This window comes from Diceros bicornis, chromosome 4, assembly GCF_020826845.1.
Source record: "Diceros bicornis minor isolate mBicDic1 chromosome 4, mDicBic1.mat.cur, whole genome shotgun sequence".
NCBI lineage: Eukaryota > Metazoa > Chordata > Mammalia > Perissodactyla > Rhinocerotidae > Diceros > Diceros bicornis.
The window spans coordinates 46626507-46769843 of NC_080743.1; the positions used below are offsets into that span (position 1 = coordinate 46626507).

General features: G+C 41.6%; 4 protein-coding genes across 18 annotated transcripts; 3 read left to right on the plus strand and 1 right to left on the minus strand.

The window, feature by feature from the left end:
- Positions 1–2526: 2526 nt before the first annotated feature.
- AP4B1 (adaptor related protein complex 4 subunit beta 1) lies at positions 2527–41089 on the minus strand. Of its 7 annotated transcripts, XR_009219769.1 has the most exons (12): positions 18095–18422; positions 16441–16665; positions 15850–15980; positions 15319–15466; positions 14273–14769; positions 12581–12664; positions 11777–11880; positions 10811–11018; positions 9987–10268; positions 9584–9723; positions 6507–6635; positions 2527–4849 (listed from the first exon to the last, which is right to left on the minus strand). XR_009219769.1 is itself a non-coding variant. In XM_058538840.1 (11 exons), exons 2-11 carry the CDS (start codon positions 18205–18207, stop codon positions 9296–9298), a joined length of 2220 nt encoding a protein of 739 aa, XP_058394823.1. In that variant the 5' UTR covers positions 18208–18284; positions 41026–41089; the 3' UTR covers positions 8906–9295. The 7 variants fall into 7 exon arrangements, 6 of the variants coding, with proteins under 6 accessions (XP_058394823.1, XP_058394824.1, XP_058394821.1 ...); XM_058538840.1 differs by lacking the exons at positions 2527–4849; positions 6507–6635 and adding an exon at positions 41026–41089 and having other exon boundaries at positions 8906–9723; positions 18095–18284; XM_058538841.1 differs by lacking the exons at positions 2527–4849; positions 6507–6635 and adding an exon at positions 18722–18738 and having other exon boundaries at positions 8906–9723; positions 18095–18284.
- Positions 18740–25949, plus strand: DCLRE1B (DNA cross-link repair 1B). Of its 2 annotated transcripts, none has more exons than XM_058538844.1 (4): positions 18740–19262; positions 19940–20105; positions 20439–20621; positions 23011–25949. In XM_058538844.1, exons 1-4 carry the CDS (start codon positions 19074–19076, stop codon positions 24090–24092), a joined length of 1620 nt encoding a protein of 539 aa, XP_058394827.1. In that variant the 5' UTR covers positions 18740–19073; the 3' UTR covers positions 24093–25949. The 2 variants fall into 2 exon arrangements, with proteins under 2 accessions (XP_058394827.1, XP_058394828.1); XM_058538845.1 differs by lacking the exon at positions 18740–19262 and adding an exon at positions 19278–19520.
- Positions 41090–41356: 267 nt separating the features above from the next.
- Positions 41357–91250, plus strand: HIPK1 (homeodomain interacting protein kinase 1). Of its 8 annotated transcripts, none has more exons than XM_058538846.1 (17): positions 41357–41475; positions 51492–52569; positions 60395–60518; positions 67947–68066; positions 68863–68949; positions 69690–69874; positions 70201–70363; positions 71310–71535; positions 75647–75768; positions 76682–76816; positions 79457–79599; positions 80013–80195; positions 80751–80957; positions 83227–83468; positions 85160–85290; positions 86012–86080; positions 86418–91250. In XM_058538846.1, the coding sequence occupies exons 2-17, from the start codon at positions 51494–51496 to the stop codon at positions 86904–86906; spliced, it is 3702 nt and encodes a 1233-aa protein (XP_058394829.1). In that variant the 5' UTR covers positions 41357–41475; positions 51492–51493; the 3' UTR covers positions 86907–91250. The 8 variants fall into 8 exon arrangements, with proteins under 8 accessions (XP_058394829.1, XP_058394834.1, XP_058394830.1 ...); XM_058538851.1 differs by having other exon boundaries at positions 85235–85290; XM_058538847.1 differs by having other exon boundaries at positions 79460–79599.
- A 1594-nt stretch (positions 91251–92844) lies between these two features.
- OLFML3 (olfactomedin like 3) lies at positions 92845–95744 on the plus strand. Its single transcript, XM_058538855.1, has 3 exons — positions 92845–93096; positions 93797–94082; positions 94410–95744. Exons 1-3 carry the CDS (start codon positions 92983–92985, stop codon positions 95228–95230), a joined length of 1221 nt encoding a protein of 406 aa, XP_058394838.1. The 5' UTR covers positions 92845–92982; the 3' UTR covers positions 95231–95744.
- The last annotated feature ends 47593 nt before the right edge of the window (positions 95745–143337 follow it).

A 143337-nucleotide genomic window follows, 5' to 3' on the forward strand; every position in this document is an offset into this window, starting at 1 on the left:
CTAGTGGCGATGAACTCTCTCAGCTTTTGTTTGTCTGAAAAAGCCTTTATTTCTCCTTCATATCTGAAAAATAACTTTGCTAGATAGAGTATTCTTGGCTGACAGTTTTTATCTTTCCATATTTTGAATATAGCATTCCACTCTCTCCTGGCCTGTAGAGTTTCTGCTGAGAAATCTGCTGACAGCCTAATGGGGGTTCCCTTGTAGGTTGTTTTTTTTTCCCCCCTGGCTGCCTTTAATATTATTTCCTTGTCATTGACTTTTGACAGTTTTATTATCATGTGTCTTGGAGATCTTTTTGTGTTGAGATAATTGGGTGTTCTACTAACTTCATGGATTTGTATATCCAGTTCTTTCCCCAGGTTTAGGAAGTTCTCAGCTATTTGTTCTTTAAATAAGCTCTCTGTTTCCTTCTCTCTCTCTTCTCCTTCTGAGATACCCATTATCCTTATGTTGCCCTTTCTAATGGAGTCAGATAATGCTTGTGGAATTTCCACATTTTTAAAAAATCTTAGTTCTCTCTCCTCTTCTACCTGCTTCATTTTTAGGTTTCTATCTTCGAGCTTGCTAATTCTCTCTTCCATATGGTCTGCTCTATTTTCAATGATTTCTCATGCATTCTTCCACTCATTTATTAGTTTTTAAGCTCCAGAATTTCTGTTTGGTGCTTTTTTAGAGTTTCAATTTCTTTGGGAGAGTATTCCTTCTGTTCATTGATTTTATTCCTGAGCTCATTGAACTGCTTCTCTGAGTTTTCTTGTAGCACACTGAGTTTCTTCATGACAGCTATTTCAAATTTTTTATCAGTTAGATCACAATCTTCCATGACTTTATGCTTGGTTTCTGGAGAATCATTATTTTCTTTTTGTGATGCCTTGTTACTGTGGCTTTTCATGGTGCTAGCTGAGTTACTCCTCTGTGAGCACATCTGTCATAGCAAGCACTTTTCTTATTTAGGTATAGCTTTGTTTGTTTTGATTCAAACTTTTTAAGTGGTTGGAGATTAGAGGCCTTTCTTTTGTTTTTTAATAGGTGGCACTATAGTGCTAGTTTTTGGTTTCTCTTACCTGAGCTGCCTCTGGCTATATTTGAGGACCTGAACATTCCACCCTCCACTGCCTCTATTCAGGGTATTGCTGGTACTCTCATCATCACTGCCTGCATCTCTGGGGGGGGGGGTCACTGATGCCTTGCTGTTGCTGGTGTTGCTGCAGTTGCTGATTTCACTGCCAGGAGTACAGGGATGGCTGATGCTTCCACTGCATCTGGAATCACCTGGGTCGCAAGCTCCACCACTGCGATGAGGGGAGGCAGAAGAAGTGAGTGGGGTGGGAGCTGGATTCGCAGGGTACCGCCTCTGCTATTGCCTGTTACTTTGTGGCCACAGTGGCCACTGCAGTTGGGATGTCAGAATCCTGTGTGCACCTCCACTGCTGCTACCAGGCTCTGAGCTGCAGCCAGGGGCCCAGGATCATGGGAATCTGCCTCCACTACTACTCCACTCCCCATGATTGCAGGTGCCACCATGACTGGCTGGCTGGAGTTGCACATGCATCTCCATTGCTGCCCACTGGGTTCTCTGGGGGTAGGGGGTGGGCGGCTGGGGGTCCAGGGTCCTGGGCAATGCCTCTGCTGTTCCTGTTTTCCTCCTTTATGTGGTTCCAATCCACCCACCTTCATATGTACCAATGCATGATCTCTCTAGCATCCTAGCCTTTGTTGGGTTATGGATATTTTACTTGCTGTAGATTGAAGAGAGACAAAGGGATCCTCTCATGCCACCACGATGATGACTAAATATTCTTTTTTGTGAGGAAGATCAGCCCTGAGCTAACATCCATGCTAATCCTCCTCTTTTTGCTGAGGAAGACCAGCTCTGAGCTAACATCTATTGCCAATCCTCCTCCTTTTTTCCCCCAAAGCCCCACTAGATAGTTGTATGTCATAGTTGCACATCCTTCTAGTTGCTGTATGTGGGATGTGGCCTCAGCATGACTGGAGAAGCAGTGCATCAGTGCGCACCCGGGATCTGAACCCAGGCCGCCAGTAGCGGAGCGCACGCACTTAACTGCTAAGCCACGGGGCCGGCCCTAAATATTCTTTTATATTTAAAAAAATCAACGATATAATTCTTAATGTTAGCAGGATAAAGGAGAAACACCATATCATCATCTCAATATACGCAGAAAAAGCATTTGACAAAGACCTTTTCATGATGGGAAAAAAAGACACAAAACTCCCTACTAAGAATAGAAGGTATCTTTCTTAAACTAACACAGGGCATATATGAAAAATCTACAGGTAATATAATACTCAGTGGTCAAATATTGAATGCTTTTCTATTAAGATAGGGAAAAAGACAAGGAAGTCTGCTTATGCTCCTTCAATTCAACATTATATTGGAAATCTTAACCAGTGAAATAAGATAATACAAAAAATAAATACAAACAGATTGGAAAAGAAGAATTTAAACCATTTTTATTCACAGAATATTTGATCGTGTATTTTTAAAAGCTGAAGAAATCTACAAAAAAAAAATCCACTAAAACTAATAAGTGAGTTTGGCAAGATTTCAGATTATAAGATCAATATAAAAAAAATCTAATGTATTTCCATATTGTAGCAATGAACATTTGGAAAGCAAAATAAAATACAATTTCATTTAAAATAGCATCTAAAAACTGATATGAAAGAACAAATTTAATAAAATGTGTCTAAGAACTCTGAAAGCCACAGAACATTACTTTCAGAAATTAAAGAACTAAATAAATGGAGAGATAAAACTTGTTGTGGATTGAAAGACTCAATATGGCTTAGATGCCAATTCTCCCCAAATTGATCAACAGATCTAATACAACCCCAATCAAAATTCCAGCAGAAAAGGTAAATATTTACAAGCTGATTCTAAAATCTATATGGAAATGCAAATGATCTTGAATTATCAAAGCAATTTTAGAAAAGAATAATAAAGGTGGATGAACTACATTGCCCATATCCAGAATTACTATAAAAGTGGAAAAATCAAGATAGTGTGGTATTGATGAAAAAAATAGTATATAATCAATGGAACAGAGGGACAGTCCATAAATAGAACCATATCGATATGGTCAATTGATTTTCAACAAAGCTGCCACGGCAATTCAAAGGATAAAGTTAATTATTTTCAGCAAATAGTGATAGAAAAACTACACATTCATATTAAAAAATAGCAACCCTTATCTTACATCATACACAAATATTACTAAAAATGGATCAAAGACATAAATGTAAAAGCTATAACTATAAAACTCCTCAAAAGAAAATATAGGAAAATAATTTTTGCAACCTTAAGTTAGGCAATGATTTCTTAGAGAAAATATCAAATATATTTATATATGTATATAATATATAATAATTAAATATATTTATAAATAATTATCATATATATTTATATACACATATACATATATATCCCAAAAGATACTATTAAGAGAACATAAAAGGAAGCCACAGAATAGGAGAAATTATATTTATCTCCAACAAAGGACTTGTCTCTAGAATATATCACGAAGTCTCATAAGACAATGCAATAAGAGAATTGGTCAAAAGACTTGAAGAAATATTTCACAAAAGAAGATATATAAAGGGCCAAAAAGCACATGAAAAGACGTTCTACTCAGTCATCAGGGAAATAAATTAATACTACAATGAGTCAATGATGCCTTTAAAGTCTGTGTTGACTTGGTCACTGAATGTAATATCAACAAAATTTATGCAAAAATGTTGAAGCCACTTTTATGATTCTTCACTGTGTGCTGTAAGTCATGATTTCCATTCAACAACAGTTCATGCTCATAAGCTAGTTATATGGCCAAAGCACTGAGCACCTTGTACTCTCTCTCTCTCTCTGTCTCCTTTTCTCTATTTCCCCAAGGTAGCCACACTATGCTCCTGAAATAAGAGGACAGTTTTTCTCTCATTAATGGGTCTGCTCTTGCTGTGACTACATCTCTATGCCTCCCATCAAAACCAGCTAGGATGCTGTGGTGTCTGTCCTTCGTGTTGTAATCTTAGTACTCCCTACCCCACCAGGCTCAGCAGGAGCTGCCAGAGGTGGTAGAGAATGATGTCCCATGGGACTCACTGGATGAATATTGTTTGACTTCTTCAGTTCTTCCTGGCCTGTCCGACTCCTACTGTCCTTATAGGAGTGCCACCATCTTATTTGAGGAAATGGAAGTCTGTTCTGCTCTGAATGTAGCCAGTGAGTACTCCGCTGTCAAGGTGATAAAACTCGAACTGGTCTCCCAGATAGACACTGAGGTCTATTTGTACCCAAGGCAGACATGACAACCTCAACTTACCTCTGCAGCACGAGATTAGAAGGTGTCTGTCAGACCTCCTAATTTGGATGAAATGTCTCTTCTCACCTTCAGTGCTCTAAGTTTCATGCCTGAACCACGTCCCTTAAGATTCTATGCCTGCCAAAGGCAACTGGCACCCTTGTCTACATATTCGTCAAAGATGTAACCCAGGGTTTACTATTCTTAGCCCCATTCTCTATCTCCTTTAGGTTGGCTTGTCTTCCTAAGCAGTCACCTGAAAACCAACCATAAACACCTCTATCATTACCTTGCTTACATGTTTTTCTGAAGCAAAGCTGTGCCTTGGCCTTCCCACACCTCATGAATGGCCAAGGTTTCGGTGTAGCAGCAAAGATTCATTTTCATTTGAGGGTTTGTAGATGCATTCCATCTGTCTAGTCTCAGTGTATAAATTCCTCTAACATCAACAACCAGGGTATCTGATGAAAGAAGGCTGGATATTGCAGTAATTCTTTTAGAATGCAGGTAGGCTGGTTCCCTGGAGTCTGTAAGGAAAAGATACATTTATGTGTTTGCACAGACTCAAGACAGAGAATACTATAATGATGATCTTCTATAAGGTAAATTTTGCCCAATATCTCAGGACAGAAAACCAAGCCAGTCATCACAATACAATATATGAGGCCTCCTGAAGTATTCTTCTCACTAAACCTATTCTCATACTGAGGACATTTGTGTCCCTGTGCTGGTAAGGGATCTGGGATTCACCCTCTAACAGGATTAATTAGGATTTTCCAAACAAGGTTGGACTCCATCATTGTTTTACAAGATCTCAGGACTGGATACTTACCCATAGTGGTTGCCTTCTTAATGTAGCTATATCTAGATTTTGGGTTTGAGTCTCAGAAGCAGCACTGAAACCTATTAGTCCTTCCAGGGTAGTCTGACCTGGTGAACTAAGGTTCACCTTAGTTGAATAAGAGATTCAAGCATAAAGAGTAAGTCAGTTGTTCAAAACGGAATTTCTATCTTACAAAATAATTAGAGCCAATCTTCTATTTTCTATTCTATTCTAAAAAAACAAATGATCATAAATTGGTTTTGGACTAGGAACAGGAATTACGTAGCTAAAGAGCCATTTTCATTCGTCATTATCTATCGCTAGGGCTGAAACTTCAGTTTCTACTAAGTAGGCTTCAGACCTCTAACATTAGAAGGTCCTTATAATGATGTAAAAATAAAAATTAAAAAAAAAAAAAAAAGAAGGTCCCTCAGAGATAATTCTAGGCCAACCTCCTTTCATACTAGAGCTAGCTATTGACAATTTAAGGATTTCAACAAATGATTTTACGACGTACTCCCATAATATACAAAACAAAAAAAAATTTATAAAATACCATCCAACTTGTGTTAAATAGTTTATGCAAGGTAAGGGGCAGAATAGAAATTTAAAACCATGTCTGTCTGACCTCAAATAATTAGCCTTTTCCCACAATAATAAACCACTTTCCTCATGTCACTACTGATATGCTTATAGGCAAATACCATCTTTGGAATCTAATCTTTGCATTATCTTATCTATCCTTTGTATTATCTTGCACAATCAGTGTTGTAAGGCTGTAGAAACAGAGTATACCCTCTCATACGCAATGTGGGGTAAACTTTCCCCCTTTGTTTATGTCTTTTTGGCCCTCAATATAGCACCCTCGCAAACTATTCCTTTCCCCCTAGCCCACACACTCTTCACTCGTACAGTTCAAATACTGTACTCCTAATTATTACTGAAAAATAAGGCCAGAGTTTTTTCACTATCACTTGCTTCTCTTGCCACTCTGGCCACAACAATTTACATGCCTCTCCCAAAAGCCTCATCTCACTACATCATTGGCTCAAAGTCCATTGTCATCTGCACATATGCACGTGAATGAGGATCCTTGGGTATAGCTCCTCTCAATGTGGAGACCTATAAATAAGAAATTAAGTTATTTGTCTCCCCTCCTCTAGACACTCAATATATGAGAAAGGGATAGAAGAATTATAACAGAACTCCCATGCAAAAAAGGAGGGAGGGATGGAGGCATACAATAGTCACTGGTCCATAGTAATAAAATTATGGTCAGGAACTATGCAAATGATTGCCTCTGCAATGTTCCAAAGCACCACGGTCATTGGTGGGCACTCATTACATGTGTTACATACTACTTACTAAGACAGACATTAGATGGCCATTTTCCTAAGGGCACAGTATCAACTACCCTCATGATTTTAAAGATGAGCATCTACTTATATCACATCATCAAACCATATATCTGCAGAGGCTAGAGAGAGCTCCTAGGGAGAAGGGATATCGAATAATTAACTTCACAATGTACTTAAGTTTTAGTCATTTTGCTCATAAATTAGTAAGGCCAGGCTACAGTTAAGGGAAATCACTTCTTCATTGAGATCATTTTTAAAATTACACTTTTCAAAAGCAACAGTTTCTTATTTTTCTATACCCCTTACATTACAGAAAAGCAATCAAGTTGGACTTAATCTAAAAGCTCCAACAGATGGGATCACTTTAGTAACATTTATTCAATTGCTAAGTCATACCTAATTTTCTTTAGGTCAACATTTCAATTATAGTCTTTAATTTAAAAAAAAAGTCAAATTACTAAAATTTCTACCACTTACATCCTGTTCCCTTGTAACACTTTAAATTGGCAGCACTTTACACTTCGATTTTATTTCTTTTAGTACCTAATTGAACATTCACAGTTTAACTAACCAAGTCAAAATATGGAAAAAGCAATTCTGAAGTTGTTCCAATCCATCTACTTCCAGTCTCTGGGGATCTACGGTCTAGATCAGTCATTCTCAACTGGGGGTGATTTTAACCCCCAGGGCACCTTTGGCAATGTCTGGAGACATTTTCAGGTGTCAGAACTAGGGGTTCTATTGGCATCTAGTGGGTATAGGCCAGAGATGCTGCTAACAATCATCCTACAGTGCACAGGAAAACCCACGACAACAAAGAATTATCTGGCCCCAAATGTCAACAGTGCCACTTTTGAGAAACCCTAGTCTAGATGGAACTCCATCTATTATTTTCTGTATAGTTGCTACAATATAATAAAACACACTTGAAACACCAATCCCATCAGAATTTAATTACTTAACAGCTATTCATTCAATAAATATTTACTGAGTAACCACTATGTGGCAGGCACTGTGGAGAGAGAAGAAAGACAATCACTGTCCTTAGAAATTGTCCAGTGGAAACAACCAACTCACAAAACCCAAGCCCTTGCCAGAAAATTCAATGCTGTCTGTTATCTACTTCTATTAACAGCCTAGTTGAGGGGCCGACCCAGTGGCATAGTGGTTAAGTTCATGCACTCCTCTTTGGTGGTCCAGGGTTTGCAGGTTCGGATTCTGGGCGCGGACCTATGCACCGCTTGTCAAGCCATGCTGTGGCGGCGTCCCATATACAAAATAGAGGAAGATGAGCACAGATGTTAGCTCAGGGCTGATCTTTCTCAGCAAAAAGAGGAAGACTGGCAATGGATGTTAGCTCAGGACTGATCCTCCTCACACACACACACACACACAAAAACAACAACAACAAAAAGGGCCTAGCTGAGAGAAGTGATGGGTGAAGATTATTTGAAGGATACGCAGTCCATCTATGTATCCAGCTAGTAGAAGTCCTTGAATTCAGCGGGATGATATTTGGATCATGTTATCTTAAGCCCTTGAAGAAATGCCCTCACTAAGCTCCATGTTAAAGTTATGCTCTCTGCTTGCATTGAAGAACACTACAAAAGAGTCATGTGAAACTTTACTAACTTCCCATAGGAATCTTGTACATATCACTCAGTGCCACCTATGTGAAACTATGTGTAAATTTCTTTTAGAAATTAGAATTGGAATGTTTCTTCCACTCTGATGACAACTATACAACCATTTCTCTTTTCTCTGACTGCCAGATCACTTACAGAGCTAAATCTGAGGCTCAGCTCCATCAACTATGTAGGCCGTTATGCCCTGAACATTTGGGTACTTCCCTATCCCTTAACTCAGCTGGTCTTAACTGGTATTTTCATTTTCCATGTTCTGGATTCTCTAGTTATTTATACTTCACCATCATTTTATTACATCTGCTCTTGCCATAAGTTGTCTCAATTAACATAAAATGTGGTCAGTTATGAATAAAATTAAAAGTAAGAGTGACAAGAAAACAATTACAATAGTACTGCTAGACATATGCACTGACTGCTGTGACAGCTTGAACGAGACTCTTAATGAAGGCAGTGAGGGTCACAGAAAGCTTCCTGAAAGGGCCCATGACTGAGCTGCAAACTGGAAGATAGACTAGGTATTACTTAAACAAAGAAGATATAAGGGTGAGGAAATGTTCTAGGCAAGAAACAGAAACAGGTGCCAAAGCACAGAGGTGAGAGAGAGCCTAGTGCATTCAGAAAACTGCAAGTGGTTTGCTTTCGCCAGCAGAGAGGGTGTTTTGGGGAGTGGGGAGACATGACACTGAAGAGGTACTTTAGATGCCATATTAAGGACTTTGAACTCGGGCCTAAAAAAACCATGATTACAAATATAAGAACAGTCAGCAATTTATTACAATAATCCAAAGAAGAAAAGATGACTCCCACAAATGATGACTCCATCAGGTTCCACACACATCAGGCATCTTTAATTAGTGAAACAATCCCTCAAACTGATTAGAAAAAAATCCAAATCCTATCCTTACTCCATTCCCATCCCCTTACCAACAACATTAACCTTTACAACATCACCTGGAAAAATGGGGTCATTCACCAATAGGTAAGAGAGGAATAAGTCAATGGTCTTTGGACAAAAACACAAGAGGATTCTTAGATTTCCCATTCTCCTTTGCATTTGATATTATCTGGACTTACAAGCAGCTCTAATAAGAAAAACTAAGGATCTCATAGCTATTCACCTCATTTAGGAAAGGCAGCAAGAATCTGTTATGATTTTATTTCTCCAATTGTTCCAATCACAGTTTCTAACACAGAAATAAAACTGTTCAGTGTTTCATTCCTAGCCTCATTTTGTTTCACAGAGATCTGCATTTCCAAGTTCTCGGGCTCCAACAGCAGTTCTGTTAGGAACAGACAGCCAGTATCATCCTGAGCACTGAGGTAGGCTTTCCATGGCTGAGCCCCCGCCCTGCTCATTGCGATGGTCTGGATGTTCACTACTTGCAGGGCCATCTGGAGGGTGTCAGGATGGACTGCTCCCTGCCAAGGGAGTACCTGCTGATGAGCAACTTTGAGGCGAAGCCAAGTTTTCTCAAAATATTCAGCAGTAAGCTGGCAATTGGGGACTAACATGAGGGCTCCAGAATCAGGGAGTTCTTGTACCATCTCCTTGTTCTCTTCAGGAATCAGGGGTCCTAAAAGAGTCAGGAAGCTTGTGTAAGAGATGTTCTTAATCTATAGGAACTACATTTTTCACCTAGATTTCCAAAAGTACACAATGTGACTTTTATCTTTGGATAAATGGCTTAAATAACCAATGATGAACTTCTTTCTTTCTCACCAAGACTTCCAACTCAGGCAACAGTCTGAGATTTAGCTAGGGTACCCTACTTTCTACCAGTCATTGCAAAAAATAAAGATTTTTCATGACAAGATATAAAGTAAAGACTTTTTTTACCTGATGTGGCAAAGGATGCTGTGTTAGGAAGCTCTGGGCCACGACGCTCTGTCCGCTGGCATTTAGAGATGGTTGCCCAGCGGGCTTTGCCATATACTGGCACCAGTGTGTTGAAGTCTGAGGCCCAGCTATTCACAGGTCTTTCTGCCTGATCCTCCAAAAGTCCAAGAGAAGGGTCAGATTTAGGGCTACACAGGATCCGCTTAACTTCATCAATGCCAGCTAAGAGGAGGCGATAATAGAAGAGACCTCGGTCCCGTACTGCCATATCCTTTTCTTCCTCTGAGGTAAGACAACAAACTGAGTTAATTAAAAAAAACAAAAGCAAAAACACTCTTTTTTTATCCCTGTGCCAATCAAAATAGGAGAAAAAAATGAAGGAGAGTGGAAAACCTAGAAAACATTAACATTTTCTTTTTTTTTTTTTTTTTGTGAGTAAGATCAGTCCTGAGCTAACATCCATGCTAATCCTCCTCTTTTTGCTGAGGAAGACCGGCTCTGAGCTAACATCTATTGCCAATCCTCCTCCTTTTTTTTCCCCAAAGTCCCAGTAGATAGCTGTATGTCACAGCTGCACATCCTTCTAGTTGCTGTGTGTGGGATGCCGCCTCAGCACGGCCGGAGAAGCGATGTGTCGGTGCACGCCCAGGATCCGAACCCAGGCCGCCAGTAGCGGAGCGCGCGCACTTAACCGCTAAGCCACGGGGCTGGCCCCACATTAACATTTTCTTGTTGGATCCCAGACATAACTCACCAAACAATGAAAGCTCTGAGAATTTTTACTATTAGTTATGGAAAGTGATATTTCCTTCTGAAGAACCTACCTATGCAGTAATATAACAAACGCCCCAGCATGTCCTGGCACTCAGCAGGTCGTGAGAGGAAAAGGCGGAGCAGTGCAGTGAGTAGTTCCATCTTAACAGCTGGAAATGTCTCTGACTTCACATTCTCTACAAAGTCTTCTAACACATAAGGAGCATTGGGAATTCTTTCCCCATGGACACCAAGTAGCCAGATAAGTGCCTGCTTCCCCTAGGAAATGAAGGAATAAGAACAGGTGCTCAACATTTGGCCGTCCAAAACATAGAAGACAGTAGACAGTTGTAGGTTTTGCTTTTCCCCTAGTGTCAGCAGAAAAGGTAAAATCTTTTATTTACTTCAACTTGGATTGTATCAGTCCCACCCACCACACTCTCTACAACAAATAGGAATGAAATTCTACCACACAAAAGGAGACTCAAGACTCTCATAGTCTATGTTGATTAAGCAATAAGGCTTCCTCAGCTTTGGGGCCTCTGCCCCAATTTGGAGTTTAATGTTTCAGTGGAAGCTACTGAACGATTTCTCTAAATTACTTCATGAAGTGGTGATTAACCTAGAGTGCACATCAGAGTCATCTGTGAAGCTTCTTAAATATATATATCTCTAGGTCTACCACTCCTGAATATTTAAGCCAATAGACCTGGGGTGAAGCCCAAATATTTGAAAATTCCACAAATGATTCTGATTTTCATATCAGCTGAAAACTCCATGGCCTAAATTTCTAACTCAAAACTGTTTGTTCAAGAAAACAATGGTATCAAAATGTTTGTAATAAAAACCATAGATAAATCCTAATGTTTTTATAATTTATATTCCATCTACACCCAAAAGAGAACCTGAGGTGGCAATTAATTCTAAGAATTTCTACTTCAGACACTACGTAGAAAGAATAATTAGATTCCATTTCACAGAGCAGAGTCCCAAGCATTCCCCCCCTTGCCTAGAAGTAAAGGAGAATTACAGTCTACCTCACTATCTTGAATGTTCTCCTCACAGCCTGGCAGGGCCTGACACACAGCTTCCGTACACTGAGGACACAACCAAACCAGGTCTCGGAAAGTTTGCACCACTGCTACAACACAGCTCAGGATAAAAAAGCACAGGATTAGAGCCAGCACACAGGAAGGAATCTTAAGGAAAGTCATTTATTCAGACTAGATTGCCGGATGAATTTCTGTAAAATGGGTGTTGGAGGGGTGGTCAATGATTATCTGAGAAATGTCTGACATGGGCAATAATTTCTTAAAAGAATGTTGCTCTTAGCAGATTGTCATGAGGATAAATGAGCCAATGTATGCAAAAGCACTTGTAAAATGCAAAGCTGTATGCAAACGTGAGGGAGTGTTGTTGTTGAATGATACTCCGAAGACGAAGACGGTATCAATAGAGCCACCAGAGCTGGGACTATGGTGAGGCAGGCAAGGTGCCGAGGGTGTAAAATGTAAGAAGACATGCAGGGTTAGCACTTGCATGAACCTGAGAGTGAGTGCCTCTAAACTTTTGCATCCTAGGCACCTTGCTCGCCTCACCCTAGTGGGTAGTGCTTCCAGGGCTGGGACTACCCTCCATTATCTATAGAACAGCCTTGTATACTCATGGCAACCTGAAGACTCTCTACCGTGTTAGATCTATAGACCCTATGCTTCTCTGATGGCAAGAGATGATGATGCAAAGAAAAGTTTAAGCCTCTTTGTTATTCAACAATATTTTCTGAGCACCTACTATAGGCCAGGAAATTGACAAAAAAAAAAACCTGGAAAGGCAGCCATTACCTGTGGTAATGTGCTCTTGTCGAAGCCCCAGCAACTCTGTTAGAATCTGCACACAATGATCTGTGTAGGTTCTGGCAATGCCACCTACAGAGGAAAGGAAAGCAGAGAAAAGTGTTCAGTCAAATACTAGCATCTCATTCTAAAATAATTTCCCACCAGCCAAAGATAAAGAGGACCAGAGATACCTAAAAAAATCACCCCTTGATTGATGACACAAGAATCTAAGTTTGCTATTAGGGGAACTTTGGTAACAATGAACTTCCCATTGAACAAGGTTGAAAACTTTCAGTAACAAAGGTATTTATGTGGCAGCAAGATATGAGGCACTGTTTGCTGCAGCACACCTGCACAGGAATATTCCTGCTGGGAACACTTGACAGCAGTCTCCTGACCGTAGCTTTTCTTTTTTTTGTGTGTGAGGAAGAGCAGCCCTGAGCTAACATCCATGCTAATCCTCCTCTTTTTTTTGCTGAGGAAGACCGGCTCTGAGCTAACATCTATTACCAATCCTCCTCCTTTTTTTTCCCCAAAGCCCCAGTAGGTAGTTGTATGTCATAGCTGCACATTCTTCTAGTTGCTGTATGTGGGACATGGCCTCAGCATGGTCGGAGAAGCGGTGCATCGGTGCATGCCCGGGATCCGAACCCGGGCCGCCAGTAGCGGAGCACGCATACTTAACCGCTAAGCCACGGGGCTGGCCCCTGACTGTAGCGTTTCTATTTTCCTGTTTGTTCCCTCTTCTCTACCCCTAAAAATAATCATCCTTTATTCTACACATGAAGGTTCCTTCTCCTCCACTTGAAGCTCTCCAAAACTTAGCTCCCCACCTGCTTTCATTTTGAGTCACTCTAGCCTTTTAAATTCCAGACAGAGTAGTATAAATAAGTCTGTAAGACTCAGGATTTATTCTGTGTTGGTCTGTACTCAGCACAATACATAGTCCACAGCAGAAACTCAATACACAACTGGTGAACTGACACAGGACTTTGACTCAGGAACAGTCAAAGGGTTCCAGGCCCAGTTCAGGAACTATATGACGTTTTGGCAATTTAATCACCTTTTTGTGCCTGAGTTTCTTTTTTTTTTTTGTGAGGAGATCAGCCCTGAGCTAACATCCGCCAATCTTCCTCTTTTTTTTGCTGAGGAAGACGGCCCTGGGCTAACATCGGTGCCCATCTTCCTCCACTTTATATGGGACGCCGCCACAGCATGGCTTACCAAGCAGTGCGTCGGTGCGCGCCCGGGATCCGAACCAGCGAACCCCGGGCCGCCGCAGCGGAGCGCGCGCACTTAACCGCTTGCGCCACCGGGCCGTTTGTGCCTGAGTTTCTTCATCTTTAAAACAAAGTTAATAACACTTGTCCACTTTCCCTGACTGCCTCATCTCACAAGACTGTGGTAAGACGATATACAGGAAAGCATTTTGGATAGTAGACAACAAAGGCAATATAAATTTTAAGTGTTTTAGTTTGAGTTACCTGTATTCTCTATCCTGGAAGATATGGCAACATCAGTGTTGACAAAAAAACTTTTTTTGTCCCTCTCCCCCTTGTTTGTAGTCACTGACCCAATTCTTTGGGGCATAGTACTTTGTCTCTGAAGCAAGATTCCTTCCCTTTTGCTCTCTATGGTTCTATAGCTTTCTAGCTAGTTGGTCTAGGCTCTCAAAAAGAAAAAGCAGCAGACACCTACCTATGGCAAAGATGGCAGCCTGTGCAAAGTCAGCAGACACATCAGTACAGTACCCTCGAAGCTCCTCTAGCACCTGCTGCACGTTCTCATCGTTCACCAGCTCACACAGCACCTCTACCTTCTGTAGCTTGATGTAGTGGGGCTCTGAGTAGGAGCAAAAAAACTTTTTGTAGTGGCTGCTAAAGTGACCTGGCAAACTACGCAAGATCTGGCGCACATGACAGAGGGCAGCAAAACAGAGCTCGCGGCTCTCTGAAGAACAGGCAGCCAGCAAAGGTCCCTTGACTTGCACAAGCACATCAGTTTGTACATGGGGGAATTTTTTTGCCAAGATCAGAAAGAGTTTGGTGGCTCCCATCACCACGCCTGGGCTACTGCTCTTGAGAAAGCTGTCCAACAGATTGAGAATGTCAAACAGCTCCTCCTCACTGCGGGGTTGGTAGCGTAGCAGAAAGTTCAGTACTTCAGCCTGGCCCCACTGGTCCAGTTTTGACATTCTATCCAAAAAAGAAAATAAAAGTGCTATTTTAGCAACAAAATTAGGATCATCTCCATGCTACTGCCATGTCACCAGTCACCTGTTCATCATAACAAGGGGAGAATTCTTGAAAACAGGCTGTGCCATAATCAAATTATTCTTTTTATGTACTATTTAAAGTTTACACAGAATAGGCTTTAAGTTCCAAGATGAGTTTACAATACAAACGCACACTCATCTAAGGCAAAGACATGATCACTATACCCTAGATCCAGATTCTCTACATTTTAAGACAGCATAAATGGCTTAGTTTGGGGGACATAATGACTCAAGGAGGAGAGAACCTATCCCCACAGGACGTTCCTGCCATCTCTCTCTGTCACCAAAAGAAACTAAGACAAATAAAAGAAATCTTCTCAAAGAAATATGAGGAAGTTAACAGTTATGGTTAACTTTCTTTACTACTCTACAGAAGTTGTTCAAGACCTCTCCTTAATTCAACACATCAATAAGATCCCCCTAGGATGCAGATCTCATCATAACAGAAAGAGCAAAGAGGCATGCAAACCGATTTAAGAGATGGTGGGCGATGGGTTTATTGATGACAACACCTCCTTCCTGTTTCAGAATTTCCTCTAGAGACCTCAGGCAGTTCACAACCACAATTGGATCCTGGTCACGCAGCAAACTGTATAATTCATTTACCAGGGCACCATCTATAAAAGAGAACAAACATCTCAGGTAAAGAAGAAAAGCTTCAGAGTCACAGGAAAAAAGCCAGAGTAATAGCTCCAGGCAGACAAAGCCGAACTCTGCTACAAAAATAACAAAGGCAATAACAAAGTGCAAGGCAAAAAAACAGCCATCTCCAGGCTGTGTTCTAACTAGCTAATGCAAAGGATCTCACCTGGGCCCCAAAGAAAGGACTTCTCTAATCTCAGAAAATACCAAGCCCTGCATCCTACTTAAAGAGACATGTACAGAAAGAAGTAGGGCCACATTATTATTTTCTACCAAAGCTACATAATCTTTTACAAAGGCATACATATAATGGAGGCAAAAATAAATATTGATCATGATGGATTTCACTGAAACTTACCCACTTCAGAGTCTCCATGAAGATTATGCATCTTGGCACAACCAAGGACTGCCACCCTCCTGACATATGAAGCCTTATCACGCAGACCACTGAGAACAGGCTGTTGGATATATTCCTGCACACCAGGCATCCTGAACAACACATCTTGGAGTCAGCCAAATCCTGAAATACTCGTTTTGACATAATTCAGCCTCTATTCACTTAATAGAGGGTTTAATAGAAGTTTGAATGTGCATCTATCAGATCATAAAGAACTGGAGAAAGCTGCTGCCAAACTTAAAAAGCCATCCTTGACTTTTCATTTGGAATAATACTGCATGGGCAGCAAAAAACACATATATGTAATTGTTTAGAAATCTTTAACCAAAACCAAGAACTATTTCATGAAGAGTGAGGATGGAAAACTCCCTATAATGAACCATACAATATAGATTTTTAAACCATAGCAATGGCTGAAAACCTGAGTTCAAGTTACAACAGTATTTTCCCCAATATTAAGGAGCTTAAATAAATTGTCATCGTTAAAAACCTGCCCCATGACCTCCTGAAGTCATCAGCCACTGAGAAACAGGCAGGGAAGAGGGTGCTCACCTGAGGCTACACATGCTCCGTAGTGCCAGCCCTCGCACCATCGGATTGGGGTCCGAACAGTCTTTGCACAGTGTATTGATGGCCAGCAGAGCCAGATCTGGTTTCAGGGGGGCGTACGTGCACATGTACAGGTAAACCAACTTCTTCTGAACAATATCTACAGTGGCACTGGCCTTCACCATTTCCATGAAAACACCAGACATGTCCAAGCCCTGAGTCATGTGCCTGAAACCAACACACATAGCAGGAAGATGTAAAATACATAATCCCCAACCTACAATGGAAGGCATTTTACTTATGCATGTCCTGGTTATCTAACTAGATTGAGATCTCTTAGAAGGAAGCAACCAGGACTGTCTTGTCTACTATATCACACAATACTTCACACCATGGGCCTGCAATAAACGTTCTTCTGTTCACTCAACAAACATTTATTGAATTCCTAGTACATTCCAGTGAAATTCAGTTCTTACATTCCAGGGATATACTCTGGGGACATACTCTTGAATAAAGCATGGTCTCAGATCTCTAGGAACTCAAGGAACCAGACAAGAACACCACTAATTACAGTACGACAGATAAGTGTCATAACAGAACTAACAGAGAAGGTGCAGTGGGGATCTAGAGGGCTATTACTGCCAGGAAGTCATAAAATGTTTCCACAGAGGAAGTAATACTTTAGCTGAATGAGTAAGCGCTCGCCGGGCAAGTGTAGTAGACAGGTAATGATACACGCTATGAGGCACATAGATGTGAGCAAGAATGGTACATTCTTTTGAGAGTCTGCAGGTAGTTGAGTTAGCCAGGCGTTCCTTGGGTGCTATAAGAATTTTGGACTTTACTCTGTAGATCACTGTTTCTCAAACTGTGATCTCCTACAGGAATCAGATGGGATATTTGTTTAATATGCAGATTCCTGGGTTCCATCCCACCCCACTGAAATCAGAATTACTGGATCGGATGAAAGAATTACATATTTTTTAAAAGCACCCCAAGGGACTTTTGGGCATACTAAAGTTTGTGATCCACAGCTGTAGGCAAGAGTTATATGTTCAAATACATATGTTGGAAAACTCATTCTGACTGAAATGAGGCAAGGTGACCTATTAGTAAGCTACTCAATTTTTTGGTAATGAAATCAGAATAACAGGAGTGCTGATAAAAAATAAGTAAATAAGAGAATGGCTATTTAGAACTCCGAATTCATACCACCTGACTTAACAAGTGAAGATCAAGAGTTATTGAGGTTGACTCCCACGCTTGGTCAGCTGGGTGTTGACATTCAACACAAATATAAGTGGAAGAGCAGGTTTGGGAGGGGGAAAGGATGTGGGTGTTATTTTGCATGTCTTCGAAGAACTATCCACCTAGAAATGCCAAGCAGGCGGTAGGATATGCGAGTCTGAAGATAAAAAGGAGGTCTGTACCAGATACAGTATTATAGATCTGGGAGTCAGCAGTGTAAGTTCAAGATACGGAGGAAACCAACCGAGTAAAAGAAGTAATACAAGGGAGACTGAGATGGCACTCCAGAGAAGCAGGAAGACGGAACCATGCAACTGCCATGTATTAAGTTCATTTCCTCTCTCAGAGCGGCCAGGGGTCGAGAGCCTGACGGGGACTGCAGTGGGGGAGTTAGGGCGTTAGGTGATACCTAATCACTCGCTGGATGACATTCCGGTAGCGCAGCCTATCAGCTTGAACGTGAGGGTTACACAGAGCCTTCTTCAGCTCCTTCACCACGTCCTCGGAGCCGAGGTACGGCATCTTCCCGACGAGTCCCGGGGCGGTTCCCACAGATCCCTAGGTAATTCGCGGGCTCCTTCAAGCCCTGATGTGGGAACCTGGGTAAAGGAAACGTCAGTCGGTTAAGTGACTAAGGGCGTGATCTCGCCCAGCCGTGGCTTGCCCAGGGCCGGCGCCCAGGCCCCAGCACGCTCAGACTTCCACCCTCTCCGCTCTCCAGCCACCCCCGGCTTGGCTCTTAGGTTCCCTCCCGGGACCTGCAGGCTGGCTCGCTCCACCCATAAACCTCTCCCGCTACCTCTAGGCCCTCGGCCGGATTTCCAGCCCGGCAGCCAACAGTCCGCAGACCCCTCCCTCTCCAGTTCCAGCCTTTCTTGCGCCTCCACGCGATTGTCGTCACAGATGGGCCCAATCACGCTTTCTGCGGAAGTCCCGCCTCCCCTTCGAGCGGAGCAGCTGCCACTCACCCTCTCCCTGCGAGCGCCGAGCGCAACCGGGACCCCGACCTCAGGGTGCCCTTCCCCCAACCTCTCACCTCCCGGCGCAGCCGCACGGCTCCCTCGGATGGAGCTGCGGCAGACAGTCGGAGATCGGCTACTTGGGCCTGTCTCCGCCCAGCAGCGGGCACTTTGAGTGCCGGGCCTCGGCCCCGGCTCCCGCGGATGGAAGCGCGCTTTTCGATTCCACCCCCGGACTGCCGCGAGCACTGTCACTTCCTTCTTTTTGCCACTCTAGTAATTTATTCCTCTACTGGGCTGGCTTTCCCTTAGGGTGTCTGGCCCTGGTCTTGCCCCGGCATGACTCTCTTCAGGGCGCCGTTGTGGGAGCCTCACACAGGGGGTCTGTTCTCATGAAGATCCCACTGGTGACTCTCCAACCTTGCCACCATGAACGGGGTCCTGATCCCCCATACGCCCATTGCCGTGGACTTTTGGAGCCTGCGCCGGGCTGGTTCCGCACGGCTCTTCTTCTTGTCCCACATGCACTCGGACCACACCGTGGGTCTGACTAGCACCTGGGCCCGGCCCCTCTACTGCTCCCCAATCACCGCTTACCTCTTGCATCGTCACCTACAGGTATGGGGGACTACAGTCGGCCTCCGAGAACTAGTCCAGGCATGTGAGTGGGGACTTCCAATCTGTCACAGCCGTGCAGTCATAGAGTAGGGGCCACGAGGACTGATTTTTACAGTGCGGGAGTTGTTTGAAACCAGAAATAGATCTTTAGCCCAGAATAGGAGTGTGACTTCCATCTGGCGGACTTGGGATGTTTCAGCAATAAGTTGGGGAGATCTTTTAGTCCAGCCAAGAACTATTCCTGCCTTTTCACCTAAGGTAGGCCAATGTTTCCCAAACTTGCCTCATCATAAGAATCCACCTAGTGTGCTGGGTAAATATACAGATTCTCCAGCGCTTCCCCTCTTCCCCCATATGATTCGGTAGCTATAGCTGGTGCAGGTCCTGGAAATCTAGTTGGAATTTTTTTAACAGGTGCTACCAAGGGATTATGATGATCAGGGAAGTTGGAGAATCGCTGACTAGCCTGTTTTCTGGATCTTAATTTAAAATTGTTCAAAGGGTGGGGTGGAGAGTGGGAGGAGGAAGGGGGGATTGTTTGGGAATTCCCATTACAGCTTCTGCTCCAGGGCAACTCAGGATTTGGTCAGCTTTCCCTGACTCAGGAAAGGGATAGTTCCTGATCCAGGGAGGTATCAGGGATGGGAGTCTGTTCACCAGGTTAACTGTTTCCTCAGGTATCCAAGCATTGGATCCGAGCCCTGGAGGTTGGTGAGAGCCATGTCCTGCCTCTAGATGAAATTGGGCGAGAGACCATGACCGTAACCCTCATCGATGCCAATCACTGCCCTGGCTCTGTCATGTTTCTCTTTGAAGGCTACTTTGGAACCATCCTCTACACAGGTGGGCCTTCCGAAGTGTCCCTCTCACCCTCCCAGCCTAGACACTACTTTTCTTGAGCAGCCTTAACTCATAATAGAAGTCTAAGTTATTCCATATGAGCACAGTGACCCTTTCTCAACTGATTTCTCTTTAAGAGTCCAAACCTTGTAAAGAGTAATCCAAAAACAGGAACAGGATGGAGACATTTCCACACAGAATATTAGTTCAGGGCCAGACTCCATGATAGTTTTTCCACAGGCCAGTAAGCAAAGCCCCTCTGTTGTTGGAGGTGGGAGAGGCTTGTCTTCTATTCTTTTGTCTCTGACTCTGTACCTCCCTATATTCTTCTTCCAGGTGATTTTCGGTATACACCGTCCATGCTAAAGGAGCCAGCCCTGAGACTGGGTAAACAGATCCATACCTTATACCTAGACAACACCAATTGCAACCCAGCCCTGGTTCTTCCCTCCCAACAAGAAGCTGCCCGCCAGATTGTCAAGCTCATTCGAAAGCACCCACAACATAACATAAAGATTGGTGAGTGGTTTCCTTTCCTTTTTCTCTCACCGATAGCTAATGAATCTAGGTTCTTTGGGTGTTTCTCACATCTTTCAAGTCTTTGTGCAGATCTCCCCTTCTCCATGAAACCTACCCCGACCACCTTATTTAAAATCACTCTCTTCCCACCATCCCTACTCCCACATTCCCAACTCCTGATACCTATACCAATTCAACTTTTTCATTTTTTCATGGTACTCATCACCTTCCAACACACTCTATACATGTTTTAATATGCTGTTGCTTATTGCTTATTATCCATCCCCCACTTCCACTGCCACACACACACACAGAAACATAAACTCCTCGAAAGCATGGATAGAAGTGAGAAGAAGTCTTGCGTGTTTGTGGCACAGAGAAGCAGCAGCCACTATGGCAGGAGCACAGTGGGTGAGGAGGCTGGAAAGGCAGGAGGGGCTGAGGTACTCGTAAGCCATTTGAACTTGATCCTAAATGCAACCATAGCTCTTAGGATAAAGAGCTATTGAAGAGTTTTAAGTAGGAGAGGGACAGTATTGCACTCGTCATCTTACAGTGTATTCTATAATTTATCTATTTGTCGTATTTAGTTTTTATGTCTCCCCTGCTAGAATGTAAACTCCACAATGGCATGGCTCTTTGTTTTACTTATGGATATATCCCAGATGCCTAGATTATTGCCTGATGAGGCATTCAATAAATATTTGTTATATGAGTGAATGAAATTTATCAGTATATAGATATTCAAGTGAGTGTTGTGCTTAAAATTAGATACATTGAAAAACTAACTATATGCTTGTTCTAGTGATTCCACAATAGTACAAAACATTTTGGAGTCTCTTCTTTTGGAACTGCCTTTTGAGATAGTTTATGAAAACCAATTTTTGTTTTTGAAAATGTAATAGATTTAGTTCTAAATGACTTTTTGATTGTTTCCAAAATTATAATAAATCCACAAAAGGAAAAAGATTTGCTACCATGACGAATATTTTAAAAAAGATATGCCCCAATTCTGAAAGGAGTTTCAAAGTAGGGTTAAACAAAAGCATTGAAAAAAATTGTATACTTTCTAGCGTGACTACCAAATTGATTGAGAAATATCCCCTACTCAGGATTGCTTGGCTGCTTATGAAGAAATACCAGTCCTAACTATTCTTGGAGTTTTCAGTGCAGAGTTTTCCCAGACAAGCACAGCTGGCTAGTTGTTGAAGGGCTTAATTTTGCAAATATATAATAAGCTTCTACTGTGTGCCAAGTATTCTGATAGGCAGTGGGAATAGAAAGATGAATAAAATATGAGGGCTTACAGACTAGTAGTAAAGGACCTAGAAGAAGTAAAAAAAAAAGTGGGGGAAGTGGAGGGGGGAATAGGGAAAGAGAAAAGAAAATCAGCTACATTTGTGCCCAAAGAGTGAGGTTTTAAACCATGATAAGGAGTAAGGTGGATATGAAAAAACGGTAAGTTCTTTAAAGGACTTCACTATCTGGTTGTGGACTTGAAATGCACCTTCAGAAAAGGCCCGAGAACAACTATTAAACAACATCTCCCATATCTGTTACCATAACCATTACTCAAATTTAGGCCCCCATTTCTTTCTGTATAAGTACTGTTTGGGCCGTTTAACTGGTGCATCTACTTTCAGCGTCTTCTCCTCCAGGCCGTTGAATGACACTGCTGCCACATTTTTTTTTCCTAAAGCCCTGCTCTGATCATATTAATCCTATGATTAGAATTAGCCATGTTCCTGCTGCACACTCTTCAGTGGCTCCCCTTCACTTACAGAATTAAGTCCAGGCTCCGCAGCAGTACATACAAGGCCCTCTAGTCGGTGGCCCTTGCTTACCTCTCTAGTGTCATTTATGTCCAGTTTCTCCTTTGTACTTTAGTAATGCCAAACTGACCCCTCTTAAGATGCTCTCTACCATCCCCTTCTCTTGCTACGTTAACTCGGAGTTATCCTTTAAGACTTACCTTAGTTGTCATTTTCAGGAAACTTTCCCTAACTCCATCAACTGGTGGATACTTTTCTGTGCCCTCATAATACTGTGTGCTTGTCTCTAACATGGCCCTTAACCACCTTGTTTCTGGGTCCCCATGCAGATTACACTCCTTGAGGACTGAGACTTTCTGTTTGTTTTCACAGGGCCTAACACTTGGTAGATGCTTTCCTTTGTTGAACTGAATGAATGAGTGGATTCTGCGTTAACCCGTCCGCACTCCATTCTCCATACATCTCAGCTCAAATGCCACCTCCTCCCTGATATAATTCCTGATTGCCCCATTAGTTTTGTGTATTTTTGTTAAACATTTGGTTGATTTATTAGGATTCCCCAATAGCTTCCTTCTTTTCCTTCTCTCACTTTCCCCAATCCCTTTAACGTGATTCAGGACTCTACAGCCTGGGAAAAGAGTCACTGCTGGAACAGCTGGCCCTGGAGTTTCAGACCTGGGTGGTATTGAGTCCTCGGCGCCTGGAGTTGGTGCAGCTGCTGGGCCTGGCAGATGTGTTCACAGTGGAGGAGAAGGCTGGCCGCATCCATGCTGTGGACCACATGGAGATCTGCCATTCTGCCATGCTGCACTGGAACCAGACCCATCCTACCATCGCCATCCTTCCCACAAGCCGGAAAATCCACAGCTCCCACCCTGATATCCACATCATCCCCTACTCTGACCATTCCTCCTACTCTGAGCTCCGTGCCTTTGTCGCAGCACTAAAGCCTTGCCAGGTGGTGCCCATTGTCAGTCGACAGCCCTATAAGGGCTACTTTCAGGATACCCTGAGCCCCAGGCTCTCTGTGCCCCTGATTCCAGACTCTGTGCAGCAATACATGAGTTCCTCCTCTAGAAAACCAAGCTTTCTCTGGCTGTTGTTAGAAAAGAGGCTAAAGAGGCCGAGAACCCAGGGTGTCGTGTTTGAATCCCTTGAGGAAAATGCTGATCAATCTCAAACTGACAGGGACTCAAAGAAGGCCAAGAAGGAGAACCTTTCCGGAGACCTTGAGAAGCAACCCTCCCTCCATCCTTTGCAGATCAAGAAGCAGCTGTTCCCAGACCTCTGCAGCAAAGCACGGGGTGGGGCCGTCTCCCTCTCTGAGTCCCAGAAGATGGTGACTGTACCGACTGCCCCCTTGGGTTTTTCAGTGCACTTAAGGTCTACTGATGAGGAATTTCTCTCTCCAGAAACTGGGGAGGAAATTGTTGTAGGGCCCCACTTGGTACCCAGGGGAGACAAGGATGGCTCAGCAGCCACAGGGAAGCAGAGCGCGTGGATGGGCCAGGATTCTCCCCTGTCTAACAGCAGCCAGGCTGCCCCTCTTCTGGCTCCTGAGTTCAGGGGCCTGGCACTAAAATACCTTCTGACTCCAATGAACTTGTTCCAGGCAAGGTTCTCTTCCAGGGGCTTTGACCAGCAAGTGGAAAAATACCATAAACCCTTGCTAAAGGACAGAGAGGAGAGTACAGAATGACAACCTTGCTTGATCCAACACTGCAGTTTTGAAGATACTGGCTAGTGGGGAGAGTTTGTTTTGGGCCTTACTTTTCTGTCTTCACAGGATCCTTACAGGCTCAACCTAGAAGCGACACTTCTCAACGTGTGTTCATTGGAATCCCAGTGCCTATGGAATCCTTAGTTTTATAGTTGACTGTGTTTAAGAAACACTTTTCATTATAACCCCTTCACAATAGACGTGAGCATATTAAAGGTTCTCAGAAGCCCTGCAGTAACTTAATCTGTTTAACTTTGTTTAACCCAGTATTTCCCTAACTTTTTTGAACATAGAATCCTCTTATGTAGCTGCAGAAAGAGAGAAAGAGTCTGAATCAAAAAGGACCAAGTTATTCCCATTGTTACTTTGAGTCTCATGTGCCATTCTCCCTGTCCCCTTTTCCCTCTTCCTAGGTAAAAGTCGCTGGGTCTGTTTTTTAAGTTAGGAACTGTGGTGCTGGAGGAAAGTGGTGATCCAGGCAGCACGTTCCAATCCTGAATGTCACTGACTTGCTGTGACCTCATTCAAGTGACTTCCTGTCTCTACCTCTGGGAGGGAACAGGAAGTGATGAAGAGCCTTGGAACAGAGGAGAAAAATTCCACATCTGCCTCCATGAGAGTTGCAGTTAGTGTCACTGGGGACCTATCTGGAACAGAGCCAGCTGGGGGATTGGGCACCCCTCACCAGGGCAGTACCTGGAACCCAGGTGAACATTAGGCTTAGGGTATGACAGGCTTCCCAGCTGCCTGGTGGCCCTGACTGTTTGGCTGAAATAAAGTTACAAAAGATCAAATGTGCTGCCAGATATTCCTGATTGTTCACATAGCTGGGATATTTGCTGCTCCCCCCTCCCCCCCGTGTTGGATTGAGTAGGGAGCCAGAGCATACAGCCTGTTTGTTTTAGTATCCAGGGCAGAGACCAAAGAGCCAGCTGGTTAAGGGGTGGGGGTGGTGTTCAGTTCTGCCCTGTCCTTCTGCTCACAGCCTGACAAAATGCCAAACCAATAAGCAGGACAGCAGATACCACAGGCTCAGAGAGAGGGCACAGGCACGTGGAGCTGGGCGCATGGATTAAAAACTGCTTCAGAATGGAGCCTCGAGCCTTTGCAATGAAGCCTCTGTTTCTTGTTCAGGAAAAAAAGTTTTCTACTTTTGGAGGAAGATAGGAAGAGTTTAGAAAGCAAAATAAGGCTGTGTTCTTGGGCAACCATACACAGCTCTGTTTTGTCAATGGCCTTCACTGTAAGCCTCCCATGAGCCCACTAGGAGCTGCAGCAGGTGAGGCATGTGGGGCAGCAGGGAACATGGCCATTGTCCTGGGCCCAAGTCCAGGGCACCCTGGGCAAACAGAGATAGCATGCTTAACTAGCAGAGCCTCAGTTCCTTGTCTGTAAAACAGGGACTGAGATCCTACCTCTCCTGACTGTCGTGGAGGTTAGATAATGGGTCAAGTTCCTAGCTCAGTGCTTAACACATGATGGGTAATTCAAATATTGGTTCTCTTAGCCTCTGGTTCTTTAAAAACAATTATTCTTTATATAAAATAAGAAACTGGAAATTATATAAAAATATAAAGAAGACAAAATCAATTATAATTCCTCCATGTAGATCAATTGTTTTCTTCTAGTTTTTTTCTGTGCATGTAAATATTAAATATGTAAATTTTTTCAAAATTGGGGTGATACTGTATATAATTTTATATTCTGCATTTTACTTTCTTAACCGTATCTTAATCATTTCTTTGTATCATTAAATAATATTTGAATGTCATTTTTAATAGTTGTATAATACCCTAAAATAGTATACCTTAATTAAAACATTTCTATATTATTCAACATTTTGTGTGCCCTTTTTTTTTCACAATTCTACATATTACAATGAACATCCTTATGCATACATCATGGCATTTTGTTTATTTCCTTAGAGTAAATTACTGGAAGTGGGATTACAGTTTTAAGTTCTTGATGCAAATTGTGCAAATTGCCCTTCAGAAAGGTTTCCTTACCAACCTTTCTGAAGAAGAGGCTAGCATTCAAATACCTTGAAAACTCATTAAGTTCAAAGGATGTCATTAGAATGGTACATGTAAACACATGGAAAATCATCTTGTGTGTTAATATTTATTAAGCTGTGTGGGCAAGGCTTAGCCTGACTTCCTGTAGGAACCTCTAGCTGCCTCACTTCTGTACTACCCAAGGTGTCTGGGAGAGATAAGGTAGTCTTCAGTACAAGGGCCTCCAGATTGGCGTTATCTTCTAGCAGCAAGGGAACCTGTCCTTTCTTGGCACATGCTGTGTCACACGTATTCCTTGAAGTAGGATCTATGTGAATTTAGATGGGGCAGCAGAAGCAAAGGGCTCTGTGGAATTGAGTTGTTGGTGGCATGTTTTGTGTTTTAATAATAGAAAAATTCTGTACTATTCTCCTAAAGTAAATTTGTCTGGCTTCTTGTAATAGAGATTAGCAGTTGCCTTATTTGTTTGATTTCTTAACACTCATATAAAAAGGCTGCATTGCATATATCTTTAAGTAGCCAATTTAACTTATTTTGAGAATCTAAGGATGATCCCATAGACCTAAGATCTTGCAATTAGGCTTGAAGATACTGGGAGAAAAGAAGTTCCCTAGAGATCAATTAGTTATTTGTTTCATGATCTGTGGGAAAACTTGGACTTTTCCACATGGAGACTGACAGTGACTTAAGTCCCCTTAGAGAAGAAAATCTGCCTGGCTGGCTTTGGGGGACCATCTCTCACTTCTGACCCACACTGCCCTTTGTGGTAGGAAATGGGAGATAATGGGAGTCTGCTTTGGACCTGGGTTCTCTATCTCAAGTCCATTCCCAGGGAGACAGTTCTCTGCATTCTTGGAATGGTTCTCAAGCAGGAGAAATTCCATTTGGAGGTCCGTGTGCACATATTTTTGATGCTACCATTAGTGAGTAGCTGTCAGTCTGTTAATCTTCCAACCCCTCACCCTTCCTAACTACCACCACAACAAGTTGTTTTGCCTTGGGTTCATGGTGCATCCCTCTTTCTGCGTCCCTCTTTCTCTTCCCCACGACGCCCCATCCACATTGGTACAGAATGATTCTGCTTACCCTTATAATTATCTGAATCTACAACTGCCTGTGGGGGATTCTTAGAATGGTTAAGCTTGTCTTTATTTTGACCACAATGCTTTTATTTAACTATGCTCTTCCCTTGACTATGTCATTCCTGGGTAACTTTCTCTTCTTTGAACACATCCTAGACCAACCAGATCACAGAAAGCTCCCAGAATCTTGGGTTTGGTTCTTTTCCTGGACAGATAGCTTACTGAATCATCTTTCAATCATACAAAACTTCTGGCTAGCCTTGGGTTAGTCTTTCCCTTACCATAGTCACATATTTAAAACACTATTGCATTATGGCTAGTTTACCAATCCTGAATCCTCTCATCAATTTACAATAAGTTTAGGGAGAGGAGGATGAATATTTGTGCCCAGTGCGACAATCCTATTCTTTTTTTTTGCTGAAGAAGAGTCGCCCTGAGCTCACATCTGTTGCCAATCTTCCTCCTTTTTTGCTTGAGGAAGATTATCCCTGAGCTCACATCTGTTGCCAGTCTTCCTCCTTTTTGGCTTGAGGAAGATTAGCACTGTGCCCACATCTGTGCCAATCTTCCTCTACTTTATATGTGGGTCGCCACCACAGCATGGCTTGATGAGTTGTGTAGGTTTGCGCCTGGGATATGAACCTGTGAACCCCAGGCCGCCAAAGCAGAGCGGGCCAAACTTAACCACTAGGCCATGGGGCTGGCCTCCAACTACGAACAATCATATCTTAATGTGCTCATTGAAATGTTCCTTTGAGGAACCAAGAAAATTGGGTCAAGTTCACTTACACTACTAATCAGGCTATGTAGAAACAAAGCCTCAGCGTGGGACCAGACTCCTGGTGCGTAGGGAGTCAGGAATATAAAGTTTGGAGAAAAGCTGCTAATAGGTTCTGAGCACCCAATTCCTAAATTGGTTGGGGGGGGGTCCCCTGCCGACCAACAATTCTCTGACACCAGCTGGGTGTCCTATAATTCAACTTAGTTCTGACACTATCTACCTGGACATAGCATCAGATCCCACAGGCTAAGGGCTCAGTCCTACAGGACTGCCCTCCACCCTCCACTTCAGATGCCAATTGTAAGTCCAGGCTGTCACCTGTGCTTCTGACTGACCAGCTATAGATTGGAGGTTCCAACAACCCCCTCCTTGTATTCCAATAATTTGCTAGAGCAGCTCACAGAACTCAGAGAAACATTTTACTTACTAGATCACTAGTTTATTATAAAAGGATATAACTCAAATGAAAGAGATACATAAGGCAAAGTATGGGGAAAGGGCAAGGAGCTTCCATGCTCTCCCCACATCTCCACGTGTTCACTTCCTCCTTTGGAACTCTGTCTTCACTCTGGATGACTTCGACATCTGGCCTCTCAGTTTCCTTGACCTCCTCCATCTTCAAAGACCTTATTTCCCTCTACCTTACCACCCAGTCATTACCAGAAATTGTACTACATCTGAAATCTCAATTTTAAACCTTCTTTTTTCCCAGCTTACTTGCTCAAGTACCTCCACTGCCAATGTTTTACTATTCACAAGCCCTCTCCAAACTCCACTTCCCACCTTCATCTGACTGCATCCCATGATTCATCAATATAATATAACTCCCTTTTTTTCTCTCACTCAGACAAACTTGCCTTGAAAAACTCCAATTTTGGATAAATCATACTATCTATCCACTCTTTGCCTTCACTGGAACAGCTAGATGTTGTTGGAGAAATCACTCAACCAGGCTGACTTGTTTCATTTTAATTTCATGATCTCATACATCACATGGCCTTCCATACTGCTGAGCAATCCTATTAGGTTTCTCTAGTGGGCTTGGTTTCCTGTTCTCCCTTTCTCTTTGTTTTCCCCTCCCACCCACACTACCATCTGTCAATAAATCCTGTTGACTCCACCTTGAAACATATCCCGAATCTTATTTCTTTTCACCATGTTCACCTCTACCACCTTTGTCCAAGTAACCTTTGTCTCATGTCTGAGTTACTGCAATAGCCTCTTAAATGTGCTCCCTGCTTCCAACACTGCCCTTCTCCCCCACCAAATACACTGTCTAGTACCCACAGCAAGCGAGATATAAATGATACCTTGTTATTTCTCTGCTCAAATCCTCCAATGTCTTTCCAGCTCGCTCAGAATAAAAACCAAAGTTCTCATAGTGGTCTGCATGGCCCACATGATCTGCCACCTTCTCTCCTACTACTCCCCACCCTACACTTACTCTACTCCAGGCATGCGGACCTCCCTGCAGTTACTCCAGTGTGCCAGTTAAGTGCTCACCTCACTTGTTCCCTCTCCTTAGAATGTTTTCCACTCAGATACCTACATGGCTCCCTCACCTCCTTCAAGTTTTTGCTCAACAAGGCTGTTCTCGGTCATCTTATTTAAAATTGCAAACATTTGCCTGCCACACCCTCTCCCCCTTCTTTGCTTTTTCTCCATAGAGCACTTACCACTTTATAACACACTATATCATGTACTTATTGAGGTTAGTACGTGCTCACTGTACTAGAATGTGAACTCTAGGACTTTTTTTTTTTTTAATTGTTGTATACTTTAATTTTTATCCATATTGCTGATTTTTTGAATATTAACATTTATCACATTTCCTTTACCACTCTCTCTCCGTGTGTATGTAAATATTTATATATATACACGTACACGTAAATGTATATGTGCCTGTGTATATGTATGTGTGTAAATTCTTTGAGAGTAAGTTCTAGACTTAATTCCCCTTTTTTAGTGTATATTTTTTGTTTAAAAATGACATTCTCTTATATAATTACAGGATAATTGTCAAAATCATGAAATTAACATTAATATAGTACCATTATTTAATCTACAAAGCTTATTCAAATTTTTAGGACTTTTTTTTTTTTTTTTATCTGTATTGTTCACTGTTGTATCCCTAGTGTCTAGAATACATGGCAGTTCTTAATAATAAACACTGATTGAATGAATAAATTAATCTGGAGGAATGGGTGGCTTGCACACCCTTTAGGCAATCCTCCCTCAATAAATACTATTTTCCTCAAACAGGGAATAAAGCAGAGTTCTTAGCTCTCAAGGGGCAAACAACTATTGAAAGCTTAGCTTGGCAGACACTTTATAAATATTATCTCTAAATCTTGCAACTGTCCTATGAGAAAACTAGTGTCCATAAATTCATTCATTCGTTCCTTCAACAAATATTTATTGAATTCCTACTATGTGCCAGGCATGTGTTCTAGACTTTGGAGATATAAAATAGTGAGCAAGACAGAACATGTCCTGCACACATGGAACTTACATTCTAAAGGAGAGAGACTGGCAGTATACATAAATAAAAATCAGATTGTGATAAGTGCTAAGAAGAAAATAAAACTGGCTAATGGGAGTGAGGAGTAGTTCAGATACAGGTCAAGGAAGGTGTCTCTGTGGGAATGACACTTAAGTTGTGACCTGAGTGATGAAAAGGAGCTGGCCAGGTAAAGACCTGGGATAGCATCAGTGCAAAGACTGTGACAGGAATGAGCTTTGTGCCCAAGGAATGTCAAGAAAAGCAAGTGTCAGAGAGGGAAAAGAAGAGGAGATAAGCTCAGATAGGGAGGCAGAAGTTGGATCAGAAGTGACTTATAGGTTAAAGTAAGAAGGTTGGGTTTTAGTCTAAGTGTAATGGGAAGCTACTGGAGTGCTTTAATGCAGGGAGTGATACGATCTGATATATATTTTTAAAAGCAACAGATGGAGAATGAGGCAAGAATGAAAGCAGGAATACCAATTATGAAGTTTCTGCTGCAGTGAGATTGGTGAGCTGAACTGGGGTTTTTGGAAGAAGGGGACTTTGCATTGTGTTTGGATACAAATCTATTAGCATTACCTCTTTAGCACCAGCAGCTAGAGGGAGAAAGACATAGCTTTTTCTCTACCAAAGCTTTCACAAAGGAGAAGTGTATATATAAACATATATATATACCCAAAGATATTATATAGATACACATATTGGGGGGGAATGAAGAAAGGAAGAAAAAATGCATGAGTTTATTTACAATACAAGTAAATAACTTGAATATTTTATGAATTAACACTATTTTCTATAATAGACATGTTTTATAACTATGTACTGAAGAGAAAAAAACATGTTTTACTTGCTTTGGAGTCAACATGAGCCTTGGCGTTAGAGGTTACATTTCCTGAGAGACTAGGATTCATCAGTAAAAAAAATTCATTTATCAAAGAATTCTTACTTTTTAAATTATTTAAATTATTATGAAGTTTTAACAATAAAATTTTATAGAGAATAACATTAGTCCTGATCTTTGAATATCTGCATCTATGAGGAGAGATCTATAAGATATAATGGAGAACAGAGCATAGTCAAATTCAGTCTGAATTGAGTCTTTTTGTTTAATTCACCAAGTTTTAATACAGTAGTCCCCCCTTATCCTCAGGGGCATACGTTCCAAGACCCCCAGTGGATGCCTGAAACCATGGATAGTACCGAACCCTATATATACTATGTTTTTTCCTATACATACATACCTATGATAAAGTTTAACTTATAAATTAGGTACATCAAGAGATTAACAATAACTAATAACAAAATAGAACAATTATAACAATATACTGTAGTAAAAGTTACCGTAGATCTTAGCAAACTCAGCATACGATTTTTTCTCTTTCCTTATTAAGTCGAGAACTTAATAAGGAAATATAGAGGAGGACCTTTTCACTTAAAGGAAGCACTTTACAGCTTCTCTTTGGCATGGCCAAATTGCCAGCATCACTACTTTTGTGCTTTGGGACCATTATTAAGTAAAATAAGAGTTACTTGAACTCAAGCACTGAGATACCATGACAGTTGATCTGATAACCCAGTGAATGATGGACAGGCAGCATATACAGCATTGATATGCTGGACAAAGGGATGATTCACATCCCGGGTGGGATGAAGCAAGATGGCACAAGATTTCATCACGTTACTCAGAACGGCGGCAATTCAAAACTTAGGAGTTGTTTATTTCTGGATTTTTCCATATAATATTTTCAGACTACAGTTGACCATGGAAAGTGAAACTGTGGATAAGGGGGGACTACTGTATTCTACATCCTTACAGAAGATCACCTGAATGAACAAGATAATTTTTGGCTCATGAGAGTACATCTTCTCTTTGCAAGGCTCCTAGTCAACATATACATAAATAAAACCTGCACTCTCTTAATCAAGAAAGGACTGAAAAATCCATATTTATTAGTATTCTATATTTCACTTCTCATAGACTTCTGATTCCACAGACAGTATCAGTGGGGATGAATAGTAGTGGATTCAGGATATTTTTTGGAAGTGACATTGAAGAAATTCTCTGATGGATGGAATGAGGGAGGTATGGAAAAGGTATTACCATCTCCATTTTAAGGATGAGGAAAGTGAGGCTCATGAGCATGCCCACTATCACAACCTAGTAACTAGAAGAATCAGGATTCCTACTAACACTAGGCTCCAAAGCCCATGTTTTTACTCTATACTGGACATCCTGGGAGCAGTGAGGTTGGTCAGACAGAAGCCTATTTTCACATCAGAGAATCTACCCTCTAGGGTTTTGAGAGGGCACCTCCTTCTACCCCACCCCAATGGAGAGAACCACTTGCTAACCACTTGTTGACAGCTTACAAATTTTATAAAAGTGAGCTTCCAAAAGTAATAATAAAAAACTTAAGTTAAATTCCGAGCCAAAGATGAAGATTGTTATTTTGAGATTTCTTAAACTCTCTTCTATAGTTAACTGAATTCTGATGCTTTGAGCACTGTGAATAAACCCTGAGTAATTTATTCAGCAAAATAGTTATTAGTACCAACCACATGTCAGGAATTGTGTTACGCAAGGCACACTTCATTAGGGCCTTTTTGATTTCTGAGTTTGTAGGAAGTGCAAAATGACTTAGCACAAATATTCAATTATTAAATTTCGAGTTCCTATCCTGATGTATTGCTCTCTTCCCTGTGGGTCTCTGTGTGCCTTCCCACAGCATTTGTTTTGGCTTTGGATTTTGCTTAGAATTGATGATAGGGAAAGACATATGAAAAGCAGGCGCTAAAAGCTTGTGTAACAGTTGGTCAAAGAAAAGGTGAGAAGCTACAGAATGGTGGAGGCATGATAATGAGAAACGATGATGATCCAGGCAAAGGGAGAGATCTGTTGGTTTTGATGAATAATGGGTTGGCATATGAAGAAAATGAGAGTAAGATGGTTATGTGTAGATAACGGAGGAAATATAACTGATTATGGGGGGAGGAGGGTCTGAGGAGGAGTAAACATGGGTTGTACGAGTATTCAAGACATTTGCTCTTCCCCCAGAAGAGTCTCTGGGTTGACCCATGAAAATTAGGAAAATTAGAGGTAAAGTCTCTTGCCCATTATCTCTAAATCCTGCAAACCTCCCATCCTCTCCTTTTTTTTTTAACTGAGGTGAAATTCACATAACATACAATTAGCCATTTTAAAAGTGTACAATTCAGTGGCATTTAGTGCATTCACAAGGTTGTGCAACCACCACCCCTCTTTAGTTTCACCTTCTTTCTTCTAATTACTTGTATTTGACTCTTCCTCTTCAATCCCACAGGCATGGCCTTCATCCAAACTCCTATTCCACCAAAGCCATCATTTCTGCTGGGACTCAGTCCCTAAAATGTCCTATTCTGATGCAAAAAGGAAATAAGACTAACAAAATTTAGACTTGAGAGCAGGCAAGTCAGATTTCTACTTGCAATCACACTATTCAGCCCCAGCAACCATCCCAGCTTTGGTGGGGAGATGCTGGGGAAGGAGGGAAGTGTGGAGGCAGGGAGGAGACAAAGCCTTCTCACAACATAGAGGAGGACCTTCCTGATGAAATGGAGAGTACTCACTCACCTGATTATCCTGGGCAGTCTCCTATGCAGGTAAGAGCTTCACTTCTCAGCTTTGTATACCACACTCATCGCTGCCCTGGTTTTAGCATCTAACCCCACAGTTCTCTGGCAGCCTACCACAGACCAATAACCTCTTCTTCTCAAGAGAGTACCTGTCACACCTAAGAGCTCATGTCCCCCTTGTATGATAATATAACAGCACATTTATTCTTCTATTCACATTTTGCATGAAAAATGCACTTAAGATAGTTACTAAACACAAATAGTATCTCACTTATGCCCTAGCAGAAGTAGTTTCATCTTCCTTAAGTCCCGGCTCAGTCAATGGCAATACTTCTAGAAGCTTCCACAGTGACCTCCAGACAGTTAACTGTTACATCCCTCAGCATCTGTAATACCACTTTGAGGAACAATCTCACAGACTTGTGATAATTGTTCCTAATTTGTCTTCTTAACTAGATTGTGAGGCCCTTGAGGGCACGGAATGTGCTTTAGTCATCTTTTTATTCTGTCTAACTCAGTGCCTGGGATTTATTATATAGTCAAAATAAATCTTGGAAGACACTCAATTTTAAAAAGTCTTAATCTAACCCCCTTCGCGCATGCCAGATTTGCCCTTCATGAAACCAGTAAGGGGCCAGAACAACTTTTCCTGGCTTATTCCTGTGAGAAGTGATAGAGCAGTCAAAATGATTCAGTTCATGATTTCCCAGATGTAGCTGAAGTGGACTACACAGACCCAAGAAGCTTCCTTGGATATTGAGGGCTGAATATGGGAACTGACCAGAACAGATTCTATCACCCAGTCGGACCAAACCACCCATACTATGAAAAATGTCAATCACCACTCATACTATGAAAAATCCCACGTAGGAACCACATTGCTTCTGCCCCCACTTTGTTGTTAGTGCCAACGAGTCGATTCCGAGTCCTAGCGACCCTGTGTACAGCAGAGCAGAACCCTCCCTGGTCTTTTTGCACCATCCTCTCTCTTTCCGGTGTTGTCTTAGACAATGCTCCACTGTTATTCATAGGGTTTTCAGGGCCATTTTTTTTCAGAAGTGGGTAGCCAGGTTCTTCTCCTAGTCTGTCTTAGTCTGGAAGCTCTGCTGAAACCTGTCCACCATGGATGACCCTGCTGGTACTTAGCTTTCAGCATCACAGCAACATGCAGCTGCCGCAGTATGACAACCGACAGAAGAGTGGTGTGGTTCCCGACTGGGAAACGTACCCAGGCTGCAGCAGTGAGAGTGTTGAATCTTATCCACTAGACCACCAGGGCTGGCTTCTGCCCCGACTATGCCAGTAAAATTGCTTTTACCAAGATCAACAGCAACCTTCTAATTGCCAAATCCACTGGCCACTCTTCAATTTTTATTCTCCTTTACTTCTCAGAACATTTGGACACCAAAGATTAGCTGCTGCTTCTAGAAAATCTCCCCTAGTTCTCTCCTATATCAGTTAAGACTGATTTTGGCTGCAAATAACAGAAAACACTGTTCTTAAAACATAGAACATTTATTTGTTTAAAAGAAGTCCAGGGCCAGCTCCATGGCATAGTGGTTAAGTTCAGCACACTCTGCTTCAGTGGCCCAGGTTCGTGGGCCTGGATACCAGGTAGGGACCTATACTACTTGTCAGCCATGCTGTGGTGGCAAACCACATACAAAATAGAGGAAGAATGGCATAGATGTTAGCTCAGGCCAAATCTTCCTCAGCAAAAAAAAAAAAAAAAAAGAAGTCCAGAAGTGGAAAGTTCCAGGTTCAATCAGAAGCTCAACTATGTCATCAAGGACCCATTCTTTCTATCTGTCTCCTCTGTTGTCCTCAGCATGTTGCTGTCTTCATCTTTGCTGTCGCATTTATGGTCACAAGATGGCCATGGTAGCTCTAGGCCTCGTCTTCATTCCTTTGTCTCAGCAAAAAGACAGAGGCAGGAGCAAAAGACTTTCTTCTCTTAATGTTCTGTCTTTTTTATGCAAGAGAAAAATTTCCCTGGGAGCCTCCCAGCAGACTTCCTTTCATACTTCATCGACCAGAACTGAGTCCTATACCTACTCCTAGACCAATCGTTGGCAAAGAGAAATGGAATTACCAGGATTGGTTTAGACCAACTGCGCTTTACCCCCTGATTTGGGGGGAGGAACTTGCCTTCCCTGAAATCAAAGGATCTTCATTCAATCTGAACAAAACTGGGATTCTATTAACAGGGAAGAAGTAATATAGGGAATGGCTTTTGGATAAGTGTGGCAGAGACTGGCTTATGTTTTACTAAATCATATCTCTTTTCCTCTTGGGAACACAGCTAGATTACATCATCTCCTAACCTCTCTGCAGTTAGCAGCATCCATGTTCCTGAGTTCCCACCAACATAATGTGTGCAGAAGAGATGTATGTGTTTGCTACCTCCAGGCCTGGCCTATAAAAACTTCCCACACCCATCATCCATATTTCTTCTTTCCTTTATTTCTGGCCAGATGCAAAGCATCCAGTGGAGAAATCCAAGGCTCTAAGGAATGGTGAAGCTGCAAGAATCTAGATGGAAGACGCCTGAATCCCTGAATGACCTCATTGAGCAGAGCAACCCTCTCATCCCTGGTACTTAGCTCTAGCACCTACAATAGTCTGACAATGTGGACAAGCAAGAAAACTTAATTGTGTTAAGCCATTGAGATGTGGAGGTTGTTTGCCATAGCAGTTAGCTAATCCTTACTAGTCATTGAACAGGCAATGAACAATGTCTGCCACAGTCTCCTACCCAAGCTTTCTTTGCTAAAGATACCCTAAAGGAGTCTTGGAAAGAAAAATCCTAGGGACACCTCAGTCTTGCAACCTTGGGGGAAGGGACGAGAAGGGAAATTGTCCATTCGGGGTTGGCATTCACAGCCAAGGCCACAAGCATCCTATAAGAAATCATTGTGGGCCTGGTTTCCAGATCTTGTTTTCTAATATAATTCCTCATAAAAGGAACCAGGACTCCTCAGAGAAATGGCTATTCTAGGACTGGGGGAGGGAAACTACAAAATGAGTCTGAAACATCTTATTATGGGGACATGCCAAAAAAAAAAGAGGAACTTGAAAAGGCACTGACTAAACCTGGAAAATTTCAGCACCCAAATAATTAAAGAAAGTAAGGAATTATAAACCATTGAAAAACATAGTAATCCATGAGTCTGTATCACTAATAACTAGATAACTAAATTAATTTATTAATTAATAAGAGATAAGGGAGGATTGGTACAGGCAAGAATCATCAATAGATGCTAAATCTAGGGGGACATGTCTAATGAGGAGCAGGATATTTGCATGGTCTAAGGTGTCTCCAAACAGATTGCTTATTACAAGGAAAAAAATAATAAAATATACTGTGGAGAAGTCAGACGCCTCAACAAGGTGTTCAAAATTATTATCACCCAGTGAGAGACACACACATCATCTGACTTTGGGTATGATATCCTGAGAAGGACACAACATCACTTTTGTAGTATTCTGGCTAGAAATGGATAACCTGAATCTAATAATGAATAAACATGAGACAAACATAAATGACAAACATCAAATGATGAACATTCTATTATTTAAAAAAAAAAAAGGGCCTGTACAGTCATGCCCTCGTTAACAGGGATACATACTGAGAAATGCATCTTTAGGAGATTTCGTCGTTGTATGAACACCATAGAGGATACTTACACAAACCTAGATGGTATAGCCTACTACACACCTAGGCTATACGGTACTAATCTTACAGGACCACCGTCATATATGCCGTCTGTTGTTGACCAAAATGTTATGTCGTACATGACTGTATTTTTAAAAATAGCAAAGACAGTATTCTTAAAAATATCCAGAAAAGCTAAAGAACTGTTTCAGATTAAATGAGACTAAAGAGATATGACAATTAAGTGCAAAATATGATCCTAAACTGGATCTTGTACTGGAAGGGAAAAAAATGGTAAGAAGAACATTATTGGATTAATTGACAAAATTTGGAATGTAAATGGTAGATCAAAGTATTATATCAATGTTAAGTTTCCTGGAATTGATAATTGTGTATATTGTGTATGTAACAGAAGGTACTTATTCTTAACACATTCAAATATTAAGGGATAAGGGTCATGATGTATGCAATTTACTTTCAAATGGCCAGAAAAAAATGTGTGTGTATGTATGTGTTATCTGTCTACCTATATGAGAATGCAAATATTAAAACAAAAGGGGCAAAATGCTAATAAGTGAATCTGAGTGAAGGGTATATGGGTGCCCTTTTTATTATTCTTGCAACTTTTCTATACATTTGAAATTATTTCCAAATAAAAAGTTTTTTGGAGCCTAGATTAAAAGAATCATTGAGGATTCCTTCTTATAGGTTCAAAGGATTTTTCCATGTTCTGCCTCCTATCCTTTACTTCAAATCTTCACTCTCATGTGGTTTTCCCAGTTTTACAACTGTTGGCTTCTACCTGAATTCTCTTTTTCCTCCTGGCCCCTTGGATTCACTGCTTGTTTGGATGGTTTGCCTAGGTTTGTGACTCAGCCTCTCTCAAGACACAGCCTTTGGTGAGCTTCTCCTCCTTGGCCTTAAGTACTGCAGCTCCTGAGCAAGTCACTTCTTGTCTGCAACAATGAATCTAGGCTCTAGGCCCTAGGGGGATGTCATACCCTAGATGAGACTTCAATGCTTCCAACTAGCAACAGCTCCATCCCCCTCTCCAGCTGCTCTGACTTTGTCTGGGAGGAGATAGTTCACATATCTGCCTCCCTCTCTCCGTGTTCCCTGCTGGATCAAACCCTCATCATAGTTTCCTAGTTAGGCTCTCTTTCTCTAGTCTTCACCCACTCTAGCCAGCTATCCACCTCCCTGCTGCCACCAGATCTCTCTTTAAGCATAGATTCCCTCATAATACCTGTCGGATCAAACCTCTAATAGCTCTTCATTGCCTTTCAAAAATCTAACTCAATCTACTTTATGAATTCCATATCCTGCCACTTCTCTGCTGAACTGTAAGCTCTTTCAGGGGATGGACCATGCCTTTTCTTCTTTGTATCTTTAACTTCTAATATAGTGCCTGGCACACAGAAGATACTCAATAGATATTTGCTGAATGGACAAATGAACTCCAGCTACATTAAACTCTGAAACTTCTTTGACCATACCACGCTCAAATAGTGCCTTCTCTGAATGTGTTCCCTGACTCCGTCATTCAAATCTTATATATGTCCCCATGCTTTTTACTCCTCACTAGACTGTAAGCTCTCTGAGCGAAAAGACCAAGTCTTTTTCATCTTGCATCTCACCCAGTGTCTAGGAGAGTGCCTGGTGTAGAGCAGGCACACAAGTAGTTTGTTGGATGACAAATGAATGATATCAGAGAGAGGAAACTACTGGATTTTAAGAAGTCTTGTGGTGAGATAGACTGAGGAAATGACCTAAGAACAATGAAAACAGAGATCAACAAGTATAAATAAATAAGGTACAAATAAGTAAATTAAGTAGTCAGATGGTGACGCAGAACTGAACAATTACAGTAAAGTGGGGGTCAATCAGGAAAGGCTCCCTAAAGGTGAATTTTGAGATGTATTTGAAAAGAGGAAAGAAAGATAATTTGGACAAGTAGAAGCTTAGCAGCATGTCATGGAGTTAGGTTGAACCAAGGCATGGGAAGCGATGTGTGTGTTTCAAGTCTGCTTTTGGAGCAGGATCTGTTCTACCCCAGAACTCAAGTTCTGCCTTTTTCCTGGCTCCCCACACAGGCCTACTGGCCCACTCTATATGTCTTGATGTTTCCCAGGTCACCCCGATGTAGGTCTCTGTGTTCGCTAAGTTTTTGTGAAAATAAACAAAACTACCCTGTGGGATTGAACACTTTTGCTAACCCTAGTCCTCTAGGGAAATAAACTTCCCTGTGCCCAATAAAATAGAACTGCTCCCAGTGTTGCTAAGCCAGGCGAGAAACCCAAAGGTAGTACAACCACTTCAGCACATCTTTACAAAAATTACCTTTTTGTGAGGAGATGGGGATCCAGAGGTCAAGGATGTATAATGAATGAGATCTGAGAAATACAGTTTGATATCAGAATCTTGTCTCAGCCACATCTGCCCCCCCTCCTCAAAGAGTACATGCAAAAACCTATGGTGCTGGACAGTCACTTTTAGGGCTCAGATCATTGCTGCCTCCAGCACTTGTGGGATAGAAAAAATAGATAGATTATACCACCTGTCTCCCTAAAAATGTCCCCCACTTTAGGAATTAGAACATTTTACACCGCAGGAGGTATATCTGAAGTCCTACAGAATCTCTTGACCTTGGGAGATGGCAACTGTCCTTTTAGTAGGGTAATCTAGTTGTCACGCAGTGTCCACTTTTTTTCAGAATGTTATGTGCCCAATGCATTCCATTTCCTGAATATCCAGCCTTACTATCTCCTGGTGGAGTCAAGAAAATTATGGTAGCATTTGCTCACTGCATGTTTTGAGGGGTTGGGTTCAGAGCACAGCTACTCTTTCTCACCTCTTAATGCAAACACAGGTTTCCAAGGCAGCAATGGGTGAGCCACTAAGGGGCACTTATGTTCTTGGAGGCTTACAGATCCCATACACGGATGTCACTCTGCTAGAACGTCTCGACATGGCAACGAAACATTAAAGCCTAAACTGAGGTAATTCCTCAACCAGTAGGGGGGCTTCCCAGGTAGGCACTGCCTCCTCGCGCGCTGCCCAATCTCTGGGGGTGTCACACCAGACTGTGGTGATGTCACACTGGCTGGACCCCCTACCGCCACCAAGCACCTTTAAATCACCGCGGAGTCTGCCGCGCGGAGGGGTCGGGGAATCTCGCCCCCGCACTCGGTCCAGGCTGGCTCCCCACGGAGGGACCCCCATCCCCACCCCCACGCTCACCCCCACTCCCACTCCCACTCCCACCAGTACTATGCGGTAGTTCTCATCCGTCCGCTCCTCGGCACTTCCGCCTCAGTAGGTGTCATGGCGCGGGGCGGGTGAAGAGTTCCCGCGAGGCGGGGCCGGCCGGATGGGGGCGGCCGCTCGGCGCTCAGCTCATCGGGTCTGGCGACAACGGCGGCTGCGGAGCGAGGGGCCCGGAGGTGGCCCCGGGCGGCAGCGGGAGGCCGAGGCGGGAGCGCGCGGGGCTGAGGCGGCGGCGGCGGCAAGAGGCCGGGCGGCGGAGCGGGCGGGAGGCTGAGGGGGCTCCCCCCGCGGGACGGGCGCGGGGACGGCTCCGGGGGGCGGGGGCCGGGGCCCGGGCCGGCTCGTGCGGGGGGTATGATGACCCGGCGGCGGGGCCCAGGATCTCGTCTCCTCCGCCGCCTCCTCACGGCAGCCCCAGCTCGCGGCTGAGAACCAGACACACCGGCGGTGAGTGGGGACGGGCGGGAAGGGGTCTCGGCAGGGAGCGACCTCCTATCCGCTCCCCGAGGCGGGGCCGGACCGGCCCGGCCTGCGGGGGGCGCTTCCCTCAGCTGGCCCCCATCCGGACCCGGCGCCGCCTCCTGCGGCCCGGCCCCTCACGGCCGCCGAGGGGATTGCGTTCCCAGGAAAACCAGGGAGGCTCCGGGCTCGTTTTCGGGGCAACTCCCCCTGTCTCCTGCCACTTCTCTCCTGGGCGTGTTGTTGTCCTCAAATGACAGGAGGCCGCCTTGCGTCTCCTCATCCGGCCGGTTTTTTTCCCGGCTGTCGTGGCAGGGTCTCAATGTGTGGCTTGTGCGTGTGTATTTCACAGCTCTGCTTATCACCATGGTTTTGGGTGATCTGTGCTGTTTGGGACCAGGAAGCGGTGTCTGGAAAGGACGGAGGTGGTGGGGTGGGTGTGGGAGCTTTCCTATTCTCTCCGCGAACGCTCTGTAATCGTGGTTTGTAATTTGTAATGGTGGAGACTCCATGGGACCAGCCCACCTAATGTATATCTGTGCAAGGCACATCTAGAGGTCTGGCTTGGGGGGAAACTTTTGCTGTCTGTCGCCACTTTCCCAAAGCTTTCGTTAAAAAAAAAAGAAAAAAGGTGAGGAAACAACCAAAACTCTTGGGTAAGGCCTGCACTGTTCACGGATCTGTGAGAAAGAGGCCCTTTTTTGTGCCTAGCAACCAAGACCTCGGAGCTCTGGTTTAACCTCCCGTTTGTTGTGGTGACAAACCGTGAGCATTGGCCTGTGTTTATGCTGGGCGCGCTTTCTTTCCTGTTTAGGTGGGGGAAGGGAGGAGGGACTAGAGAAGGGAAAAAACAACCCCAAGCTCCAATATGTCTTTTCTCCACTTAAACCACTGACTCAGTTGTAGAGAAACTCCTTTTGAGGCAGCCCTAGATGCTTTTTCTTAGTGACACTTTGGGAATTTTCAGTAATTGCATCAAACTGTTCATTTCAACCATAGACTCTTCTGCCCAGTCTATCCTTTATCTTGTTTCCTAGTAACTCGGATGAAAACAGCAGCGTGGCTTCCTGCTCCTGATGAAGTGGGGTTAAATTAAGTTGCTGATGCCCTCAGCAAAACCTACAATTTTGCTCTTGTTTGTGTAAAGCTATTTTTGATTCCTGGTCTGTAGTGTTGTTGTTTTTTTTAAAGATTATAGAGAATGCAAATTATTACCAGCTTTTTTTCATATATAGGTCTAAAGCCTTCTGTAAAACATTTAAAAAATCTAACAAGTCCTTTTACCTAATAGTTGTTATTCAGCTGGTGATTTTGGATCTTTACATGTAATTATCTCAGGGTTCTGTGTTATAATACTGGTATGATGAAGTCTATCATTGACTTTAAGATACTGTGCCTGGCTTGAAGGATATTTTGGTAAAGTACTTGTGGTTGGAACTGGAGGCAGCCAAGCCAGTAAAGCATCTGAGAGGTAAAACGGTGAATGAGATTTTGTAAACATACTGGCTCTGGTTGGTAAGTAGGACTTTTGCTGGTGATATGTTTATGAATACTTTATATATCTTTGGACGTTGTAGTTTTATGGTTTGTAGAGCAAATTGATTGGTAGATTGTAGAGCAAATTGATTTTTTTCCTAAAAGAAAAAGAAGATAATCTCAAAATTCTCTGGAAAATAGAATTCTTTCATTCGTGGTTTTGTTTTCATCTGCACAGCTCAGTCAGTGGTTGTTGTTGGTAGAAATCAGTGAGCCTGCCTTGTAAACTTCTTACACTTAGAACTTGTGCAACTTGTTGTTAGTTGTATATTGTAACTGGTCCTTTTGTAATTCGAAGTAATTTTGCAAACATGAACTTCCTGATCTACTCTTTTATTTTCATTTTCATAACTATATAAAGCAATCCGTACTTTTTTTAGGATTTTTTTTTTTTTTTGAGTTACAGTTATTAATTCCTCCAAGTTGCTTCCCTTAGATTTCAGGCCATTCTGAACACAAGCCATGAAAATCATTTTTCCTTCAGGTACCACTTCAGCAATTACTGATTTGCTCTTTGGTTCCTTTTTTGGTTTTTGTTTCTAATCTCTCAGCTCCCTAAATGCCTTATGTATTTTTGTAGAGCATAATTTGGCACTAAAAAAAAAATTTACATCCTGTTTTTATATTTTTTTCTTGCGTGTCATATCACTTGAGCAACATTGTAAGCTCTCTGAAGATAGGGAAACTTATGCCTATTTCTTTTGGGTTCTTTAAGGGCACCTGGTATAGTGCTGTCCCCAGAGAGCTTAACGGAAGAGAATCAGAAGACCTGAATTCTTTGCCAGCATCGCCACTCATTAGCTCTGTATAAAACTTGTTTGGCTTTCTTGGGTCTCCTTTTTCTCATCTTGGAATTAGGGAGTTTTGGAGAGTCTTTTAAGGTCCGTTTTAGCTATAACAATCTCTGTACTTTTTTGCCAGTGTCTTCTGCTCCAAGCAAATACATCTTCTTAATCTGAACAGTTTTTCATTTTTCCACTTCCCCTGGCATGCTGGGAAAAGTTATCTCACTCATCTGAAAGAACTTCTTCCACCTTCCATATGCCTAATTGTTGTTACCTTACTTAAGTCTTGTTTTCCTTAGTCCTTTGCTGGCTGATCTAAACAGAGGTCTCTCTCAGTGTTTATGTTTTATATTGATTTGTGTGTTGTTAATGTGACATTTTTTTTGTGCTAGAACTCCTCAGGGTATGGTTTTCTTTATTCTAACCTTTTTAGACCTCATAGACTGTCGTGTGCACATACTAAGATAGTACCTTTTTACCAAACACAAAAAGCACCTCCTTTTCTCTTGTTTTGTTGCTATGGATTTGTCATTCCAAATAAATCTGAGAGAGCTATTGAAATTTAGGGGAAAATATCCTGCTTGGAAGGAAAGCACCCCTCTGCCAGTTTACCAGAATATTACAAAATTTGTTTAAATGGCTAGAAATTACATAGAATTGTAGGGTTACTCCTTTGTCAGCTAACACCACCTATTCCACACCCTATTTTTGCATACTAGTTGGGGAACTGGCTTGTTTCACATAGTTCTTTATGAAGGAAGTGCTTACAGGAAAGGGGTAGGGAACTTTGATTCAAATGGTGTCATTAGAGTTTCAAGCTTATTTTTTCCTTCTGTATTACTATACTTTGAAAAGTAACATATATATTCTCTTGTAGACAAGAGACTGTAATTTCTGTCTCATCATGTGAATATTTCTGTAATTTAGTCAGAATGACTTCTGAGATCTTCTTATGTTTATATATGGAGAAGTAATGTGATCTCTTTGTGGTCATTCATTCTAGCAAACATTTGATGCATACTATATGCCAGCCATTGTGATAGATGCTGGTGATACAAAAAAAAAAAGACACCTACTCTGCTATTGAGAATTGCTCTCATGGAACTTGCAGCTTAGAAGAGAAGTCAACTTTTAAATAAATAATTACAAATAGTCATACTTAGAGTAAAATCCAGAGTGGCCCACAAGTCAGTATGTGATTTGGCCCTTGTCTGCCTCTTTGGGTCCTGCTTCTCTATTTTCTCCCTTGTTCCATTCCATCCATACTGGTCTGTTCTTCAAATAGGCCAAGAATGCGTCTTGACACTAACTGTTCTCTTTGACTGGAATGGCTCCTTCTTGTCAATTAGGTCTCTACTTAAATGCCACCACCTTACAAGGCCTTCCCTGACCACCATCTCTCCCCATCCCACCATCTTTATCATATCATTGTGTTAAGTTTTCATCATAGCTTTTATCACTAGCTGCTGTTTTCTTGGGATGTGTGTGTGTTTGTCTCCTCAGTAGAATATAGACTCCAGGAGATAAGAGATCTTGTACGTCTGGAACACCACTATTATCCCTAGTGTCTAGAACACTGCTAGGCCGATATGCTAGGTACTCAATGCATATTGGTTAAATGAATAAATGAAATAAGTAAGTACAAGTGTGGTAAGTGCTAAGAAGTAGTAGAGGATGCTGTGGGAGCCTTTACCAGGAAAACTAAGAAGTGGCCCGGGGAAGGCTTTCCTGAGTGTATTTGTTAGCATAAGGCTGACTAAACAATAATCTAGCTGAAGAAAAATAGTTTTTCTCTTATGTAACAGTCTGAAGTAAATGTTCCAGGTTGAAGTGAGCGTTCCTGGTGGGCAGGCGGCTCTGCTGTACATGATCATTCAGGGACCCGTGTTCTTTCCATTTTGTTGCTCTGGCATCCCTTGGGTGTTGTCTCATAGTGGGGAAGCTGGGTCTCCATGGGTTCCTGGTGGTGGAAAGGGAAAGGAACATGAAAGGCTTACCCACACATCACTTTCCACTGGAGAGAGGGACTGGTAAACATAGTCTAGCCGTGTGCCTGGGATGAAGGAGAGAGTAGATTTTGATCCAAACCAACAGCCGGTGCCACACTGAAAAAGTGAGCTTTAAGCAGAGATTAAAAGGATAAGTAGAAGTTAGAAAAAGAGAAGCCTAAGAGGGGAAAATGAAGTTCAGAGAGGGAACATTATGTGTGAAGGACCTAAGGCAGGAGAAAACAAGGCCTACTCTAGGAACCCAGAGAAATTTAGTACTACTGGAAGAGCAAGGGAGGGAAAGAGTGGAGGAAACGAGGCTGCAAAAATAATCAGGGGCCAGGGCCCAGCCCCGTGGCCTAGCGGTTAAGTTCGGCACACTGCACTTTGGTGGCCTGGGTTCAGTTCCTGGGCACGGACCTACACCACTTGTCAGTGGCCATGCTGTGATGGCAACCCGCATACAAAAGAGAGGGCGATTGGCACAGATGTTAGCTCAGGGCGAATCTTCCTTAAGCTAAGTAAGTAAGTAAAAGTAAGTAAGTCATTAAGTAAGTAAAAGTAAGTGAGTAAGTCAAAGTAAGTAAATAAGTAAAAGTAAGTAAGTAAGTAAATAAATAAATAAATAAATCAGTGTCCAGATCTTATGAGACCTGGCAATCCAACTCAGAGATTTTGGACTTTATCCTAAGGTTTTAAGTAGGGGACAGAGACACATTTTTTAAAGCTTCAAGAATTGGGAGAAGGGAGCTTAAAAAGGGGGCTTTAGAGTTGGGGGGGAGACAAGTTAGACTATTGAAGTAAGTAGTCCAGGATTGTGCAGTAGTGGGGGGGTGGAGAAAAATGGGTGGAGTAGAGAGTTACTTGGTATTCTGCTGAAAGAGTGTTCTTCCCAAACTTGTCTTGCTTTATTTTTAAAGAACATGTATTCTTGTTTACCTGCTTTAATGATATGAACACTCTTTATATATCAGTGTGCTGGACAATGTGTACATCTGTACATGTCAGCTAAGGACAAGTGCTAGAGGAAGAAATCAATATACAGTACTGATTTTAGGTTATTTAGGTCACCAATTATTAAGTTGTATTAAAGAGGCAAAGATGACACTAAGCAAAAGCAGTAGGAATTTATTATTGGTGTGTCAGGGAAAAGATGGAAGTTACTGAAGGCTAAGGGCAAGACATAGACAAGATTACCTTGATTGTCATATCCAACTTTTCCATTCATAGTTATAATATTTGAACTCTGTGTAATAAGATTGTCTACCTGTAGTGCCCATAGTGTGGGGCACCCAGTAAATGTTGTTAAATAGATGTGACCCTGGCAGGGAGTTGGGAAGCTGTTAATTTGACTGTTTTGGAAAGCCATGGATTCTAGCAATACTCAGTCTTCTTTTTAGCAATAAGTACAAGTACCAGTAGCCTTTTGCCTGTTAGTTCTAGTTTGGGATTAATGCAGTGGGCAAATTTATCATTATATTTAGATGGTTCAATCCTTGGAAAGTGGGGTTTGAAATGAAAAAACTAGTTTATTGCTGTAGTCAAGAAGTGTAACATTTTCAGGAAGTCAGAAGTAGCTTTTAATTTATAAACTTTTTTTTTTTTTTTGTGAGGAAGATCAGCCCTGAGCTAACATCCATGCTAATCCTCCTCTCTTTGCTGAGGAAGACCAGCTCTGAGCTAACATCTATTGCCAGTCCTCCTCCTTTTTTTTCCCCCAAAGCCCCAGTAGATAGTTGTACGTCATAGTTGCACATCCTTCCAGTTGCTGTATGTGGGATGCGGCCTCAGCATGGCCGGAGAAGCGGTGCATCGGTGTGCGCCCAGGATCCGAACCCAGGCCGCCAGTAGCGGAGCGTGCGCACTTAACCACTAAGCCACAGGGCCAGCCCAATAGCTTTTAATTTATTGGAAGCTATTCTCATGTGAATTGACAGTATTTGTGCAATTTGCTTACCAGAGTCTGATACATAGTAGGTTATTCACAGATATTAATTCTGTTCCACACTTTTGTTTGGGAGGTCTCAGCCTAGGAAGAAAATTGCCTCCCCATTTGCAAAGGCAAATTTTTTGGAACGTATTAGCTTTATCTTGTGTCTAGAAATGGTTGTTTTTAGCTGAATTTCAGAGTGTTATTTAAGCATGTTGATTTTTCGAGGCAATTTTGATTCTATATTTTCTTCTCACCTTGTGCTAGTTGAGTTTGGAATGAGTCTCAGCCACACTGTAAGAGTCCTGGTGGCATATATTGACTTCAGTACTGTTCGTCCTTGCTGTGGGAAAGGCCAGTGAAATTCTGGGTGGTTCTTTCCCTATGGGTGGACTTAAGTTTGTCTTACTGAATAAGAATTATATTCATTTATATACTTAAAATTTCAGAAAAATTTCCTAGAACTTGTGCTTTTTGCAGGGCTCAATGTGAAGATTTGAAACCTGTTATTTTGTTTATTGGGTATGTCAGTAACATTACTCTGGTAAATGCAGTATTTTTAAAAAGTGTCTAGTTATGAATATACTTTTAAGTATTTGGTATTTCATGAATTCTTTTTAGTATTATTACTTTAAGCCCCCATCTTCCTACACATAGCTACAACTGCAAATTTTGTATTCAAATTCTTTTATTAAATGCTTTTAGATATGTAAAATTTGTGCTCGTGTTTTTTGATAGATTGTTAAAATTAGTAGCTCAACAGATATATAATGGAAAACAAATTTCGAAAATTTACTTCCTTTCATTGTTTAAAAATGGGCTCAATTTTATGATGACAAATATTTTTGCGTGTATTTTAATAGGTAAATTTTCTAGAGGTACTACTTGGTTTCACATTTTTCTTTTATTATACTTTGGTATTATGTCAGTGATATAGGCAGAACAAGATGATTTGTAAATTCGTAGCCTCGTTAAATTGCACGGACTTGAGCTTTTAATTTACACTTTTTTTCTCTTCAAGGTTCAAATAAATTATGGAAACTCCTGTTTAAAGTAAATCCAGACTGCATTTTAGAAATTGAAGGCTGAGGATTTGTTCTTCGTTGCAGCTGTCTAGTCCAGTGTATATGGTTTTTAGTTGCATTCAGGCACAAAGAAATTTACACGTTGCTTTTCTATGTTCTGTAACGTCCTTTGTCATGCTTCCTTCCTTTCTGGTTGTGTGTTTATTCTCTTATGACTAGTAAAATTATACTATGTGTATTGGAGTGGAGATTTCCCCCATATCTCAAGGACCACACAGATAAAAAGCAAAGGACAGAAAAAACAAACAAACAAATTAGCATTTGAAAATCCTGCAGTTTAATGTGAGCCGTAGGGAGTAGATATCAGGTTGGTAGGCAGAGGTCAAATCACCTAACAGATACTGAGTCTGCATATTGCTAGAGTCTGTGGTATGTTCTAGTGATACAACCTAAGAACAAGACAGATATGGTACTTGCCCTTATGGAAGTTATACTGTAGCTGGGAATGTAACATTAAATAATTTCAAGTTATAAAGGAGGAACAGAGAGCTATGGGAGTGCATGGTGGGTAGGATGGGGTGGTGGTGGTGGTGGTGATCGTGGGGAGTGTGTGTGTGTTGTGTGTGTGTGTGTGTGTGTGAGGGAACAGTTTTCCCAGTAGAAAGTCTTCAACATGTTAGAGGGCTTTCCGAGAACTGAAAGAAGGGCAGTATGGCTGGAATGGAGGAATCAAGGTGAGGAGATTTTGGAAGACAGCAACCAGATTTTTGGAGAGCTTTTTAAGACAGGTTGAGGATTTTGGATTTTATCCCCAAAGCAATGGAAAACCCTGGAGGCAGGGGGAGGGGGAGGTGGTTAAAAAAGAAAGAACAGTCATCTGATTTGCATAGTTCAAAAACAAAGATCCTCTGAATGCATTCAAGATTAGTTTGGAGGCTACTGGCAGTTTGAACTAGAATGGTTCCAACCCTGGTAGAGAAGAATGGCTAAATTGAAGTATACTTAGGAGGTAGAATCGATAAGATTTCGTTATAGTTAGATACAGGGGAGTAAGGGAGAGGAATGAATCAGGATAATAATATTAAATGGGTTCCAGGCACTAAGCACTTTATGTATATTAAATCATTTAATTCTCAGAATAACTCCATGAGGTATAGGTATTGCTATCACCATTTTATAGATAACAAAACTGAGACTCATTGCCTCCCTGATTTTTGGCTTGTGTCACTATACAGTGGTGTCTCATAATTGAGGTAGAAGACTGGGGTAGGGTGGAGGCTCATAAGTTTGATTTTGGACATGTTGAATTTGAGATGTCTTTAAGATATCCAAGTTGCAGTGTGGAGTGGTTATTTGGAAATAAGGATTTGGAGTTCAAGAGAGAGAAGTCTGGGTTAGAGATAGAGATTTGAGAATCTTTTGCAGATGTCTAATCCTGAGAAGTAGTTATTGAAAAGGGGGAAAAATGTGGAGCCAAGAGAAGAGGGATTAGTATAGAGCTCCAAGGCATCTGAGGGTTGTATGGTTGAGAAAGGAAAAGATGTTTGAAATGGCTTGTATGCTGTGTCAAATGTTTGGACTTTATTCTGAAAGTATTAGCTTTGGGATTAGTCCTTGGGTTTGTTGAGCTTGAGGTGTCTATGGGACATTCAGGGATGGAAAGCTGGGCTGTTTTTCCTAAGAAGAACATCCTGCAGTTCTTCAGGATATCCTCTCTAGGCTTTGTGTCATCCTGATTACTTTCTTCTGGTCAGTTTATCAATGATTCTCTTATAATGTACTGGACGGAGCTAGATCCAATTTTATGTCTGATCTGAGCAGAGTGGATAGCCTTCACTTTGTCTTCCACATTCTGGACACTATTTCTATGAATGTAGTTTAAGGTTAAATTAACTTTTGAGGGGAGGGGAACATTATTGCATAATGTTTCTCTTACCAACTGAAAGTGTTTTTCATATATACTCCTGCTAAACCTTGTATATCGTTGTGCTTTGTGCTAGTCATATTTTGGATCTAGGTGGGACTCTATATTTGTGTTAAATTTTATCTGCTAGATATTTCTTGTGGTTTCTACCCTATTGTGATCCTTTTGGACCTGTTGCTTAGCAGTATTGAGTATCCTGCCCAAATTTGGCTCATCTGTGAATTTTACAAGTATGCCATCTATGTCTAAGTTTAAATAATTGATTAAGAAGTTAATCAGGGCAGGAATGAAGTCACAGCTTTGGAATGAGCTCTGGGGCCAAAGAGCCTGGGTTTGAATTCCAGTGCTGTCACTTAATAGCTGTGTTATTTTGGGCAAATTACTTTAACCACTCTGTACCTTAGTTTCCTCATCTGTAAAATGGAAATATTGATAGTATCTGTTTCAAAGGGTTGTGGTGAGAATTAAATGAGTAATGCATATAAACTGCTTAGTTTACTATTTGGCACATAGTAAGTGATCAGTCATCTAAACTATTATTATTATGGTTATTATTTTATAAACTATCGTAAATGTTTATACTCTTTTAACAATATGTCCTATTAGTGCTGAATCTCAAAGAGTGATTAAAGATGTGTAGTAAGACCAAAAAGTTTATCCTTCTATAATAGGAAACATGTTTTGGAAAATGTATAAAATAAAACCCCAGCCAGATATATGTTTACTTGTAGTTTTTCTAAACCACAAGTTTTCTTATATACAAATTGAGGCGTTGTATGAAATTGAGGGTCTAATTCTTCCTCTCTCTCAATGTAGGTATGGCATCACAGCTGCAGGTGTTTTCCCCCCCATCAGTGTCGTCGAGTGCCTTCTGCAGTGCGAAGAAACTGAAAATAGAGCCCTCTAGCTGGGATGTTTCTGGACAGAGCAGCAACGACAAATATTATACCCACAGCAAAACCCTCCCAGCCACACAAGGGCAAGCCAACTCCTCTCACCAGGTAGCAAATTTCAATATCCCTGCTTACGACCAGGGCCTCCTCCTCCCAGCCCCTACAGTGGAGCATATTGTTGTAACAGCTGCTGATAGCTCAGCTAGTGCTGCTACATCAACCTTCCAAAGCAGCCAGACCCTGACTCACAGAAGCAACGTTTCTTTGCTTGAGCCATATCAAAAATGTGGATTGAAAAGGAAAAGTGAGGAAGTTGACAGCAACGGTAGTGTGCAAATCATAGAAGAACATCCCCCTCTCATGCTGCAAAACAGGACTGTGGTGGGTGCTGCTGCCACGACCACCACTGTGACCACAAAGAGTAGCAGTTCCAGCGGAGAAGGGGATTACCAGCTGGTCCAGCATGAGATCCTTTGCTCTATGACCAACAGCTATGAAGTCTTGGAATTCCTAGGCAGGGGAACATTTGGACAGGTGGCTAAGTGCTGGAAGCGGAGCACCAAGGAAATTGTGGCTATTAAAATCTTGAAGAACCACCCCTCCTATGCTAGACAAGGACAGATTGAAGTGAGCATCCTTTCCCGCCTAAGCAGTGAAAATGCTGATGAGTATAATTTTGTCCGTTCTTATGAATGCTTTCAGCATAAGAATCACACCTGCCTTGTGTTCGAGATGCTGGAGCAGAACTTATATGATTTTCTAAAGCAGAACAAGTTTAGCCCACTGCCACTCAAGTACATCAGACCAATCTTGCAGCAGGTAGCCACAGCCCTGATGAAGCTCAAGAGCCTTGGTCTGATTCACGCTGACCTTAAGCCTGAAAACATAATGCTGGTTGATCCAGTGCGCCAACCCTACCGAGTGAAGGTCATTGACTTTGGTTCTGCTAGTCACGTTTCCAAAGCTGTGTGCTCAACCTACTTACAGTCACGTTACTACAGGCAAGTGGCAAATGCTAAAAAGCATATCTTAAATTAGCTGTCTGTCTTTTTATTTAATATATTACGTAGGACTACATATAACAGTGAATTTATTTACAGATTCCAAGATAAAAATAGGTTAATATGTTTAGAAAAATTAATTCAGTCTAATTCTGAAGATTATTCCTAGTTGAATTATACTAGCATCTGGTTCTTTCTTTAGTACCATTATACCTAATTTTCCCATTTTAAAGAGTCTTTAAATATATAAAGATGTTTACTTATTTGTAATGAATTTGGGCATATGCTGCTATGTTTTCCAGGTTCATATCTTGGCAGGTAAGATGCATTGGGAATAATTCCAGGTTTAACTCCAGCAACATTTTATTCTTTTACATTTTCTTTCTCGCATAATAGGGAGAATTGGATTAGATGATTGCCAAGGTTTCTTTCTGTTTTAACATTCTCCATAATACTTTGAACTTACTTGGTTATCCAAGAATGACCTTGACCTAAGTACCTTATACTTTAGTGATTTATATTTCCAGATTGATACTTCTAACAAAGCTACCTTTTTAATATATAATAATTATTGGAACAGTACTTAAATGCTTGTATTATTACAGTTTTGTCTGTACTATAACCAAGGTGTATTGCTGATAGAAGAGGGGAAAGTCTTTTTAACTGAGCTTTTATTTCTCAGTGCCTCATTTATTTATCTATTTGTCTAGTTATTAACTTTAACAAATCTGATATTCTAATGTTCATGCATTAAATATAAATTGTACATTCACCCAATCAAATAGTAAAACAATAAACAAAAAGATAACTCATAAAATTTATTTATCAGGAGATATGCCAAATACCTATAATAAATTTTAAGGAAATAGAAATTCTGAACTAAGAATTTTATATTATGTTTGAAAATAATGTAAGGATATTTTAACCTGTATAAGGACTCAGAAGATATGCCATCTAAATGGTTTTTTTCTAATTGTGGTAAAATCTACCTAACGTGAAGTTTACCATTTTAACCATTTTTAAGTGTACCATTCATTATTGTTAAGTACATTCACAATGTTGTGTAACCATCACCACTGTCTATTTCCAAAATTTTTTCATCACCCAAAACAGAAACTCTGTAACCATTAGCAATAACTCTACCTCCCCCCACACCCCTGGTAACCTCTGTTTGACTTTCTGTCTCTATGAATTTGCCTACTCTAGATATTGCACATAAGTAGAATCATAGAATATTTGTCCATTTGTATCTGGCTTATTTCACTTAGCATGATGTTTTCAAGGTTAATCTATACTGTAGCATGTATCAGAATTTTGTCCCTTTTCATGACTGAATAATAATTCCATTGTGTGTATGTACCACATTATGTTTATCCATTCATTTGTTGATGGACATTTGGGTTGTTTCCACATTTTTGGCTATTATGAATAATGCTGTGATGAACATTGGCCTTCAAGTGTTTAAATCCCAGTTTTTAATTCTTTTGCATGTATAGCTAGAAGCAGAATTGCTGGGTCATATGATAATTCTATGTTTAAGTTTTTGAGGAACCACTGAACTGTTTTCCACAGTTGCTGCACTATTTAACATTCCTACCAGCAATGCATGAGGATTCCAGTTTCTCCACATCCTTGCCAACACTTGTTAGTTTTTGTTCTTTTGGATAATAGCCATCCTTATGTGTGTGAAATGATCTCTCATTGTGGTTTTGATTCGCATTTCCCTAATGATTAGTAATGTTGAGCATTTTTTCATGTGTTTTTTTGGCCATCTGTATATCTTCTTTGGAGAAATGTCTCTTTAAGTCCTTTGCCCATTTATGAATTGTGTTTGGTTTTTTTGTTGAGTAGTAGGAGTTCTTTATATATTCTAGGTATTAATCTCTTATCAGGTATATAATTTACAAATATTTTCTCCCATTTCATGGGATTGCCTTTTACCTCTGTTGATAGTGTTGTTTGCAGAAAAGTTTTAAATTTTGATGAAGTCTAATTTGTCTTTTTTATTTTGTTGCTTGTATTTTTTGATATCATCCCTAAGAAATCATTGCCAAACCAGTGTCATAAAGCTTTTCCCCTGTGTTTTCTTCTAAGAGTTATAGTTTTAGCTCTTATATTTAGGTCTTTGAACCATTTTGCGTTAATTTTTGTATATGGTATAAGGAAAGGGTCTAGTTTTATTCTTTTGCGTGTGGACATTCAGTTTTCCCAGCACTGTTTGCTGAAAAGACTATCCTTTCTCCGTTGAATGGTCTTGACACTCTTGTCAAAATCCTTTGACCATATATACGAAGGTTTGTAGCTGGGCTCTCTGTTCTATTCCATTGGTTTATATGTGTGCCTTTATGCCAGTACCATACTGTTTTGATTGCTTGTAGCAAATTTTGAAATCAGAAAATGTGAGACCTCCAGCTTTATTCTCTTTCAAGATTGTTTTGGCAATTTGGAATCTTTTGAGATTCCATATGAATTTTAGGATGGATTTTTCTATTTCCGCAAAAATACTTCGTTGATTTTTGATAGGGATTGCACTGAATCTATAAATCACTTTGGGTGTATTGACAACAACGTTAAGTCTTCCGATCCCCCCTCATCTATTTTTATCTTTTCTTTTTATAGTTTTGTAAAACTATGATATTCTTACTTGAGTGAGATGGAGTAAAGAAATTCCTAGAGCCTTTGGTTTCTGCTTTCATGTTGCTCTAGGCAACTTGGCTAATTTTGAGAATCTCACCTCCATTTATTTATTCATGATTTGGAAGATTTAGATTCCAATTACTTTTGCTTCTAATAGTCTCCTTTGAGCAATCCCACCACACATACATAGATACAGCACATTCTACAGGCGCTCTGTAGAGTTCAGTTCTGCTTCTCATTTTGAGCACTGGGGAGGTAAGAGGGAGAGCACAGCTGAGGGATGAGGGCTGATCAGCTCTTGCTTTCTTGATCTTTTCTCTAGTCAATGCCTGAAGGTATTCTTTAACTATTTGTCTACTCTGTCAAAGACAAAAGTACATTCTCTTGTGGAAACAGAAGCAATTTTAAGATTGAAAAAGACAGTGATAGAGATAAGAATTATTTTGTGAAATAATTTTTGATGGAATTTTCTCTTAAAAGGTAAATGAGATTTGAGGGATAAATAGTTCTGTTTGCTCAGCTTTTTCTAATATGTAATTTATTTGAATAATTTTGTGTTAGGTTGCTAGTCTTTGCCCCTTTCCTTATCCTTTTAATTTAATTTAAGCTGTCATCTGAGTAATTTAGTTCTGTTCTGTTTTTATAGAAAATATGATTTTCAAACTTTTAAATCCACTAGTAATTACTCTTCAACAAAGCGTCCTGTAAATCCATTGCATTTAGTTGTTGACTATAGGAGTAATTTTAAATGGAGCTAAGTTTAACCCTTAAAAATAGGAGTTCCTTCTGTGTATTACTGAGTAATTGCTATGCATACTGAGGTTCAATATCCAGGGCTTGAGTATGTTTAGGATTTAACATGAGTGTTCTGTCATGTCACAGTAATACTTGATAATGAGCCCAAGGCAAATAGAATAGCAGCTCAGGCATTCCTTCTTTATCATTAGTTTTATCCATAGTGGTCCTCTTCATATTGCTTTGTTACCTTATTAGAGTCCATTAAGTCCTCACCCTCTTGTCTTTCAGAAAACCTCTGTAAAATCCTTTTGGCCAGTGAAGCATTCTGGCTCCCAAGGCTGCCTTCCTCTTACCCTTCTTTTTAGTGTACGTTGCTTCATCTTGTTGATAATGTGCCGAAATATTATCAGTTGAGGTAAATTTTTGCCACCATGCTGTCGCTGTTGGCCGTGGGCATGGCTAAATGACTCAGGCAGTGGAAATAATATACTTTATTTCCTGGCCCACTGTAAATGTAAAAGTAAACTAATTCCAAAAAAAGTTGCTGCCTTTGGAGCTTGTTTTAGGCACAAAGATTTGCCGTGCTTACAAGCTCAGTGCTTTTCCATTCTGAACAAACTAGCTGGCCTTTATCTAAAGGTGAGATCACTTTATTTGTATGGAAGGACAAGGTCTAGAGAAGCAAAGCATATTTTCACCTTATCCTAGACAAACAAACAATCCAGTTTCATCTGAAACTACAGTTTCACCTAAGCCACAGATGCAGGAAATTAGACTTTATTTAACCTCTCTCATCTGGTAAGTAAGTTTGATGCCTCTGAGATGAGCAGGAAGAAATAAGAGTGTTCATGAAAATTCACAGAGAATGATTTGTGCTGTTAAGTGATCTTAACCTCAGCTTGCTTTGGGTTCCAGTGAAATAAAGCTTTATGACTTTGGAGGCATTTTTCAATTTAAAGAAGTTTGAAGTCGGGAAGTCAAAAGGCAGGCATTGCTATTTCTACCACCTGGTTATAGTAATTAAAGCCTGTCTAGTATTTGTTCTTTAAGGTAGGTTGTATCTTCGAAGAGGAGACCCACCATGTCCAAGTACAATTAATGCCCTTTTCCTACTGAAGTGAATACTGCCAGTTTTGGTTTTTTTCCTTCCTTCCTGTGCTTCAGTAGGTAATCTTTTTACTGCCCAGTTGTTAGAATGTCAGAGCTGGAAAGGGACTAGAAGAGTAATTATCTAACTCAGCCTTCTTATTATACAGATGAAGTAGAACCAGAATTTCAGTGTCTAGAGTTTATATTGAGGGATTGAGAAATAATGGAGGCCAAGGGGAAAGATGATAAAGTAATGAACATATTACCAAGAATTATAAACTGAATTCAGTTTAAAACATTCAGTCTTTAGAGATGAACCTGCTCTAAATGATTTCTTTCTGTTCAATAAAAGAAAATAACTTCAGTGTTTTCATTTCCTAGAGTTTGGATAAGTCTAAGATTTCTAGGCACTAAGAAGCCCTCAATAAACTGAGCAGACTTATTTTATTTTATTTTTACTGCTTTCATTTTTTTTTCTTTTGATACTCACCTTTTTGTGTGGTAGATGTGGTAGAGTTACTGTTTTGAGTGAGCTTTTGCTGGAAATCCTCAGCTGCTTTTGTAACTCCAGAAGCAGGATGAGACCAAATGGGAAAACTGATTCTAGCAATCTTCAGGAGGTTTTTGTTTAATGGGGGATTTTGTTTAATGGGGATTGGGAGCTGGAATTAGTGTTTTTGTGAAACTTGAAGCTTTAGAAGCCCAACAATTATCTCATATTATTGCTGCCTTTTTAAAGAAGTAAGTTATTGGGTGGCCTGGCCCCTCCCTGTGACCTACCTTTTGGATTTTAAAATGTCTTCCTGGTATAGTGGGATTGGCAAAATCAATCTGCTGCTCTTCAATTGATGCTTAGGAATGTTCTAAGCCCAGTTTTTATTTTGGCACAAAGCCATTTGCATTCTCCCTGCCAGCTATTTTTGGCATTGACATGAACATGGAAATTAATGATTCTGCTCACAAAGTAAAAATTTTGTTGTTTTTCAATTTCGGAAAACCTTTTATGTTTTTGGGTACTCTTATCCTCCAGTTGTTAGTGCTGTCAAACTTGTGCTGTCCTAAAAACATGCCACAATGGTTGAGATTTAATTGAATCTGAAATTCCATCAGTATTATGTGGTTCTAGCAGCCTACAACAGGATTCTCACTTTTGAAGGTTGTTTCTTTGGCTGACAAAACCACAGTTCACATCAAGTAGTACAAAGACTGTTGATATTGGTGGTTCCACCCATAGCTGTCAAATAGTGTAAGTCTCAGCAGGCCTGGATCTGCTCCTATTTCTCTGCAAGGATCAGGAAAGCTTCTAGACCCTGTGAAGTCTAATTTGCCCTATTTTCTAAGGTCTGTTGACTTAGGAAATTACTGAGGGAGGATATTCTTATTTAGGGAAATATCTTTATACCCTCCCTGCTCAATCTCCTCCCTTACACACACACACGCACACATACACACACACACACACACACACACACACAATAACAACAACAACAAGCACATATTACTTGAAAGAAAAGTTTGAGAAACCTAGGCACTCCATGAGGAGACCCAGCCTGTTAGATGTTTCCTAATAGAGAGATCTGCTTTTCCATTTATCTCCTGTTAAATGAGAGTTCTGGATCTAGAGTGTCCTTACAGGTTCAAATTCTATGACTTGTAAGAAGGAAAGGAAATTATTTGGAAAAGATGATAAAATGTTGAAGAGCTCAGACTTTGGATCCAGACTGCCTGGGCTCCATCTTTTAGTAATTGTGTGGCCTTGGGCAAGTTACTTAACTTCTCAGCGCTCAGTTTCTTGATCTGTAAAATGGAAATGATACCTTATTACATAGAATCTAAGATACCATTGATTATAAGATGAAACATTATATATGTGCCAATAAGAAAGTAAAGGCACTGTCATTAAACTAAAATATACCATCATTTGCAAGAATCTTCTTAATTTCAGAGATATTAAAATACGCATCTTAGAATTGAGGACTTAACGGTAATAATACCTACTTTCGTAGGATTGTTGTAAGGATTTAGTGACTCCACATTTATAAAGAACTTAAAACAGTGCCTGGCACATGGTAAGCACTATGTAAATGTTATCTATTATTATTATCGATATTAGTGTTATCTATTATTATCATCCTTTTTTTGAACTCATTTATCTCTTAATTTTAGTCACAGTTTGAAAAATGCCATGTATACTACCATGCCAAATAGATATACTTAACTTTTGCTTATTTAGAGATAGTATGATATGCTCAACTCCAGAGCCAGACTGACAGGATTCAAATTCTGGCTCTGTCAGTTGTTAACTACGTGATTTGGGGCAAATTACTTAATTTATTTGCCTTAGTTTCCTCCTCTGTAAATGGGGATAGTAATTTTGCCTTGGATGTATTCATATATATAAAGCTCTTAGTTTATTTTATTACCTTAGTCTTCTCTTTAAGGTTCTCTAGGGTTAGGTTTCTTACTTGGAATATTAATGGAAATGACTATTTCTGAAAGCACACAAAGAGTTTAAAGTTTTAAAATAATGATAATATAGTAATAATGTTGTTATATCTAACACTTATATAGTGCTTACCATGTGCCAGGCACTGGTTAAGATCTTTAATATTTAAACATTATTATTATTTATTTATTTAAACCTTACAACAATCCTTTACAGTAGGTACTCTTATCTCCACTTTATGAATGAGGAACCTGAGGCACAGAGAGATTAAGTAATTTCCTACAGCTGTTAAATAATAGAACTAGGATTTGAACCCTGATAGGCTGGCTCTAGAGTCTGTGCTGTCAGCCACTACATCTCTACAGAAGGCATTTCTCTCACAAAGAGGTATTTATTGATCAGGCCATTTAATTGATTTTTTCATAATTAAAAAGGTGCTAAGACTAAAAAGAATAAATCTGTGATCCTTATTAGTGATGTCAAAATTCAGAAAGCTTTCAAAACTAAAAATCTTTTTCTAAGTTTGGTATAAACTCATTTATTGGCAAGACCTGACTCGAACCAATGTAAGGCTATTTAAAATCTTTATTTAGCCAACTTGACCGCTCATATGTTTTGTTATAGAAATATTAGTGTGTTTGATTATGGGGTACTTCCATAAACTCCATTGGGATTATTATACAATATGTAGTTTATGCACAGTAGTATCTTTCTGAAATTCAAAAAATTCTGAATTCCAAAACAATCTGTCCCCGAGAGTTTCAGATGATGGATTTTATACTGAAGATCATTTTCAATTTCATTAAATCAATGTACCTTTAGCTGATACTAAAACAAGATTTAGTTGACATAGTTAATTTCCCCAAATAATGTTTTTGTTTTTCTTTTTTATCTGCTGTGTTTTGTTTTTGCTAGAGCCCCTGAAATTATTCTTGGATTACCATTTTGTGAAGCTATTGATATGTGGTCATTGGGCTGTGTGATAGCTGAGCTGTTCCTGGGATGGCCTCTTTATCCTGGTGCTTCAGAATATGATCAGGTAAGAGTGTTTATTTGGATGGAAATAGAAAGCAAGTAGTTACTAATGAAATAAATTCTGGGGAAAGAGAAGTACTAGTGAAGTCTTTAGATTGTAGGGAAAGAGTAGTCCAATTAGAAAGAATTTTTTTAAAGAATAGTATTTTCTCTACCTGCTTCTTAGTCTGAAGTTATGTTTGCAGTTCTACAATTAAAAAAGGATTTTATTTTATATTACTTTAGATTGGTACTTTTCCAGACCTCTAATGATTTATTAGAGACTTAACTTTGGTTAACTAATGTGTCTTGTGAGTTAAGATATGAAAGTAAAGATGCAGAATTTGAATTTTAGGAGTGAACTTTGGCTCATTCAGAGCTATTATTTCCTTTTATACATGACACACACTGAAATAAGTACTCTGTGTAGTGAAACAAGTTGGACCCGAGAAGCTGTGATGTATATTGAGTGTCTGTAAAATAGGATTTAGGAGGGAAATCATATGAGTTGAAAAGTATTGTAATAAATGATCTATATGTCAAAACAGAGGCGGTTTAGACGTGCTATAATTTCTTAAGGAGCTGGTCTTGATGGAACAAGTTTTGCCGTGGAAGTAAATTGTGAATTCTCATTTCTTGTTCTTTAAAAAAATGGTTGTAAACACTAAGCTGTAAGCTCTTTGAGGGCAGAGACTGTTTGATTCCACCAGTGCACCCTCAGTTCCTGACATTGTGACGTTTGTTTATTTATTTATTTAGAGAAGTAAATGGTTATCTGGAATTATTAAAAGGGAAAAAGAGCGAAACAATGTTTTTTCTATTCAACTTAGAATTTTGACTCCTCGATCCATTTTAGAGTGATATAACATTTACCGACTTCCAAAAATTTGACTCTTTGGACATATTTTTGAAGAAAACATAAAAAATGAGTTGCTCATGTGATTAGTAACCAGTTACATTGAGCTTTGTGATTTTTTAGTCTTTCCTCTACCTCATGAGAAACAAGCCAGCTTCCTTATTTTACAACAACAGCAGAGAAGTGTGAGGGAGCTTAAATGATGCAAAACTACAGTTGGTTGAATCAAGCCATTGATTTTTCTTTTCGGGTCTTAGACCCTTTTGAGAATCTGGTGAAGCTATGGATCTTCTCAGAAAAATATGTGCACAGTGTTTTGTGTACAAATTTAGGGGATCCGTGGACCCCTGATTAAGAAACTTTGCTCTGAGCAATTACAGCCTCCAAAATGCCATTCCTAGGCCAAGTGTTTTATGGCATCTTTTTAACCCTAGTAAACAGATTGGTATTGTAAATTGCTACGAAGTGGAACCAAATGAAATTAGATTTAGAAGCTAAGGTACAACTGGGGCTTTCCTTGTAAAGCAATAATCTGGTAGTTCTGAGAATTTTTGCGTGGTGCGTAGATGTAAAACTGTGGGTGGTAGGAAGAAGTCATTTTTCCCATGCTGAATAAATAGGATGCTGCTGTTGCAGAGCAGGATTGGGGATAGTTTATCTTGATGCATCTCTGGTTATACAAAAAGATTCCTATGGCAGGATCCCTGTTCTCACAGCTGAGTGTTTTTTTAAGCAACTTCATTGAGATATAATTTGTATACCATATAATTCAGCCATTTAAAGTGTACAACTCAGTGGTTTTTAGTATGTTCACAGGGTTGTAAACCATCACCACAATCGGTTTTAGAACATTTCCATCACTCTCAAACGAAACCCTGTATCTATTAGCAGTCAGTACCCATTGTCCCTTAACCCCCACCCTAGGCAGCCCCTAATCTACTTTCTGTCTCTGTAGATTTGCCTTTTCTAGCATATCGTAGTCATCACATACAATATATGGTCTTTTGTGATGGGCTTCTTGTACTGAGCATAACATTTTTCATCCATGCTGTAGCATATATCAGAACTTCATTTCTTTTTTGGCTGAATAACGGTCCATTGTGTATGTATACATATATGTATATTTATATATATATACCACATTTTGTTTACCCATTCATCTGATGATTGACATTTGGGCTGTTACCCCTTTTGGCTATTGTGAATAATAGTGCTATGGACATCGGCATACAAGTGTTTAAGTCTCTGTTTTCAATTCTTTTGGGTATATGGCTAGAAGTAGAATTGCTGGGTCATGTGGTAATTCTATATTTAACTTTTTGAGGAACCAACAAATTGTTTTCCACGGTGGTTACACCATTTTACATTCCTACCAGCAATGCACAAGAGTTCCAATTTCTTCACATCCTTGTCAACACTGGATATTTTCTGTTATTGTTGTTTTTTTAATAATAGCGATCTTTATGGATATGAAGTGATATCTCACTGTGGTTTTGATTTGCATTTCTCTAATGATTAGTGATGTTGAGCATTGTTTCATGTGCTTATTGGACTTCTGTATGTCTTCTTTGGAGAAGTCTATTCAAGTCCATTGCCCATTTTTGAATTAGGTTTTTTTTTTTTTTTTGTGAGGAAGATCAGCCCTGAGCTAACATCCATGCCAATCCTCCTCTTTTTTTTTTGCTGAGGAAGATCGGCCCTGGGCTAACATCTGTGCCCATCTTCCTCCACTTTATATGGGACGCCGCCACAGCATGGCCTGACAAGCGGTGCATTGGTGCACGTCCGGGATCCGAACCCGGGCCGCCAGCAGCGGAGGGCGCACACTTAACCGCTACGCCATGGGGCCAGCCCCAAGAATTAGGTTTTTGTTGTTGTTGAGTTGTTGAAGTCCCGTTTGTCTGTTTCTTCTTTTGTTGCTTTTACTTTTGGTATCGTATCCAAGAAATCATTGCCAAATCCAATGTCACGAAGCTTTTCTCCTATGTTTTCCTCTAAGAGTTTTATAGTATTAGCTCTTACGTTTAGGTCTTTGAGCCAGTTTAAATTAATTTTTTGAAGATGCTGTAAGGAAAGGGTCCAATTTTATTCTTTTATGTGTGGATATTCAGTTTTCCCAACACCGTTTGCTAAAACACTGTTCTTTCCCCATTGAATTGTCTTGACATCCTTGTCAAATATCAGTTGATCATAAATATAATGATTTATCTCTGGAATGTCAATTCTGCTCCATTGATCTATATCCTATATCTATCATTATGCCAGTACCACACTGTTTTGAGTATTGTAACTTCATAGTAGTTTTGAAACCAGGAAATGTGAGTCGTCTTTGTTCTTTTTAAAGATTGTTTTGGCTATTCGAGTTCCCTTGAGATTCCAAGTGAATTTTAGGGTGGATTTTTCTATTTCTGTAAAAAAAAAATCATTGGTTTTTTTTAATAGGGATTGCATTGAATCTGTAGATCACTGTGGGAAGTATTCCCATCTTGACAATATCTTCTGATCCATAAACATGATTAGATTTATTTAGGTTTTCTTTAGCAGTGTTTTGTAATTTTCATAGTACAAGATTTACACTTCTTTTGTTTAATTTATTTCTAAGTAGTCTGTTCTTTTTGATGCTATAGTGAAGGGAATTATTTTCTTAATTTCATTTTCAGATTGTTCATTGCTAGTGTATAGAAATACGAGTTTTGTAATTGATCTTGTATTCTGTAACCTTGTTTTTCTAATAGTTTTCTTATAGAACTCTAGTTTTAATAGTTTTTTGATGTATTCCTTACAGTTTTCTAACTACAAGATCATGTCATCTACAAATAAAGATTGTTTTACATCTTCCTTTCCAATCTGGATTCCTTTTTTTTTTCCTTGCCTAATTGCTTTGCATTGAACCACTAGTACAATGTTGAATAGAAATAGCAAGATTGGACATCCTTATCTTGTTCCTGATTTTAGAGTGAAAGCATTCAGTCTTTCACTATTAAGTATGATATCAGCTGTGGATTTTTCATAAATGCTACAGCTGAGATTTTATAGCAGATGTTTATGAGTCTTAAAGTCAAATGTGTGTAGCCTCTCTAGATATTAGCTAATGACTTCAAATTTGTTGGGGATATCTTAATTGTTTAAAGTAACAAATGACAGTAATACTTTTTCTTTGCATAAATGTGGGGCTTTTGTTGCTTCATTTTAAGCTGTGTGAAAAGCAATATCTGGATGATAGCTTCCCATTCTTTCACAACGAAACTCTTTCATTCTATAATATTAAAATTTTTAAGTATTTTAATTTTATAAGTGCATCATTGTAGAAAAATTAGAAAAGATGCAATGAGCCAAGAGACAAAAATTTCAGCCTCCATTAGTTCCACCGCTCAGAGGTAACCTGTTATGTTGTGGTATATTTTGTATTTATTTATATGTATAATTTTTTAATTTTCATCATGTGCTTGTTGATACCTACTTTGTGTCAGGTACTCTGGTCACTGGGGATACAGTGCTGAATAAAACATTGTCCTTGACCTCATGGAGGTTATAGTTTGGTGATGGGAAACAGACATTAAGTAAATAATCATACAAATAATTATATAATGCAATTGAGATAAATTGTATGAGGGAAAAATTGTAGTTTGCTGGATGTTTGTGCATGCATGTATGTATCTCTGTCCTAATGCCTCTTGATTATACTCATTTTTTTTCATTGCTACTAACCTAGTCCAGGCTGTCTTCATCACTTACCTAGGCTACTAGACAGTCTCCCTTTATCTACTCTGTCCTCCCTCCAGTCTTTTTCCAGAGTAATTTCTTGAAAACACAAATTTGATCATGCCACTCCCCTGCTATTTAGTGGTTTCCCATCACTTTTAGAATAAAGTGCTAAATCCTTATAGGGCCTCTGAGCCCCTACAAGGGTTGTCCTTCCCCTTCCCTTCTCTCGAGTCTCTAGATTGATCTTAGACCATTTCTTTTTACTTTTCATGCTCTAGCCCCATTGGCATCATTTCAGCACTGGTTAAGAATATGCTTCCTTCCAATGCAGGCCCTTGCACATACTATTCTCAGAGTCTGGAATGCTTCTCCACCACCCATTCATTTCATTTAGTCAATGCCTACTCATTTATTAGCTAAAGTGTCACTTCCTCAAGGAGCTTTTCTTCATCAGTCCCCAGTTTAGGTCAGGTTCCTTTGTTATGTATGCATTTTTTTTTTTTTTTTTTTTTTGTGAGGAGATCAGCCCTGAGCTAACATCCGCCAATTCTCCTCTTTTTTTGCTGAGGAAGACGGCCCTGGGCTAACATCTGTGCCTATCTTCCTCCACTTTATATGGGACTCCGCCATAGCATGGCTTGCCAAGCAGTGCGTCGGTGCGCGCCCGGGATCCGAACCAGCGAACCCCGGGCCGCCGCAGCGGAGCGCGCGCACTTAACCGCTTGCGCCACCGGGCCGGACCCATGTATGCATTTTTATAGAAGCCTATTTACTTTCTTCAGAATATCAACTCAGTTTGAACGAAGTGTCTGTCCCACTTGACTGCAACGTCTGTGAGAGCAGGAACCACGTCTGTTTTTAAAGTTACCACTCCCTGGCTCAATTAGTACTTATTGGAAGAATGAATGAATATGTGCTATATATAGTTATGTTCCAAATATAACTTATGGATATAGAGGAGCATATATACTGTATTTCATAAAATCTAAGACACCATTTATTGAAAGATGTACCATTTTTCTGTACCTCTAAGAAAGAATGCTGCGAATTAAACCATGGTAGCTATCAATTGTAAGATACATCCTGATTTCAAAGATGTTAATGTAGGGGCTGGCACCGTGGCGTAGCGGTTAAGTGCGCGTGCTCCACTGCTGGCGGCCCTGGTTCAGATCCTGGGCGCGCACCAACGCACGCTTGTCAGGCCATGCTGTGGCGGCGTCCCACATAAAGTGGAGGAAGATCGGCACGGATGTTAGCTCAGGGCCAGTCTTCCTCAACAAAAAGAGGAGGATTGGCATGGATGTTAGCTCAGGGCTGATCTTCCTCACCAAAAAAAAAAAAAAAAAAGATGTTAATGTGAAAAAATGTGCCTCTTAGAATCAGAGAAATGTAGTAATTTTTTTTAAAGTGGGATTATATTTCATTTGTAATCTGCTTTTCCTGCTTAGTATATTGTGAAATATCTTTACATGTCAAATAATATACTTCTATCATTTTAAATTTCTGCAGAGTATTTCATTATACAGATTTTATCTTGGATTTTAAAAAACATTTCACCCTTTTTGTATGCAGAAGAAGTTCACATTTAAAATGTTCTTATTCACATTTAAAAAATTTTTTCTATTTTGCTAATATTGTGTTTTGGTTTCCAGTTATGTAGCTCCCACAGATTCAGAGTAATATCCTGCTGTTGTCTAAAATTGTCTTGTGATAGCAGGCCAAATTTGGCCTCTCAGCCATAGTTTGCTGACCTCTGCTTTACACTCTTAAAAAATTGTTGAGGACCCCAGAGAGCTCTGTTTATATAGCTTATACCTATTAATATATACTGTATTAGAGATTAAAACTGAAGATTTTGGGGGGGAGAGATGGGAAGTAAGATTTATTTCATTATATATTTCTTTCTCTCTGATTTCCTCGTAAGTATAGCCATTCATATATGTAGGGGGTGGTAAAAAAAATTGCTCTCATTGGTGGGGAGAGAATCAAATTGCCTTTTCTATTGCTTTCCTGGGTGGGGAGAATTGCAGAGGCAAACAGAAGTGTGAACAGTAAAACTGGGAAATTTTTAAAACGCAAGAGTATACAAGCACATGTTTCATTAGCCATCAGAGCAATGACATCATCACATATCACCCCTGGAAATCTCTACTGTACACCCATGAGAAGAGAATGGGCAAATACCTTCTTAGTATTATTACGAAAATAGTGTTTACTTCATAGACTGCCTGAAAGGGTCTTGGAGACTCCCAGGGATCCCCATACCATACTTTGAGAACTGCTGGCCTAGTTCATAGTGGATATTCAATAAATGTTGAATGAATGAGTACCTGCTCTCTACTGATGTGGGGATAGAGAAGCTAAATTAAGTGCTTAATTTTATGGTTTGGGAGATACGCACTGTAGCACTTTAGAGTAGGAGCAATTGACAGGAACTAGAGTAGCCAAGGAAGAAAAGTTTATGGAAATTTTTTCCTAATCTTTTAAATTTGATAATGTATCAACAAACAAAACAAAAAAACCTTGGTAATCCATGAAATAGTTTGTTAGAAACTGTTCTGCTCTGTCCTAGAAATCTCCTAAAGTTTTCTAAACTTTGTATCAGAGGTCTACAAAAAAAGCAAAAAAGGTTACACACAAAATTTTCAAAACCAAGTTTTCCCTGTAAATAACAGATATAGTAAGAAGGAAGTTACTGAATAAATATTTGGGAATTACTTGTGAGTGGGTTAGCGTTTATATGTATTTATAGATAAACTTCATCTGTATTGATCAAAGTTAATTTCTTTGCAGTACGTTTTTATTGCAGGGCTAACAATGTTTTAGTGTAAAAGTTTTTAATAATTTCCCTTTTTACTTCAAATCAATGTTTTGGTGATTTTGACGTTTCAGATTCGTTATATTTCACAAACACAAGGCCTGCCAGCTGAATATCTTCTCAGTGCCGGGACAAAAACAACCAGGTTTTTCAACAGAGATCCTAATTTGGGGTACCCACTGTGGAGGCTTAAGGTCTGTCTCCCCTACTATACTACCCATTCCTCTACTGCTCACTCCTAACTTTGAATTCAAAGTTTAGTTATTAAATTCTTGAGGCGGAGGAGGGAAAAGTGGAGGATGTATGTTTACAGGAGGAAATACTTTGAAAAATTGTTTCAGTACCCATTTGGCCTTATCCTTAGTTAAAAACAAAATATTAAATACCAGTTCAGTTGGCTGTGGTTATTTGTATATTTGAATCTGAGAAGGAGGTGTAGAGAGTAGTGCTCACCATTAAGTGACAGGAAGAACTAGAGTAATTTAGTAATGACTGTTTTTTAGAGAATTCTCAAGAAATATGACAAAACAACATAATTTTCTAACTGCCCACGTTAAGGCCTTATATATTTTCTTGAAACAAATATCTGCTTTTTACTTCTTAGCCTACTCCTTTTACTTGAGAGATCTCTGAGTAATTTGATTAACCTTGTACCTCTGCCTCTGAGCCTGTTGAATAATTAGCATTTGAAATATTTCACTTTCAAGTAGTTTTAAGAGAAAAATGGTAATGTCCCTTTTGACCTGACGTTCTTCGGGAACTGTGCTACACTGTTGCTTGCACGTTTACTTTATCACTATTGAAAGGGTAGCCAGATATTGAGGTCCCATCTCTCCACCGGAAGATTTTCTGGTTGTAAATTACTTTCATGTTTGCCATCTCTGGTTGGCAAGGTGACGACACTTCTTTCTTTGTATTCTGGCTTTAATTTAGAATAAAATGTGAAAATAATATACAAATGGAATTTTTTTCAAAATCTATACTTTATAGACACCTGAAGAACATGAATTGGAGACTGGAATCAAATCAAAAGAAGCCCGAAAGTACATTTTTAATTGTTTAGATGACATGGCTCAGGTGAGTATAGAAAGTTTCAGAAAGCCAGGCATTTATGTATTTCTTTAATCAGAGACACACTTACATTGATTATATTAAAGATAGATTCAATCTGTTATCTTCTAGTATATGTTTTCATTTTTTACAGAAAAAAGTGTGCTAATATTCTGCCATGTATTGAAAAGAATGTTTGAATCCTAACAAAGGATACTTTTAGAATTAAATATTTCTCCCTTGCTTTTGCTTAAATGGTCTTGCTTTAACAATATTTTGAAATATTGTTTATGAAGGTTTCTTTCTTGCCCATTTTCTCTACTAACTCATACTTACATAGGAGCTAACGTTTATTGAGTGCTTATTGTGTTCCAAACTCTGTTTAAATACTTTATACTTACTATGTCATCTAATCTTTTCAACAATAGAAACTTTTACATTTAAGTCATAATAGTCAGTTTTGCTTAACTTGTTTGATCCAAATTTTGAATGAAAAGAATTTATTCACCTTCATTCTACCAACAAACTCTGCAAAATTGAAGATTTTAATTAGACAGCATAAGAAGAGCTTCCACTTGTGAAAATGATTATACTATAATAAAAAGAATTTCCTCAGGTTTTTTTCTTCAGCAGTATATATATACATATATATATATGTATACATATATGTGTATATATATATGTATACATATATATAGTGCAGATGTTTAGTGTCAGCGTTAAAGGTTAAGTGATAACGTATGATATTTCTGAATTTTCCTCGGAAGGTGAATATGTCCACAGACTTAGAGGGAACAGACATGTTGGCAGAGAAGGCAGATCGAAGAGAATACATTGATCTGTTAAAAAAAATGCTAACAATTGATGCGGATAAGAGAATTACTCCTCTGAAAACTCTTAACCATCAGTTTGTGACAATGACTCACCTTCTGGATTTTCCACATAGCAATCAGTGAGTATGGTATGGTCTCGTCTGGGGCATTTTGCCATGATGTGGTTCTCTGTTAAGTTACCATCTTGTAGCTAAATGGAACTATCACGTGAGTCGCAGCTTTGGTACTTGCATATTTGGCTCACTGATGCTTTCCTTTCTCATTGAAAAATCATGAGATTAAAAATTAGATGTGTAATTTTCCTCTTTATGATTATAAAAACTCTTGATTCATTTTATCTGAAAGTACCCCGGGAAAAAAAAATTGATTCGTATTCATCTTAATTGCTACCTGTTTAAATCTCAGCATTCATTTCAGTGTATCTTTAATCTCTTTTTTTTTTTAGCGTTAAGTCTTGTTTTCAGAACATGGAGATCTGCAAGCGGAGGGTTCACATGTATGATACAGTGAGTCAGATCAAGAGTCCCTTCACTACGCATGTTGCCCCAAATACAAGCACAAATCTAACCATGAGCTTCAGCAACCAGCTCAATACAGTGCACAATCAGGTATTTAGTAAATAATTTTGGAAACTCAAACCTAAGTGGGATAGAAACTAGTAAGAGGACAGGGTGAGGTAAAGAAACCAGTCTATGTTTTGGTGGTCTTGGTTGCTTCTTAAGAATTTTCTGTTTGGCAAAGTGATGGAAGACAAGGTAGACTGGTAACACCTATCAGTCATGTGCTGACAAAAATTAAATACGAATGCCTAATCCAAGCCCTCATAGTCTTAGCATAGTCAAATAAATGGAACCTGGCTATTGTACTACTTACTGCTGTTAGCTGTGCTGGCTTTAGCCAAATGACTCTCCATCTGTTAGAAGGACTTTATATGTCTCGTTACATGTATTAAAGGGCATTTCCAATCATTTTTTTTCCATGCTGTACATTAGATCCTCAGAACTTATTCATCTAATAGCTAGAAGTTTGTACCGTTAGACCACCTTCACCCATTCTCTAACTACCCCCCCCCACCACTCTCCCCTAAGCAACCACCAATCTACTCTTTGTTTCTATGAGTTCCGTTGGGTGTTTCCAATAATTAACTTTAAGAGTGGTTTTGCATTTGTTTGCTAAACAGTGATATTTATGTTTAGGTTTGTTTCCGAAGACATAAGTTTCCTGATTTCTTAGCTAGGTCTGCTTTTTAAGTGGAAGAACATAGATGATTTGGTAGAATTTCACATCCAGCAACTTTTTGCACTGAAAGAAGGGGCAGGGGTGTGTATAGCCTCAACCCACACAGGGCCATTTTTTATTCTTTGTTTTCTTATTCAACCTTATAATATGCTTTAAGTTTAGAGATTAAGAAAATTTCTTAAGCAGAGTTATTTCAAAGACAATTAACATTACACTTAAAAACTTTGTTCTGAGTTTTTCTGGATAGATTCTATGTGTATAAAAATATTATCTCCACTTTATACCAGTATACAGCTATAATCCTTTTGTTTTTAGGCCAGTGTTCTAGCTTCCAGTTCTACTGCAGCAGCTGCTACTCTTTCTCTGGCTAGTTCAGATGTCTCACTGCTAAACTACCAGTCGGCTTTGTACCCATCATCTGCAGCACCAGTTCCTGGAGTTGCCCAGCAGGGTGTTTCGTTGCAGCCTGGAACCACCCAGATATGTACTCAGACAGATCCATTCCAACAAACATTTATAGTATGTCCACCTGCTTTTCAAAGTAAGTGGGGAAACTCCTGTATCATATGGTATTATATCAGAATTACCTGCTTTAGGCAGATCCTTATTAGGTATCTAGTTGTTTAGTTTTGATTTTTGACAAGTTTAAACTCTATCTCTGATTATGAAGGTAACTAAGATTAACAGAGTGGATTTACCCTTTTTACATTGGTTATTTATCTAATTATGATACTACCAGACACATGGGAGTTCAATTAACATTTCCTTATTTGAACTGCCTGATATCAGTTTTCTTACCCATTGAGACCTTGTACCAATGTCACATATCTAGTATAAGCATGTCTTTCAATATGCAGAATCTTGAAAAAATTTGTTGTAAATAGAATTGCTATATATTAAATCTTATTTCCTATATCATTTCATTGTAAAATAAAATTAGTGTTCCAAATAAAAAGTAATTTTATTCTGAAATGTAAAAATCATATTTAAGAATGTAGAAACCTCTTAAGTTACATTCAGAAGTAAAGATCATTATTGAACTGAAAAATCCTACAAGCTGAGGTACTTGTGTGGGGAAGTGATTAAGGTTATCTGCTCCAGCTTATGAATCATATTGTTCCTACAAATTCCTATCAACAGAGGAACAGAGTAGCTGAAGAAGGAGGCTCTGACCTGATGTGTTGCTGTACGATTTTAATTTTCACATTCCCATCATTCCTCATTTTCTCATTGTTCTGTAATCCAGTCTGTCTAGTTCCTTTTTTTCTGAAACATGGGAAATTTGTACGTGTTTATTGATCTGGTGAGCCATTTAAAAGGTTAAATCATTTTAAGGATGTTTTCTGGTGACACACTTGACTTTCCCAATAGAAAGTCAGTGTCAGTATTCTGAGGATAAACCAGGATTCAGGCTCCTCATAGCACTTTACATACAAGCAGGTACCATTTTTATCTTTTTACTTAGTTACTTATTGACTGTGACTCTTTTGTTTGTTTGGTTTCTGACAGACTCGGAGCAAGCAGAAGGAAAAGAGGGGCTAGGGGAGACTGAGAGATTACCGGGAGGACAGGAGAGCGATAGCGATGTAAACCAGGGAGAAACCACAGGGAGAGCGGAGGAGCAGATTCAAAACCTGTAAATGCAAATTTAGCCTAACTTACCAAATTATTTTCTGCATATACTTCATAATAGTAAATTCTGTACTTTGGTTTATCTTACGTTGAGTGATCTTCTACTGAACTTAGCAAATAGCCACCCCACTTCCCCTCACCTCTTCCAAAGTGAGTTACATTGGAACAGTTTTCATATGTGGGACTCTGAAATTTTGTGCTTCTTCTCAGATGATATTTAGGAGATGAGGCAGAACTTTTTAGTTCCTTTAACAAAACAAAATGTAAACTGAAAAGATGAGGGGAAAGTGGTATACCCCTTTTGGTATAATTAGGTAAGTATAAGCTTTGGAAATTTTTTTTCCTATTTAGGAAGTCTAACATGAGCTAGGTAGAGCAAATTTTAAAATTTCCAAATGAATGGAAGTTTTTAAATTAAGGTGATGATGATGATGAAAGCTGATATGTATTACTACATCCCAGATAATGTTCTCAGTGCTTGTACATGTATTCATTCATTCTCACAGACAACCCTAGGAAGTGGGTAATGTCATCATGCCCAATTTTTGGATGAGAAAATTGATCATGATTCCCTCATCTGCCCAGAGTCTTTATAACTAGTTAATGGTGGCACCACGATTTGAACTCAGTGGGGTTCATAGCTTATCTATTTTGAAGTATTATTCTGTACTACCTCTCAGTATTTAAACTTGAATAGCTATAAAGAGTTGTCACTTGATCTGCCAGCCATAGTCATATGCTGGTTTCTGCCCAACAGTCCTCTATCCCAGGTTGCCTACTTTTCTTTCACCATCTGCTCTTCTACAAGATGCCTTTACTTAGAGGAAAACAGACCCTCATCAATTAGATTTACTCTTCTTTCTGTACTCCCATCGTTTTTTATTTAAAGGGCTATGTTCAACAAAAACGACAAAACAAATCTTTAATCCTTCTTAGTTTAGGGTTCAAGGAGAACCTTCCAAAAGTCTTGCTTTTTGTTAATTCTTTATTTCCACTTGGGGTTCCCTGAAAAAGCTAGTTTTAAACTGGCTTGACTGCTGTGGCTTAGCCTAAATTACTATAGCAATCTAATACTTACTTAGAGTCACATTTGTGGGTCAGTACTATAAATGCCACTTTCTATACTATTCCAATTGAGCAAAATACATATGCATTTTGCTTAGTGGAAACTATCATTCTGGAATTTTGTCCCCTTTTACTTCATCACCCTGGAACGCATAGATGAGCTTCTATGGTAAATATTTTTTCCTGAATTTTGCTTCCTCAGTTCCTACCAGTTTGTAGGAGGCTATTACAGTAACATTGTCTTATAGTTAGCTGTGTGTCCTGGGAATATAGAAAACAATTTTGATGTTGTTTAGCTTTCTTATTAGATAGCATTGCCTTAGGAAGAAAGGCTGGCAAATTTTTTTATCCAGATATCTGGATTTGTTACCTTTTATTTTTATATAAGTAGCATTTTTTTTTAAAACAGTTATTATTAGAGTGTTTTAATTCTGATTTTACTAGTCTCTTGTACTTGGTACATTTCTGCATTGTGTTTTCCTATATGACAACTTGTTACTAAATTACTTGCAAATTACTGAAATGGAAAATTGGAAGACTTAACTTGCTGAAAACAGCAGTATTAGAGTTTATGAGTTTTTCTCATTTGATACCTCCATAGTAATATTGAGGGAAATTAATGAGTGATAGCTTAGAAAGTGTCACTGAAGGAGTATTCTAATTAAAATGTTTGTATCTTCACTTAAAACTGCACGCATTAGTGAATTAGAGGCGAAATAGAAACTTAAATTCTCTACATTGAAAGTTTTGATAGGGTAGGTTTAAAAGAAAGCTTTGAAGGCTCTCGTCTCAATTCTTGGCAAAAGGGAGAACTATCTTGAGTCTCTCTTTTCCCCAGAATGGGATATTCCTATTTGTAGGAAACATTTATTCAGCATTTGTGCCCAGTGCATAATGAATAAAAAGATAAATGAGACATGGTCACTGTTTTAAAGGCAGCAAAACGTTCTTGATTTTCCTAGCTGTCCATTAGCTACAAAAGAGCCTTATTAGAAAGCTGTCAATGACCAGCAGATTTCTAAAATAAGTAGAAAAAAGTGTTTCTGTAAACCAAAATGTCTACTTTTTAAATATTTTTATCCTAGGCATAATTTATTCAGTTCATATACTGGTTAAAGATAAAATATGTACCTAGTTTGTGAACTAAGTTATATTGTTTTAGGAGTGGTATAAAATATCCCCTTAAAATATTCTTAAAAAAAGGGTAACTTACATGATAAATTGTTGAGCTTTTCATAATTTTTTCTTATCTAATTAACCGAAAGTTGTAATTACATTTAAGTCTTTGCTTTTAATAAATTACATTGAAAAAACACTTAAGTTTTTTTCCCCTACTGGATTAAAAGGTGAATGTAACTTACTAAGTGAAGGTTTTCTGTTTGTTTCTGCCTATACTGTTAATGGGAGTGGGATGAGTGTTGTGTTTTAAGTTTTGTAGGATAAAAAAAAATTTTTGAGGGGTCAGCCTGGTGGTGTAGTGGTTAAGTTTGCGCGCTCTGCTTTGGCCGCCTGGGGTTCACAGGTTTGAATCCCAGGTGCAGACCAGTGCACGACTCATCAAGACATGCTGTGGCGGCATCCCACGTACAAAATGGAGGATGATGGGCATGGATGTTAGCTCAGGGCCAATCTTCCTCACCAAAAAAAAAAAAAAAAAACTGCCTGCTTCAGATAAAAGTATGGAAATAAATTCTCATTGAAAAAAATTTTTTTTTAATTTTCTTAAGCCAGCTCTCCTTGTATCAAATATCTTTCTATTAATCTAACCTGAAGGGAACCAAGTCTCCCTTTTCTTAACTCCCTAGACTTCTGTGAAACTTTTTTGTTTTCAAAGTGTCTAGAACTGAAATCTGAGTGATGGATTTTTGATCAGAAAAGCTAAAAACAAACAAACCCGAACAGACAATATTCCCAGACCTAACAAAGCAATTTAACTGTGATGTTGTTTTCTACAGCTGGACTACAAGCAACAACAAAGCATTCTGGATTCCCTGTGAGGATGGATAATGCTGTGCCAATTGTACCCCAGGCACCAGCTGCTCAGCCACTGCAGATACAGTCGGGTGTTCTTACGCAGGTAAAAGCCAGAGCAACTTGGATACTCAATATTGCTGAAGCACTATTGAGAATCAGATATTTTGTCCTAGAAAATGGTATTTCCTTTGACTGTAAGATCTTTCTTGGTCATGATTCAGTGGACTTAAAATGAAACATCTATAATGGAACAATATACTCATTCCTAACACTCTTGCAGCTCTGCCAATGTCTTCCTTGGACTTGCAGGGATAAATATCCAGACTTTGAGAAATTGTCTTCTGAGTAAATTTACTCTGATTTTATGGGATGAAGTTAATTTTTTATCTTGGTGCTCTTCAAGGTATAGTACACATCTAACAACATTTTGATTCTAAAAGTATCCCCTTTTGCTCACTCATTCAGAATTTCATCATGGTTGAGAGGCTGGATCATATCGGGATGCCTCTTCGAGTATTACATTCCTCCATTACTTGTGTTTAACTAGGCTGTAGAAAGCTTTAAAACTTTATACCGGCCATGGAACATGCAACCAAGATGGTCAGGAAAATCATGAAGTATTCATATAAGCAACAAATATTATATTGTCAATTCTATCAGTAAATGTTTGTGGCCCATGACACATAGGAAATTCTGAAACCCAAAACCCCTATTTTTTGAGTAGGAAGAGGAGAAATTCTTAATATATGCCTTTGTTAATTGAGTTTTATAGAACCGATCCTCTGAATCTGGCCGAAGAAGGATTCCTATACTTTTTTGCTTTAGGCCATTGACATTTGGCCTAGTGGGTCAATGCTGTGCAGAGTTGAAGGGGAAAGTTGTGTTTGGTTACATGCATTTTAGGTGATATGAAATTACTGCTTATTGTTGGTAATAATTGAGGGGAATGAACCCTTCTGAATCCAGATAACCTGCCTCCGTGTTTGTTTCACTCACCTGCCTAATCTACGTTTCAGGGAAGCTGTACACCACTAATGGTAGCAACTCTCCACCCTCAAGTAGCCACCATCACACCGCAGTATGCGGTGCCCTTTACTCTGAGCTGCGCAGCCGGCCGGCCGGCACTGGTTGAACAGACTGCCGCTGTACTGGTAATTCCCCTCACTTGATTGTGTTACTAACGGAGTTTCTTTGATTTCTTTCTTTTTTATTTTTTTCTGTTTGTTTTTGTTCTGTTTTCTTCTGGTTTTCTCATTTTTCAAAAAAAAATTTTAACTTAGTCTTTGCAGAGGGCATGGAAGCATGTGCCATTTTGTGGCTGTGTTCTTGCTACGTCTTTAATGTCTCATTGTTTTCCTCCCCAATTGCTGAAGCACTGTTTGATGTTCAGTGTGGCTCTGTGAGGAGCCAGATCCCTTGATTCTTCTTTGCCAGCGTAGTGTGATAAAAGCTCTTGGTGTAGCCTCAGAAGAGCTTCAACACTGTTATCTATCTGTTTTCTGCCCTGTCTTTTACCCTCTGATCCTTGAGATTGAAGGAAATGGCCTTTAGTTTGGCTGTGCTACAGGTACCCGGATGGCCAAACTTTGAACTCCTTGGCAAGTTAGCTTCCTTCTTTATTTGCTGTTTGAAGCTTCTAAAACTTTTGTATATGTAGAAATGTTAAAGATGTTCTTAATTTATTGCTTTATCGGTTGATATTAACTTTCCTTTTCTGAACACGTGAAGATAACTCTTTTTGCCACTCATGATCAGTGGCAGCTTATATCTTCCATTTAAAGATGTTCCCTTTAAAATTCTTTTAGATCATATTTCATTTGTTGGTTGAAATTAAAGGTGAACTCCTTTTTAGGGGTTTATGGAGAAATTACTTATTTTACAAATAGGTCTTTATTAAAAGTTGAAAATATTGCTGAAAAACTTTATGCAAATACAATATCTGTTACTAAAAGTCATGGGGAAAAGTTATTAAATACAGCAGCAAATATAGCAGGTATATGGGGCTTAGAGATAGGAAAAACAAATAGGACTTTGAGGTGTATTTCAGGATTTGTAACCTTCAGAGTGATTTTTGGATGTGTTTTGGCCTACTTGGAGGAGTTAGAATTGTTTATTGGACACCCACCATTTCATTATTTGAAATTTAAAATTAGGGAAGCATTTGAAAACCTGTTAATACTATTGAATCCTGATATTTCTACATCTTTCAAAGTAGCTTTAAATTTCTTTTGTTGTTTCTCGATGACTCATGTGAGTGAAAACACTTCCAGAAACATACTTTGGTTGTTGGAATTTGTTTGGTTTTCAATTTAAAAGCCTTGGTCACCTCCAGATTAATTACATCATAAGCATAAAACCTGAGTATAAGGGAGTCAGATATATTTCCAACTTGATTGATCCAAGCCACTGGTTTTAACTTGTTCACCTATACTTTTGAGGTTGGGAATGTTAGTTGACACTTCTCCTTTGCTGCTTCCCTTAAGTTTGCACTAGCCATTTGCTAAGCTTTGCATATTTTTGTTCTTCCTCTGTCAAAACAGTTCGTCGCTTGGAACGCCAGATTTCTGCCTCACATTGGAATGTTATTTCTTGCTCTGTATTAAACTACATGCTTTGTCTTGTGCAGGTGTTGGCTTATGGAAAGACGCATGGTGTGACTTAACATACTTCTCTTATTTTTAGTTTAGTTTTGTTTTGTTTTAAATTCTGCTTATAGTAGCAGACATGTTTGCAGTTTCTCTGCTTTGAAGGCTTCTTGTTTGGAACCGGTAATTGTAACAAGTGGATCTGTTACTTGCAGAAATATTTTTAAAACAGTGTGTTGATGGCCTTGCAGTTTTGCAGTTTGAAATTCAAGAAACAGAACCATATGTACCCAAGCATTGTAGGTGTTTGTACTGTAGAATTCAAGTTTAACAAGGAAACTTTCAAATCTGTTCCCATTTTTTCAGAAAATGCCAGAATTTCTCTGAGAAGTACAGAAAACGTATTTGTTGCTTTCTGTTGCCAGTGACATGGCTTGTTAAAAACTAGAAATGATGTATTTTCTTGTAGTGATTAATTTTTATGTTGAAGTATGTTTCTATAAATGATACATAAAACAATGTATTTTAGGGAACTATTAAAAACAAAATATGGTGCTCTCTGCATCTGTTTCCTAAATATTTTACTTATTGCCTTATTTTTAAATTCTTTCATATGGCTATAAATGATGAAGTTAGCTTTCTCTTTCTGCCATAAGCTCTTTTGCCAAAAGATTTTGGCCTTTGGTCATCCACATCTGGCTCCATTTTCCAAGTAGTACCCTTTTAAAAAGGAGTAATTCTCCCCTTTGTTTTATAGATGGAATTGACCCGATGTCTTATCTGATTGGTACTCAAATTTTAAAATTCCTATTTTTAATCTCAAGGGAGCTGTCTTAACTCCGTCTAGGGATATTTTTAGAATCTTTGCAAAAATGATACTCTAGCATTTAACCAGAGCTTACCTCTGAACTTTCAGACTCCTTTACTCTACAGTATAATAGAAACTCTTAACCACGGGGATCTTCTTTTCTTTAATACCCTGGTGGTCAGGTTATGGAGGTAGCCAAGAGAAAGCAGCGTGTTCTCTTTCTCTATTCATAAGACTTGTAGCCTTGAGCCCCTCTGACCTTTCCTTTTTAATGTCTGCAAGTTAACAATCTACAAGCAACTTCTTTTAAGATATGAATTTTTCTTTCATCTAAAAAAACAAAAGAAAAAACAAAGAATGAGTCAAGTCTGGATCTTTTTGTGTGTGTTTCCTTACAGCAGGCTTGGCCTGGAGGAACCCAACAAATTCTCCTGCCTTCCACTTGGCAACAGTTGCCTGGGGTAGCTCTACACAACTCTGTCCAGCCCACAGCAGTGATTCCAGAGGCTATGGGCGGTGGCCAGCAGCTCGCAGACTGGAGGCAAGTGTCCTGTGTTCCTCTCTGGAAGATTTGCAAGGGCAGATCCCTTGGAGTAGGAGCACTTGATAATTTATTGAGACTGAGAAGAAAATAAAGGAAAGGAGAGATTTATCTCTGTTTGAAATTCTTTAAGAAAACAACCCATATCAGGCTTGGAGATGGAGTTATAAGAAAACTTCGAATACAGGAAAACAATAGGTTCTAAGATAGGAATCATTTACTTCAGATTTAAAGAAAGTCTGTGCAATTGGAAACCATACAGTGAAAACCTAAGTCTTCGTAATCCAGGAGCCCAGCTTTAAAAATAAAACGCAGCTCTATTTGGTTGTTTTAATTGCTTGTAATACCTATTTGGTCCTGATTTCCTAGTGTTTTAGGCATTCACCCTTCTCTGTTTCTTCCTGTTGATACAGGAATGCCCACTCTCATGGCAACCAGTACAGCACTATCATGCAGCAGCCATCCTTGCTGACTAACCATGTGACATTGGCCACTGCTCAGCCCCTGAATGTTGGTGTTGCCCATGTTGTCAGACAACAACAATCCAGTTCCCTCCCTTCAAAGAAAAATAAGCAGTCTGCTCCAGTCTCTTCTAAGTAAGTCTTTGTTAGAGCTGATAGTTAAAACTGTGCCAGTTTGAGAGGTATGTTGCCCGGCACTTAGAGGGTTGTGGTATAGACACTTTTGGTATGAAGCAGCAGGTAGCTGCCACATTGAGGAGGATCTAACCTTTTCATCTGCACAATGCATACCAGGTATGTCCTGGTTATGCTAAACTAAACTTTTCTCCCTGCTGCCACTTTGAATCCAGGCCTTCTTTATGCTGACATTTTTATTTTTCTGCCCACTTGAGAGAGTGAAATTTAACTATGGGGTAAAGGGCATAGAAAAATAAAATTTATGTTGTATTTTGGTGTTCTTGTCACTGGAAACTCTGGCTAGAGTGGTTAGTTTAGTAATTAACTTTAATTACTTATTAGTTTATTATTTGTTATTTAGTTATTTTTATTGCAACTTTTATAGTTAAGTGTATTGGCTTAATGATTAGGTAAAAAGGAATCAAAAAGCAAATTGGAAAGAGTTTTGGGGAAAAGATGTATAGTTTTGGGGGCCAGGCACTGAATGGTCTTTCTTGTGACCTTTGCCTACAGGTCCTCTCTGGATGTTCTGCCTACTCAAGTCTATTCTCTGGTTGGGAGCAGTCCCCTCCGTACCACATCTTCTTATAATTCCCTAGTCCCTGTCCAAGATCAGCATCAGCCAATCATCATTCCAGATACTCCCAGCCCTCCTGTGAGTGTCATCACTATCCGCAGTGACACTGATGAGGAAGAGGACAACAAATATAAGCCCAGTAGGTAAGACAGGTGAATAGTTCCCTAGGTTGGTAGCTCCTACCCTTGGGCTTAGACTGCTGGCTTCAGGCAAGTGGCCCAGTTTTGGCTATGAACGGAACAACTGAAAGCAGGTATTTTGGAAACATGGCCTTGGCTGAAGGATCCAGACACTCAAGTTTTCTATAACTTGAGCATTGTCAAGTTTTCTGTAATATTATACATGTTCATTAGTCAAATCAGTCTTTCAGATACATTAGATAGAAGATGTATATTAAGTTGTCAAGCTACTCTGGCTTGGAATGCACATTATACTACAGACATGATCTCCTGCCTTTGAGCAACTTTATATCTGAAAACAGATACCATAACAGAAGCATATAAGCAACAGTTAAGTGGAACGAGTCAGTAGATATGAGATTATTTGAAACTCATGTAATTTCTTAATCTGAAAAGGCCTCTTAACTTTAAGTAGGCCTACCTTCTTTTTCCTCTTCTACTATATGGTCTGAAAGCTTAAGAATTTTTTTTTTTTGTAAGGAAGATCAGCCCTGAGTTAACATCTGGCCAGTCCTGCTCTTTTTGCTGAGGAAGACTGGCCCTGGGCTAACATCCATACCCATCTTCCTCCACTTTATATGGGACGCTGCCACAGCATGGCTTGCCAAGTGGTGCATCGGTGTGCGCCCGGGATCTGAACCAGCGAACCCCAGGCCGCCGCAGCGGAGCACGCCCACTTAACTGCTTGCACCACCGGGCCGGCCCCTGAAAGCTTAAGAATTTAATACCAGATTCTTTTCTCTTATCCCAGCGCCTTAATCCAAGTCCTTAACTGGGCAGTTAACTAAGAGAGAGTGAATATGTTTTAGAACTGTGATACATAGTTTTCTCTCAGTGTGAACATAGCCAATTTGGAAAGAGTTTTGGGGAAAAGATGTTCTGTGTTGTATTCTTCACTGGGCTTTTGGTATTAGGCATAGAGAAGAGTGAATACTCCTACTTTTACCTGAGGAGCTAGAAATCACACATGAAAGTAGTTTAGGAGACTTTACGTAGTCATATATAAATCAAATTTAAATAAACTTGAAACAGTAAATTTAGAATGAAGTACGTCAAAAGGGCTATTTACAATTACAAAATGGTATTTACAAATGGTAAGTAGGCTTGAAACTAAGTTTTGAAAGTGATAATTGAACTGATTTGGGGAAGAGAGAAAAGTAAACTTGCCAGTGAGGAAAAGTGGCCTAGTTGTGGCAAAAATTATGTAACCAGCAGGATTGCTTTGACTGGAACCAAGCCTGTTAAAAAATAGGGAAAAACTAAAGTTAATAAGGTGAGGATCAGTTTGTGAAGGAACTTTTCTTTGTTTTATTTACATCACAGTCAAGTTGGGTTTATTCCAGGAAGAAAAGGTTGGTTTAACATTAAAACTTAATTAGTATAAATCATCATACTGACACACAAAGGAGAAAAATTACACAATCATTTGATAAAATTTAACATCCATTTATGGCAAAAATTCTTGGTAAAGTACTAATAGAAAGATGTTTACTTAACCTGAATTAAAGCATCTACAAAAAACCTACAGCAAAATTTATACTTAATGGTGAAAAATATGAATGTTTTTTATTGATGTCATAATAGTTTATAACATTGTGAAATTTCAGTTGTCCATTATTATTTGTCAGTCACTATATAAATGTGCCCCTTTATGCCTTATGCCCACTCCCCATCCGTCTTCCCCTCTGGTAACCATTAATCTGTTCTCTTTGTCCATTTATTTGTTTATGTGAAGGAACTTTTTAAAAAGAAACGTGTGATGAGAAGTTTGATTAGATATAATAAGGAATCATGTATAGTCTAGCAGGGTGATATGGAAAAAAAGTGGTGTTTGAAGAATACTATTAAAATAACTGTAAATAGGAATGGCTAAGAGGCAACATGGGGTAGTTGTTAGAGGTGTGTCTTCTGGAGTCATTCTGTCCTGGGTCTGAATCCTGTCTTCTTGTGTGACCTTGGTCAAGTTTCTTAATCTCCCTATGCCTCATTTTCCTCATCTGCAAAATGGGGATCATAGTACCTACTTCTTAGAAGTGTTGTGAGGATTCGATAAGATGTATGTACGGTGTAGGAGTAGTATCTGATGCATAATAAGCACTCAGAAGTTTGCTGCTGCTATTATTATTGCAATCATTATCATCATCATCATCATTCTTATCGTGAGAGGACCAGAGACCATCAAAGAAACATTGCTAAAAGGGTGTTGAATTTTCGTGTATTTTCTTTTCCTCAGCTCTGGCCTGAAGGCACGGTCTAATGTCATCAGTTATGTTACTGTCAATGATTCTCCAGACTCTGACTCTTCCTTGAGCAGCCCGTATTCCACTGATACCCTGAGTGCTCTCCGGGGCAATAGTGGACCCCTTCTGGAGGGACCCAGCAGAGTCGTGGGAGATGGCACTGGCACCCGCACCATCATTGTGCCTCCACTGAAAACTCAGCTTGGTGACTGCACTGTAGCAACCCAGGCCTCAGGTGAGTATCTTCATGGTTAGAGTTGAATCCTCCTTTGATTTGTGTATCCTTAATATTTTGCTATAATCTACTTATGTCAATGGTAGAGACCAATGGCATAGATTTTCTTAAAAATTACTTAATTCAGAAATCAGTTCCTTGTGATGTGAAATTATTTTTGGCTATCAGTTTCTCTTTCTATGTTTATTTTGCTTAGATTAATATAAAAATGAATTTGTAGTCTCAGAAATATCCTCACTGTTGATGGGAGAAGGTGGACAAAACACATGTTGTATGGCAGGGAGAATTAGCAGGCAATTTTTTTTGCCACAGGCAGTTCAAATTTGACAATCCAGAAGTGAACAAGAACTGGTAATATTAAAAATGACTGCAAAAGTTTTTTTGGAAAATAATATGTACTTGAGATCTTTTCCCACCCAATGTCATAGCAGTGATGCTCTTGTGGGTTTTATTATCAACCTAATTATCTCCATCTTTTTTGCTCTGTTCGTTGCTGGGCTTGGGCTCCCTGGTTCAGTTATTGGGTAAAGCTAGCTGCAGTAACAAGCCCCAAATTACCCTGGCTTGACATAATAGAAGTTGACTTCTTACTCACATGACTTCCCAGTGCAAATATTCCTGCTTGGTGGTCCTGCAGTGAGTTAAGGATCGGAGCCTTGGAACCCTCAACATCCAATCAGAAAGAGAAAGAAAGTTTGGAGGAGGCACACACCTTTCTTAATCTCTTTAGCCCTGGAAGTAGTGAAAATGAATCACATGGCCCCACCTAGAGGCAAGGGGGCCCAGGAAATGTAGTCCTTGTCTAGGCAGCTGTTTTCCAGTGGCAACTCCATACATCAAAGGAGAGGAGCTGAAGTTTTGGTGTCAGTATAGCCATCTCTGCCATACTTGTCTAAATTAGTATTTTACTGTGAATTATGTTACTGCCAGATACATAAACACTGTTCTCATTTGAGGGTATTGTGTTCAGCTTAATGTGCTTCTCCTCTTCAGAAGTAGACAACTGTCCCATTGCAGACAAGGCAAAACTTCCTGATGCCAGCCTACTGAACAACATTAGGAGCTCTGTCCACTGTTGGATCCAAAGAAGATAGGCTACTCCACAAATCACTAAATAGATGCTCCAGTTTTCCTAGTGGGAACACAGAAGGAAGCAAAATTTTGAAAATTGATATTGCTTATATTCAAACGCCCCACAGTTTCTTAGAATTTGAAGGCAGTGAGTGCCCAACAAGATACGATCTTGCCTTCTTTTAAACCCTTTTGACACTTAAGTGTCCTAAGAATTGCCAGTATCTTACTCTGCTTCACACTGTCATTTTTTTACTTGTTTAATCCCTTCCTATATAGAATTCCAGGATCCTTGGGGTTAGGAACCGTGCCTTACTCATGTTTATATTTCCGGTAGTACCTTGCACGTTACAGGAGATTAGATAACATTTGCTCAAGTGAACCTTTTGAAAATCCCTTATGGAGCTTTGTGGCAAGACAGAAAAGAAATGGATAATATAGTTTTTGTAACTGTAACTTCTGGTGTAAATGTAGTTGAGGAAATAAGATACACATAAAACCTTAATTCTTGGAAACCTCATACAAACATGGATTGATTAATATGATGCCATCTGAGGTTTAGCTCAGTGATACTGAGCAGATGTCTACTCATAACTAACGAAGGCCTGATCCTTTTTTAGGTCTTCTGAGCAGTAAGACCAAGCCAGTGGCCTCAGTGAGTGGGCAGTCATCTGGTTGTTGTATCACCCCCACAGGGTATCGAGCTCAACGCGGGGGGACCAGCGCAGCACAGCCACTCAACCTTAGCCAGGTAAGCGCTAGGGGCTGCTGCCTTCTGTTTGGGCCCTCCTATATTGTTACTTTCTGGAGAACCCTGCTTCTGGCTGGACTGCTGAATAAAGCCAAATGAAGCCCCTTTTGTGTCAAACAATTTGGTGTTCTGTGGCTTGTGTCATATCTGCACGTTCTGTGTCTCTTCATTCCCTCTATAGAATTGTTCAGTGTACATTCCAGGTTTTCCATCAGACCTCCCCAGTCTATCCTGAAAGATTAGAGGAATGTCTGGAATTTAGAAAGAGTTTAGGATGCTTTAGTCCATGCCTGGTTCTGCACCATCGCATGCTTGGAGACCAGATTCTCTTCCTTTATCTCCTAGGTCATAAATAACCTGAGCCTCACACTGTTTGCTTGAGGCAAGAGACAGTGAAAAGCTTTCTGGCCACTTAATCAACTGGTTCTAGTCCTACATGTTGCTTGAGTCTGGGATTTGGGGCTTCCCCCCCACCCCCATCTGATCCACTGATGGGATCGGGAAGATCACTATTCTGTTTGGGTTCACTCTTTCCTTGGCTAAAATTTTGATACTTGTATGTCTACCAGTAGTGAGAAAGTGTAAATATGAGGGTGTAACTGTGTGTGTGTGTGTGTGTGTGTGTGTGTGTGTGTGTGTTTGTGTTTGTGAGAGAGACAGAGAGAGACTGAGAAGCACATTCGAGTGCCAATGTAAGTTCGAGTTAGTGCATGTGTTTTAGGCTCCACATTTCAAGAGGGATATGAAGAACTTAGAGGAGAACGAACGAAAACACTGGCAAGAAAGAAAGGTTAGGAAAAATTCAAATTCACTGATGCCAGAATAGGGTGAGTTGGGTCAGCAGTTACTGACTTGCAGGAATGGGTAACCCTATGAACTCTTGATTTCCCCCCTTTCCTCTGTCATACTTAAGAGCAAACTGCTGCTCTCTGGGCTGGGTTAGGGTCTATTCTGCCAAGAGGCAGAGGGATGGATGGCTGACTTCCGATAACATTGCCAGTCTGGGAGATTCTGTGCTGTGGCAGCCTAGAAGCAGTTCAAGTTAGAACCTCAACTCTCAACTTGGCCTTTGGTGCCCTGAAACAGAGTGATCTCAAGATTCCTCACTCCCTTCTTCCTCTTTCCAGAACCAGCAGTCATCATCAGCTCCAGCCTCGCAGGAGAGAAGCAGCAATCCTGCCCCCCGCAGGCAGCAGGCGTTTGTGGCCCCACTCTCCCAAGCCCCCTACGCCTTCCAGCATGGCAGCCCACTACACTCAACGGGGCACCCACACCTGGCCCCAGCCCCTGCTCACCTGCCAAGCCAGCCTCACCTGTATACGTATGCTGCCCCCACCTCTGCTGCTGCGTTGGGCTCCACCAGCTCCATTGCTCATCTCTTCTCCCCCCAGGGCTCCTCAAGGCATGCCACAGCCTATACCACCCACCCTAGCACTCTGGTGCACCAGGTGCCTGTCAGTGTTGGGCCCAGCCTTCTCACGTCTGCCAGCGTGGCCCCTGCTCAGTACCAACACCAGTTTGCCACCCAGTCCTACATTGGGTCTTCCCGAGGCTCAACAATTTACACTGGATACCCACTGAGTCCTACTAAGATCAGCCAGTATTCCTACTTGTAGTTGGTGAGCATGAGGGAGGAGGGGTGATGGCTGCCTGTTCCTGGCCCTGAGTTCTTAATAATGGGCTATGATAAGCTCCTCCCTTACCCTCTTCTTGAAACTCCTTAGCCAGCAACTTGTTCTGCAGGGGCCCACTGAAGCAGAGGGTTTTTCTCTGGGGAACCTGTCTCAGTGTTGACTGCATTGTTGTAGTCTCCCAAAGTCTGCCCTATTTTTTAATTCTTTATTTTTGTGACAGCGTTTTTGGTATTTGGAAGAGTTCAGATGCCCATCTTCTGCAGTTACCAAGGAAGAGAAATCATTCTGAAGTTACCCTTTGAAAAATATTTTCTCTCTGACTTGATTTCTATAAATGCTTTTAAAAACAAGTGAAGCCCCTCTCTATTGAAGTTTGTTTTATTGTAATTGCTGGTCAGAGGAAAAATGCTGATAGAAGGACTTGAAATCTGGTAACAAGTAAGAAAAGAAAAATTACTACTTTTTGCTTATTTAAAAACCAAGACTTAATTGCCTATTTTAAGAGTAGCTTACACAAGTCTGTATTTTGCTATCAGGCATTTCTCCTCAAAATTTTACATTTGTTTATGGGACATTTAAACTTACAGTGTTTTAGTTTTGTTTTCATGTCACATTATACTTAATGGGCAATTGTAATTTTCGCAAAACTGGTTACATACTACTCTGTGTTACTCTTGGGATTGTCTCAGTTGCTCCTGTATTTATCATCAAGTAGTGGTAAAAAGGCAGCTCACCGTTTGCTGGTAACTTCGTGTGAAAGAATCTGTACCTACCGTGATAGCACCAGGTGTTCTTTTAAATGAAGCACCGTGCATTCTTTTTAAATTATTTTTAAAAAGTCCTTTCTCTGATTCAGCTTAAATTTTATTATTGGAAAAGCCATGAAGGTGGTTATTATTGTGTGGTGGTGGTGGTTTTATTATATGCAAAATGTGTTTGTATTATGCGATACTGGCATTGATAAGCTTTGCCTCAAGGTTGTTGGCATTGATGAGCTTTGCCTGAAGAGTAGTATGAATTTTCAGTAATACACCTCTCTCTCTTTGCCTCATCTCTCCCTTCTGTTCTACGTGATTTATTTGGGGAGAAAGCTAAAGAATCTGAATCCAGATAAGAACGTTGTATATAGCTTTTATACTTTCAAGTAGCTTCCTTTGTATGCCAGCAGCAAATTGAATGCTCTCTTATTAAGACTTATACAATAAATGCATGTAGGAATTGCAAAAAATATTTTAAAAATTTATTACTGAATTTAAAAATATTTTAGAAGTTTTGTAATGGTGGTGTTTTAATATTTTGCATAATTAAATATGTACATATTGATTAGAAAAATATAACAAGCAATTTTTCCTGCTAACCCAAAATGTTATTTGTAATCAAATGTGTAGTGAGTACACTTGAATTGTGTATTTAGTGTGTATCTGATCCTCCAGTGTTACCCCGGAGATGGAATTGATGTCTCCGTTGTATTTAAACCAAAATGAACTGATACTTGTTGGAATGTATGTGAACTAATTGCAATTATATTAGAGCATATTACTGTAGTGCTGAATGAGCAGGGTCATTGCCCGCAAGGAGAGGAGACCCTTGGAATTGTTTTGCACAGGTGTGTCTGGTGAGGAATTGTTCAGTGTGTGTGTCTTCCTTCCCTTTCTCCTCCTTCCCTTATTGTAGTGCCTTATATGATAATGTAGTGGTTAATAGAGTTTACAGTGAGCTTGCCTTAGGACGGACCAGCAAGCCCCCGTGGACCCTAAGCTGTTCACTGGGATTTATCAGAACAGGATTAGTAGCTGTATTGTGTAAATGCATTGTTCTCAGTTTTCCTGCCGACATTGCAAAATAAAAACAGCAGCTTTTCTCCTTTACCACCACTTCTATCCCTTTCCATTTTGGTATCTCAGCTGAGTTCTCACAGAAGCATTTTCCCCATGTGGCTCTCTCACTGTGTGTTGCTACCTTGCTTCTGTGAGAATTCAGGAAGCAGGTGAGAGGAGTCAAGCCAATATTAAATATGCATTTTTTTTGTTTTTTTTAAGTATGTGCAATCACTTTTAGAATGAAATTTTTTTTCCTTTCCCATGTGGCAGTCCTTCCTGCAAATAGTTGACATTCCTAGTAAAATATTTGCTTGTTGAAAAAAACGTGTAACAGATGTGTTTATACCAAAGAGCCTGTTGTATTGCTTACCATGTCCCCATACTATGAGGAGGAGTTTTGTGATGCCAGTGGTGACAGTGAGCTAACTCACAGAAAGGTTTCTTAGCCAGTGAAGAATATTAAGAAGGAACCAAAGCCTGTTGAGTCATTGGGCTTTTGAGGTTTCTTTTTTAACAACTTGTATATTCTTGGGGCCCTTCAGTCTGTGAAATTGTCCGTGTACTCTCAGCTCCTGCATGGATCTGGGTCAAGTAGAGGGTACTGGGGATGGGGATGTTCCTGCCCATAAAAGATTTTGGAGAAGAAGGTTAACCCTAAGATATAGATGTATCCATCTGAATTGAAAATTGTATATTTGAGAGATAAGTCTCAGACTGGTTTTTTGTAGAGATGGTGTCAGGGAGGTGCAGGATGGAGATGGGAGATTTCATGGAGCCTGGTCAGCAAGCTCTGTACCGGGTTGAACACCGAGGAGCTGTTAAGGTATTTGGAGTTTCTTCGTTGTACGGAGTAAGGGCTTCCAAGATGGGGCAGATAGTCAGTACAGCCTGCCAGGAACATGTCGGTGTTTTCTCTGTATTCTTTTATCATTATATTGAGTTGTGTTTTCAGCACTATATTGGTCAAGATGCCCAAGCAGTTTTTGTAGTTTCTGTCACTAGTGTTATACAGTTTTCTGGTCGGCTTGTGTGACCTTTGTGTCTCCTTTTTTGCCAAGCACATTCTGATTTTCTTGCTCAAAGGCAGATCTAGTTTCTAACGGAAACATTTTTTGTTCCTTATCTTTTCTCTACAAGGGATAAGATTTGTTGTTTTTGTAAGAAATGAGATGCAGGAAAAAAAACACAAAACACTCCACTCCTGGCTGCCCCCCCCCCCGCACCCCCCCAATTAGTAGATACATTTAAGATAGGAGTTTTAACTTCACGGGGAAAAGACAATACCAAGAGCTTGTATTGTTACCTTAATCACCTTACTAGCAGTGTGTGGCTTTAAGAATGTTAGAGATTTACAGTCTTAGTCTGCAAACTGGCATTTCAGATTTACCAAGCTGAAAATCCACCTGTGTCTACTGAATGTGTATGTGCTCAATGTGGCTTTAGATTCTGTTCCTGGGGCTTAATATTGCCAGCCCTGACAGGATGGGGGAAGCTCCGTGAATTTAGTGAACAGCTGGCCTGGATCATGGTGGCCTGACCTCAGACCAGCTTAAAGCTTTTTAAGTCCTCTCAGAACTTGCATTTCCAGCTTCTCCCCTTCAGGGTGAGAGAGAAAGTGGGGAAGGGTCAAGTCCAGCCACTCTCATCAGCTCATCAGAGCACTTGATCACTCCAGAGTTTTTAATAGCTCCCAGGAGATGAATCTACTGTCAGTGCTCAGCTAAAATACCAGCCCCAGGAATAAGAACTCCATTTCAAACAGTTCTGGCCATCCATCGTCCTCCACTAGAGGGGCTAAGCTTGACTGCCTTTAGCCAGGCAAGCACAGTAATGTGTGTTTTATTCAGCATTATTATGCAAAAACCCACTGATTAGGATGGTTTGTTTTAGGATAGCAAATGAAATTGCCTCTCAGTGACAGGAATGACCCAAGCCTGCTTCCCATTTTGATTTTTTTTTTAACTGATGGATGGTGCAGCATGTCTACATGGTTGTTTGTTGCTAAACTTTATATAATGTATGGTTTTGATTCAGCTTGAAAAATAATCTCACTACATGTAGCAGTACATTATATGTACATTATATGTAATGTTAGTATTTCTGCTTTGAATCCTTGATATTGCAATGGAATTCCAACTTTATTAAATGTATTTGATATGCTAGTTATTGTGTGCGATTTAAACTTCTTTTGCTTTCTCCCTTTTCTGGTTGTGCACTTCCTTTTACAACAAGCCTCTAGAAACAGTTTCTGAGAATTACTGAGCTATGTTTGTAATGCAGATGTACTTAGGGAGTATGTAAAATAATCATTTTAACAAAAGAAATAGATATTTAAAATTTAATACTAACTACGGGAAAAGGGTCCATTGTGTAAAACATAGTTTATCTTTGGATTCAATGTTTGTCTTTGGTTTTACAAAGTAGCTTGTATTTTCAGTATTTTCTACATAATATGGTAAAATGTAGAGCAATTGCAATGCATCAATAAAATGGGTAAATTTTCTGATTCATGTGGTTGTTTTTGACTTCTGTTTTAGGGATACAAAGGGGATCAACAAATGGCATCTTTGTAGTGTTTTAATACATTGCATCTGAACATCAGTAGAGTGTTAGAGACAAACGCATTCTTCACACAAACCTCCACAACAGAAATGAATGGGGGTTGGTAGGGAGCACTTCCCAAGAATGGAGTGTCCAGGGCCCTAACTTAAGATCACCTGGATCTGGCCCTTTGAAAGAGGCAGAAACTTCTGACACCAGCTGATTAAAGTTTATTTTCACCATGTTCCACCAAACATCTAACGTAGCAGAATGAAAATAGTCACAAGAAGACGCTATTTTTCCCTCCTTTCAAGCTGCACCGTTAGAAGCCTAGTCCTTTTTAGAGAAGGAGCACTTCTGATCAGATTTCTCTTGATTCTAAAGTGAATGAAATTTCTCCTGCTAAAGAATTAGAGATTTCTCTAGATTAATCTCTGAATAAATTCTGTAATTGTTTGACTTCTTTTGACACGTGTTTCAGGCCAGATCTACCCTACATTGGCCGTTAATTCATTTTGGGCTCCTGCAGTCATAGTTGAGGTACAGAAATGAGAAATATTTAGAAACACCCTTTTGGACCATAACCAAGAGAAACGATCAGTAATTTGTTCTCTCCCATTAGTAGGGGAGTCAGAATACATTTATTGATTTAGACTGCAACATATATATTTTTTAGATTTTTTGCATAAACGAATGTAAAATTAGTGTGAACTTGGTGAACACACCCCAGTTTTTGGTAAGAGAGTATACCTAGAAGCTTTCAGACAGGGACGCCATATAGAAAGGCTCTGCTGTCAATCTCACTGCCAGGTAATCAAGAATTTACTAACTTCTCAATAACTTGTTTTTGTTTTTTTGTTTTTAATTGTTTTTATCTCAGTTATATTTTCTTCCTTAGGCTAAATCAGAGAGAAATTTGGATAGCCCCTTACGTAATTGGGTAGTCTATGGGGAAATCTGCATTCTAATGATGAAAACCCCTGAAAATTCAATCTGGCTTGCTTGGTGGAGAATTTTCCACATGAGGTGAATAAAGTCCAAGCCTTGGTTTCCCTATTAATCCTAAAGTGACACCAGGTGCTTAGCACAAGATGGCGCTAATGAGCTATAGAAGAAAGGAGTACAGACATGGCCACTGTCGCCTTTTTTTCCCACCTCTTCCCCTCAAACCTCATCTCCACCGCTTCTAGCTTCCACTGAACAAGGCAAAAACAAACAAACAAACAAACATGCTATTATTGCTGGAAAGGCGAAGGATTAATGAAGGATATTTGCTAAGAAGTCAGCACTGGAAGCATTCTAACACATGGGAATACAGTTTGCTGAGTTTTCTCTGGGGCCTCTGCCTCCTGCTGCTAGCTCGTTTTCCTGGGTGGCTGCCCAGAAGGCCTCTGTCCTAGGGTTTCCATCTCCTTCCCTCTCCTGGGGAGGCTACAGCCTAGGCAGGAGGTGGTTAAGGCTTCTGGCTGCTCTGCAATAGGGCCATCTGTGTTTGATCAATCCAGGCGGAAAGGAGGGGGTGGGGGCTGTAAAGTGACTGAAAGCATTCCAGAGTAGTGAGAGAGACCCAGAGATCCAGAAAGAGAGGAGGCACCGCCCCCACCCCGCCTCCAAAGCTAACTCACGGGCTTGAGTGGAAGAGGCCGACTGCACACTACTGCACACTCCTTCTCCTCTGGCCCCACTCGCCTGCTGCCATGGGGCCCTGCACTCCTCTTCTCATCTTGTTCCTTTTGTCGTGGTCGGGACCCCTTCAAGGACAGCAGCACCACCTTGTGGAATACATGGAACGCCGACTAGCTGCCTTAGAGGTGAGCGACTCCTTTCTCTTCTAGCCCAGGCTGGAAGGATTCCACATGTGGATTCACCCAGTTTGTCGGGGATCTAGGGATGACGAGATAGAGCTATGTAAGAACCTACAGAAAACTCCATCTTGAATAAGAGGATCCTTAAAGTTGCAAGCCCTCCTCTTTCCCCACATACATAGAGCAATTCTAAAGCGAATAGACCTTGTGCTTTACCCCTGGGATTAGATGGGAACAGGGGACAGCGTGGAGATGAGAGCTAGGATTGTGGGGATGTAGCTCAGGACAAGATGATAATTCTATTAAAGTTGGAAGTTCCCAGGGAATCTGCGACTTTCTGCCTTTTTAACGGTTTGAAGTCTGTAGCATCTTAATTCCCAAGAGGGGAATTGTATAATGGAGCAGAGACCCTTTCCCTCTCTCATGGACTTAGACTGCCCTAGAGCTCAGATGACCAGTGGCACTGCTCACAGAGAACACAGGCTGGAGGACAGGAAGTCGGGGTAGGGACTTAGGTGAATCTGAGCTGGGCTCCTTGCACACTTAGCATCTCTGACCATCTGGTTTCCTTTCTGTGGGGGTTGAAGGGGATGTTGATGCCTGGCTGAGTTTGTGCTTTTTCCCATTCCTGACTCCCTGGTTGGGCCTCTCCCTGCCTGGGAGTTGTAACCCAGCAGCCCTCCCTCCCACTCCCCCATCCCTTCAGGAAAGGCTGGCCCAGTGCCAGGACCAGAGCAGTCGGCACGCTGCTGAGCTCCGGGACTTCAAGAACAAGATGCTGCCGCTGCTGGAGGTGGCTGAGAAGGAGCGGGAGGCACTCAGAACTGAGGCTGACACCATCTCGGGGAGAGTGGACCGTCTGGAGCGGGAGGTGGACTATCTGGAGACCCAGAACCCAGCTCTACCCTGTGTAGAGGTTGAGGAGAAGGTGAGCGGAGGCCCTGGGACCAAAGGCAAGGGCAGAAGAAATGAGAAGTATGATATGGTGACAGGTAAGCAGTCTGAGAGCAGACCCCTAACACTCTCAGAACTTGTAGTCTTCCTCAGTTTGTTCCGTTTTTCTCCTTGTCCCAGTCCACCTTGGTTCTATCTTCTGGAATCTATTTTAGGGGAATCTCTGTCAAGACAGTTCCATTAAGGAAAGATTCTGGGGACCCAGGCCTCTGTGGTACCCTTTTTCCCAATCCTTCATTAAGAGTGGAAGCATCCACTAGGCAAATGCCCACTATTCTCCAAATGGCCCACCCGGGAGGGTCCTGAGATGGGCTCTAACTCTTGCCTGTATTTCTTTGTCCTGTGCTTTTCTCCTTCCCCACCAGACTGTGGCTACACAATCTCTCAGGTGAGATCAATGAAGATCCTGAAGCGGTTTGGTGGCCCAGCTGGTCTATGGACCAAGGATCCAATGGGGCCAACAGAGAAGATCTACGTGTTAGATGGGACACAGAATGACACAGCCTTTGTCTTCCCAAGGCTGCGTGACTTCACCCTTGCCATGGCTGCCCGGAAAGCTTCCCGAGTCCGGGTGCCTTTCCCCTGGGTGGGCACGGGGCAGCTGGTATATGGTGGCTTTCTTTATTATGCCCGGAGGCCTCCTGGAGGACCTGGAGGGGGTAGTGAGTTGGAGAACACCTTGCAGCTCATCAAATTCCACCTGGCAAACCGAACGGTGGTGGACAGTTCAGTATTCCCAGCAGAGGGTTTGATCCCCCCGTACGGGCTGACAGCAGACACGTACATTGACCTGGCAGCTGATGAGGAGGGTCTTTGGGCTGTCTATGCCACCCGGGAGGATGACAGGCACTTGTGTCTGGCCAAGTTAGACCCTCAGACACTGGACACAGAGCAACAGTGGGACACACCATGTCCCAGAGAGAATGCTGAGGCTGCCTTTGTCATCTGTGGGACCCTATACGTTGTCTATAACACCCGCCCTGCCAGTCGGGCCCGCATCCAGTGCTCCTTTGATGCCAGTGGCACCCTGACCCCTGAAAAGGCAGCACTCCCTTATTTCCCCCGCCGATATGGTGCCCATGCCAGCCTCCGCTATAACCCCCGAGAGCGCCAGCTCTATGCCTGGGATGATGGCTACCAGATTGTCTATAAGCTGGACATGAGGAAGAAAGAGGAAGAAGTTTAAGGAGCTAGCCTTGGTTTTTGTATCTCTTTCACCTCCATACATTTATATGCTCACTAAATTTCCTGTTCCTCATCCAAATGTGAGCAAGTAGTGGTTCAAATCCTGTCTTTTTAGCCAGTGGAAGCCAAATTCTCATAACCCCTTCATTTCATATGGGACTCCAGATCTTGAGTAATCCTTTTCCAGCTAAAAGAAAGAAAACCCTGACTGTTCACTCCCTCTCTCCCGCCCCACGTCAACAAATTTCAGGCCAGTCAAAGAGGACCCAGACCCAGAGCTCTGACCCTCCTATGGGGGCAACCCCAGTGAACAGGCAACAGAATATTTCTTGCCTCAGTGTGAGTTGGAGAGAGAGAGGACTAGGAGAAAGAGACTTTCAACTCTGCCTCTCTCCCTTCTCCCTTCAGCGCCCTAAAGAATGGGACTTTCTCCACATCATTTTGTATTGCAACATTTTGCATTAAAAGGAAAATCCACTGCTCCTCGCCTGTGTTTGTTTGGAGTAGCCCTCAGATCAAATTTCTCCCCATGACCCTCCATTTTCTTCCTCTACCCCATCTCCACTCCTTAGGTCACATTAAGGGACTTGGATGGGCTCTCTTTGCTGAGGGAGAGGGGACTTCTTTAGTTACCGATTTTACTGTGAGGCGCCTGCTGAGGCGCCTGGTGAGGCGGCAGAATCCCGACACTTGAGGAGGCTGGGCGAAAGGCCTCCCTCCACACCCACCGTCATCTGCAGCAGCCCTCCCAGAACCACCAGTGGCACTGTGCCTCTGGCTGCGAGACTGGGGCCCAGCGGCAGAGCTTCCAATTCCAATTCTCAGAGGTTTTGAACCAGAAAATGGATTTTAGTTGCATTGAAGTCTAGTGTGGAAACCAGAGCCCTGAAGACATGTGTTTTTAGTAAGAACTTTAAGTCTCACCTCTGAAGTGGACTCTGCCCCCAATCCCGAACCCCACTCTCATCTCCAGCATCGGATTGGCCCCCAAGGCTGGCTTGCACAATCGTGCTTGGTCTGAACCGCTTTGATTTTCCTGCTGCCACAGCGTCTGCGGTTTGGGTGAGGAGGAGGGGCAAAGACCATGTCCCAGATGTTAGTCTTACCAGTTTCCCAAGACATCCCTCTCTCCACCCTCCTCACCCCAGCCTACCCACCCAGTCCTGGAACCTGGCAGAAGTCTGTCCAATAGTCCTGGAAACTTAACCCTTTCCTGCCCAGTACTCTGGCCTCTGGTTTGGAATTACAGAAAGCAGTCTGGGGAAGGGAGAAGGGACAGGAAGATGAAAACCTGGGTTTTGGACTTCAGCCTCTAGGAATCTGTGAGCTCTGTACCAGGCCCCACCCCAGCCTCATCTCCATGCTCAGCACTCCCAAACAGGGCTGTCTGATGGACTAGATCCACGGCTTTTATAGGGAAGTTGACCACAGGCAGCTCTGGAAGTCCTTCTGGTTATTTGCCCCAGTGGGGGACAGGAAAGGAACATAGTCTTCTCCCCAGAATACACCCCTCCTCCCCTCCCCAGGATAGGGTGGATCAGTCAGGGCCCTGTGATCCTCCTTTTGTCTTCTTTTCTTCTCTCCTCAGGCAGAGTGGCTCCTGACGTAGGTTGGTGAGGAAGGGGAAAAGAAAGGCAGTGAGGCACCTCACAAAGGCGCTATTGTAGGGAGCCTGAGGCGGGTGGGGGCTCTCTCCCATTCAATTCTCTGCTAATGTGGGGCTGGCAACAGTAATCACTGCCTGTCAGCCCACAGCAGGGTCTGCCCACGGAACATCTGGCTCCAGCGCACGGTGCACACGGAGGGGTGTGGAGGGGGGAGGGAGCTCTCAGTGGAGGCCTGGAGAGAGGGGTCCAGGCCACGAGGGGCAGCAGTGCAGCCTTGTGTGTGCCTGCGAGCACATGGGGGACGCTTATCTCCTTCCTAGTGTGACGCTGTCAGTGTCTGACCAAAAGCTACTAGAGGGTGGGCTCTGTCTACAGAGTTATCTTGATACAGCACCAGACATCAGGAATGGCTTTTTGACGACCCTGAGGACAATAGCTCTGAGACTGTGTTGTGTAAATGACATCAGTGCCAAGAGCAGAGTATAAGAACCGGCTCCTTCTGCCTCATGCGTGTGTGCCTATCTCTGTAGCATCTTTCTTTGACTGATTCCTTAATGAGAAAGGGAAAAGCAGCCTTGTTTTTCTGGGCTTAAAATTTCTTTGGAAAAGTTCACTCAGACTTTTCTGAAAGGGAAGAAATCTCTGGGGCCTTGTCATTTATTACTTTTTGCTTTTTTCCTTTTTGGCTCCTGTACAATAGCTAGTGCTATTTTGGAACCGTTTTGAAAGGTGAGTGGAACTGTGTGGGCAGATCCAGTGAACTGTCCAAATTCATTAAACTGAGTTATCTGCTGCTCAAGGAGAGAGCCTCGGTAGCTGAATCCTACCATCCAAACCACGCCTCCCCACCCCTTCCCATACCCTCCACAACCCATCACTTGGCAGAAACAGGTAGGACCTCTGGTTTGCGTTGAACAAAAGACAGTGGAAAGCAGAGGCCCTAATGGGAAAGAGGAGCTAAAAGCCCAGAAAGAAGTTCTACATCTGCCCCAACTCCTGGCCCTAAGACAGTAAACAGCTGGGATGGAGATGCAGAATAGCATCAAGAAGCGGAAGGGGTTCACCCAGACTCCGTTCCCCGGAGTTTGGTACTCTACCTTCCAACCTCTCCTCTTTGTTCTCAATATCCTCTCCTCCCTGGAGCTGGTCTTTGTGTCTGCCCGCCAGAGAAACCAAAGCGCTCATCTTGTCATTTTCATCAAGGAACCCAGGCAATGTTGTCCGAGCCCTGGATGGTGGAGAGGGAGAGGGCAGAGTTGTAAAGAATGAAGTTGTTGATTCAGCTGTCATTGCTTCCTCTGGGACAGGGCTCTGAGCTAAATAAGAACCAGAGCCCTTACCCTTTTCTTCCTCTTCCAGTCTCAGATTTTCTGGATCCCTTCTCAATCCCTCTCCTTGTATAGGCGCCCCTTCCACTGCTTCCCATTTCTTTACCTGGTTTAGGTCAAAACATGCTCATTTGGAGAGCTATTGAGACCATCTTGGTATTTCTTCCAGCCTTCAGGATAGGTCTCTTTAGGACCTGCTATCCCGCCTCTCTGTAGCTGCCTTGGCAGAGTGGTCTCTGGTCCAGGAGGGCTTTTCTGTTCCGCCAGAGGGCAGGGGCTGCCCCTCTGCCCTTAGCCCTTGTCAGCAGCTGCAGCCTCTCCTGGTCCCTCTGCCCCAGCAGGCTGGAAGCTTCCTCCTTTACTACCCCAGCCACCAAGGCTGATAAGCTCTCCTCTGCCTGCTCTTTAACTTCTGCTCTCACAATGCAGAGCTTAAAAGATTAAATCTTTATTTATGGATTTAATAACTCCATAGAAGAATTATAAATGTGGAAGCCAATGTATTAAAGGGCAGAGTGAGAAAGTAGGAAAAAGACCTCTCAGCCCCCTTTCTCCAGAACATGGGTTCTGACAATATCTAGAGTTGTACACCTCTCCAGAACACTCTGGCGTGACCTCTGGGGGTCTGCCCAGCCCAAACTCCACCTTCTCTGAGAATGGACACCCTTACTCCCTGGCCATAGCTGTTTGGCCCAAGGGGAACAAATCAGATTCTCTCTCGTGGGGATTTAGAAATGCAGATCAAAGATGTCATATCTGAGAAAGTCTTTGGAAGCATCTTGTGCCCTAGTATTGGGAGGCAGCAAAAGCCAGACTTGCAGAGGGAAAGGGATGAGGCAGACACCAGACAGCAGCAGAGGCAGGAGTGAGAGGGCAGCTGATCCTGGCCAGTGTGCATGTCCTTTCTCTGACCATCCCTTCTGTGGTCACAATACATTTCTAGTTCTTGAGGTCTACAAAATACCTGAATCCTTAAAATAAATACTCCCTTTTCTTGTTTGTTTGCTTTTCTTTCTTATTCTTTTTGCTCAAGTTAGTATGAGTGGGTTTCTGTTTCCTACAACTCAAAGATGACGATTCATCTTCACCTTACCTCCCCACCAAAAAAATCACCCCATCCCCTGGACTGCTGGGCAGATAGCCTTGACCCTTTAGAGTGTTCCTCCCTGCACATGACCCCAAGGACTCACTAGAATAATGAAAGAACCTGTGCAGGCCTGTCTTGAATCATTCTACCGTGGCTCACTCAAATCACACCTCCTCCATGACACCTTCTAGATAGCCTAGTCAGTTACCCTTTCCTGGTCTGTTCATTCATGGTGTGTTGTTTCTTTCTCCATCATAGCTTGTAGCACAGTGTTCTCTGAGGCAACCTGACATATTAGAAAGAGCACCAACTTTAGAGTCTGGCAAGCTTCGAGTTAGAGCTTCTGGGATTGGAGTCTGGCTCTGCTACTGCTATGATACCTTGAGCAAGTTACCTTGTCTGTAAAATAATAATAATATTTGCCCAATAGTATTGTTGCTGTGAGAATTAGAAACAATATATGCAAACTCTTGAGCGGTGCAGACAATAAGTATGTAGCTCTGAAACCCCACTTCCTTTGGGAGGCTTTTCTGACCATTTCCACTCCCACCCTACAGGATCAGGTGCCTTTCCCTCGGGCTCCAATTTACCCTGTGCACATCCCAGTTGGAGCCTGTATCACAGTGTGTTGTGTCTTGCTCATCTTTGTGCCCCAGGGCCTAACACAGAGCCTGGCTCATAGATGGGGCTTAGTAAGTACTTGTATTTGTGTTCCCCCATTAGACTGTGAACCTTGGAACTCTGGGCATATGTGTCTCCTAACTCAGCTCCTAACTCAGGAGTGGCATGTTACCAGCAAGCAGTAAATGTTCTTGGTGTCATTTTTCAATTCAATTAGACAAAGACAAGCTACAGGTAAAAACTGAAAGCATTCTCCTTTCAACTGCAGAACGTGCTGGCCTTCCCACAGTGACGATTTCTAACTCCAGCATCTAAGGGGAAAGTCTCAAACTAGGCCAGCACATCTAAGCCCTGTGGCCACAGGGGAAGAAGGCAATAAAACCACAGGACAGGTAGTGGGAAGACCTTTGTTGTTCAGCATCTGGCTCACAGCATGTGTTCTGGAGTAGTTACACCTGCTCCCACCCCAGCCCTGCCACTTGCTAGCAAGTAACTTCACCCCTGTGAGCCTCAGTTTCTTCATCTATACAATGTGGGTGATAGTACCGATTTCACAGATTGTTGTGAAAATTAAATGAATAATCCCTGTAAAGCAGTAAGCCCAGGGCCTGGCACACAGTAGATGCTTAATAAATATTATTATTGTTATTGTTATTAATACTACCATGATTGCAGAAGTCTTTTCAGGTAGCAAAATGCTCATGCATTTTATCTCCTTTGCTCTTTACAACAATTCCATGAGATAGACAAGTCTCAGGAACCTAAGGATTATAGAGATTAAAATGATTTGTCTAAAGCCACACAGCTAATGTTTCAGAGCCTTGTCTATGTCTTGGAGGCTGTGTGGAGGAGTGGAGAGAGCTGGAGCTCTGAACTCAGGCTGAGTTCAAATCTTTGCTCTGCTACTCTCTAGCCATGTAAACCTGGGCAAATCAGTTCTCTGAGATTCACTGAATATCACCTACCCTAGAGACTTGTTGTGAGGAATAGGTGAGCTAGTGTTTATAAAATATCTATCAGAGCATCCAGAACAATAACAGTTCTCAATCAGTGCTCATTCCCAGGGCTATGACTCATGCTGTCTTATATTGGACAGTATGCTAGTGGCCATCTCTGTTTGGTGTTATAAACCATCTGTCTTGATCCAGTGGCTCTTCAGCTGCCTTGCCTCTCCATTTGTACATTGTCTGTAGGAAGACATGGCACGTTTCCCACCATAGATCTCTACATTGTCAGTAACAGTGGGGTTGACAGGCATCCTGCGCCAGCCATCAGGGAAGAAAGCAGAGTGTGTGGTAGCATCCACCCTTTCTCTGTGCCTGAACCAACTCTACCAGCAGTGATGTGTGTGTTTGGTTTTCCATTTGGGAGTTTGTCTCTTTCCTTTTTTTTTTTTTTTAAACGTAGTGGTCTCAAGCTGCCTTTTTCCTTCTACCGCATTTTCTCTCAAACATATTTTAGTTGTTCAGCATATGTCCCTAGTAGCCATCACTATTGACTTTTTAAATTGATCTTGCAACATGTTCATTTTGACAGATCCTTCAATGCCGTTTTGGTTGCACTTGTTCTCACAGATGTTTGTTACTGTCGAATTGCACGTGATTTTTGTTTTGTAGCTGCTGAATGTTGTATTCCAGACCTGTACATCCATGCAGTTGTCAAATGCACGAGTTGTTCTCCATCTATTCTGATTGCCCTTTTCGAGGAAGGAAGATAGTGTGGGAAGAGCACAGGAGTGGGAGTAAGAAGACATATCTATTTCATTGTGATTGGTCTGTGTGGCTGAGTGTCCTGGCTCTGCTCCTCATTAACTCTGTGACCTTGAGCCAGATGCTAACCCTTCTGAGCCTCAGTTTGCTCATTTGCAAAACAGGGTTATGTTACCTGGATTACCATCTCATAGGATTGTTGAGATTCAAGCTTTTAGCATCTCCAGGAAGGAGTCTTAGGAATCATTGAGTTTGGCTCCCTCGTTTTACAATTGAAGAGACTGAAGTGCAGAGAGCTGTTTGAGGGCAGGGACCATGTCTTATCCATCTTTCTATCCTTTGGATCCAGAGTTAGGAGCATACTGCACGTCCAACAAATATTTTGTAAATCAGTTGAGTGACCGGCTCACAGTGACATATCTATGATTTAACCTCTCTTGATGACTCAGAGTTATTATCAACATCAATTACTATACTGTGCTGCTATGCCATGATGCCTTCAGAACCAATTATGCTGTGTAGAATGTGGCTATTATGCCTTTCTGCTTAGTGTTTCTTCTCTCCCCTCTCTCACTGTCACCTGTCAATTCTCCCTGTAGCCATTGGGTCCACTCTGAGAACTCTCTGTTGCTCTTTTTTTTTTTTTTTAAAGATTTTATTTATTTATTTTTTCCCCCCAAAGCCCCAGTAGACAGCTCTATGTCACAGCTGCACATCCTTCTAGTTGCTGTATGTGGGACGCGGCTTCAGCATGGCCGGAGAAGCGGTGCATCGGTGCGCGCCCGGGATCCGAACCCGGGCCGCCAGCAACGGAGCGCACGCACTTAACCGTTAAGCCACGGGGCTGGCCCTCTGTCGCTGTTTCTAATTGGCTGTCCACTCTAGGCTAGAACAGTACAAGAGTGAAAGGGCTTTGAAAGATTTAAAGTTAGCATACATGCCAGCTACATTTATTGGAGTCATAAAGAGCATGGCAGAGTATTCTACAGACCAGAAGCATAGCCTATTTTAAGATGGAAGAGGGCTTAAAATTGTCTGGTCTAGTCCCTCAAGTCATACAAGTATTTTCTAACTCACTGGACCCGTGTCTAGGGCCTTCTGCACGTGGTGTGATCAGTGTGCTCAGTGGCTTGTGAAGCAGGTGCATGTCTTATGTTGGTAGTGGCTGAAGATGCAGTAGGTTCTACCCTCTGGAATCTCTACCCAGTGACCTGGATTCTCAAGCATTTTTCCCTTCTGGCACAGGGGAAGTAAACACATATAGATGTGGATTTCTCTCATTCCAGATTATGACCTAGCAAATCCCCTTCTTGTCATCTCTCCGTCCTTCCCAGCCCTTATTAGTCCTGATTGAGGTGAGATATTTTTTACTGTTGGATGTTGCTTAGATATCTAGAGGAATCTTTAAAGATGTAAACTAGAAACACTAGTTTAATAATTGAGTAGGTAAGGGGAGACATAGAAGAAATGTTAGTTGTATCTCTGGATTTTAAATTGAGGTGGGAGTAATCTCATGTAAACCAAACTTCAGTATTCATTTGAAAGCCTGTGAATTGCAGACAAATTATCAGCCATAAATTGGGATATATGTTCTGTGGGTTTTTAATGAGGGCAAGTGAGGCAGCTCAACACTCTTATTGATTCATGGTCTGGAATGTATCAGCCTGGCTCACCCTCTTGCTGAAGGCAGTGCAGTGGAAGGGCTCGGAGCAGACATCCAAGGTTCAAGTTGTACTTCAGCTCCTTTCTGCCTATGTGATCTCAGTTTCCTCATCTGTAAGATAGGAACAATATTAATATCTCCCTCACAGGTGTGGTGTGATGACTAAATGAGATAATGTATGTGAAGATAATGTATGTAATGTATAAATCATAAAGCTACACAAATGCCAGCTGCTCGCATTTCTCATCTAATACTTAGCATAGACCGTCTCGTGTCCGTGCTGGGTTTCCAGCAGCTAACGAATGGGACAGGCTGAGGAGCCGGCCTGGCAAGAAGGAGCAAAGGGATGTTGTCCAAATGAAAAGACATAATTAGAGGAGTCGATTATTACAAACAAAAGGAAACTGTAGATATCTCAGACTCAAAAAGGGGATATGAAGTCTGTCTTACCTGTCCCCCATTGTGGGATTAAACCTCTGTGGTCATCAGCAGGCAGAAAATACAAAGCCAAAAATGGTGTTCAGACTGCAAAGTGAGAACCCCATGACAGTGTAGAGAGCCTGATGCCTAGTTCATGGAGCAGGAAGAAAATCAGGGGTGAGACACAGGTCTGAATCAGGGAAGGCCACCGAGAGACACTGAAGTCTGAATGGAGCCCAAGAGAGAGGCAGAATCTGTGGGAACACTTCAATGTCAAAGCCAACTGGGACAGACAATTGATTAATTAAAAATTTAATGAATATTGATGAAGTATTTACTATGTGCTTATTCACAACAGTGAATAAGACAGACATTGACTTGTCTTCACAGCTTGTGGACTGGTGGGATAAAGAAATGAATAAATAGGCAATTACATTACAATGTGGTAGAGGTTATGTGACAGGAGGCCCTTCTACCCCAGCCTTGCCCTGGGTGGGGGATAGAGCAACTTCGGGAGGCTCCTCAGCCTGAGCTGGAGGGACGCCCGTGAGGGCTCCTCTCCACACCACTGCCACTGCTGTCATGACCTCTCAACTGGACCATTGCAGGAGGATCCCAATTGACCTCCTTGTCCAAGAGTCTATCCCAGCTCCAGCACTGTGTCATTTGTCTCACTGTCTGTCATCACTTGTTAATGGACCCATCTCCCCAGACTAGACTGTGAAGGGACAGTAACTTCCTCTTTACAGCTTCAGTGCTCTGGCTCAATGCATGTTTGAAGAAAATAGGGAGATGAAAAGGCAGGAAGGCACAAAGGGAAAAAGGAGGATGTTGACTATCCAGGGGTTGTCCTCTCCTTCCAAGCATCTTCTCCATGAGCTTGATAGGCGAGTGCCCCAGACACTAGGTTTTTCACCTAGTAAGCTCCCCGAAGCAGCTGCTCCTTTCCTGAGTGTAGAAATACATCTGAAGGTCAGAAGCCAGAGAGCCAGAACCCAGGCAGGGTTTTTTTCTTTTGCACACAGTTTTCTTTGCAAGTCTCCTGGGAACAGGACCTTGTTGCCAGCCTTGCATCACCTGGGGCCTAGACTCACTAGATTCACCATGAATTCACCTTTGCCTTGGGCTGCAGCTTCTGCAGGGCACTCACCTCTGGGCCCTGCCACTGCACAGAAATAATAAACAGCAGCACTGTTTACTGAGCCCTTTGCACCCACTGGACCCAGTACTTACCCCTCGAAACAACTGGTCCCACTAACAAATATTTAATGAGAGCCAGGCTTTGCGCTGGGGGTTGAGTAGGACACAGTGATGACTCCTGTGCCTCAGGGGCTGACAACTCAATTGGGCTAGGGGAAAGAGGAGGTGATTAAGGATGGGATGATAAAGCAGGCATGCATTTCCCTCTACTGCCTAAGACTACCTGAGTAGTTTAAGGTAAGTTCCTTAAGAGAAGGGCACTTCCTGAGAATTCCAAGGAGGAAGCGGTCATACTCCAATGAGAGATTTGAAGAGGCTCCATAAAGTGGTAGTATTTGAGGTGGGCCTTAGAGGAAGGACTGGACTGAAAGGGTGTTCCAGGAGGAAGGACTAGCACAAGCAAAGCTGTGGAAGTGGTTAGGCACATGCATAGCCAGGAAATAGCTACTAGGTTAGTTTTGTGAGAATATAAATTGCCTCTAAGGGTATATAGGGAAATAACAGCCAAGTAAACCCAATCAGGGCCATATTGCTAAGGGAGATTTTTGGAGTAAAGGTAAATTTGTGGAAGCTGTGTGAACAATCACATTTATTGAGTTAACAGTAAATGCACTGTCTCATTTAATCCTTACAACAACCCTACAGATTAGGACTGTTATCTCCATTTTACAGATGAGAAAACTGAGGTTTAAATACATAATTTGTCCAATGTTACATACTAGTGATAGGGTTCAGGGCAGGCCACCCCAAGATGTGCCACTTTGGCATGTGTAGTATTTTGAGCTAAAAGCAATTGAGACCCTGTGGGCTCAAGAGAAACTTTTACCTCTCCCTTAGGGAATTTAAATTGAGGGGCTTGGCTATAATGAGACTTATTACCAGAAATAACTTTATGACCTATCTGTATGATAGGGCAAACGTCTAATTACTGAATATCTGCTCTTCTTATCTTCCTGTGAATTACCCTCCTCCCCTCTGAAGCCCCAGTCCCTGTCCCATTCCTTGGCTCAAGATGGCATAAATACCTCCTTTTGCCTTTCTGTCTCTGAACCTCTCATGTATGTGGGGTCTCTGACTCTCTCATGTATGTGGGGTTCCTGTATGTATGAAATTAAATTTGATTTTCTCCTGTTAATCTGTCTTATGTCAATGGGTAGAGGAAGGGTAGAGGAAAATTTCTTCTTTCCCCATACCTAGAAAGTAGCAGAGCCAGAAATTATACCGAAGTCTGTCTGGCTCTTGTACCAAAGGTCAGGCTCTTGACCCCTTCACTGTAGTAACTGCATGGAAGTGGGTGAGCTTGTGGAAGGAGAAAGCATAAATGTAAAAAGAGGTTTGAGGTTCAAGGAAGCATGGATGTATATTCAGGGGCTGGAGGAATGATGAGGAGCCCGTGAAGGAGAGAGACTGAGGAGAACTAGGAAGAGTTCTCATCTCTAAATCCGAGAGAGGAGAGAAGTCCAAGAAGGAGGAGGCAGCCAGGAGTCTCAAACATGCAGAGAGGTCAGGAAGATGAGGGAAAGAGCTTTAGATGTCTGGAGGGCATCTGCAGTGGAGCACACAAGTCAGTGAGGGGAGGGGAGGCAGTGCAACAACAGCTACTCCACAGGAGAAACTTGATGAACAACAGGCAGACGTGGAGGGCAGGAGTCAGGGGAGAAAGAGAATCAGAGTTGGAAGATGATTTTTTTTAATGTATTGTTAATTATGAAATATTTTGAATGTACAGAAAAAATATAATTGGCAACCATGAATCACCACTCAGACTTAAAATGTTAATATTTATGATGCTTGCTATAGATCTTTCTCTCTTTCTTTTAAAAAAAGACATCTAAGCTTACAGATACAGCTAACCCCCTCCCCACTTTAACCTCTCCTCTCTCCCCCACCACGAGTAATCACCATCTTTAAGTTAGTATTCCCACGCGTTTAAAAAATATGTTTATTGAATATATCTGTACCAATGTGGTTTGTAGAATTATTTTGTATGTTTTTAAATTCCCATAAAAGTATCTTCTATAAATACATTTATGCAATTTTTAAAAATCTCAGCATGATTTTCGAGACTGCCCATGATGACAATAGAGCTCTGGTTCATTGTTTTTTACTACCATTGTACTAAGAAGCCAAATCCTTTCCCCCACTGCTGGTTGCTTCCATTCTCGTTGTTAGAAACAGTGCTGCAGGGACACCCTTGCTCATGTCTCTTGTGCCCATGTGGGACAGTCACTGGACAGACCCCTAGCAGTGGAAGAACTGGTGCATCCTGAGTGTATACAGCCTCAGTTTTATTAGGCAGGGCCACAAGACTTCCCAAAGTGAGTACCCACTCTATTCCTCAGTCTCCTCAGTGTTATCACACGCAGTGATTGTTGCCAGCTTGATGGGTGTGAAGTGGTATCTCGTTATTATGTTAATTAGCCGATGAGAGAAGGAATTTTTAGGGCAAGGGAAACATTTTTTTTCCCCAGAGGGTAATAGGTATAAGCCCGGGCAGAGGTTGAAGGTGTAACTGAGAAAGAGAACAGCGAGGGGATGAGTCCGCTTAGGATGAGGACAGAAGTGGAAGGAGGAGAAGGGACAAGGCTTCTCAGAGCTTGGAGCGAGGGGACGAAGACACGGAGTGAAAATGGATAGAGTTGTCATTAAAAAGTATCCCAGTCTTGGGGCCTGCCCGGTGGCGTAGTGGTTAAGTTCGCGCGGTCTGCTTTGGCAGCCCGGGGTCCTCAGGTTCGGATCCCGGGCACAGAACTACGCACCGCTTGTCAAGCCATGCTGTGGTGGCGTCCCATATAAAGCAGAGGAAGATGGGCACAGATGTTAGCCGAGGGCCAATCTTCCTCAGCAAAAAGAGGAGGATTGGCAACAGATGTTAGCTCAGGGCTAATTTTCCTCGCACACACAAAAAAGAATCCCAGTCTTGTTGGGAAAGTAATAGGCAAGTGGCCTGTTGAGGGTGAGGGGCTGGGAAGCAGTTCAGAGCCTGGGGAGAAAGAAGAGTGGAACAGCTGCAGGAAGGACTTTGGTATGAAGCCAGCAAGAGATGATGGAGAGATGGCTGAGAGGAAGAAAGGGTCAACGGAATCTGCAGGCGATCCACAGCAAGTCTCCTCACTTCCGGCATCGCCTCCGCCTCCTGGACAATATTTGTCAACTGGTAACAGCTCGCAGCTGCTTACTTTTTTTGATCTCTTACTATGTGTACTTGACAGGCATCTTCCCGTTTCACAACCACCTCTAGTTGCACGATAGGTTTAAAGCAAAAAGACCTAAGAGTTTGGTTGATGTAAGGTTTATGTAAGTAAGCACCCTGTGGTGTGGCTGCCCCAAAAGATGATACTCCTTAGGCCAAATGAGTAGAAGCATAGCATTAGCACGAAGGGGGGGAAACAGTCCTGTGTTTCTCTGCTGTGGTCAGGCCAGAGAAGCAATGTTCTTTCTGTCCTAGGTGAAGAGGATAATTAGAACCACTACTATTTATTAGGCTCCTACTATGTGCTAGGCTCCTGTGAGACACTTTGCACTCATTCTTTTTTTTTTTTTTTTTTGTGAGGAGATCAGCCCTGTGCTAACATCTGCCAATCCTCTTCTTTTTTTGCTGAGGAAGACTGGCCCTGGGCTCACATCCGTGCCCGTCTTCCTCCACTTTCTATGGGACGCCGCCACAGCATGGCTTGCCAAGCAGTGCGTAGGTGCGTGCCCGGAATCTGAACCGGTGAACCCAGGGCCGCCGCAGGGGAGCGGGCGCACTTAACCGCTTGCGCCCCCGGGCCGGCCCTTGCACTCATTCTTTTTAATCCCAACGACAATCCTGAAAAGTAGAAGTTATAATCCCCACTTTATAAGCAATAAAATGGAGCCTCCAAGAGTCTGTCACAGGCCAAGGTCACTGGGAAATGGAGTAGATAACACCCAAAGAGGAGAAGACCTATTGGAAATAAGACCACCATCTTCAAGTATCAGGAAGGTCATCATGAGGAAAAGGGACAATACTTGTTTTATCTGTCCCCAAAGTGTAGAAGGAGGCTCTCAATAGAGATAAGTTACCCAAAGAGAGGGAGTTCCACTCAACAGAACAGTCAGCCCTGCGCCAGAATGTTTTGCATTACCTTTGGTGATAGTGAGCTCCCTATTCCTGGAGGTGTTCAAGCAAAGGCTGGATGAGGGTTGAGTGTGGATTTACAAAGGATGCAAGAGTTAGAGGAGTGCAACTAGATGCCCCTCACAATATTTTCCAACATTCAAACTTTGTTCCAGTTTTCAGCAAGATAAAAAAGAGGAAATGTCAAGAGAGAAGTTCAAAGGCCTTGGAATGCCTGGCCAAGGGCCAAAGCTCCGCATGCTGCATTTTAGGAAATGAAAGAAGTTCTTCTGGCTGTTGGGGTGAGGAGTAGAACTGGGGCCCTGCCCCATCCCTCCCCTGACCTGGTCTCAGGTGAAGTCTCCTGGAGAAGTTAGAGGAAGAAGTTTAGTGTGTACCTTTCTGCCTAAGCAACTCTGCATCCATTTTTCACAAGCTCTCGCTCAGGCAGCTGTCTGGCTGTGGTTTGAATCTGATTTGTTTGCATTTCTGCAGTAGGCAGCCACTGTGACTGGTTGCGAAGGGAGAGATTTGCTTTGCACATAATTTAATCCACGGGTTAGTTAATGAGTTTGCTCCCCCCGCAAACAAGGGGAATCAACACGCATCCTCCAACTTTGCCTTCGCTGGGTCATCAGCAGGGATGCTGCTCTGTGCACCTTGTTAGATTCATGTGATCACAACTCAGGGGTGATTTAATGTAACTCCTGATATTAAAAACCTCTGAGTGAGACAGGTGGAATGAATAATGCTCTGGAGTGAATTTGTTAATGAATTTCCTCTCCGCTCCCAAAAAGAAGAGACTGGGGGAAAAAAAGGGTCTTGGGCCATGAAAAGACCATGGTACTGTGCAAATCAGGGTTCTTAATGATTCTGGAGAGAAAATAATCAGAAATCGATTTTTTAAAAAAATCCCACATTCTGTTCTCAGTAGGGACTGTCATTAATTTCAGGGTAAAAGATGGCTTGGCCTCTTTCTGGTATCCTTAAAATAGAATAAATAAGCAATCACCTTAAAAAAAAAAAAAAAGAGAGGTTATGATCCAGGGTTTAAGCAATCTTGGCTGGCTTCTGATTTGCATGTATATGATAAAGTATGCCACTGTTCCAGAGGTTGATTGCTGGGAAGCTAGACTCATGAAGAATGAAAATCTGTTCAGCAACAGGTGAGGAAGCATAGGGACCTCCTGTCAACTCCTCTGGGCGTCATGCCCGTCTGCAAACCCTCACCTGCTGGGCCAGAGTGTGCTGCTCCAGGCCAATGACCAGGGCTGGCTTTCTGGGCATGTGGCCTGTGCAGTCCCTCAGGGCCTCACACTTAGAAGGACGCCCTACTTGGTTTAACGTTCTGCTGTTGCTGTCTTAAAATTCTTAATTTTTGACAAAGGGGCCCCCATTTTTGTTTTGCACTGGACCCTGCAAATGATGTAGCCAGCCCTGCCAAGGGATCTTTCATTGGTCAACAACCTGCCATGTGTTCATCTGCCCTTTCCAACTCTGCCTTTTCTCAGGGGGCAAAGTGATAAAAAGTTTACTCTACAAGTATGTGTAATGGGTAAAAGTATGTGTCTGTCTTTTAGAGAGAGAGACAATTTATTGCTTTTTATACCCTGATTAAAGAATAATACATGTTAATTGTGGAAAAATTGAAAAATACAAAGAAGAAAAAATCATCCATACACCTACCACACAACAACGTATCTTTCCAGTCCTTTTTTTGTACATATTTTTGTTTTCCTCTGTCTTTATGTCATTGGAAATATGCTGAAATAATGTTTTGGAAAATGCTTTTAAAAAATTCCCAATATAGCATGGGCTTTTCCCCGTATTTATTTTTCAAGACTATGGTATTCTACTGTACAAAGATACCATCATTTACTCTTAATGTTGGGTCATTTATGTGTATTATAAATAACACTCCAAAGAGAACACTTATAATTTAAAACAAAAGAGATTATTTTCTTGGGATAGATTCCTAGAAGTCAGGCTTAGTAAGACCGTTGGCACACATCACCAAATTGCCCTCTGGAAAACTGTTCCAATTTACAGTGGGGAAGGGAGGAAGGAGGTGGGCGGAAGGAGAAGCAAAAGAAAATGACAGAAGAAAAGGGAGTTATTCTGGGGTCCTTGGGCTCTGTGGGTCAACAGTCGGGTTTCTCTTTCTTTTAAGTTCTGATCGTGGTACACTACACTGATTTAGAACAGAGCTCGTTTTTCCACTACTTCAAAACTCTCCTGGAGGTAGCTCATGCAGCCTTTTCTGCCTCCACCATCACAGGTGATCAGACAGCTGTGGGGAAGGGGAGCCCCAAGGAGCTGTTTCACATTCGGCTGCTGTGGGACAAGGGTACTGTAAGCCCCTGGAAAGTTGCCGCTGGGAACATTCTAGGTGCTAGGCTTGGCTTAATGTCTGTACTCTTTCCACAATCTCCTGTGGGGAGGAAAATAACATTCCAAGCTTCCAATGAGAAAAAGAGAGCTTCTGAGAGGCCGCTGCCCTCTGCTGATTCATTCCGAATGTAAACGATGTCTGTTTGCATTTGCAGAATGAGTCTGCCAGTTGCTGTCATGATCATTTAGACTTTTATTTAGGTTTTTGGGAGAGGGAAATGGTGAGTGGTTGGTCTGTTTACTACGGAGGGCTCGGCCTGTCTGACTATGTGGGAGAAGCTGCCATATGCTGTTGGTGGGGAGGGAGCTCTCAAGATCTCTTTGAAACGCAAGTTGGAAAATCTCTAGATGTTTCTACTCTGGGTCTGTGGCCAGGGTGACTCCCAGAAACTGGATTCTGCCAGGGGAGAGGAGAGGTGAGGAGTGTGTTCTGGGCTGCGTGCGGTTGAGAAGTGGCATCTAGAGGCCAGCTGTGCAGCAGACCTCAAAGGATCCTCAGCCCTGAATGATCTGGGGCAGGGAAGGAGGGAGGACAAGGGTCCATCTTTGTATTTATTTGCTATAGTTCTTTTCTGCTTGGATGACCCTCTCTTGCCTTGGTGATTTTCTCATCTGCTGGAGATATAAAATTTCTGAGTTACATCGTTTTCCCTGAATATTCTGCCTCTGCCCACAGTCCAACTCCCCTTGGTCTTATGCAAGGCGCTGCTGGCTCCAGGGCTCTGGGGAGAGGTTGCTCACACCCACAGGCTGGACCCACACTAGAGCAGAGTCGCCAGGGACAAACCACTGGCCTTTTGGCTCCTCCTCCCTGGTCCCACCCCCTGGGAAGAACAAAAGGCTTCCATCTCTGCTGAACACCACGAAGAATGCCCTCTGGAGGGAAACCGTACTGCCGGCCATGGAAGTGGCCGCCCGTCTCCCCCTTTTTTGGTTCTGCTCCAAGTCAACTTAGTAAACAAAGGCTCCTTAGACCGGGGTCTGTAGACACAGTCTTGGCTTCTGCAAGTTCTCCAAGAATTGCTTGAATTTTTATTTCAATTTTATGATAAGCTTTACAAAAGTTTTTACACCATTTACAGAGAAAAAACTTACTTTAAGTCAGAGTTTTTGCATGTGTGTTCTCAGGGATCTTATGAAACTTTTTCTCCTTTAAAAGAGACTGAACTTTACACAAGTTCGAGAAATACTATACAGCACCTCTAATGATCACAGCCGCCTGGGTTGAGCCCTCAATCAGTGCAAACCCTGCGCAGTTGCTCATTTAACTCCTTCAATAGCGCTCTGAAGTAGGCATCACCATCCCAATCCCCACTTTCCAAAAAGGGAGAAAAAAGCTTAGAGGTAAAATGCCTGGACAAGGCCACACAGGCCAGGAAGCCAAGATGCAAAAGCCAGTCTGATCCCAAAGCCCATACTCTTAATTTTATAAGAATCTTCCTGTGAGAGGCATCATTCTAGGGGATGTGGGGATGAGGTGGAATGTGGTTACAAAAATTAACTCCAGTGCTACTGGTCGGTTAGTTTATAACCCAGGAGGGGCTATAACACATGTGCACACAGAACTAACGAAGGTTGGACTGTGATAACTGCTAAAAATCAAACACAAGGAAGTGCTAAGGAGCAGAGGGAAGATTAATTCTAGCTTAATGGGTTGGGTTTGAAGAGGGCAGGAAAGAGATTATTCATTTTTAAACTAAAATTTAATGGAGCTACTACTACGTGCAAGGAATTGTTCAATCACTGGAGATACTGAGATGAAAAAGACACTGTCTAGTCTTTAGAATGCTCTGCTAGTGCAGGCAGATGAATGAACAGACAACGAGAAAACAGAGGGAAAAGCATTACAGTAGAGACATGCACAAGATGCAGGGCCAGCGTGGACATTCTCCTACCCCCTCCACGGTAGTTAGGGAAGTGCTTGAGCAGTCAGGAGAGAGGGAAGGGAAGGGGAGTGATGGTGCTCAGGGCAAGCTACCTCAGGAGGCACCACTCTGGTATGCGGATTATTTCGAGCTGAAGACAATAAGGACTCAGAGAACTCAGGAAGAATATTTGAGTTTCCCCTCCCAAACTGCCTAAAGAATTTAAAACAAAAGATCTGTTTCAAGAAAGAGTTGTTATCATGATGGCTGTAAAGATAATGTAGGATAGAGGTTACAATAGGAAAGGCACCAAGCCTCTTTTATCAAAAACTCTGTCTCTCTCTGACCACATTATCTATAGATGACCCTGAAAAGAAGTGTCTTCCTGCCCTCTGAAGTCCCAGGCCACTACCCACCCCAACACACTCCTCACCTTTAGCTGCAATACTTAAGCAAGCAGCTTAGACAGAGGGACGAGTTGCTCATTTCTGAGTTTCTCCCATGTATACATGTTAATAAACTTGGTATTATTTTCTCCTGCTAACCTGTCTTGTTGATTATTTGGCCAGCCATAAGAACCTTAAGGAAAAGGGCAGAGGGAGATTCTCCCTCTTCCCCCAACAGTTTTGGCATAGTCAGCAGGATCCACACTGGCTGGCAAGTTGCCTTCTCTGGCTGGAAGACCTGCCTTCTCCCTGGACTACTGCAGATGATGAGATACGGGAACCCCTGACGAAAGCCGGCAAAAGGTAAGACTTCTTACCACGTCAGCCTCCCGGAATCTCTATCTGCGGGGTCCGGCGGAAGGAAGTGGTGAGAATTTTTTCTCTTTCTAAATTTAGATTGGCAGGAGAAAATATTTGGGAAACTAGTTTTTTGTGCTTTTAGTGACTCTTGGTTTAAATTTGGTAGAGTACCCTTGGTTTTGATCTTGATCCCTTTTCCTCCCAGAGTAGTCTCTGTCTTGTTCTGTGTCCTGAGAAAACTTCGTTTTGTGACCAGTGAGAATATTCTCCTTGGTCTCCACCATATGGAAGGTGCATTTACCAGAGTGCACCTTGGTGGCCAGTCGAGTAGACTGGGGTTCTGAACTGTCTCTTTGTCTGGCTGTGCCAAGCTCTCAGGGGAGTTTGTCATAAAGGGCCCAGTCCATAAGGGCTTTTGTCGTCTTAACCTTTGTTGCTTGTTAGTGCTGGAAAAATCCCATTCCAGTATCACCTGCCCGGTGTCACAGATTAGCGGGTCTGTGACTGAAGGCGTCCCACACTATTGTGGGAGACCAAGATACTGTTTTCACTACACCATCCTTACCGCCTGTGCAACGAAGGTCTTTACTTTCTCTGAATATCTTTGGGAGTGAATTCTGTGGATCATGGGGGCTACATCATCTGTGCCCTCACCAGGGACGCCTCTTGTGTCCACGGTAAAGATTTATTCTAAGCGTGGAAAGTTACCTCCGGGTCTTTCCTTAAAAAGGCTTATTGGATTGAGTCACTATTGGAATAAATATACAAATGAAGATCCTAGTCGTCAATGGCCAGACGACGGATCCTTTGAATTGGGAAAACTTCTAAATTGGGGGGAAAAAAATGTTTTGAGAGCTCTCACATAATTATTTATTTGGTACCTAAGAAGAGGCCAGAAAAAGGAAGGGAAAAATTTGACTAGCCTTAAGACCTTGACTCAGCTTACAATTGAATTGAGAACATGTAAAAGTGTAAGTGTTGATAAGGTTATAAAGGTTAGAATGTTTGAGCTAATTTTATATAAAGAGGTTACATCAACTTTGCCTGAGTATGTTTTAAAATGTCTGACTGGGAATGCTTCCCTTGTCCAAAATTAGAAGACCAAGACCTATTGATAAAAGTCTTGATAAAAACTATGTCTAGAGGTATAAGAGGTGATGAAATTTACATGAAATTTTGTAGAAAAAAACTGATGTTATTTCTATTACATAACTGGTTAACAAAAACAATAACTTAAATGATGGCTAATTTTATCTGATGTCTTATGAAGTCTTATAGGCAATCTAAATAATTATTGGGAACAAGTAAATAGTTGTGAAAAAGATGAATGTTGGATGAACTTTAAACAATAATTATGTGTTATGGTGGTTACAGCTTCCAAACTCTTTTTGGTAACTTAAAACTTTAGAGTTTTGTTAAATTTTAGGATAAAAATTCTCTATCATCATTTCCAAATAACATAAGATATTAGACATTAATTGCTAAATGTACATTTGTCTACTTTTGGCTTTTCATTACAGGAAAACACCTTTTAGGTGTTTTGGGTCTATTGGTAAACATGTCTTGTGTTTTATTAAAAGATTGTACTATAAAGTAACATATTTCTAGAAATTATGAAGTGTTTATAAATTTTCCAAGCCACAAGATACTAATGTAAAAGAAAGTTGATAATTGCTTACTTAGTTTTTACTTGCAAATTAAGGTTTCTAAGCGTTAAAATTCCTAATTAGTATATGTGATTGAAGCTACTAAAAAATTAAGAAAAATATGTCTGTGTACAAGGAAAGTAAGATGTATAAAAAAGATACAAAGAATGAAAATATTTTGTTTGATTGATTAAGAAAGATAAATTTGTCCTCAAGTACTAGGAGGGAAAAGAAAGACATGGGACAAATTCTGAATGTAAAAAGAAACTTATAGAAGGTTTGTGGAAGAGGAATTCTGGAAAAGGAGTTTTTGCATGGTCAAGTTGGCTAAGATTGAAATAAATTTAATTAAGTAAATGAGTTTTAATATCAGAAGTAAGCTCGTACAAAATTGTAATTTGGTCTTATTTCTCTTAAAAGAATAATTTGCTTAAACTTAATAAAGAGGTTACAAAAGATTTTTCTTTACCTTTAAGTAAGTCTACCTAAAAGACAGAAAATCTATGTTTTGTTAAAATAATTTCCTGTGTTCAAAAGACTGAGGTCTCGCTATTAAGGCTTTTTGGACTGTTAATCCTCTGTTTGCTTTAACTTTTTATATTTTTGACAAGCTCCCCAAAATTCATATCTTAAATAAAGTATTTTTTTTACTTTTTTTCTTTGGGAATTTTCAAAGGGCCCTGAAACTTCTCAAAGAAATTTGCTCCCTTCCTATAAGGAGGAAGATACTAAACTTGTTAGGCTTATTCAGTATGTTAAACTACATGGGAAGCATTGTCAGACAAGTGATGATAAACTTTCTTAGGTGGTATTATGTGGGCAAATGTTATTGACATAGGTGTTTTAAAATTGTATAACATTACTGAAATTCTGATCTGTCCTGGTTATCAGTCATAATTCTGGTTATTATTATTTTAAAGTGTTGTATGTCACAAAATTAACCAAATTTCTTTGTCAATTGCCATTTTGAGGTCTTGTTGTTTACAGACTTATTTCTTGGCTCTAATGCTTTTGCAAAAAATGTTTCAACTTCAGAAAAATTCATGGAAAGGACTCTGACATTTACACTGAAACACAGGTTTCTGACAAACTTTCTGATCATAAAACTGAACTTGGTAAAAAAATTACAGAAATCCGATGGAGAAACTGATGACTTCATGAAGCCGCTAACAAAAAGAGTGGGATCAAGAATGGATTACACAAGACTGAATGAACTGATAAGGATGATTATAATTTTTATGATTTTTCATTTGAAGTATTGCTGAATTTTTAACGTTTTGTTTTTTCAGATTTAAGGAAAACTTTTTCTCTTTTCTCCTGAGCTAGCTATGACTTACAGCAATTTGGTAAATGCTACTTTTGTAAGTAAAATTGAAATATTTATCTTTTTCTCTCTACCTGATCCCTCCAGGATTTGGAAACTCTTAGTAGGTGAGTATTGTTGTTTTCATGGCAATATAGTTATTTGCATAAGTTCAATAAGAATCTGTTCTCCTTATAACAGGACACAATTGGAAACACTGGGTCTATTACCAAGGTTGTGACTGGAACATCATATTTGCGATATAACCACACAGCTTTTGAGGAATGAAGATTGGACTTCATGAAATAAAGCCACGTGGAAATATTGGCCTGATACCTTATGTTTCAAGCAGCACTTACCAGGATAAGTAAAGAATGTCACTTATCTGGCAGGTACAAGGAACCTCAAAATATTTTGGGGAAACCTCGGAAGAGAGGAATTCACCCAAATCTGTAGGTATTACAGGCGAAGTCTGATGACAAAATCCTTGGCTTGGCTTTCCTGGCCTTGAGAGGCCTGTGAAGTTCAATGTGAGATTCCTTATAAAAAGTTCCAGCAAAGCAGATTTAAAAGAGCCTATGTGATCAATTGCTATTCTTGCTGTACTTATGTAAATAATTAGGCCAACTCTATTGGAACTAGACTTATTTTGCGAACTAGTTAGTTTTAATTTGGCTATCTTTGATAAAAATGAGGGTTATTTTACAAAGAAAAATTATATTTCAGGAAAAACTATAGTATACATTTGTGGATATTAGAGCCTAGTTTTGTTAATTGTCTTTTGAGGTTTTTGTTTTACATCTGTTGACTGGACTGGATCCTGATTTCTTCTAGTCTCCTGAAATATCTGGCTACAGATGTCCAAACTAACGTTTTTGATTTTTTCCATCATTTTCATTTGAAATCACTGAAAACTGAACCTGCCCTTTTTCCTGAAGCCTTACAAACTGAAGCTGATGGACTTGATATAAACTTAAGAGATTACCCGATGACATCATCAGAGACATTTTAAACTGCAAAAGATGCTTTGACGCTGACATCTAAAAATCTTCTTAACTGGCTGTCCTCTGACCTCAGAAACTGCTTTACAACTTGCTCCAACCATGAACCTTGTTTTTCTTTTGTTTACATAGAAATGCTTCTATTAAATACTTGATTGTTTGCTTTCACAATATAGGCGTAACCTTGAGAGCCCACCTGCATCACCACCTTCTAAAATGAACTTAATTGAACTGATCTATTATCAGGACTAAGAAATGTGTTCAGTGAGATGAAACAATCTACCAACTCAGCTTCTGGACTATGAAACTTCTTTAAGTTTCAAAAGGACTGTGAAACTTCTAGGGAAGTTTCAGAGGAGGGAACTGATGGTGCTCAGGGCAAGCTACCCCAGGAGGCACCACTCTGGTATGCGGATTATTTCGAACTGAAGACAATAAGGACTCAGAGAACTCAGGAAGAATATTTGAGTTTCCCCTCCCAAACTGCCTAAAGAATTTAAAACAAAAGATCTGTTTCAAGAAAGAGTTGTTATCATGATGGCTGTAAAGATAATGTAGGATAGAGGTTACAATAGGAAAGGCACCAAGCCTCTTTTATCAAAAACTCTGTCTCTCTCTGACCACATTATCTATAGATGACCCTGAAAAGAAGTGTCTTCCTGCCCTCTGAAGTCCCAGGCCAACACGCTCCTCGCCTTTAGCTGCAATACTTAAGCAAGCAGCTTAGACAGAGGGACGAGTTGCTCATTTCTGAGTTTCTCCCATGTATACATGTTAATAAACTTGGTATTATTTTCTCCTGCTAACCTGTCTTGTTGATTATTTGGCCAGCCATAAGAACCTTAAGGAAAAGGGCAGAGGGAGATTCTCCCTCTTCCCCTGACAGGAGAAACACTGCATGCAGAGGAAGCAGCTGGAAGAAAAAAGGGGTGACAGGTGGTGGCCCACACAGGGAATTAGAATTGGTTCCGCATTATTGAGAGCAGGGGGTGCTCCTTGGATAGTGGCTGTAGAAAGATTAGAGAGGTGAGTCTAAGCCCAAATCACAAAGTGTTAAAGCCTCAGTAATGAAACTGACATTTTCTGGCAGCAATGGGGACATGTTGAAGGGTTAAGAATGGGAGCGATGTGTCCTAGAAAGCTGACTCTGGCAGCACTGGCAGGTGGGGCAGACAGGGTGAAGACTGGAGTCAGGGAGGCCAGAGAGGAGGCTACTGTAGTAATGCAGGTGGAAAAGGGGGAGGTCTCAGTTAAGGCTTTCCATTTGGTCAGAGTAAAGACCAAAGCCATTTCAATGACCTCCCAGGCCCCCACAGTCTGAGCCATTACCTCTGTGACCTCATCTCCCACTCAGTCTTTCCTGGCTCAGCCACATTGACCTAATGGCTGATCCCAGGACATGCCTGTCATACTGATCTCAGGGCCTTTGCACTTTCTCTTTCCTCTCTCTGGCATGGTCTTCCTCCAATGTTCACATGGTTCACTCCCTCATCTCCTTCAAGCCTTTGCTTAAAGTCTCCCTTTCAATGAAGACTTCCTAGTCACTTTGTTTGAAATAGTCCCCCCATCCTCCACTCCCTGTCCCACTTCCATGTTTTTTATCCATCCACCACAGTGTATCTTTTACTTACCTGTTTATTTTCTGTCTCCTTCCAGTAGAATAGAAGTTCCTTGAGGGCAGGGATGTGTCTGTTTCACTCACCATCATATTTGTAGTATTTGCTGCAGTGCCTGGCACATAGTAGGTATCGATAAATATTTGCTAAATGAGTGAATTATTGAATTCACGGATGAAAGAAAAAAACTCATGAAGGCAGGGGTTGTAGCAGTGGGGTTGAGAAAAGGGAAGAGTTGGGAAGAAGTTTAGGAGGGATTGCCAACAGGACCAGGGGGTGCTGAACGTGGGGCGTAAGGGAGAGAGGAACTGAGGGCGACTCTTAGGCGTTGGCTCACCACTGGGTTGGTTGAGCCATTCAGGCAGCTAGGACAGTGGTTTTAACTATGTTTGGAGGACCCCTGGGGGTGAACCCCTGGGGGTTTCCTGGAACTACTTCAGAGACCATGGAAGGGAAGAAGGGGAGAGCAACAACCAGAGAAAATCTGTATTTTCCTATTGTGTTTTTGGTTTCCTTGTTTTGGTTTGGTTTAATTTTTAAATCACTGAGATCAGAAATTATAACAGATTACAGTTACTGAGTTCTTACTATGTTCTGCATATTAGACTAAGTAAGCATTTAAAACTGGATTATCTCATTTTTTCCTCATGACAACTCAATGAGGATGACACTCGTCTTACCATCCTCTTTCTACAGACCAGGAAACTGAGTCACAAAAGAGATTAAGTGACTTGCTTAAGGTCACACAGCTATTGAAGAGCAGTGTCATTCCTGAATCCACCGACTAAAGAGAAAACAGACAGGTGTAGACTGATTGAGAACAAAATACCACCTTTACTACAGATTAAAGCTCTCACATCTAGAGCAAAATGGGGCTGTTAACGTCGTTCCCGCCAGCGCACCTGCCCCCAACGGCCGGCCGGAAGAAGCCGAGGCAAACACACGGCGCCTAGGGAGGGGAAGTGGGGGCCGGCGCCGACCAATCAGGAATGGGGGGCGGGGTCAGGCAGGAGCGTCCGCTCAGGCGGGGCCCTCCCCAGCTAAGGAAATGTCCGCGGTGGGAAAAAGAGCTCCTCAGGGCCAGACGGCGGTGCGCCTCCGTGCGCGCTCCCGCGTGAGAGCACAGGCGCCAGGTGGAGAGAGTTGCCAAAAATGGTGAGCAGTGGCCTGAAACCAGTAAACACCAACTGCTGGGAGAGAAACATTACCCGTTTTTGAAGATCTAAAACAAAGGACCTAAACCCCGGTCAAGAAGAAGGAATCATCAAAAAGAAATTGGTCTGGTGGGGACTGTGGGGAGCCGGCGCCCCGTCTGAAGTGCAGCTGCTGCCCCATCTAGCCACTTCTTGCCACTAGGGAATGTGGGCTCAGGGTTGCCCCATTTTCCAATTTTTTAAAAAAGCTATAAATCTGTATTTTTGTGTAAAATCATTTGACTTTTAAATGTTGCCAAAACTCCCTAAAACACTGTGCAGTTCAAACCAATACCCTGAGAGGGCCACATCTGGCCTGCAGACCATGATTTGTGTCCTCTAACAAGGATTCTTAACCTCTTTGGATCTTGAGAATGAGATGAAACTATGGTCTTTTCCTCAGGGAAAAAAAAAAGATGCTCGAACAAGCACAAGAAATTGTGGATGTCCTTTGTGGGTGTCTCTGTGCCCCTGGAGTCACCCTTATCTAAAGGCATACTATGCAGAGGCAAAAGTGACAAGGGCTTCTTGTGAATAGATCTGAGGTCTGGGAAGGTACAAGCTTGCCCAGTGGTACCTGGGTGAGGCCTGTCCTAAATCTGAATGAGACGATGGAGTTTCTTGGGGTCCATACGTCTACCTCTATGCGCCCTGCTAATCACACTTCGTACCCACCTTTCCTCCTCAGTCTTGGTTAATTCCCTCCATGTCAGTAAATATGGGTCAGGAAGGTTGGTCAGGGGAGCAAGGAAGGGGCTGGGAGGCCTGGACACTGGTCTGGAGGAGGTGGAATAGCAGGTATGGAGGGAGTGAGGGAGGCTAGATAGACAGGGAGCTTTTGAACTGGACTTTGAAGGGTTGATAGGACTTTAAAAGAGGGAACGAATAGTTGTCCTGCTCTTGGGTGAGGAGGAGGGGTGTGGCTGGAAAGCTGGAATGCCCTAAATGCCAAGGCTGTCTGCACCTAGGACAGGTATTACACACAGGAGGCTCTCCTTCCAGCCACGCACGTGTCCCAGCCAGGCTCCTGAACTTTCACAGGATTGACGGTGATGGTAGATGACAGCCCATCTCCAGCTCAGCCTATTAAAGAATGTGGATCTGCCCTTCACTGGTAGCAGGGAGGAGCCCAACTCCATGTACTTGTCAGATAGCATTAACGTCGGGCTCCCTGCGGCTCAACATTTACCAAATGCTTAGTTGCAAAAAATAGCATTAATGGAGGCAAAAGACGTGCATTCCCACCATTCCTCTGGATTCCCTAAGTCTTATCCATGGATAAGTCAGACCTTCAGATATCTTCAGAGTTGAGTGCCTGAACACATAATTTTGGCCTCTGATTGGGTAGCTTTATACAACAGGGCTTCTCTACAATGCCACTCGCCTAACTATGTACTTATTATAAGAATGTTAAGGACAAGGTTCACTTTATTAGGCAAGTTTCTATTTTTTGAATACTTGTCTGGCAGCCCCCAATGACTTTTGCCTCCTGGTAATTCATGTCTTTGTGTAGTCACCTCCCACATTGAATAGTGCTGCCCTGGGTATCCAATAGGATATACCTGAAATGACGGAGTGTGACTTCTGAAGCTAGATCATGAAAGATACTGCACCCTCCACCATGTTTTTTCTTATACTTCCCACTCTGGGCGAAGCTGGCTGCTTGTCGTGAGAACACTCAAGCAGCCCAATGGAGAGGTCCATGTGGTGAGGACTGAGGCCTCCTGCGTCCAGCCAGCCGTGTGAGTGACCATCTTGGAAGCTGATCCTCCAGCCCCAACTTTTGTAAGATTTTTTTTTTGGTACTAACTTTCATATCTGTAAATATCAAGCTTATACTGCTACTTCCTGATTTTTCTGTTTTAGGCATTGTCTATTGATTTCCTGCTTTTTCATTTTTATGGTGAAAAAAACTTAGCAGATTAAAAACATAAACGTTATTATATCGCCTGGTCACTTTCTTCTTCTCTTCTCAATATATTATAGCATAAATTTGATCAACATTTATATTGATATTCAATGATTACATTGTTATGACCACATAAATGCTATTCCTAGCAGAGCTCTTAGTTTTTCTTTCTTGCACTATGTTATTTTTTTATACTGGGGGCAATTACTATGTTGTCTTTATGCTTAATTTCTATGTATTTATCATTATTTCATGCTGAGCTTTCCCGTAATTGTCTAAGCTCTTCAATACTTTCAAACATATCAGGTATTCTATCAGTTTCCTCTGGTGGAGACAGCTGTTTGGACACAGCTCCTGGAATGTTCTGGTGCTCTCTAGGCCTGCTGCATGGCTAATACTCTAGGATTTTCCTTTACTATCATTCTGGAGGTTTCCTTTGCCCCTCTTGTATTTTGGATTCCCTTTCTCTTGTATCTCAATACATTTGTTTTTATTTAAAACCACAGTGAATTGCATACTTCATCATGTTTCCTTTTTACATTGGCTGCCAGGAAGCTCAGAACTCAATCTATGACCACGTAAAGTAAGCTATACAGAAACTTATGGAATATATTTTGGCATTTTCACCTTACCCTTGGATTTATCCTATTTCTTCTAACTTTGCTTTTCTTTCTTATTCATGATCTCATTTTTTAAAAATCTTGTTATATTCAATCTATCTTTGTTAACCATCTCAAATCCCTTTACCCAAGAGAGACAGAAGCTAGAGTGTCAAAGTATTGAACACAAAGCAAAACTCTTGAAGAGGAGCCAAGAATCAGGGGCCAGAAATGAAAGAACACCAACAGCCAAAGGAGCAGGAGTAAGTTAAAAATGGAGAGGTGGATCCAGAGTTGGGAGGCGGGCGAAGTGAGAGCAGGTTTAAACAGGACAGTTTCCCTATAAATTAGTGAGGACTCTGAGCTTGCTTTATGGTTCAGCAGAGGCACTGAGTTGGGATTATGAGGGATGCCCACGTCTCGCTATGTCCTGTTACAGGCTGGACTCCTTGTTCCCCTCCCCGCCTCTCCTGGCTCCTGGCTCCGGGCCCTCCCTCCTGCTTCTCAGGCACCTCGGTGTTCTTGCCGTTAATAGAGGAAGTTGGGGAGAGAGGAAATGAGGGAGGGATGAAGTGGAACAAACTTCACAGTAATCTCATTAACAGATACCATCTTATTTTACAGGGAGAAAAAGCTGTGTATGCAGTATTATTTTAGGAAAGCTGGAAAACTCATTGCATCCAGGGAAGAGGTGGCCCTTCTTCTGTCCATGTGAATCCGTTCAGCTGGGCCCTGCACTGCACCCTCCTCACCTTCGCCGGGATCCCCTTCCATCAATTTTCCCTTCTCTCCCATATCTTCAATCTATTCCTCTCTCCCAGATCCTTTCCTCTGTAGATACTCAAGTTCTCATCCTTTAAAAATTGCTTCCTTGATTCCCTCTAGTCAGTTCTGTCTCCCTCTTTCCCTTCCCAGCCAGATCTCCTGAGTTTCTGCACTTGCCACCTCTACACCTCTACTTTCTCTCTCTGTTTCTCAATCTACTCTAGGGTGGATCTACTCCCTGTTGTGACCAGTGGCCTTTTGGTTGCTGTAGTCATCTCCGTCTTGATGTTATTTGACCTGCTTGCATTATCTGCTGACCCCGTGCTTCCTCCTCCTTGAAACCTCCCTCGTCCTCGATTTCCATGACTCACTTCATCTCTTCCGCTCTGGTCTTTTCTTCTTTCCTTCCCTCTGCAGTTCCAACTTCTCCACCCATCCCTTAAATGAATGGTCCATTCTTTGCCCTTTTCTCTTTTCACATCTAAGTTCTTCCTCATGTATCATCTCCTCCAGTGGCTTTACATTTCAGTGCTGCCAAAGATAGATATTTCCAACCCAGGGCCCTCTCCTGAGTTGTGTAAGTGTGTATACAACCACCTTCTGCACTCTAAACTCAATCTCTCCAAAACTGAATTCATCACCTTGCCCAAGCCTGTCCCTTCTCCTGGATTTGCTATTCTGGAGAATGGTATTGTCAATTACCTTGGTTTCCGACAAGAAACCTGGAACATCATCCTTGACCCCCTCTCACCTCTCCTCTACCCCTACATCCAGTCAGACAACAATCAATGTAATCCCGGATTCACCTCTTACTATCTCAAGCCCTTGGTTTCTTCTCTCCATGCCGTGGCCATTGCCCCCCGTGCTCCTACAACCTCCTAAATGGTCTTCCACCCTCAAGCTTCCCTACTATAACCCAGTCTCCTCATTGTGTCCAGGGTGGTTATTAAAAATGCACATCTGGGTGTGATGTGCTCCTTTGTAAAGTCACATCGGCTTCCGTGCATTTAGGGAAAATCCAAACTCTTTATCTTGGTCTCGCAGGCCCTTCAGAGCAGGGTCCCGCCTGTGTCTCCACCCTCAGCTATCCAGTCTCCTGCCTTGACACCATCTGTGCTAGCCTGTCCTGAGCTACTTGCTCCTTTAAGTCTCAGTGCCACGGAACTCTCTGGTTTCCTGTACCTAAAGTCTCGCCCCCCACCCTCTTCACCAGATTGAAGCCGGCTTGTCTTTCCAGCACAGCTCAAGCACCCCTCTTCCAACCTTCGCTGCCCCAGCCTCCTCCCTGGGCCCAGGCTGGGTGAGGTCCCTCTTCTCTGGGTCCCCTGTCTTCCCCTCTATCAGACGCTATCACTGCACACTGTAATCATTCGTTTCTTTGTCTGTAAATAAGGGGTGTGAGGGAGGGACCTATGGTTTTAAGCTCTGTAATCCTAGTACCTGGCACAGTGTGGCCTGTTGTAGATGTTTTACAAATGTTAATTGAATGAATGAACAAATGAAAGACTACATTGCAGAAGAAGGTGTTGGCAATACTCCTCTCTTACTTCACAAAGCTGATGCTTAACAATAAAACACTTTTTTTCCTTGACTTTCAGGTGCACAGGGTTGGATTAATCTACTCCTCCAGTGATATCACACTATTGGTCCATGAAAAACCCCTGCCGTTCATTCATTCATTCATTCATTTTATTTCCATTCCTTAGTCCTATTACTGTTCTAATTTGTTTAATGTTGAATCTTTGACAAACGTGTATGATTGTTTTGTGAGCGTGTATTGTTAATTCATGTGAATAGTATTGTGGTTATATAGCTCATTATGTTTCTTGCATGTTCTATTCAGGTCCATGTTTTTAGATCCAACCATGTTGCTCTGTACATCTAGCCTATTGCTTTTAACTGCTTCATTGTTCTCTTAAAAATAAACATTTAAACAGGTTTTTTTGTTCTCATTATTTTTTGGTTTGTTTTTTAATTTATCCTCATATCAACAATGTGCGGAAGTCAGGATGTATATTAACATCTTCATTTTACTGAGAAGGAAGCTGAGACTCAGAGAGGTTAAGCAACCTGCCCAAGTCACACAGCATTTTGGTGGCAGAACCCAAGTGGAGTCCCTCTAACACCAAGTTCAGGGCATGCTCAAGGATCACACCCCTTGCTCAGCATGGCTATGGCCATTGCCATATCTAAGGACATGGGAGATCTGAGCTTGCCCTGACGTCAGGGGCAGGAGGGTCCCAGGGCAAACCTGACTGGGTGTCTTCCTCCTGCCGGCATTCCTGCCTCCTCAAAGTCAGGTTAAAATGAGTGTCCGGACAGCCAGGAGTGGAGGTAGGAAGGAGGACACTATAAAGGCAACAGCTTTGGGGGCGTTGGCGTTCATGCGGGCCAGGGTTGTGGGGTGATTGCTAATTGTGAATAATGGGCACGTGCCTCTCCCTTCTTCAGTCCCTTCCCTGAGCCACTGTTGAGTCGCCTGCAGGGAGATGGCCCTTGTCCCCACAAAGCCCAGTCCTCCTAAATTTACCCCATCTGCCCTGTCTCTGCCTCTGTCTCAGGTGCAGGTGTCTGCTCTGCAAGTTCTCTGCGACATCTACACTTGTTTTTCTAAATAATGAAAATAATAAAGGACAGTAAGTGAACATCCCAGAAGAAGCCAGGTGAAGCCTCTGTAGATCCTACCATGAGGGAGAGTTTCCAGGGCTCAGGCCACTGCCTTTCACCCCTGTCCTCTCCCCACTACTGGAAAAATATGTAATTACAGTCACAACTAATATTTGTGATTAATCACAAACACACTGTTTAGAGAGTATCTATTACATCATTTAGTACTCACATCTCCAACATTTGTTGTAACTACTCTCCCCTTTTTAAAGTTGAGAAAATTGAGGCTCAGAGAGGGTAAATAACTTTCTGAAGGTCACACAGCACAAAAACTAGCACATTTGGGACTCAGATCTAGATCTTCTGATCACAGATGCTATGCCTTATCCTCTACACCCTATCAAGGGCAGATGAGTTTCTCTCTAGGAGAATTCCAAGTTGATGCCCGAGATGCAGCATGAAGATGATCCTATAAAAGGAAATGGCTCATATCTATCCAGCAAGTACCTTAACTAGAGCAACAGTATCATCCATCATTTAGCAACTATGCCCCGAGTCCCTGCTGGGTGTGCAACCAGCTCGGTGTAAGTGAGAAACTTTCAGATCTCCTTCTGTCTTCAGAGCAACAAAGCCATCTCCCAGTGAATCACAGATGACGAATTAAATACACGCTCTCCTGGGCTCCCTGGTTAATTCTTTCTCAAACCAGGCAGGGGTCGGGGGCGAGGGTGGAGTTGTTGGACGATGGAAAGAAAGTGGAGGAAGAACAGGTAAAACAGGTAAATTTTCAAGGAAAACAGGTAAATTTTCTAAGTCTCCATTAAAGTTAGGTTTGCTAGAATTTTACCAAGTGCTCTCAGGTGTGTGATCCTATTGAACCTCATCAAGACCTTGTGTTTCAAGTAAATTATCACTACCCAACTTTACAAATGAGGAAGCTGAGATTCTTGGAGATTAGGGATCATTGAACCTTCGAGAGAGCCTAGAAGAACTGGAAAGACCTCGAGTTTCAATGCCCAACAGACCCACCTATGAATTATCGACATGGTCTTTGTCGAGTTACTTAGCATCTCCGAGCTTTAGTTTCCTCTTCTGGAAATATGAGGATGATAATAGCACCAATTCCTTAGGGTTATTCTGAGGATTAAATATGATATTTCATGGCAAATAGAAAGAGTTCAATAGATCTTGTTTCTATTGTTACTGTATTATTATCATTACTATCACTACTATTACTAAAGTAATATTTAAGATATTTAATAAAAGTAGTATTTAAAATAACATTGGCAGTACTATTACTTATAACAGTATACATTCAACAGATATTAATTCCTCCTACACGCCCCCACTTCCCTAAGGTGTCATAGCTAGGAATGGTTTTAACTTTAGAACCAATACTCTTCTCCACTTTCTTGTTGCCCCCTCTTTATTTAGCACCTTAAAAATGCAACTAGATTATACTGTATAGCTCCGAGACACTAATATTCTTTCCTTTTCAAACAAGACATCCAGGTATGTTAAGATCAGTTCTTCAGAATATCTAATTATCCTCTGCTGTATGGGGAAGGAGCCATGAGCCATCCATATTACAGCCTAGTATCCCAGGAAATGATGTTTCTTCTAATTATTTTTGTTTGAGTAGACAATAAATTCTGTACAAACAATAAACTAGGAAGCCTGAAAATAATGGGCAGAGTTTAATGTTGAAATTAATCTTAAAGCAAAGTTAATCAACACGTAATCAACTTTGAGCTACAAAGTGATTAGGTATAAATGAAAGCTATTTGTGTAAATGAAAACAGTCAGTAATATTTTGTGTAATCAAGCCAAGCACTTGCAGGGGCATCTAGTGGAGAGCAGCAGTCCTGAACGTGGGTGGGTAATACAGTTATAGCTCCCGGTGTCTCTAACTTGCCTGAGGAAAGGATTGGCCCCTGAGTCCCTGAGATGCTTACCACAATACTGGGCAGTTCTAAGTGTTCAATACGTGTTCGCTCCTCCTCTTCCATGTCTATTTCTTCTTCTTTACCTTCCCTCTTCTTCTTTTTCTTTTTCCTGAGGAAGATTTGCCCTGAGCGCACATCCACTGCCAATCCTTCTCTTTTTGTATATGAGCTGCTGCCATAGCATGGCCACTGACAGGCAAGTAGTGCAGGTCCACACCCCGGAACCGAGCCCAGGCTGCCACAGCAGAGCGTGCTGAACTTCCACTAGGCCACCAGGGCTGGCCCTCTTCTTCTTATTATTATTATTTCTTAGCCTTAACTAAATTGTCCCAGGACCACTACCTTAGTTCTCAGTGTCTGAGAGTGAGTAATTATGAGCTAGGGGTTCGGAGACCCCTGTTCAGACATTTGGAAGGAAAGAAAATCTACTCTGGAAAAAATGATTCTAGGATTCCTTACAAAATTCTAATAACAAACGATACTTTCTCAGATAAGAAAAGCAATAAATAAAGAGGCAGATTATAGTCTTTTTTTTTTCTTTTTACGAGGAAGATCATCCCTGAGCTAACATCTGCCAATCTTCCTCTTTTTGCTGAGGAACCCGGCCCTGAGCTAACATTTGTGCCCATCTTCCTCCACTTTATATGGGACGCCACCACAGCATGGCTTGACAAGCGCTGCGTCAGCACGCGCCCGGGATCCGAACCGGCGAACCCCGGGCCGCAACACCGGAGCACGCACACTTAACCGCTTGCGCCACAGGACTGGCCCCTATAGTCATTTTTAATATTCCAAGGTTGCTGGAGTTAAGGGAACAGAACAGCAACAGTGGTAAAATGAAGAGGTGGCCCTCTGTTCACACAGGGTAACAATGTCGTGTAGGTACTTCTGGGGACTGCTGCCTAGCCTTTAGTGACTCTGTGTCTGAGAATCCTCCCTGCCTCGCCCTGTCCACTCATTGGGATGATTTCCCAATATGTACGTGTTCATTTGGCTGGGATTGGAATGGATCAGGAGTGGGTACAGGACTTGAGCTGAGCCAGTCAGGCTCTCTCCTGGGAACCTGGAGCTGTGATTCAGGGACAGTGCGTTCCTGTACGTGGCTTGAACTGAGAACATATAAACTTGAGATTTGAATGATGGCTATCAGGTAGAGAGAAGCAGGAAGAGCCACTCTGCAGAGAGAGAGAAGAATGAAGTAGAAGTACAGAGAGAAGCAGAGATGAGTGTCTATGTGATCCTAGAGTGGAAGAAAAACAGAAGATGGCTGATTTGGGGCCTGAGGGTTTTCTAGCTTCTGGTGTAGATCTCTCCTGAGACCCATGTCCTCTCCCTCATCTCGGGTTCTGTGAGATACTCTTGTATCCGTATAATCCATTTTTGTATTTGGTTTAAGCTAGCTCAAATGAGCTTTTGTTATTTGCAACCAAAAGAACCATAACCAAAACACATTGCCCAGGATTGCTTTCCCAACACATTTTACCAAAGGAAGGGGAATTTGGATAGTTTTGTTGAGAGGTAGTATTACTCAAAATAGACACTGCTGCTTCCTTCTTAGAGGCTAATGCCAAGCTTACTCAAGTTTCTTTAAATCACTTTCCTCCTTCTCCTTTCTGATCTGGAGTAATTAGGCCAGAGGGGGAATGGGTGAATGTTGTGACAGTGGGACCAGGACAGGATACGAGCATCTGTATTGGGGACTTTATGTCCTGTGTGATGTTGTATTCTCGGAAAATCTGTAGCTGCCCAGGACTCATCACTGAAAGCTCAGGGTGTCCTCTCATCTGACTCTGCTTCCTGCAGACTTTTCAAGCGTCTCAAGGAACCTGCTGCCACAGGTCTTACTGCTGGACCTGGATACCCCTCATGCCAGTGGATCGGGAGTTAAGAACAGCTTTTGGAGGGGCTTTAAAGTCAATGGGCCAGCAAAGAATATCAAAGGGAATGGAGAAATCAATTTCCAAGAAATGCAAGTCCACTTCCGTTTAGGACAAATAGATGCAGTGTATCCGAGAACAGCACCAAGTACGGACTTAATTAAAAAAAAAAAAAAAATCCTTAGTTTTCTTCTACGTCCCCTGCGGCAGAAAAACTCATTTTCCTAAGCAGTTTGAGTGGAAAATGATGCAGAATGACTGGCAAGGGGCTTCAAATGTGTTCTCTGTGTTGGAAGTAATTAAAAATCCAGAAAATATTTGCATGTGTGAGCTCAGTTAGGACAGCCATGTCCCAAGTTTGGGGAAGGTCAGGCCTACATGTGTATGGAGAATGGATCTGTCTCACTGAACAGAGACTTCCTCTAGAGGAAAGGCTGAGAACAAATTTCTCAGTGTCATCTATGCACAGTGTGTGATGGATTTCTGAATGTGAAATCCTTGGACCACCCAGAAAATTCTATATTCAAAAAGATCAGAAATTCTAGAAGAAAGTTTCTCTGGTCATCTAATCAGAAAGCATTTGGTGAGCACCTTCTTGAGCCACAGCACTGAACTGGGAACAGAAAAAGACATGAGAGAGTCACTGAAAGCACAGCTCCCACTTTGAGAACCTTAATGGTTCCTCCATGCATTCAGGCAGCATTTATGGAGCACCTGTTACATGCCAGACACTATTCTAGGCACTGGAATAAAGCAGTGAACCAGAGTAGATGAGGCCCCTGCTCCCACGGAGTTTACATTCTAATGGAAAGAGAGGAAAAACAAGCAAGAAAGTAAGTTAATATGAAATAAATATATATGCTAATTTTCAGAGAACAAAGGAAATAAAACAGGATAATGAGGTGGAGTGGGGTTGGAGGAAGGGACTATTTTAAATATGGTGGTCAGTGAAGACCTGTGAGGCCTGAATAAGAAGGAGGCAACTAAGTGAAGCTCTGGGGGAGAGCATGTTAGGTGAAGAAAACAGTACAAAGCCGGGGAATATTTGAGGACCACAAAACAAGCAGCACAGCTAGAGAGTGATAGTCCATCAGGCTACAGAGCGGGGTAAAGGCCAGAATGTCCAAGCATTGCAGACCATAGAAAGAGTGGATTTTATTCTAAGTGTCATGAGAAGCCTTTGGAGGGTTTTAAGCAGGAGAATAATATGATCTGAATTGTTTTAAAATGTGAAAGCCCACCTGGCTGCTTTGTGGAAAATGGACTCCAGGATAGCAGGAGTGGAAGCTACTGGTAAGAAGACTAGTTGGGCTAGAGTAGTAAACTCAGAAGAGCGATGTTGGTGGCTAGGACCAGGCTGATGGCAGTGGGGACAGTGAGCTGTGATTGAATTTAATATACAGCCTGAGGGGAAGGGACTTGCTGGAGGTTCCTGTCTTGGGGATGGGTGGAGGAGTTGAGGATGACTCTTAGGATTTCGGCCTGAGCAAATGCACAGAGCCACCAAATAAGACTGGGGAGAAGGGAGAAGGAGCTGTTTTAGTGGGAAATTGGAGAAGAGGTTTGGAGGGGGAAATGATGAGTACTATTCTAGACATGTTAAATTAGAGGTGCTTTATCACACAGCTTGGTTGGACAAACACATCATAAACAGGCAGAACAACTCAAGTAGTATAGAAAGCTTGGTATCCACAAGAGGCCTCGAATTTATAAAATCCTCTTAACACTTAAGACCCTTACAATAAAGGGTCCTGTACCTCAAAGCTCCAACTCCACTATTCAGCTGGATCATTTTGGGCATGTACTTAACTCCTAAAACCTTATATATTATTGTAAAATGTGGATAAAATTAGTATCAAATTCAGAAGGTTGTAGTGAAGATTAAAAGAGATTCTGCACATAGAGTACTTAGCACAGTTCTTGGTACATGGTAAACATTCAATAAATACTAGCTATTGGTAACTGTATTTGTTTCCTAGGGCTGCCCTAACAAAGTACCACCAACTGGGTAGCTTAAAACAACAGAAATTTATTGTCTCACAGTTCTGGAGGGTAGAAGTTTGAAATCAAGATATCATCAGGGCTATGCTCCCTCTGAAACTCATAGGAGAGAATCCTTTCTTGCCTCTTCTAGCTTCCGGTGTTTGCTGGCAATCCTCGGCCTTCCTTGGCTTGTAGATGCATCTCTGCAATCTCCACCTCTGTTGTCACATGGCTGTCTTCTCCCTATGTGTCTCCGTGTCTTCACATGGTGTTCCCTCTGTGTGTGTCTCTCGCCTTTTCTTATGAAGACACCAATCATGGGATTGGCTCACCCTTCTCCAATATGATCGTACCTTAACTAATTACATCTGCAAGGACCTTATTTCCAAGTAAGGTTACATTCTGAGGTACTAGAGGTTGGGGAGAGGGGCACAATTCAACCCATAATGGTAGTATAATAATGTCACTGATAAGTTATTTCCATATCTTGATAGAGGGCCCTGCCAAACAGAACCACTTACAACCAGTTCTTCCAACTCCTGTAATGGTCTTTGTCTCTAATGAAGAACTTGATTTTATATGGTTGGCATTTTAACAGAAAGAGAGTTGAGATGAGCTATTTATACCTAGAATCATGGAATTTTTATAGTTTGAAGAGATCAGGAATAACAGTCCAATGCCTTCATTTGTGATTGAGAAAACTGAAGCCTAGAAATGTGATATGATTTGGCAGAGGGCACATATCTGGACAGCAGTTAAGCCAATTCTAGGAAGTTTGTCTTCTCACATCTAAGATGATATCTCCCCCACTATACTTATTTGGTCCTATAGTAACATAGCAATTGAATTTCACTACCTTCTCCCCTTCCTAATCATGTCTCCTCTTCCAATCATCTCACCTACCTAAGGTCCAAACCTATCTCCAAGAGGAAACAGCATACAAGAAGATCCAGGAGTCAGGAGAGGGAAAAGACACCTCCTTGCTTCTTCAACTGGATTCAGAACATGTATTTTTCACTTCCTATTTGTCTCTGGAGAGGTTAGGCAGCAACTGAGAGGTTTTAATGTATAAAACTCTAAACAAATGTGATGGGTTGTTATGACTTCACCTATAGGTCCTGCAATCTGGGAATGATGTTATTTCAAGGCACTCATTCTTTAAAAAGAAATTCTAGTGTAACAAAACAAGTTGGAGTTAGAATTTTTACAGTTTCAGTAAATCAAAGGCTTCAATGTCATATCAGTTTGGATGTTTTCAGCTGCAAGTAACAAAATAGCTGAATGAAAGTGGCCCAAAATGAGGCAATTCATTTCAAGGTTGCTTAACTCAGAAGTTCAATAAGTTCAGGGGGCCTGAAGTGGCTTTTTAGGAATTCTGTGGTCACAAGAGGAGTGCAGCAGCTCCAACGGTAATTGTGTTAATCATGCTTTTCTATTTTCTGTATTTCTGATGCTTTGACCTCTTGGACCCTTGTTGGTCCTAGAGAAACTGCACTTCTCAGGGCTACTATCTCTAATTCCTAGAGACAGTAAACTTCTCACCTGCAAGCATGCCTTTCATATGCAAACCAACCAATCCAGAGCCCATACCCCATACCCCATCCACCTGCTTTATCAGGCTCTCACAAGGCTCTTACACTCTGGGCCACCATCTACCTGCTCTAATCACCCTGGGGCCAGGTACCAGGCAACAAGGGACAGCCCCTGGGCCCCAGAACCCACTGAAATTATTCAAACTAGCCAATCCTAAACCTGCCTACACTACCTCACCTGTTCTGTTCTGCAGAAGCTGCAATAAAGGCTCTTGTCTACATTTTCCCCTGCTCCCTCTCCCTCCCTGCTGACCCTGGTGCTTCCCCATGTGGCCCTCCTACCTGTGTGGTGTGGCGTGCTCCCTTCTCTTGGGAACTGTGAGTAACAAATTATCTTTTCAATGGTAATCATTTCCTGATCTGTGGGCCTCACTATACATGAAAAATAATAAAATCTACATTTTAAAAACAGTAATATCCTCACATGACAAGTCCAAAACATGAATGGGCTGGGGAAGGAACACCTTCCTTTAGCACAGGGGGAGGGGGAATATAAGAACTAAATCTGAGTTTTGATGACAAAGGTAATGGAGGGATCTTGGCTGTTGGGTAGGCAATCCACATCGTCTGTCACAACCCCTAAAGGAATACAAATGAGAGAAAAGATCAAAATTGGGTCGATCTAATGAACAAAGGCTTTCTAGAGTGCATGAGCTTCCAGTGAGATCTAGAAGTCCTAAGTGGACTTGGTGTGTGTGGTATGAGGAAGTGAGAAGGCAGTAGAAGCAAAGGAGAAACAGAAAGCAAATGAATTGTACCTTGCTGATGATGGTAAACAGATGGGCTTGATGTGAGTGGAGAGGTAGCCTTGGCCAAGGACACTTGTTTGAATATCTTGGTCCTTCTTGATTTTAAATCACTTGCCTTTGGAATGGAAGAAGATAGACATCTCATCAAATGAACCAACTAGCTTCAAGGAACACGAATCCATCCCCACTCAGGAGTCCTGGCTAATGATGCTACAAGACATCTGTGACAAGGAACAGTGGGTCATAAGATCTATTTTTGCCTCCTGCCTATGACTCAGGGGATGACTCAAGGTGAATCTCTACCCATCTCCAAGGCCCCGGCTCCCATCCATGAAGCACAGAAGACAACATCAGTATTTCCTTCCCGGCAAGGTTGGCTGTCTCCAAAAGGGCCCTGCAAGGACCACCAGTCTGCCCTCTCTGCCCACCCCCAACTCTCTGTTCTCCCTTTCTTGCTCTTTCTCCCCCTCCCACTTCCCCACTTTATTTTTCTTTTTCTCCTTTTCCAAATAGCACTGCTCCAAAGCAACCCAGGCATGTGTCCTGGGGATGGCTCTGCAGGCTGCCCCTGAGCTGTGGGAGCAGGCCTGCGATCGCTTCCTATTAGCAACTCTGTTTGCAGGATAAATAATGTGAACCTGAGTGCTGGCTCCTGTGAGCTGGGGCAGATTTCCATTTTGCAGAGGGTCAGCTTCCATTCCATTAGGAGGGGTTTGAATGTTAACGGGCATTCCTCTCCAGGTGCCCTTCTCCGTTCTTTACAGAGCACCAGTCCGGGGGTGGACCTTTCACTGGAATCCTACAGAGAGACTATTACTCTTCTCTTTGTTTTCCTTACAAATTAGTTTCTAGATTTAATGGTCCCGGTTGCTGAGCAGACTTAGAAAATTGGGGCGGAGGGTGGGGTGGGGTGAGCTGGAGCACCCATTATGGGCCCCTGGTTATTGGCAACCTCCGGGAGTGTGGGGCTTGGGATTTAGGTGGAATTAACTCTCATTGGTTTCTTGGAGACTTGGGGGATAGGGGTGGGCCTTCTCCTCCCCTGGAAGGAATTATGTTTGTTGTTATTGCATATTTAAAAAATTTGTAGAGGTTGGGGCACTAGAAAAAACTGAGAACCAGGTTCTCAATGGGATGTAGGGGAGCGTTGCTCAACTGTGGGAAGATTTGGAGTTGGAGTCAGAACTGAGGATTGAGCACTACCTCAAGATTGTTTCAGTAATGCCACAGAGCACAAAAGGAAAAAATCTGAAGATGCCCTGGTTCTAGGAATGTGGGCACAAGTGTATACAGAGGGGGTAGACCAGGGCAAAGTTGAGAACCACAATTCCAGGAGGATGGGGATAGGATGGGGTGGGTGCCCAAGGAGGTCACAGGGTCTGTGAGAAAATTGGTTGGAGCTGGTAACCTAAGTGATTCATCTTTGGGTTTAGGGTGTGTTAGTCACCCCTGCAGTGAGCTGGGCCCAAGAAGTGACTTTCAGGCTAGAAACTGTGGCTGAGTGGGAGTTCCCACAGGGGACTATAACTTCAAAATAGGAAGATGGAAGTGTTCAGTGGGATGAGCAGAAAGAAAAACAGCTATTATTAAAAGAGAAATTTGGGGATCAGAGAAATTATACTGTGGAGATGGTGCCATTAGTTTTCTGATTCAGGCATAAACCTTTTCAGTTAACGGGGAGATGCTTTGTAATAAAAACCAGGCCAAGAAGTGGGCGAATGGTCCGTTAGCATAATAAGGCTGGGGTAATTACTTTCCAAAGAGTAGGGTCAAAGCTGTGTTAATGGGAAGAAGATGCACTCTTTCTGTATTCTAGATGGTGATCTTTGGAAGAAAATTAATTGTTGCTGTAGCAAGGGGTGTTCACTTTTAGGTCACTCAGGGAAAAACAGGCTGTGGCATTTGCTCATGGAGAGAAGTTGAAATGGAGTTGAAACACCCATTATCTGCTCGTCATCCCTCCCCCAACACACACAGACGCACATGCGTAGTTCTCAGTGGACCCCAGCAGAGCCCCTGGTAGAAGGACATCACACTGACATCAGCCTGAGGGAATGGTGGCCAAGAAGAGAATGGGCTGAGTCTGTCATCATCCTGTGGGAGGGGAAGAATATCCCAACCAAGGAAAGGCTTAAAGGGAGGACAGTAGGGGGAAGAAGTGGGACAAACAAGAGAGAGAATGAGGAACATTCCACCCAAGCCTTGCCTCCCCTTTTGTGCAAATAATAGTAGCTATGATTTATTTGAGGACCTAGTCTGTTCTAAGCTCTTTTACATCCGCTGTCTCATTTAACCCTCACAACAATTCTAAGAGAAGGCACTATTCTTATCTATCTGCATTTCATAGATGAGAAATCCAAGGATTAAAAAGCTCATGTGACTTGCCCCCAGGTCATTCCACTAGCGAGTGGTGGAACCAGGATCCATCTTGGGCAGTATGAATCTAGAACTCAGCTCTCAAACTTCCACTGTGCTGGTATAAGGAGACAGAAGCAAAATGGTCCGAACTCCACAGCTTGGAGTTTTTCCAGCTTTGTGTGTCTTTGGTAAAGAATTGCTTCAACTGCCATCAGAGATGTGCTGTACAGTCTGGAGAAGAGTGCCTAGGCTGTACTAGGAAAGGGAGAGTCCACACTCAGTGGTTATCTGACACGCTGGTCAACAGCTTTGATTGCCCAGGAAGAGAGGATGACCAGATGGCAGGTAATTCTCCTGCCACTTGGAGATGTGGAGGGACCTGTCACATGGATTACAAGGCAAGACCTAGTTGGTGTTGGCAGTGCCAGTCTCCCACATCACATGGCAGCTAATGAGACTCAGCTCTGACAGTGACCCAGGATGGCAAAGGTCATAGAAGAGCTGGGCTCACCTTAGTACCTGTAGGGAAGGAAGACAAATCCTCTACCCACTCTAGGTCCTTCTGGCTCGGCTACAAATTAAATTGACATGAGACAGAATAACAGAAGAAAATAAAAAAAAGCTTTATAACATGTATACATGGGAGAGACCCAGGAAAACTGAGTAACTCATCCAGAATGGCTGAGGTTGTCATCCTTTTTTTTTTTTTTGTGAGGAAGATCAGTCCTGAGCTAACATCCGATGCCAATCCTCCTCTTCTTCTTTTTTTTTTTTTTGCTGAGGAGGAGTGGCCCTGAGCTAACATCCATGCCCATCTTCCTCTACTTTATATGGGACGCCATCACAGCGTGGCTCGACAAGCGGTGTGTCGGTGCACGCCTGGGATCCAAACCTGCGAACTCCAGGCTGCTGAAGTGGAGCATGTGCACTTGACCCCTTGTGTCACCAGCTGGGCCCCCCAAGGTTGTCATCTTAAATAGCATCTTCAGCTAAAGACAAAGGAGGATGTTGGGAGTAGTAGTTTGAGACTTGAAAGGGGAGGAAGGCAATTCACATGGAAATGAAAAAGCAAATGTTTGGTAAACAGAACTGTGATAAGAATGGGCTTAGCAAGGACCCAACCCAGAGTTATCTGTGGTGATGGCCTGTCCTGGGGACAGGGCTTCTATCTTAAATTTCTTTTAGGCAGTTAGTAGAAGGGAGGTCAAACTTTCTTTCAGAGTCTTTTGTTCTTCAAAATAATCAAGGCAGTGAGACATATTTTGAGATGGCCAATTCTGATCCCCCACATACCCATCTGTCTACTAAGCCAGCACTCTTCAGGCAGCTGCATGTGACAGAAATAGGCCAGAGCCAAGGCAGGTCTTCCAGAGAACAGAGCCACGGACGCCTGTAGCAAAGCAGTGACGGGCCACTGTTCATTCATTCATTCAATCAGCAAATGTTCATTGAGCAAGTACTGTGAGCCAGGCACTGTGTTAGGTGGTAAAGATACAGGACCTGGTTTATGCCATCAACCTTTTAACAGTGCACATAGACAAACAAGCAAAATTCAATCCAGTGTGAAATGTGGGAGCAAGCCTGGTGTGCTAGCTTGGAGTGGGATGAGGTCAAGCATAAGCTCCTGGAAAAGGTGATATCCAAGCTGACACCTGAAAGTGAGTAAGAGTGAGGCAGGCCTGGGGTGGGGGCGATGGCAGGTGAGGTGGACTTTCCAGGTGGAGCAAACAGCATGTGTAAAGTGGAGACACAGGTGGGACAGAACTTGGACAACCTAGTTCTTTCTGGTTGAAAAGTGTCAGAGAAGGTGAGCCAAAGCAATATCATGAATGGCCATGTAGACTTTGTCAAGGAGTGTGGACTTTATCCTGGGGTAATGCAGAGCCATTGAAGAGTCTCAAGAATGGAAGCAGTGAGATCAGATATGTACTTAGCAAGGTCACTCTGGCTAAGGTGTGGAGGGTAGCTTGGAGGGGGACCAGTAAGGGGGCTGTTGAAGTTTTCCAAGGAAGAGATGATGGTGCTATGACCCTCAGGTCTGTGTAGGACTCCCCAGAATCAAGGGACATGTTATGGCTGAATGTTTGTGTCTCCTCAAAGTTCATATGTTGAAGCCCCTAACTCCCACCATGATGGTATTTGGAGGTGGGGCCTTTGTGAGGTGATTAGGTCTAGATGAGGTCATGAGAGTAGGGCTCCCATGAAGGGATTAGTATCCTTATATGAAGAGACCAGAGCTCTCTGTCTCTCCATTATGTGAGGACATAGTGAAAAGGCAGCCATCTGTAGACCAGGAAGAGAGCTCTCATCAGGAACTGAATCAGCTGGCACCTTGATCTTGAACTTCTCAACCTTTAGAACTATGAGAAATAAATTTCCATTTTTTAAGCCACCCAGTCCATAGTATTTTGTTATAGCAGCCCAAGTTGACCAAGACAGGACAGGTGACTGTTCTTGGTTCAAGCAGCCTTGGCACAGGGAGGCAGGCAGGGCTATGAAGTATAAAACCTCATAGGGTTGCCTCTTCAACAGAGTCTGATGGCAGGAAAATCCCCTTTGGAGGGGCTATGAGCTATGGGAGGGCAGACGTCAGGTGAAAGGTTTTGGATCTTACAGCAGACAGTTTTTAGTGCGTTGTATCACATCCTCTCGGCCCTCCTCTGATTTCGGTTACTGCAGTGGTGGACGTTCTGTGCACACTCAGGCTCACCACTCAGTGACAGATTCCACCTCAAGCTCACTCCACCTTCTGCCTCTGAGTATCTCTGAGACCACAGAAAGTGCTCCACTTGGGGAGGGATGAGTGGCTAATACACTCCAGAACAACCTCATGCTGTGGAGGGGCTGAAGCTGGGGGGTAAGTGTTCTAGTCTCCTGCCCTTCAGGTGGACAGTTCGGGAGTGACTCAATAAGCGTCTCAGAGGTCTTTGCAGAACTGAGCCCCATTGCCTTCAACAGTGGTGTCCCTACTGTAACCATACGTTGGTTTATTCTCTTTGTCTCTCTCTTCCTGCTTCCTCACTCCTGCTTTCTGGACAATTTCATAAACTATCCACACGCAATTCTTAATCTTAGACTGCTCTCAGGGAACCCAAGTGAGATTTATTTTGAAGGCAACAGGGAGCCCTTAAAGCATATTTTTTCCTTTCTGGTAATAATCCTATAATGAACTCTAGGCACTCTGCTGAGCAGAGAGGATACAAGTACGATATGTCGCAGTCCTTGACCTTAAGGAGCTCGTAACCTCCTCCTCCCCCTGTAAACTTTTCGGTGTTTTTATTTCCGTGATCTCATTTGGCCCTCTCAGCAACCTTTCCAGGAAAGTAGTGCAAACATCATTATTCCCACCTCAAGAAAAAGCAAAAGGAGACATAGAAAGGTTAAAGCAGTCTACAAGGTCACACAGCCAGCAAGTGGCCTTTTAAGCAATTAAATCTTTGGCTGGGTATATAAATTATTGCAGTTACTCTGAGAAAATAATGTTCAAAGCAACACATTTGCTATAATTTAATTATTCACTTGCTTTCATTATATTTTCTTTACGTTCTCTGTCTCTCCTCAACTTTCCAAGTATTGTACTGGCTTTTAATCAGTGCTATATAATTTCTTCTGTGAAACTAGGTCAATGTACAATGTGTTAACATAACTTTCCTTTTACAGTTTAAACAACATTTTAGTAAAATTGAAACTTAAAAGAAGAAAAAAACCCTTTGACTTCTATTGCATAATTTTAAGACAATGGACAAGATCGTATTTGCATTTTAGAGTGAGAGTCAGGGGGCAGTGTGGAGGACAGACTGGAAAGACACGAGTCTGTATTCCCTTCCTAGGGGGTTCCATCCCTTTCCATGGCTTTAAATAACATCTTTATGCTGATGACTCACATTTTTATCTCCAGCCCCAACCTCTCTTCCTAGCTCTAGATTGGCATCTCCAGCCCCCTAACTGACATTTCTACTTGGATTTCTCACAGGAGCTCAAACTTAACATGTCCAGAATAAACTCTTGATTTCCACTCTTCCCCCAAACTGTCTGTCTCCCAGTGTCTCCTGTCTTGGTTAGTGGCATCACCATAGCCCCAGGTCTTCAAGCTAGAAACCTGGAAGTCATTCCAGATCCCTTCTTTCTCACCTTTTGTATCCAGTCAATTAGCAACTCTAGCAATTTGTATATTTTCCAAATGTGTCTCAGATCCACTTACTTTTCCTCATCCTGGCCACCATTATCTCTTTTCTAGACTATGGTTGTAGCCTCTTAACCGTTCTCTCTCCTTCTACGCTTCTTCCTATTGAGACAGGGGTGGGGGGAAGGAGGAAATTTTCCTTCTCATTGGCTTCAGGTTTCCATGTGGAGGCACCTCCATTAGATGAACAGTCCTGGCCTCACTCAGTGATGTGAGTGATGAGTTTAGGAAATTGAATAGCATGCAGAGCTTAGTTTTATTTCAGAATGATCTGCCTGCCTTGGAGAGGCTGTACTAGTTTTCTAATGCTGTGTAACAAATTACCACAAACTTAGCAGCTTAAAACAATGCACTTGTATTATCTCACAGTTTCTGTGGGTCAGGAGTCCAGGCATGGTTTAGCTGGGTCCTCTGTGCAGGTTCTCACAAAGCTGCAATCAAAGTCTCAGCCAGGTTGCATTTTCATTTGGAGGCTCGATTAGGGAATAGTCTGCTTCTAAGTTCATTCGGGTTGTTGGCAGAATTCATTTAGTTTGAGTTGTATGACTGAAAGCCTGGCTTTTTGCTGATTGTCAGCTGGAGGCCACCCTTGGATCCTAGGGGAAGCCTGCAGTTCCTTGCCATATGGGCTTACTCAACATGGCTGCTTACTTCATCAAGCCAGCAAGGAGACTCTTTTGATCCAGGCTATCTGCTGTGATAGAGTCTTATATAAGGTAATGTAACCACAGAATGACATACTATCATCTTTGCCATATTCTGTTGGTTAGAAGCGAGTCACAGGTTCCACTTGCACTCAATGGGAAGGAGTTACCCAAAGCGTGGACCATCAGGAGGCAGGAAGTCATTGGGGGTCACCTTAGGGTTTGACTGCTGAGAGGCATGTGCTATGCTCTGCTTCTCTACCCAGAAGTTTACAGAAACGGCCCCCAAACGAGACCCACTGTCATAGAGAGCTGCCTGTTCCTGGAGAGCAAGGAGTTGGTAACTATAATTCTGGGATAGAGTATTAGAAATCTCATTGTTGCCACACGTAAGCCACACTCTCCAATCCACCTTTTATCAGTAATGCAGATGCTATTTTGATTTCCTATTGTATGTATGACTCTAGAGTCTCTCACATAATTCAGAACCTGGCTGGAGAATAGATAAACGTTAAGTTTCTACCCCCTCAAACTCCAACATCCCCCACCTTTCTATTCTGCACGGAGGAGATAGAGCGATCTCTTAAAAATATAATTACAGATATTAAGAGGATAACAAGGGAATGTTATGAATAACTTTATGTCAATAAATTCAACAATTTAGATTAAATGGACAAATTTCTTGGAAGGTACAAACTGTTAAAGCTCTTTCAAGAAGAAATAGACAGCCTTATATTTACTAAATAAATTGAATTTATAGTTAAAAATTTTTGTACAAAGAAAACTCCAGGCCCAAATGGTTTCACTGATGAATTATACCAAATATTTCAGAAAGAAATAATCCAATTCCATACAAACTCTTCCATAAAACTAAAGAGGTGGGAATACTTTCAAACTCATTCTTTAAGGCCAGTATAGCCCTGATGCTAAAACCAGAAAAAGACATCATAAGAAAAAAAAACTGCAGGGGCGGCCCCATGGCTTAGCGGTTAAGTGCACGCGCTCCGCTGCTGGCGGCCCGGGTTCGGATCCCGGGCGCACACCGACGCACCGCTTCTCCGACCATGCTGAGGCCGCGTCCCACATACAGCAACTAGAAGGATGTGCAGCTATGACATACAACTATCTACTGGGGCTTTGGGGGAAAAATAAATAAATAAATAAAATTATAAAAAAAAAAAAAGAAAAAAAACTACAGACCAATATCCCTCATCAACACACATATAGATTCCTAAAATTTTAGTAAATCTAATCCAACAATATGTAAAAATGATAATAAATCATGACCAAATATATTTATCCCAGGAGTGCAAGATTGGTTTACCATTAAAAAATCAGTCAATGTAATTGATTATATTAACAAACTGAAAAAGAAAATTATATGATCATCTCAATAGGTGTAGGTATACTCTCAAAAGC

Coding starts and splice junctions, on each gene's coding strand:
- AP4B1 (XM_058538840.1), bottom strand. CDS start 18,207: ATGCCGTACCTCGGCTCCGAGGACGTGGTGAAGGAGCTGAAGAAGGCT. Junction 15,981..16,440: donor CGGAGCATGTGTAGCCTCAG/GTGAGCACCCTC, acceptor TGTGTTGTTCAG/GATGCCTGGTGTGCAGGAAT. Junction 10,269..10,810: donor TTTGTTATATTACTGCATAG/GTAGGTTCTTCA, acceptor GTCTTACCTCAG/AGGAAGAAAAGGATATGGCA.
- DCLRE1B (XM_058538844.1), top strand. CDS start 19,074: ATGAACGGGGTCCTGATCCCCCATACGCCCATTGCCGTGGACTTTTGG. Junction 19,263..19,939: donor TCTTGCATCGTCACCTACAG/GTATGGGGGACT, acceptor CTGTTTCCTCAG/GTATCCAAGCATTGGATCCG. Junction 20,622..23,010: donor ACAACATAACATAAAGATTG/GTGAGTGGTTTC, acceptor AACGTGATTCAG/GACTCTACAGCCTGGGAAAA.
- HIPK1 (XM_058538846.1), top strand. CDS start 51,494: ATGGCATCACAGCTGCAGGTGTTTTCCCCCCCATCAGTGTCGTCGAGT. Junction 83,469..85,159: donor TGTAGCAACCCAGGCCTCAG/GTGAGTATCTTC, acceptor ATCCTTTTTTAG/GTCTTCTGAGCAGTAAGACC. Junction 86,081..86,417: donor AACACTGGCAAGAAAGAAAG/GTTAGGAAAAAT, acceptor TCCTCTTTCCAG/AACCAGCAGTCATCATCAGC.
- OLFML3 (XM_058538855.1), top strand. CDS start 92,983: ATGGGGCCCTGCACTCCTCTTCTCATCTTGTTCCTTTTGTCGTGGTCG. Junction 93,097..93,796: donor GCCGACTAGCTGCCTTAGAG/GTGAGCGACTCC, acceptor CCATCCCTTCAG/GAAAGGCTGGCCCAGTGCCA. Junction 94,083..94,409: donor GAAGTATGATATGGTGACAG/GTAAGCAGTCTG, acceptor CTTCCCCACCAG/ACTGTGGCTACACAATCTCT.